The sequence below is a fragment of the Choloepus didactylus genome, chromosome 1 (genome assembly GCF_015220235.1).
Source record: "Choloepus didactylus isolate mChoDid1 chromosome 1, mChoDid1.pri, whole genome shotgun sequence".
Lineage (NCBI taxonomy): Eukaryota > Metazoa > Chordata > Mammalia > Pilosa > Megalonychidae > Choloepus > Choloepus didactylus.
Window position 1 is genome coordinate 86,410,937 of NC_051307.1, and position 144,179 is coordinate 86,555,115.

Below are 144,179 nucleotides of genomic sequence, written 5' to 3' on the forward strand. Positions count from 1 at the left end.
CTCTGCAGAAATTTTCCATCCAACTCTCCATCCAGCCATCCATCTGGTATATATTAAGAACTTTGTAGAATGCTGGCTGACCATGGCAGAAAACCCCATGTGCTCATTCAGCACCTTTTAGTCCAAGGAGTCAGTATCTTTTATACTCACTCAATTGGAGTCTTTTACATTAATGCTGTGAGGTAGTAACAAGACAGGCAATACCCCTCTTTTTATAGATCAAGAAGTGCTCAAGGTAACATGGGCAAGCACTGTGGAAACATGGTGAGGGCTGGTCAAATGGAGGTTCCCCTCAAAGGCCAGAAACCGGCCCTCCTCCCTTATGCCGTGGTATGGCTTGTGTTGGACTGATCTCTACGTCCAGGTTAGCTCTGCTATTTTTCACACCAGTGTGGGTTTCAAGTCATCTTTGAAGTTCACAATAGGCTTTGGGTGGGCCCACAGTTTTTCCCAGGAAGCCAGCCCCGCAGCAGGCTCTGGGTCGGTGTCTGATGTGCCACTGTCACTGGAGTCGGAGGAGCTCTGGAAGCAGATTTCACAGTAGGGCCGGTGGCAGCGGCAGAACAACTCATCAGAGCTGCTGGACTCAGTGTCAAGGTAGCTGCATGGAGAAGACAGGGAGGGAGAGCCTGGGGACCTGGGATGACGTAGCTGCTGCTGCTGCACAGGAAGGTCTGGTGGGGCTCTGGATAGGCATGGGGGAGCAGGACCTTTTGTCTGGTCAGAACCAGAAATCTGATGAGGCAAGGCCGTATCACCCCCTCCAGCTCCCTGGGGTTCTGTCTGACATGGTTTGCTGTCCTTCAGGGTACCTGGTCTACCATGAGGATCTGGGAGAAGTAAAGGCTTCCTGGGAAAGGGCCTTGGTACCCTCGAACCAGCTGTTTGGGGGTCCAGGCTGGGGCTGACCCCATTCTGCACATCCAGCCCACTGTGTGCCCCCAAAACAGTCCTGTTTGCCTGACGCCCAACATAGGAGGGTACAGAGCCCGGAGAGTGTGAGAGAGCCTGGTGAGCTGCTCGTCTTCTCCTCACCATATATGGGCTGAAGCCCAGTCCCTTGGATAACGGCATCTTCCGGGGGCTGCGGGGACCACTGCTCTTCCAGGGCTGCTGGGGACAAGACGGGGAAGAGGGGAGCAGAGCCTCAGGGCTCAGGCTCAGATCTTGTAAGACTTCCTGAAGCTTCTCTCTGATCACTGAACTGACCCTTGGCAGCTGCTCTTTGGGCGTCTCTGAGTCGTCCTGCTGCCTCTGTCTTGGGAGAACAGAGACTCCTCCACTTGGTATGAGACCCTGGCTGGGCGCCACGGGGACCTGGTTTTCTCCTTCAGGACCTCTGCTTTGCCCAGTCTGTGGCTTCTGGCTACAGCCCGAGTTTAAATGATCAGAAAAGTTTTTCAAGTCAGATATCTTCTTCTGTCCTAGTGAGGGGCTGGGGACCTTTCCAGGCCCCTCAAGGCTATGTATACTCGAGGAGGGCACTGAGGTGCTCTGAGAGCCCTGGGCGGCCGGGCTGGCATCATTCGGAGAGTCAGAGAGGCATTCCAAAGGCCCTTGAGCTGCCATGCCGCGGGCAGGGGCTGCAGCCTGCACACCCGGGCTCTGGGAAGGGGCAGGTGGCACAGCCAACTCTGGGGGATCACAGGTGCATTCAGCTGACATCAGCCTCATCAGCTTCTCTTTGGCATTGTTTACCTGTTCCTGCAGGCTTTCAATCACAGCATTTTTCTGTAAAATAAAAGCAAAACCATCAACAAAAGAGCTGCTGAGGGCCTTTGCATTGTCTCCCATGGTGGAGAAAGCATAGCAGCAGAAGACCTTGATTTAAATCCTGGTTCCTACACGTATTAGCTGGGTGGTATTAGCTCTGAGGTAACCCCTCCAAGGGTGAAATGAGCTGATGCATGTCATGCTTAGCACAGTAACTGGCACATGGCACTCAATAAGGTTACCCATGATTTACTGTTATGATTTCTGTTTCCCCCTTATATTCTAGACTGGAGTGTGATAAGGGAGGTGGGAGAGGCACAACTTTGCTGCTTGATGTCTGCTGCAGCACCCTCTTACCTTTCCCCAGAACTGAGAGGGTCAGGTCTATGGGATACTAGTGTGAATAATGTTTGGGATGGTCCAACTCTGGGTTTATCACATTTTGGCAAAATGAAGATGAATTTGAGGCACACCTGAAGGGGATGAACAAGTCAGGATGCAGTGTTCTGCCTCTTGTTAAACAGCTTAGAAAATGAGAGGAATGGGGAGGAGGTGGAGATTCCTAGGCCAAAGAGACAAGATGGGAGCCAGAAGAAGCCAATGAGAATCTCAGGTCGATGTTATCAAGCCCCCTAGGCTGGACCTCTGGGGTTGTGAGGCCAAAGCCACCATATGGCAATACGAGCTGTTGGTGCATCAGAAGTGCATCAGAATCACTGGCGAAGCTTTTTAAAAAATAGGACTTTTGGGTCTCACTTCCCTGACAGCTTGATTTGGCAGATCTAGAACGGAGCCCAGAAGATGAAGGAGGCAGGGGCAGCTCTGCTACTGAACTGCCTGCCTGCTGCATGTTAGTGGATAAACAGGTTGTGCCCGGGAGGGCTGGCAGGCAAGAGCTGCAGGGGCGTGACAGTTCTAATTGCAAGGTCTGGGGGTATCAAGTAGGAGTAGGAGTATCGGTGGTAGGTGTAGGAGGTAAGACTGCACCCTGAACATCTTTTCTATGATATAGCTGCTGATCCTAAAGCTCAGACCTAGCTCTGGCTTCTGAAATTTCTGATGCTCAAAGGAAGCAGAGCAGGGATGAGATCACCACAGGGAACTGATGGATCTGGGGCACATGACATCGGGCCTAGGGTTTTTGGAAGGCAGTAACACAAGCACCGTGTTCCAGGAAGTGCTCATCCAAGTACCAAAATGTTGCCTTTTTTTGCCATCCTCTTTAGTGGCTGAAGGATAAGAGCATTTGGACATCCATTTTTATGCCCAAGAAACAAAAGGATGTTTCTGTTTTTAAGGATACCTGATACAAGTCATCTATGGACTGAAACTTTTTTGTCAAGTTTACATGCCCAGAAATGACCCTTTAGGGAGCTGAAGTTTAAGCCACTCATCTACTGGCAGCAATCCCAAAGCAGACCTACTGCTTCCCTTTGTAAGCAGGAAGGTGATTTTTCCACTTATTGGTATTCCAGTTTCACCTTGGGGTTAGTCTACTTTTTCTATCATCAGGAGAGAGTCTCGGACCAGTGAGTAACTGATGAATAAGCAGAAGGGACTTTCAGCTGAGCACCTGTCTGTCCTCCCTTTTCCCCACCTGTAGAGTGGAAAGGCCTGGGCGTTGCCCGGGACGCACAGATGACTCAACAACTCACCAGGACCAGAGTGGATGAGTAACAGGGAACCATCCTGTTCACGATGTCTGGGCTGGGCCGGGTGTCTCTGAGGCTACCATGGGGGTGACAGTGATAGCCATACACGAGGGACCCTTCCTCCTCCAAGGCCCCTCCTTGCTGACGCCCCCTGTGCATTCTCCTGCTGGCTTCAGAAGGCCTCCACTGCAGCAGAGTCAGCAAGAAGCCACTAGCTGATAACAACCACGCCAGCTGGTAAAATGCGAGTGCCGGCTTTTTTGTTCCATATTCTCAAATTCCTTTGAGTATAGGAAAATAGTATAAATACTGAGTTGAGAAGAATACTCTTCTCCCAGCGAACCAAACATCTGAAGCTGGCTGGTGACAAATTTAGAAATGTCAACCCAAACAGTAAATTTCCCTTCTCTCAGAAAAGGAAGTAGGACCCCGTTTTCACCATGGCTGCATACTAATGAGAGATGCGGTGTCAGGCTCTGCCATCCTGAGACCAACATCTGACCCACGGTGACAGCTGTATTTAAGTAAGCTTATTAATTATTACTCTTGGCACATCTTGGGAAGCAAAGTGTCCACAGGCGTGTCTCATAGGTCCAGACCATAAGGAGAAATGGAATCATCCTCCTGTTTCTGTGTTTCAAGGAAGAAAAGTACTGAGGGAGTTTCCTCTGCTGTAGAGTGTAGAAGGGACTCTCCAGCCTCAGGGAAAGACACACAGCTTTGAAGTCAATCGTGGAGCTGCCTGCACCTCAGCCTCTGGGGACGCCCAGCCACAGGAGCAAGAGAGGCAAGGACAAGAAGACAGACTGCCCAGACATGGGAAAGGAAGAGAAAAATGCCAGGGCAGCACAGGGGGCTGTGGAGGAGGGAAATGCAGAATGAGGAGCTGGAGTCAGGTGTGTGCACAAATTGAGGCAAGAGAGATACCCGTGTTTATTTAACAGGTAGGGGAGAGCTCAGGATGCAGATGCTGGAATCCGTTTCCACCACGAGGCCTGCCACACGGTCCTGGGACTGGCCGCTGGTTCTCAGGACTGTTCTGGGAAAGATATTCCAGGTGTAGAGTGTGGCTGGGGCTCAGCTTTTTGCTGCTGTGCATGTGAACCCTATGGCGGCCCTTCCTCCAAAGACTCGAGGCATTTTTTGGATTGAGCAGATTCAGTCACTGTGTGGGAAACAGGCTAGGATGGCAGATGTACAAAAAGCATGCCACTAATTACCATAAGGCTAAAGAGTCAGTCCACTTGGCTGTTGCAACATTAGCTGATTGTGAATGAAAACCTTCCTGGCTGTTCTAGCCAAGATTCTGGGCTTCTGTTTAGCTGGGGGAAAATGTTCTTTGAAGACTTCACAGAGCATCAAAGGCAATGCTACTGCCTTGCCAGGTGGGAAGAAAAGTGGCTTTGAAATCATGTCGTGAATGCTTCAAAAAGAGTAAAGACATGGAGAGGTATTAATCTGAAGGATAAAAAGGGTCCCAAAGTGAGAGCTGTGGGAGACTAGAGGGGCACGGGCAATGGGTGCCTGGGGAGGTTAGTGTTCATCCAGTTAGATGTTAAGTCCTAGGTCCACTGACAAGGGCTATTAATAATCAGGTGGCAGTCCCATTGCAGAAAAGCACAGCTTTTCAAATAGCACCTGTTTAGGTATGTTCTGTACTGAAAAAAATATTTAGTTAGTGTCAAAATACTGACTAATTCCTCTGGGCCCTGTGCCTTCCTCCTGAAGCACCGCAGTACTCAAGCTTTTCCATGTGCTTTCTTCAAGCCCACACCACACTGTCCAAGTCTGGGAAAGGTACCAACTCTGGCTCCAGCACAGCAAAAACAAGGGCTGGAGGCTGCCTGGTCCCCCCTTGGTGCTATACTGACATTCAGAGGCCCTTATTCAGTCTGCCTCCAATCTGTAGACACTTCTTGACTGTCTCGATTGACGAGATGATTGATCTCTCTAGTTAAGCCTGGAAAAGACAGTAAGGGGCCCCATAAGATCTTGGACACAAGGGCATTACTCTGTAAAGAGAAAGAATGTATTAGACAGAAGAAGCTAGTGTCCACTACTACTCAGGCTCTTACGATGCTGTACCCTCTGCTTGGAATGCTTTTCCCCACACTCTTTGCCTTGCCAATGTGTACTTAACCTTCAGCTCTCAGCTCAGAGAGTCTTTTCCTGACAGCTTTAAGTTAGGTTTCCTTGCCCTCCCCACCCATCAATTGGTCTTACTACCCTAAATTTTTCCTTCGTGACTCTTAGCGCAATTCATTATTATGTTTATTTGGTTAATCTCTTTTCCTTTGCTAGACTGTTAGCTGCATGAGGGTAGGGATGTCTGTTTTGTTCATCAGCACTTGGCACAATGCCTGGCACATAGGAGTGACTCAACATACATTCACACAATGAAGGAATGAAGTGTGTGGGGTCGGCAGCAGGAGGGTCACTGGGGAACTGTTGAGTGTTTGCTTGCTGGGAAGGGATGAGGTAGTGGAGGAACAGGAAAAGAAGAGAGAAAGTGAGCAGTGTGAGCACTGGGAGCCACTGATGGCACAAGCAAGTGCATGCCTGGAGCTCTTCTGCAGAGAATCCACCAGGCAGGAGTGTAGCTTACTTCTGTGAGGAGCCTTTCCATGGAGTTTCTCTCTCCTCTCAGGTGGCAGCTCTGTTCCTCACCAAACTGGGTATGGAAGCTTTTGCTGGGTGTGCTGAAATATTTGGCCATGCATCTGATTGTTTGGTTTTCCTCTTCAAATGTCTTCCATTGCTTCAGCTGTTAGATAAAAGAACACATGTTATTTATTTAATCACACACCCAGAAACACATTCTCTCATTCTTTCTCATAAACAGCAGGGAATGACAGCATTACAGATAAACAAACACACAGTTCTCACCTCAAAACTATACTCTGATTAGCTCACGGATGGTAATGACAGAAGGTATAGTGAATTTTAAGGTTATATAACTTTAAAAAGTGCCAGAGGAAGAATATGACAGATGACATGTAACATCTTAGCTTGACTCATCTACCTACTCATTGCTGAAAAGGTCAAAGAAAACCAGGGTTAAGGTGTATTTCCAGTGTCCACAGTCTAAAGCCAGAGTTTAGAAGCTATCACAGGGTTAAGAAATCTAAACACTATGTTTCAAATGTTTCTAGTTGTACACAGCTGTTCTTAATTATTTCTCATTTTTGGGGTAATGTTATTCTTACTGCCATCAAAAAGCCAGTTCCTGGTGGGTGAATTTCTGACCCAAATCAATAATCAAGGCTCAGACAGACAGAAAACCACAAACGTCAATAAGAATGCTAGAACATTAGATCTGAGATCTGACCATCTTTCTTCTTGAACAGATAGGGAAAGACTCAGAGAAGGGATGTGATAAGTCCAAGATCATACAACCGGTTAGTGTCAGAACCACAGCGGTAACAGGCCATGATGCTAAGTTGGCGTGTCCTCACACAGGTGATGAAGACAATGACTGTTAATTGCAGGGGTCCTAGGGGAAGTTTTTCAGGAGAAACTAGTCTTGAGGAACAATTTGTAGAAGCATGGGTTGGTTTAGTTTAATTGGGATGGAGCTGAACACAGAACTTTCACCAACAGAGGTGCATCTAAGCCTCTGGGACACTGTCTCCACCTGGCGAGGGTCAGTGGGGCTAATGACAGGGGAGGCCACAGCAGCTGAGGCTTCTCCATTTCCCTTACGAAACCTCATAACTGTCTTAGTGATGTCTAAAGCATCTTAGCTTTAGAAATGATGCTGGAGTGTTCACTATGGCTTCACAGGTAACCTGCAATTTATTTGCTAACTCATCAAACATTTACGAAGCTCTGATTGAGTAATAAAATCTAAATTTGATAAATCTCACACAAGTTTCTAAAATCCACATTCCACAAAATTAATTTCAATACCACATTCTTACCCAAGTCTTCTTGGGACTTCTGGTGACCCAGCATAAGTCCTTCATGGTTTCGGGGGTCTGTGTGACCTGTGCTGGGTCAGGCTGGGGACCTTCCCTCTCAGATGCTTTCCTGAAGATCCCCTCCCTACAGAGGGATGCACCTAGAGCTCCCCCCTGCTCAGGAGTTCCTGGAGCCCAATACCCCAAGGCTCACCATAGTCTTGGCTGGGTAGAGCAGATTTCCTGGCTTCTAGCCCTGACCCCAGCAGTGTTGGCCCCATCTCTGCTCCTTCCCTGAGCCCCCTCATTTCCTTAGCACTATAGCTGTCCCTTTCTCTCCCCCAGCACCCTGAGTCTGAACCCTTTCTGCAGATCTATGGAGGAACCTGCTCCAATATGAGGGCACCTCTGGGGCTTTTAGTCTCTCTCCCTAAACTGGCCAGGTGGAACCAAGGTGCCCCTTGGTGACAGCCCTCCTCTTAATTCCCCATGTGGAGATCCTGGTCCTTAAGACTTCACCCTTCAGGGTTCCTGAAATATAGTTATAAATGAGCCACAGGTCACAATTTTAGGACTTCTCCACAGCCCTTCCTCTAGAAGGAGGGCACATTCTTGCTTTCTTAGACACTGTTGAATAATGGCCCCAATGATGTTCATGTCCTAATCCCTAGAACTTGTGAATATGTTACTTTACATAGTAAAAGGGACTCTGCAGATGTGATTGAGTTAAGGGTCTTGAGATGGGAGATTATCCTGGATTACCCAAGAGGGCCCAAAGTAAGATCAGGTCCTTATAAGAGGGAGGCAGCAGGGTCAGGGTCAGAGAGAAGGAGATGTGAAGACAGAAGCAGAGGTTAGAGAGAGAGATTTGAAAATGCCATGCTGCTGGCTCTGAACATGGAGGAAAGGGCCAAAGGAATGCAGGTGGCCTCTAGAAGCTGGATAAGGTAAGGAAATGGATTCTCCCCTAGAGCCTCCAGAAAGGAACATATAACTGCTGACACCTGGATTTTAGCCTAATGAGACCGATTTTGGACTTCTGACCTCCAGAACTGTAAGATAATACATCTGCATTGTTCTAAGGCACTACATTTGTGGTAATTTGTTAGAGCAGCAAAAGGAAGTTAATATTGTGGGATTAAATGTCAAGTCTTTAACAGGGTACACCAGGGTCTTCCAAATCTCACCCATGTGCCTCCCACCTCCTGCCATTCTCCCCTTGTTTCCATTTGTGCTTCAAAAATACTAAAGACTTACTCTGCCCTGATCAAGACGGCAGAGTGAGACGCTTCAGGGCTCTGTCTCCCATAGAAACTTTGGACAACCAGCAAGAACGGGAACAAACATCTTTCTAAAACCTCTAGAAAGCCGTTCCAGGATTGCAAAAACAGGGTGAGGGCTGAATTAAGAAAAAAGGCCACTTAAAAGCAGTAGGATCTCATGGCTTCTGGCTGGCCCCTCCCCTGTCCCCTCACCAGCTTAGCAGGGAGTCAGCTGACATTCCCAGGGCAGGTCCCCAGAGGGAACAGAGTGGCCCTCGTGCACATACCAGGGGTGTGCATATCTGGCCCAATCTGTCTGGTGGTGGCCTGAGGGACTTGCTGTCCCAGAACTTGCTCAACTCACTGAGCTCTCCTACAAAACACTGTGGGAGAGCAGTCAAATCATGGCTGCCCGGGGCAAGGGATTTCTGGCAGTAGGACATACAGTGCAGTGCCCACAACTGTGAGGAAACTGTTTCCTCGGGTAGAGAGGACATTTGTGTCTGTGTAAACAGGGGAATACCTAGGGCCACACACACATGACCAAGACAAGAGGCATGTGCAGAAAGGACCAGGGAAGCCCCTATGCTTTGGCCTGGGGCTATTCTCTAAACTTATTGTGTGGATAAGCGCTGAAGGAGAGCACGTGCACAGATCAGTCTGCAAAGATTGGAAATGTTTTCTATTTTTGCATCTTGTTGATGTTGTTATTAGCACCTGGCATTCAAGGAAAGATCTGTCATAGCCTTGTATACAAGGTTAAAGAATGGATACCTCAGGGTCTAAATTTCAGTGATAACACACTGAAATAGAAAAATGTCCAGGTTTCAGCAAAATATTATAAACATACAAAGAAACAGGAAGCAATGGCCCAGACAAAGGAAATTAAAATATTAGAAACCATCAATGATGAGGATCACACCTAGGACATACCAGACAAAGACTTTTTAAAAATGGTCCTAAATATGCTTAAAGGCTAAAGGAAAACATGGACAAAGTACTAAAGGAAATCAGGAAAACAGCAGATGAACACAAACAGAATACCAACAGAGAGATGGAAATTATGAAAAGGAATCAATCTGAAGAACAGAAAGAGGAAGAGTGACGAAAAATGAACAGAGCCTGAGGAACCTGTGGGACTCCATCAGGCATACCAATACATACACTGTGGGAGTCCCAAAAGGTGAAGAGAAAGAGAAAGAGGCAGAGAGAATATTCAAAGTAATAATGGCTGACAACTTCCCAAATTTAACAGAAGATATGAACATATACACCTAAGATGGTCAACAAACTCCAAACAGGATAAACCCAAATAGACACACACCATGGTGCCATGTTATAATCAAACTGTTGAATGTCAAAGATAAAGAGAGAATTCTGAAAACTGCAAGAGAGAAGCAATGTGTCACATACAAGGGAGCCTCAATACGATTAAATGCTGATTTCTCATTGGAAACCATGGAGGCAAAACAGGCAGTGTAATGAAACATTTAAGTGATGAGAGAAAACTACTGCCCACCAAGAATTCTATATCTGGCAAAACTGTCTTTCAAAACTGAGGGAGGGATTTAGACTTTCCAGATAAACAATATCTGAGGGACTTCATCACCACTTAATCAGCCCTGCAACAAACACTACAGGGAGTTCTGCAAGTTGGAAGGAAAGGACACTAGACAATTGATTGAAGCCACATGAAGAAATAAAGATCTTCAGTAAAAATAATGACATGGATAAACATAAATACCAGTACTATTGTATTTTTGATTTGTAACTCCACTTCTACTTCCTACAGTATCTAAAAGGTAAATGCATAAAATGTAATGATAAATCAATGGTATTGGACTCAATGTATAAATATGTGATTTGTTACAAGAACTACATAAAGGTGGGGGGACAGCGGGGTACAGGAACACAGTTTATATATACTCTTGAAGCTGTTAAGTACTGAAGCTATTTGTATGCTATAAATGTTGTTATAGATTTAGCATGTTAAGTTTAAGTCCCGTGGTGGCCAAAAGGAAAATATCAGAGAATATGTAAACTTACAGAGACAGGAAGTACTCAAACGAGGGGGTGGTGTGGGGGCAGGGCCAATGGGGGAGTTAATGCAAAATGAGTATAGATTTTCCATTTGGGGTAAAGGGAAAGTCATAGTAACAGATGGTGGTGAGCAACATTGTGGTACAGCAACACTGTGAATGTGAATAATCCTACTGAATGGACATACTTGGGAAAGACAGGGATGGGAAGATGCATGTTGTATAGATGTTTCCACAACTGAAAAAAAAAAAGGAAGAGAAACCAAAGAAATAATGACAATTAAATACAATACATGATTCTGGATGGGGTCTAAGAATAGAGGAGACAACGCTTAAAAGGACATTATTGGGACATAAGAAAAATTGGAATACAGAAAGCAAGATTTATATCAATGTTAAATTTCTTGTACTTGATAACTGCACTTAAGGTGATTACATAAGTGAATATCCTTGTTTGTACAAATGTACGTGGAAGTATTATATGTTCAAGGAGTATGATGTGTGCAACCTGCTCTCAGATGTTCAAGACAGACAGGCAGACAGACAGATAGAAAGCGAGAATGATATGGCAAAGGTGGCAAAATATTAAAATCGGTGGATCTGGGTATCTGGTGGTAGATGGGGTATGTTGGAGTTCTCTGTTATGGGTTTTACATTATTTCTGAAATTATCCTGTAAGTTTGAAATAATTTCAAAATAAAAAGTTAAAAAAACAAAACCAAAAAACAAAGACTCATGGTGCTTCAAACATACCTCCTCTCATACCTCTCTCCTTCTGCTCATGGAGATCCCCCATCTGAAATGTAATCCAACCCCTTCCGCCACTTGCTCAATGAACTCTTACTCCTCCATCAAGGCAGAGCCCAAATACCCCATTTTCTCAGATGGTGCCACAGAGTCTCCCCTGCAGGCTGTGGAACCCCTTCCTTGGTACCGTGTAACAAGCCCTCTCGAAGCACTCAACACATGTATACAGAATTCCTTTCATGTCTGTTCCCTGCTAGACCTAGAGGAGGGGGTCATGTGTTTAACTGCATGCTCCCAGCAGTTAATAAATGGATGGGCAGACGCAAACAAAGAAGACCGTCCCTTAAAAATCTCCACTCTCCAGTGAGGCGCTGAGACATATACAGATAACTGCAAGGCAGAGTAAATGGTTCCAAGTACTTTCATGAAGGAGCAGATAAAACACTTTGGAAGTTTAGAGGAGAGAACAATGACCTACTTCAAAGTCTGCCTACCTCTCAGAAGGGATGGAAGAGGGGGGAGGTGAGGGAAGGTGTGAGCAGGGGGACGGGTTGCCTCGGGGAACCTTCAGGGTCACGCAAGCAGAGGCTGGCTCACGGCTGGTGATGACCGCAGTGCTTGGCATAAACACTTAAGCTTTTCCGGAGGGCCTGTGTAGAATGCTCTTTAGTCATGTCACCCATTTCATCTGGCCCTCTAGCGCCGCCTGGCTGCCCTTGGGAATCTGTGCTTTTGCTTTCCCAAACCACTCCCATCAAAACTCAGTCTGAAATCTCAGTGGTTACAGGGAATCCCACCTCACCGCTCTCCCCATGTGGCTCCCCTCGCCCACCTTCCCAAATGTGCTCAGCTGTCCTGCTCTCCTGGCAATGCACATGCAGGCCTCACAGGGAGAATCTTACTTCTATCAAAAGCCACAGAACCAGACTGGAAAATCAATTCAGGGTTACACCAATAAAAAACAACTAAGAAATCTCGGTTAATTTTATATTTTGAAAAGAAGAAATAAAAAGAAGCTAACTCCTAAACCTAAAATACAATGAACTATATATATTTTTTTAGTTTCACTATAACATAGTCAGTTCAAGAGGAGAAAAAGAATGAGAATGAAAACAGAACAAGAAGGGCAGTATACAAGAAAGGATGCTCAAGAGAGCCAGGAGGAAAAGGGGGAGTGCGACAGAGAGAAGGGAAGAGCCAACACTGTAGAGAAAACAGTTTCCGCACCCCATAATAATTCCATTTCCACTTCCACTTTATAAAGCAAGTGCTTATTGCTTAATCCAAACTTGGAAATCAGACTTTAAGCTGTTCTTTTGTCCTGCATTTTTATGCCTATGTGTAGATGGGAGTATACTTCGATCACGGGATTCAAACACCAGTGGGAGCATAAGTCTTGGGACTGAGGACAGTGGTGAGAGGTGAGGCTACACAGGAGAGATACAAACAGTGCCACATTCTGGAAGTTGTTGATTCATTCAGTTTTCAGATGGACATTGTTCTTTAGATTACAAAGCCTTTCCTTTACTATTTCCTTGATGATCAGTTCTGCCCCAAATTATTTTGCTCTCTCTTTCAGAGATTCCTGTGAGCCCTAAATTATATCCCCAGATCTGTCCTCCAAATTTTCTTATCTAGTCTTTTATTTTTTATCTGTCTTGTTTTCTGTTTCCTCAATTAATTCACTAAGTCAATATTCTGCAGTGTCCAATCGCCTCTTCAATGCTTATATTGTATTAAATTTAACATAGTAATTTTCATTCTTATGCACTATTCTATTATCTCAGGCTATGCCTTTCCATGATGGTTTGCTTTAGTTGGAAACAGGCAATCCTTTGAATCTTGTTAACAACCCAAATCAGATGCTGTCTAAAAAAGTCTATTATACCAAGAACTTAGTACCCAATTTTTAAATAGAACTGGTCATAGACACAATACTTAATAAAAAATACAACAGAATAAATACTTCTCATGGAGTATGTAAAGTATAAATAATATACCTTTATATTATACAGCATAAAACTTTCTAATCACATTTCTATAAATGATGAATTATAAATAACACTTTCTAACATTTTTATCAAACAGGGAAGCAGAGGAAGATAGCATCTCCAAATCTTCATAATTGTGGTCCTCTTCTTGTGAACTTCACAGGTCCTTTCCTCCTGAATTTACAGTCTTACATGGGCAGAGGTACAGTACCCTAGTATAGTAAATACATTCTCTTTGGCCTTTCCCTCATGGTCACAAGATGGCTGCCAAGCAGGAGGCACCACATCCTGTCAGGGCAGGAAGAAAGCAGAAGGGGTGATGCCAGCCATGCCTATCCCCTTTTCAGGAAAGCAAAAGCTTTCTCGGAAGCCTTCCAGAAAACTTCCAGTGGTAAAACTGTGTCATATGGGCACCCCTAGCTATAAGCAGGCTGATAAAAGGTTTGGCTCTTTCAGCCTATATAGTGGAAGTGGGCAAGGAGAAAAGAGGTCGGGAATATGTGGGTGGATTACCAACAGTTAGTGTTGTCTTAGTTTGTCAGGGCTGCTATCACAAATTCCACGCAACGGGTTGGCTTAAACAACAGGTACGTATCATCTCATATTTTTGGAGGCCAGAAGTCTAACATCAAGGTATTGGCAGGCTTGCCGTCTCCCAGAGTCTGTAGCATTCCCGCAATCCTCTGTCACATGGTGATCTCTCGCTCCTTGTGTCTGCTCTTCTGGCTTCTGCTTCCGAGTCCAATTTCCTTTGCGTGTGAGGACTTCAGCCATATTGGATTAAGGCCCGCCCTCATTCAGTTTGGCCACACCTTAACTAATCATAACATCTTCAAAGGCCCCATTTACAGGGATGCAGATTAAGACGTGAACATGCTTTTTTGCGGGACGGGCTTCTTAAAGGGCCTTTCCTGCATCTCCCAAACAGGAACAACTCTTGCCTTTCAGAGCCCTTTTCTGCTACAACTCAGACAAAAAAACCTGAGCTCTCAGTGGCTTCTTTCAATCCCAGTTCTGACAACAGTGAAGGCTCTTAAGTAACTAGGAGGAATGACCACATAAAATTATCGCTAGAACATACCTGGGGAATGAAGATGAAGCAGTTGATTGTGGTTGTACAAACAAAGATGCCTCCAGATGTGAGTCCAAAAACCAGGTTGGACCAGGAGTGCAAGTATCTGGTGACCACAAAGAGAAGCCCAGCAGCCAGCAGCACAAGGTTGACCCCAACCACGATGGTTAAGGACTGATTCACAGGAGGAGAGCTGACGTGGTCAGTCAAGCCAGCCAGGTAGGCCCCATACAGCAGGAGCAGGCCCTGGAGGGGATGAGGGGAACGAGAGGCTCAGAGAAGCGGAATAATAGGCTCAGGATCAAAGAGCAGTAGAGATGGGACCAATTTCCTCATCTGTAAAATGGGGAATACCTACCTACCTTAAAGGGTTGCTATGAGGATTTACAGTACACAGGTAAAGCCCTAGGGACGCCCCTTCCATTGAGTCGGTGTGTAATACATGCTATTTTACTCTTTCTCTGAGAATGAGTTTATCTGGGGTCAGCAAGTCAGCCATCAGGCAGGACTGGTTGGACAAGGCACAGCACAGGATTATGCTAGTAGGAAGCAGCCCTACAGAAAGGGCTGTTGGGCAATAGGAGTACAGGGGGCACACTGTCCTGCTAATGGTGAGGGCTAGTACATTTGTTGTGTGATTTTGCACTGCTTACATCTAAGGGGGCATATAGAAGGCAAAAATGACCTGTAGTCTGCTTGTCAAACCCAGTGCTTGACAGTCCCCAGAGGACTGTAATTTGTCCAAAGGTACCATCTGCTTGCCAAGCCCTGTACCTGCAGGATTGCATCTTTCTAGGAAGGATGCTTTTGCTAATTTACACACAAGATATTTGTACAGGCAAGCAGTGGCTCTGTGGCAGAGGGTTTTTATGGGAGATGAAGCATGTTGAGAGGGGAACGAGACAAGCCAGGACCTAAGCAAGGTTATGGGGTAGGGACAGGCAGCACAGGCTCCAACTATACCCTTAACCTTCTTTGTGATATTCTCAGTCTCCACCCCAAGGAACCCAGGACCCCATTCTTTGCTCTTTCCTATGAATATACACCTGCTCTCTGATTTCTCATTCTAACTACAGTGAAAATGACTCACAGAACCTTAAAGTGCTGCCTTTCTTAGAAGGAATTGCATTTAGACAAAAATCAGTGCTTTAAATCAATAATACATAATATATAAATACAACATATGTTCACTGCTCTAAGTGCAAAGTACCATGCTAAGTGTAGGACAGGGAACAGTGCTATAGGGCAGGAGTAAGTCATGGCCCTGGCTTTTGAAGAGCTTGGTCTGGTAGGGAGATTTAAGGCAAGCACAAAAATGTCCATGTCTGTAAGACAGAATGTGAAAATGCCATGGGGAGTGAGGTGGGAAGTGTGTGGATTCAGAGGGAGAACTAATAACAAATGTAAGGCCAGGTGTCAGCAGAGCACCTCCAGTGACCATGATATCACCCAACCTGATCAACTCTACCTGCAGGGAAAGCCCTGAAGATAATTGTTTTGGAGGACTGGCTGTGCCCACGGTGAAGGAGTCAGCAGAGATGACTTCCAGGTACTTCCAATGCCCAGTAACCCAAATGGGACCCAAGGGCCAAATGTTGCAACCCTGAGATTCTCAACAACTAGAAGACACATAAAAAGTGAGGCCAGTAGGGACTCACTTGTGGATAACTGACATCATCAGGTGGATCAATTAGTAATTTAATCAAAGGTGAATGAAATTAACTCTACGATTTCAAACTGTTCAAATCTGATTCTATTAAAATGTTTTAGTTCCCTTAAAATTCTTGGGAAGAGGAAAAAGGTATGAATAAACCTCTATACATCCATGACTCATGTCTGAGTCACATCCGATACTTGTATGACATCTGCCTTCACTGCTGAGAAGTGTGTGTGTGTGTGTGTGTGTGTGTGTGTGTGTGTGTAGGGGTAGCTGACAGGCTCGGGTGGGGGTCCTGGAGGTTAATTTGAGGTCCTCACTGACTGGGGAGCCTAGAGAGTTCTGCTCAGTCCATTTCCTGAGGTCAACATTCTTCCTCCCTTTTCTTTCTCTCTTCCATGGAAAGATATTACTGTGAAGTATGATGGAAATGGGGGGAATATAAAAGGGCAATGGAGGAAATAAATCAAGTTGAGTTGCAAAGTGAATTGCTATGGGGGTGTGCTGGGTTTCCTTGCTGATGGGGAAACATTCTTCTAAAGACATCTCAGGAACTGGGAGAGGCAGTGCATTTTTCAGAACAGTCCAGGGGTCAATGGAAGATGAAAACTAATATTTATTGAGCTCCTGCTCTGTGCAGGAGTGGTTGAAAACTACATTCATGAACTATTCTGATACTCAGAACAGTTATGAGAGAATAAAATCATCATCTCCATTTTACATATGAGGGAACAGAGGCTCAGAGAGGTTAAGTGAGTCAGTAAGTGTCAGAGTCAGAACTCAAAACCCATTCTCAGATTCCGAAGCCTGTTTTCTTAACCTTAGCAAGAAACTGGAGATCATGAGCTATTCACTTCCTAGTGTCTTCTTTCAAAAAATATTTCTATCAAAACAATCCATGCACATACTAAAAAGCAAATTTCCCTATTCCAGTCCTTCCTACCTCCAGTCCAGTTCCTCAGAAGCAACCACTTTTAATTCTTTCCTACTGGTAAAGTGGGTAAAGTTTGCCTTTAAAGGCCACCTATTTCTATAAAACTACTTCTCCTGGGCCAGTTTTCAGCCAACCAGGACTCTTAGTCCTGACAGTCAACGGGCAGCCTCCTGGCGGCTCATTTCCCTGTTCACTGAAACAGACCTGTCCTGTATCCCCTCAGAGATACATTCTCTGTCCCTCCAAACTGAAAATTAACAGGACAGTCAGTTTTGATGGAAGGGCCAGAGCACCTCCCGTAGTGCCCTGCAGAGGTATCCTGTACCCTCTGGAAATAATACCTCTACTTTTGCCATCTAACAAAGACAATGAGTGTAATGATAGGCGATTCGGGGCAGGTAGAAGGGCTAGAAGGCATCTGGAGCCCCTCAGAAGACACCATGGATGCTGCCGTCTCCTCGAGGGTCAGCTCTGCTTCCAAACAGAGGGAGAAAGACTGGTGGTTGAAAACTAGAAGGATACCTTGACCCAAATTTGCAGAAAGAAAACAGGAGGGGCAATATGAGCCCTTAAAAGAACACATCAAGCTGGGTAGAATGTTTCCTCATATATCCCCTTGCAGGGGAGTTGGGGTGAATACCAGTATTGCCAAATCAATTTAAAAACTAGACTAAGAAATGGGGAGAAACAGTGGGTGGAGTCCAGATTATTTGGGGAGGACTAACTGAGGGAGTCCAAAGTGTTGAAGTGACCACCCAAACAAATAAAAAGTAGATAAATAATAAGGGTTATGGCTTTGAGATTCATATACCAAGATTAAATCTCCTCTGAGTTCAAGATTTCTTGAAGAAATCACCTTGTAAATTCCTGCAATTCCCTCCTCATATCCATTTTCCTGGTGCTCAGACAGAATGTGTGCCAAGGAGACACGGTTACCAACCTTGCATCCCAAAACAAGAGTAATCCAGACATCGGCGTACAGGGAAGCACAGAAGTGTGTGCTGGTCAGAGAGCAGGACACGTCTCTCCCAGTCACCTAGGCGGGATACAGAGTCAGGACTGAGATGACCCACAATTACCAGAACACAGAGCAGACCATCCTGGTGTGTGACTTAATATGCAAAAACTGTAAAATTTAGGTGACTCCATCACAATCTGAATGGGAGTGACCATGTATGAGTTGGAGGAAATAACAATAAAGTTGAGTGGACATGTAGATGCAGGGCAACAGCAAGGCTTACCCATTGGCTATGTGCTCTGTTCCTACAATAGTTCAAATTAGTGCCTCAGCAAAATTACAAATTATTTCAATCATGGTCCTGCTATTTACATATGGTTGAAACCTTAAACAGTAAATCTGCAACGTCCAAGATTCCATTTTATTCCTATGTCCCTTATGAGGCTGGAGACATGATATTTCCTATCAATTGAAAACTATGTACCAGGCACAGTTAAGTCCTTTATCTGCAATGTTTCATTTAATCTTCACCACAACACTATGAAATATGTAGTAGTATTATCTTCGTTTAACCTATGAGGAAACAGAAACTTAGGAGGTTAAATAATTTTAGCAGGCACATGGCTGGTAAGTGGTAGAGATGGGATTTGAACCAGGGTTAACTGACTCTAAAGACCACCTCAAAATGCTCTCTCTGAACAGTTAGGGGAAGACAACTTCCCTTAGCTACAAATTCTCATTGTTGATAATGTGGAAGCAGAGATAACTGCCAGGCAGATTCCAGTGTGCTGACATCTCAGTGTTCCTTTCAAAAAGGAACACTGGAAGTGGCAGCACTGTTGGGAGGATGACCACACAATGAATGCCACTGAGAGAATGACCACTGTGTACTTTCAGAGGTCAGTGTCCAGTTGAGGTCGATCCCCCAGGGGTTGGGCCACTCACCGTCATACTGACGCCAAGGATGTGGAGGCACCGGATGGGATCAGTTAGCACCCATGTCACGAGCAGGATCACATCAGCCATCACCAGTGTTGCTACGAACCCCAGAAGCTGCAGGTCTTTAATAATCTGCAAAAGAGTTAAGGTCATAATTCTCCCCTTGCTTGCTGCCTATACAATCAAGGGGGCAGACTGTTGCAGGTACTCGGAGCTGGAGACCACGGGATCAGCCCTCACAGGGAGTTTTAAATCTAGTCAGTGAAGATGAAACAGACACAAAATTTGCATTGACTTCTATGTCAACATCATCAACACCCATTAAACATTTTCATTTATCTTTTTCATATCCCACTTTGTCCTACAAAGGATTCAAGAGGTCTTATAAAATAAACACACCATTATTTTAAGATATACTGATATGAGCACATAGGTAGATGTGAAAGTTTAACATCAACCTATTAATGTTACCTCAGAGAGAGAGGGGGTGGGTAGGTGCAGGAGAGATTATTAGCATTTTTATACATTTATGAATTGACATAACACAAAAACAATGTGTTACTGTTAAGATTATAAAAATAAAATTAATGAGAATATATGTACCACAACAGAATTTTAAAACTTGAAAAAATATTAGGGTAAAGAGAAAATGAGAATTATGATGAAGCCCCAGGTGAGAAGAGTATGAGGTGGGGCAGAAATGTGGATCTGGCCTTTGAAAACCAATGAGAAGAAGGACACACAACCAGTTACATTATTCATGCTGTTCGTGGGATAAAAACAAACCAGCTGCTTAAACAAATTCCTCAAAACCAGTGATAAAGAGAAAATCTTAAAAGCAGCCAGAGAAAAAGACATATTACATACAGAGGAACAAAGACAAGATGGAAGATACCAGATTTCTGATCAGCTATAAGGCCAGGAAGACAGTGGAGGAGCATCTTCAGAACAATGAAAGAAAAAAAAATCAACCTGGAATTCTATACCTGGCAAAGACATCTTTTAAAAATAAAGGCAAAAATTAAGATACTTCAGACACACAAAAGCTGAAAGAATTCATCACTAGAAGATATGCACTATAAGAAATGTTAAAGGAAATCTTGCAATCAGAAGGAAATAATACCAGATGAAAATGTGGATCTATACCAGGAAATTAAGAGCAGAGAAATGGTAGCTACATAGGACCATACACAATTGATTTTTATTAGTTAAACTTCTTTAAGAGATAATTGTTTACATAAAAATAATGACAATGTTGTGTGGGACATATAACATGTAAAAGTGAAATGTATGACAACAATAGCATAAAAATCTGGAGGAGAGAAAATGGAATGTACTTATTTTATACATGAAGTGGTCCGTTATCACTTGAAGGTAGTCTGTGATGAGTTAAGGATTATATGACAAACCCTAAAGCGATCACTAAAATAACAAAACAAAGAGTTATAATTAATAATCTAATAAAGGAGATAAAATAGAATCTGAAATAATATTCAATTAACCTAAAAAAAAGACAGAGAAAGAGGAAAAACAAGGAACAAAGTACAGATGAAACAAATAGAAAAAAATTAACAAGATGACAGATTTAAACCTAAATACATCAGTAATCAAATTAAATATAAATGGACTAAATACCCAACTAAAAGGCAAAGGTTGTCAGACTGAATAAATAAGCCAGACCCTATTATATGCTGCCTGTAAGAAATAGGTTTTGAATACAAAAACACAGAGAAAAGGTAAAGAATAGAAAAAGATATACTACATTAACTAGAATCAAAGGAAGGCTGATATGGCTATATTTATGAGAAGTAAATTTTGGAATAAAAATATTATTAGGGATAAAGAAGGTAATTTTATAATGATAAAGAGGTTGATTCTTCAAGAGGAAAGAACTATCCTAAAAATTTATGCATCTAACACCAGAGCTTTGAGAAGCAAAAACTGTCAGAATTGCAAGAAGAAAAAGTCACATCCTCAATTAGTCAGAAATTTCAATACTTCTGTCCTGGTTTGAAGCAGTTATGTACCCCAGAAAAGGCCATGTTCTTTTAATCCGTCTCTGTGGGTACAGACCTATTGTGGATGGGACCTTTTGGTTCAAATGAGATATGACCCATCCCATTGAAGGTGGGTCTCAATCCTTTCACTGTGGTCCTTTATGAGAGGATAACAGAGAAACACCCAGAGAGCTGAGAGCGAGAAACACACAGAGATCTTGGAGAGAAATGCCCTGGGGGTCTGTACTGGTTTCTATGTATTATGTCCTCCAGAAAAAGCCATGTTCTTTGATGCAATCTTGTGAGGGCAGACATACTGGTGTTGATTAAGTTGGAACATTTGGATTGGGTTGTTTCCACAGAGATGTGCCCCACCCAACTGCAGGTGATGCAGTCTTGTGTGGGCAGGAAAAGTATTGGTGTTGATTGGGTAGGAGACTTTTGATTGGATGTTTCTGTGGAGACATGATCACACAACTGTGGGCGAGATCTTTCATTGGATTATCTCCATGGAGGTGTGGCCCCACCCATTCAGCATGGGCCTTGATTAGTTCACTGGAGCCCTATATAAGCTCAGACAGAAAGAATGAGCTTGCTACAGCCAAGAGGGACACTTTGAAGAATGCACAGGAGCTGAGAGAGGAACCGCAGATAAGAGACAGTTTGAAGATGGCCACTGAAAGTAGACTTTTGCTCTGGAGAAGTTAAGAGAGGAAAAAGGTCTGAAGAGCAACTAAGAGTGACACTTTTGAGGAACTGCAGCCTGGAGAGGAACGTCCTGGGAAAAAGCCATTTTGAAACCAACTCTGGAGCAGATGCCAGCTATGTGCCTTCCCAGCTAACAGAAGTATTCTAGACACCATTGGCCACCCTCCAGTGAAGTACCCAATTGTTGATGACTTACCTTGGACACTTTATGGCCTTAAGACTGTAATGTTATAACCAAATAAACCCCCTTTATAAAAGCCAATCCATTTCTGGTGTTTTGCATTCTGGTAGCATTAGCAAACTAGAACAGGGTTCTACGAGAGGACCCACAGAAGCTCAGAGAGGACGCCACTAGAACCAGAAGCTGAAAGCAGTGAAATCTGAGAATGAAGGACCAGTTGATGCTAGCCATGTGCCTTGCTATCTGACAGAGGAACCCTAGGTGCCAGCAGTCTGTCTTCAAAGTCCAGGTATCATCCTGTTGATGCCTTAATTGGGACATTTTCATGGCCTTTTAACTGTCAATTTGAAAACTAATATATCCCCATTGTAAAAGCCAACCCTTTTCTAGTATACTGCATTCTGGAAGCTTTAGCAAAATGAAACAATCTCTCTTGATAGAATACATAGGTAGGAAATCATTATGGGTAAGGCAGATTTGAACAACACAATCACCCAAATGGACTTCATTGATATTTATAGGCTACCCCCCACAAAAATAGTAGAATACATATTGTTTTTAAGTATTGTACCAAAACAGACCATAGGCTGGAACACAAAACAAATCTCGATAAATTACAAATGAGTGTTTTCTGAGTATACTTGAATTAAATTAGAACTCAAACAGAAAGATCTATGGAAAATCCCCAAATATTTGGATAGTATATAAGGTACTTTTAATAACCAGAATTATTAATGACCTTTTCTTAAAAAATATGGCTCAAAAAAGAAATCAGGCTTCCAGTCTACCAAGATGGCAGTGTAAGATGCTCCAGAGTTCCATTACTCCACTAATTTTTTTTTAATTTTAATTTTTATTGAGACTGTTCACATACCATACAATTATCCAAAGATCCAAAGTGTACAATCAATTGCCCCCAGTACCCTCATACAGCTGTGCATCCATCCCCACAATTAATTTTTGTTCAAATTTTAGAACGTTTTCATTACTTCAGACAAGAAATAAAGGCAAAGAAGTGAAAAAAAACAAAAAGGAAACTCAAATCCTCCCATATCCCTAACCAACCCCCCTCCATTGTTGACTTGTGGTATTGGTATGGTACATTTGTTACTGTTTATGGAAGAACACTTAAACACTACTGACTGTAGTATATAGTTTGCAATAGATATATGTTTTTTCCTTATATGTCCCTCTATTGTTAAATTCTAGTTATATTGTCATATATTTGTTATGGTTCATGGAAGAGATTTCTAATATTTGTACAGTTAATCATGGACACTGCCCACCATAGGATTCAGTTTTATACATTCCCATCTTTTGACCTCCAACTTTCCTTCTGGTGACATATATGACTCTGAGCTTCCCCTTTCCACCTCATTCTTGCACCATTCAGCACTGTCAGTTATTCTCACAATGTGCTACCATCACCTCTGCTCATTTCCAAACGCTTAAGTTCATCTAGTTGAACATTCTGCTCATTCTAAGCAACCGCTCCCCATTCTTTAGCCTCATTCTATATCTTGGTAACTTATATTTCATGTCTATGAATTTACATATTATAATTAGTTCCTATCAGTGAGACCCTGCAATATTTGTCTTCTGTATCTGGCTTATTTCACTCAGTATATCGCCCTCAAGGTTTTGTCATCAACCCATTTTTTTTTTTAAGATGGTTTGGTTCACATGCCATACATTCCATCATAAGTAAACAATTGTTCTCTGTATAGTCACATATTTCTGTGTTCAACACTCTCACCACTATCTATATAAGGGCATCTACATTTCTTCCACAAAGCAGGAGGAAGAGTCAAAGAAGATAGAGAGGCAAAAGAAAAAGAAAAAAGAAAGAGGAAAAAAAAAAACATGACAGCTAGGAAGCAGCAAAAGGAAAGATAACCTTAAATCAAAGGAGAATAAAGAGTGAGACAATACCACCAATGTCAAGTGTCTCACACCCTTTCCCTATCCTTCCCTCTTATCTCCATTTACCTTGGTATATCGCCTTTGTTACATTAAAGGGAGCATAATACAATGATTCTGTTAATTATAATCTCTAGTTTACGTTGACTGCATCCCTCCCCTAATGCCTCCCCATTTTTAACACCTTGCAAGGTTGACATTCGCTTGTTCTTCCTCGTGTAAGAACATATTTGTACACTTTATCAATTGTTGAACAGTCTAGGTTTCACCGAGTTACACGGTCCCAGTCTTTATCCTTCCTCCTTTCTTCTGGTGTCCCACATGCTCCCAATCCTCCTCTCTCAACCATATTCATAGTTATCTTTGTTTAGTGTACTTACATTGCTGTGCTACCATCTCCTAAAATTGTGTTCCAAACCATGCACTCCTGTCTTCTATCACCCTGTAGGGCTCCCTTTAGTATTTCCTGTAGGGTGGGTATCTTGTTCACAAAGTCTCTCATTGTCTGTTTGTCGGAAAATATTTTGAGCTCTCCCTCATATTTGAAGGACAGTTTTGCTGGATTTAGGGTTCTTGGTTGGCAGTTTTTCTCTTTCAGTATCTTAAGTATATCACACTACTTCCTTCTTGCCTCCATGGTTTCTGCTGAGAGATCTGCACATAGTCTTATTAAGCTTCCTTTGTATGTAATGGATCACTTTTCTCTTGCTGCTTTCAGGATTCTTTCTTTGTTTTTGACGTTTGATAATCTGATTATTAAGTGTCTTGGCGTAGGCCTATTTATATCTCTTCTGTTTGGAGTACGCTGTGCTTCTTGGATCTGTAATTTTATGTCTTTCATAAGAGATGGGAAATTTTCATTGATTATTTCCTCTATTATTGCTTCTGCCACTTTTTCCTTCTCTTCTCCTTCTGGGACACCAATGATATGTACATTCTTGTATTTCGTTTCGTCCTTAAGTTCCCAGAGATGTTGCTCATATTTTTCTATTCTTTTCTATATCTGCTCCTTTGCAGGTAGGCTTTCAGGTGTTTTGTTCTCTAGTTCCTGAGTGTTTTCTTCTGCCTCTTGAGATCTGCTGTTGTATGTTTCTGTTGCATCTTTTGTCTCTTGTGTTGTGCCTTTCATTTCCATAAATTCTGCCAGTTGTTTTTTTTGAACTTTCGATTTCTGCCTTATGTATGCCCAGTGTTTTCTTTATAGCCTTTATCTCTTTTGCCATATCTTCTCTAAACTTTTTGAATTGATTTAGTGTTAGCTGTTTAAATTCCTGTATCTCAGGTGAATTGTAAGTTTGTTCCTTTGACTGGGCCATAACTTAGTTTTTCTTAGTTTAGGTTGTAGTTTTCTGTTGTCTAGGCATCTACCTCCTAGGCCACCCCAATCAGGTTTTCCCAGACGAAAACAAGCTCAGGTCACAAAAGGAGGAAACATTCAGTATCTGGTTTCCCTGATGGTGCGTCTTAGAGGATTGACACACCCTGTGCCTTTCTGCCCAGCAGGTGGCACCTGTCAGCCTGTCATGGGCTGGTGTAAGGGGGTGTGGCCTGTGGCTCTCCTCCCCCAGGCTCTGGGGTCTGGTTCTGAATGTAAGGCAGGTAGTAGAGCTGGGCCCCTCCTCTTTCCTCTTGGGAGGCTATGCCCCCTACAGAGAGATCATCTGCATACAAATAGATTCTTTGTTTCTCTGACTCCGCTATCTCCACCCTTGTCTGGGTCAGAGTGCTGTGATTTTAAAATGGCTGAGGCTTTCTTTACTGCAAAGCACTGTGAGCTGAAAATGGCTGAGGCTTTCTCTACTGAGCCATTCAGGTTGACAGAGAGAGAAAGGGACAGAAAGCTCCCAGATTCATCCATTGGAGATTTCTGGGCTCCCCGTCCCAGGATAGATATGTCCCCTGACTCCCCCAAGGTCAGTTGTCACAAAAGCCTCTGTCTGCTTGTCGGGGATTCGCAGTCTCTTTGAGCGGTTAATATTAAAACCCTAGTTGAAGCTGGGCTGAGGTATATTCGCTTGTTCAGAGAGTTCTGCTCTCTAGCACCATGAGCCTTCCGTGAGGGAGGGGCTCTCGGCATGGGTCCGCAGTTTTTACTTACAGATTTTATGCTGCAATCTCGGGCATTCCTCCCAATTCAGGTTGGTGTATGATGAGTAGACAGTCATGTTTGTCTCCCCACAGTTATTTCAGGTTATTTACTAATTTTTCTGTCGTTTATGAATTGTTCCAGGGGGGAGTAACTGGCTTCCACTCCTCTCTATGCTGCCATCTTAGCTCCTCTCTCCACTGAATTTTTGAACAACTATGTGCTAGTTTGTATACATTATGTCCCCGAGAAAAAGCTATATATCTTGATGCAATCTTGTGGGGCCATGCGTATTAGTGTTGATTAGGTTGGAACCTGCTGGTTCAGTGTTTCCATGGGGATGTGACTCAAATCAACTGTGGGGAAGACCCTTCATTGGATTATTTCTATGGATAATTTCTATGGAGGTGTTACCCCACCCATTTTGAAACGCCACTTGGGAGCAAGCGGACGCCAGCCACGTGCCTTCCGAGCTAACAGAAGTTTTCCAGAGGCCAATGGCCATCCTTCAGTGAAGGTACCCTTTGTTGATGCCTTACCTTGGACACCTTATGGCCTTCAGACTAACTTTGTAACCAAATAAACCCCCTTTATAAAAGCCAATCCATTTCTGGTATTTTGCTTAATGGGAGCATTAGCAAACCAGAACAAACCAGCAAAAACTGACAGAGCTGTCTTCCTCAAAATTACAGAAAACATTAAAAGGGTTGCAATAACTAGGCAAGAGTCAAATCAAGAAAATACAACTTTAAAAAATGGTAGGAGAAACCTGTGGCACCTTTAGTGCTCCCTATCCCACCCGTTCTCCAGCATGGTGTGGAGCTACTCTGTGCTCCCATAGTGGGTCCCTGGTCCTGCTCCAGAGGGAGCAGAGTAATCGTTATGCAGATATTGGGGTACCTATACATCTTTGCCAATTTATCAGATGGCAGCCTGAAAATCAACCAGAACACTGGTCTCTGGCTCACCCTCCTAAAACTTGCAGAAGCAGCTTGTGGACAGCTAAGGCAGTGTAAGAAACAAATCAGAACAGCCTAGGGCAAGGATTACTGGCTTTAAGACATACAATAGAGCACCTGGGATTAGACTTTGTTACCATTAGATCTGCCTAATAAGCAATGATGAAGGGAGTTCTTCAGATTAAAAGGAAAGGACTCTAGACACGGATCAAAGCAGCATAAAGAAATAAAGAACTCAAGTAAAGGTAACCATATAGGTAATTATTAATGCCAGTACTATTGTTTTGTATTTTTTTGGTATATAACTCCACTTTTCACTTTTTACAGTTATAAAAGGCAAATGCATAAAAAGTAATAACAAATCTATGATCTGGACATACAACATATAAAGATATAATTTGTAATAAGTACAATAAAAAAGTAGGTAGATGGAGGGGTATAGGAACAGTGTATGTGTATGTTACTGAAGCTAAGTTGGTATCGAGTCAAACGAGACTGTTATAAATTTAGGATGCTAAGTTTAAGCTCAATAATAACCATAATGAAAATATTGGAAAAATACATACAGAAAGAAAAGAGAAGGGACTCAAAATGGTACAACACAAAAAAATCAAATAAATATGAAAGTAAGCATTAAGAGAAGAACTGAGGAACAAAAAGGTATTAAGATTTACAAAGACCAAATAGCCAAATGGCAGAAGAAATTTCTACATTATCTGTGGTTTCTTTAAATGTAAATGGCTTAAACTTTCTAGTCAAAAGTTAGAGAATGGCAGAATGGATAAAAAAGCATGACCTAACTATATGCTGTTTACAAGAGACTTGTCTTAAATTCAAAGACAAAAGTAGGTTGAAAATGAAAGAATGGAAAAAAATATTCAATGCAAATGGAAACTAAAAAAGAACTGGGATAGTTATATTAACATCAGATATAATAGATTTTAAGTAAAAAACTGCAACAAGGGACAAGGAAAGACACTACATACTGATAAAGGGGTCAATTCAACAAGAAGATCCAAGAGTTATAAATTTATATGCACCTAAGGGCAGAGCTAAAAAATATGAAACATATATCGACACGTTTGAAGGGAGAAGTAGACAGTTCTGCACTAATAGTGGGAGAGTTTAATACACTACTTTCAATAGTGGATACAGTCTCTAGACAGAAGATGAACAAGGAAATGATCCTCCTTGATATCATAAACCAACTAGACATAATAGGCATATAAAACACTTCACCCAACAACAGTAGAATATACTTTCTTCTCTAGTGTACATGGGTCCTTCTCCAGGATAGACCATATGTTATGTCACAAAACAAATTTCAATATATTTTAAAATGTTGAAGCATACAACATATCTTCTTTGACCACATGGAATGAAGCTAGAAATCAGTAACAGAGGGAGAACTGGAAAATTCACAAATACACGGAAATTAAACAACACACTCTTAAACAACCAATGGGGCAAGAAGAAATCACAAGGGAAATGAGGAAATATTTTGAGGCGAATGAATATGAAAACAACACACCAAAACTTATGATATGCAGAAAAGGCAGTGCTGAGAGATAAATTTATAGCTCTAAAATTAAATTACTACCAACTCCACAGAAATAAGCAGGATTATAAGAGGATCCTATGAACAACTGTATGCCAACAAATCAGATAACCTAGATGAAATGGACAAATTCCTAGAAAAACACAAACTACCTACATTGATTTAAGACTAAATAGGAGAGGCGGGGCAAGATGGCAGACTGGTGAGCCGTATGTTTTAGTTACTCCTCCAGGAAAGTAGGTAGAAAGCCAGGAACTGTGTGGACTGGACACCACAGAGCAATCTGACTTTGGGCATACTTCATACAACACTCATGAAAACGTGGAACTGCTGAGATCAGCGAAAGCTGCAAGTTTTTGCGGCCAGGGGACCCGCGCCCCTCCCTGCCAGGCTCAGTCCCGGGGGAGGAGGGGCTGTCAGCTCCGGGAAGGAGAAGGGAGAACTGCAGTGGCAGCCCTTATCGGAAACTCATTCTACTGATTCAAACTCCAACCATAGATAGACTGAAACCAGACACCAGAGAATCTGAGAGCAGCCAGCCCAGCAGAGAGGAGACAGGCATAGAAAAAAAACAACACGAAAAACTCCAAAATAAAAGTGGAGGATTTTTGGAGTTCTGGTGAACATAGAAAGCGGAAGGGCCCTGAGGCGCATATGCAAATCCTGAAGAAAAGCTGATCTCTCTGCCCTGTGGACCTTTCCTTAATGGCCCTGGTTGCTTTGTCTCTTAGCATTTCAATAACCCATTAGATCTCTGAGGAGGGCCCGTTTTTTGTTTGTTTGTTTGTTTGTTTGTTTGTTCGTTTTAATCCTTTTTTCTTTTTCTAAAACAATTACTCTAAGAAGCCCAATAAGGAAAGCTTCAAAGACTTGCTATTTGGGCAGGTCAAGTCAAGAGCAGAACTAAGAGAGCTCTGAGACAAAACGCAATAATCCAATGGCTGAGAAAATTCACTAAACACCACAACTTCCCAAGAAAAGGGGGTGTCCGCTCACAGCCATCATCCTGGTGGACAGGAAACACTACGGCCCATCACCAGCCCCATAGCCGAGAACTGCCCTAGACAACCCAGTGTGACGGAAGTGCTTCAAATAACAGGCACACACCACAAAACTGGGCGTGGACATTAGCCTTCCCTGCAACCTCAGCTGATTGTCCCAGAGTTGGGAAGGTAGAGCAGTGTGAATTAACAAAGCCGCATTCAGCCATCATTTCAGCAGACTGGGAGCCTCCCTACACAGCCCAGCAGCCCAGAACTGCCCTGGGGGGACGGCACTCACCTGTGACATAGCACAGTCATCCCTCAACAGAGGACCCAGGGTGCACGGCCTGAAAGAGGGACCCACTTGCAAGTCTCAGGAGCCATACGCCAATACCAAGGACTTGTGGGTCAGTGGCAGAGACAAACTGTGGCAGGACTGAACTGAAGGATTAGACTATTGCAGCAGATTTAAAACTCTAGGATCACCAGGGAGATTTGATTGTTAGAGCCACCCCCCCCTCCCTGACTGCCCAGAAACACGCCCCATATACAGGGCAGGCAACACCAACTACACACGTAAGCTTGGTACACCAATTGGACCCCACAAGACTCACTCCCCCACTCACCAAAAAGGCTAAGCAGGGGAGAACTGGCTTGTGGAGAACAGGTGGCTCGTGGACGCCACCTGCTGGTTAGTTAGAGAAAGTGTACTCCACGAAGCTGTAGATCTGATAAATTACAGATAAGGACTTCAATTGGTCTACAAATCCTAAAAGAACCCTATCAAGTTCAGCAAATGCCACGAAGCCAAAAACAACAGAAAATTATAAAGCATATGAAAAAACCAGACGATATGGATAACCCAAGACCAAGCACCCAAATCAAAAGACCAGAAGAGACACAGCACCTAGAGCAACTACTCAAAGAACTAAAGATGAACAATGAGACCATAGTACGGAGACAAAGGAAATCAAGAAGACCCTAGAAGAGCATAAAGAAGACATTGCAAGACTAAATAAAAAAATGGATGATCTTATGGAAATTAAAGAAACTGTTGACCAAATTAAAAAGATTCTGGACACTCATAGTAAAAGACTAGAGGAAGTTGAACAACGAATCAGTGACCTCGAAGATGACAGAATGGAAAATGAAAGCATAAAAGAAAGAATGGGGAAAAAAATTGAAAAAATTGAAATGGATCTCAGGGATATGATAGATAATATGAAACGTCCAAATATAAGACTCATTGGTGTCCCAGAAGGGGAAGAAAAGGGTAAAGGTCTAGGAAGAGTATTCAAAGAAATTGTTGGGGAAAACTTCCCAAATCTTCTAAACAACATAAATACACAAATCATAAATGCTCAGCGAACCCCAATAGAATAAATCCAAATAAACCCACTCCGAGACATATACTCATCACACTGTCAAACACAGAAGAGAAGGAGCAAGTTCTGAAAGCAGCAAGAGAAAAGCAATTCACCACATACAAAGGAAACAGCATAAGACTAAGTAGTGACTACTCAGCAGCCACCATGGAGGCGAGAAGGCAGTGGCACGATATATTTAAAATTCTGAGTGAGAAAAATTTCCAGCCAAGAATACTTTATCCAGCAAAGCTCTCCTTCAAATTTGAGGGAGAGCTTAAATTTTCACAGACAAACAAATGCTGAGAGAATTTGCTAACAAGAGACCTGCTCTACTGGAGATACTCAAGGGAGCCGTACAGACAGAGAAACAAAGAAAGGACAGATAGACTTGGAGAAAGGTTCAGTACTAAAGAGATTCGGTATGGGTACAATAAAGGATATTAATAGACAGAGGGGAAAAATATGACAAACATAAACCAAAGGATAAGATGGCTGATTCAAGAAATGCCTTCACGGTTATAACGTTGAATGTAAATGGATTAAACTCCCCAATTCAAAGATATAGATTCGCAGAATGGATCAAAAAAAATGAACCATCAATATGTTGCATACAAGAGACTCATCTTAGACACAGGGACACAAAGAAATTGAAAGTGAAAGGATGGAAAAAAATATTTCATGCAAGCTACAGCCAAAAGAAAGCAGGTGTAGCAATATTAATCTCAGATAAAATAGACTTCAAATGCAGGGATGTTTTGAGAGACAAAGAAGGCCACTACGTACTAATAAAAGGGGCAATTCAGCAAGAAGAAATAACAATCGTAAATGTCTATGCACCCAACCAAGGTGCCACAAAATACATGAGAGAAACATTGGCAAAACTAAAGGAAGCAATTGATGTTTCCACAATAATTGTGGGAGACTTCAACACATCACTCTCTCCTATAGATAGATCAACCAGACAGAAGACCAATAAGGAAATTGAAAACCTAAACAATCTGATAAATGAATTAGATTTAACAGACATATACAGGACATTACATACCAAATCACCAGGATACACATACTTTTCTAGTGCTCATGGAACTTTCTCCAGAATAGATCATATGCTGGGACATAAAACAAGCCTCAATAAATTTAAAAAGATTGAAATTATTCAAAGCACATTCTCTGACCACAATGGAATACAATTAGAAGTCAATAACCATCAGAGACTTAGAAAATTCACAAATACCTGGAGGTTAAACAACACACTCCTAAACAATCAGTGGGTTAAAGAAGAAATAGCAAGAGAAATTGCTAAATATATAGAGACGAATGAAAATGAGAACACAACATACCAAAACCTATGGGATGCAGCAAAGGCAGTGCTAAAGGGGAAATTTATAGCACTAAACGCATATATTAAAAAGGAAGAAAGAGCCAAAATCAAAAAACTAATGGATCAACTGAAGAAGCTAGAAAATGAACAGCAAACCAATCCGAAACCAAGTAGAAGAAAAGAAATAACAAGGATTAAAGCAGAAATAAATGACATAGAGAACAAAAAAACAATAGAGAGGATAAATATCACCAAAAGTTGGTTCTTTAAGAAGATCAACAAGATTGACAAGCCCTTAGCTAGACTGACAAAATCAAAAAGAGAGAAGACCCATATAAAGAAAATAATGAATGAAAAAGGTGACATAACTGCAGATCCTGAAGAAATTAAAAAAATTATAAGAGGATATTATGAACAACTGTATGGCAACAAACTGGATAATGTAGAAGAAATGGACAATTTCCTGGAAACACATGAACAACCTAGACTGACCAGAGAAGAAATAGAAAACCTCAACCAACCCATCACAAGCAAAGAGATCCAATCAGTCATCAAAAATCTTCCCACAAATAAATGCCCAGAGCCAGATGGCTTCACAGGGGAATTCTACCAAACTTTCCAGAAAGAACTGACACCAATCTTACTCAAACTCTTTCAAAACATTGAAGAAAATGGAACACTACCTAACTCATCTTATGAAGCTAACATCAATCTAATACCAAAACCAGGCAAAGATGCTACAAAAAAGGAAAACTACCGGCCAATCTCCCTAATGAATATAGATGCAAAAATCCTCAACAAAATACTTGCAAATCGAATCCAAAGACACATTAAAAAAATCATACACCATGACCAAGTGGGGTTCATTCCAGGCATGCAAGGATGGTTCAACATAAGAAAAACAATCAATGTATTAGAACACATTAAAAACTCGAAAGGGAAAAATCAATTGATCATCTCAATAGATGCTGAAAAAGCATTTGACAAAATCCAACATCCCTTTTTGATAAAAACACTTCAAAAGGTAGGAATTGAAGGAAACTTCCTCAACATGATAAAGAGCATATATGAAAAACCCACAGCCAGCATAGTACTCAATGGTGAGAGACTGAAAGCCTTCCCTCTAAGATCAGGAACAAGACAAGGATGCCCGCTGTCACCACTGTTATTCAACATTGTGCTGGAAGTGCTAGCCAGGGCAATCCGGCAAGACAAAGAAATAAAAGGCATCCAAATTGGAAAAGAAGAAGTAAAACTGTCATTGTTTGCAGATGATATGATCTTATATCTAGAAAACCCTGAGAAATCAACGATACACCTACTAGAGCTAATAAACAAATTTAGCAAAGTAGCGGGATACATGATTAATGCACATAAGTCAGTAATGTTTCTATATGCTAGAAATGAACAAACTGAAGAGACACTCAAGAAAAAGATACCATTTTCAATAGCAACTAAAAAAATCAAGTACCTAGGAATAAACTTAACCAAAGATGTAAAAGACCTATACAAAGAAAACTACATAACTCTACTAAAAGAAATAGAAGGGGACCTTAAAAGATGGAAAAATATTCCATGTTCATGGATAGGAAGGCTAAATGTCATTAAGATGTCAATTCTACCCAAACTCATCTACAGATTCAATGCAATCCCAATCAAAATTCCAACAACCTACTTTGCAGACTTGGAAAAGCTAGTTATCAAATTTATTTGGAAAGGGAAGATGCCTTGAATTGCTAAAGACACTCTAAAAAAGAAAAACGAAGTGGGAGGACTTACACTCCCTGACTTTGAAGCTTATTATAAAGCCACAGTTGCCAAAACAGAATGGTACTGGCACAAAGATAGACATATAGATCAATGGAATCGAATTGAGAATTCAGAGATAGACCCTCAGATCTATGGCCGACTGATCTTTGATAAGGCCCCCAAAGTCACTGAACTGAGCCATAATGGTCTTTTCAACAAATGGGGCTGGGAGAGTTGGATATCCATATCCAAAAGAATGAAAGAGGACCCCTACCTTACCCCCTACACAAAAATTAACTCAAAATGGACCAAAGATCTCAATATAAAAGAAAGTACCATAAAACTCCTAGAAGATAATGTAGGAAAACATCTTCAAGACCTTGTATTAGGTGGCCACTTCCTAGACTTTACACCCAAAGCACAAGCAACAAAAGAGAAAATAGATAAATGGGAACTCCTCAAGCTTAGAAGTTTCTGCACCTCAAAGGAATTTCTCAAAAAGGTAAAGAGGCAGCCAACTCAATGGGAAAAAATTTTTGGAAACCATGTATCTGACAAAAGACTGATATCTTGCATATACAAAGAAATCCTACAACTCAATGACAATAGTACAGTTGGCCCAATTATAAAATGGGCAAAAGATATGAAAAGACAGTTCTCTGAAGAGGAAATAGAAATGGCCAAGAAACACATGAAAAAATGTTCAGCTTCACTAGCTATTAGAGAGATGCAAATTAAGACCACAATGAGATACCATCTAACACCGGTTAGAATGGCTGCCATTAAACAAACAGGAAACTACAAATGCTGGAGGGGATGTGGAGAAACTGGAACTGTTATTCATTGTTGGTGGGACTGTATAATGGTTCAGCCACTCTGGAAGTCAGTCTGGCAGTTCCTTAGAAAACTAGATATAGAGTTACCATTCGATGATCGGAAAGCAGTGACACGAACAGATATCTGCACGCCAATGTTCATAGCAGCATTATTCACAATTGCCAAGAGATGGAAACAACCCAAATGTCCTTCAACAGATGAGTGGATAAATAAAATGTGGTATATACACACGATGGAATACTACGCGGCAGTAAGAAGGAACGATCTCGTGAAACATATGACAACATGGATGAACCTTGAAGACATAATGCTGAGTGAAATAAGCCAGGCACAAAAAGAGAAATATTATATGCTACCACTAATGTGAACTTTGAAAAATGTAAAACAAACGGTTTATAATGTAGAATGTAGGGGAACTAGCACTAGAGAGCAATTAAGGAAGGGGGAACAATAATCCAAGAAGAACAGATAAGCTATTTAACGTTCTGGGGATGCCCAGGAATGACTATGGTCTGTTAATTTCTGATGGATATAGTAGGAACAAGTTCACAGAAATGTTGCTATATTAGGTAACTTTCTTGGGGTAAAGTAGGAACATGTTGGAAGTTAAGCAGTTATCTTAGGTTAGTTGTCTTTTTCTTACTCCCTTGTTATGGTCTCTTTGAAATGTTCTTTTATTGTATGTTTGTTTTCTTTTTAACTTTTTTTTTCATACAGTTGATTTAAAAAAGAAGGGAAAGTTAAAAAAAAAAAAAGAAACAAGGAAAAAAAAAGATGTAGTGCCCCCTTGAGGAGCCTGTGGCGAATGCAGGGGTTTTTGCCTACCCCACCTCCATGGTTGCTAACACGACCACAGACATAGGGGACTGGTGGTTTGATGGGTTGAGCCCTCTACCATAAGTTTTACCCTTGGGAAGATGGTTGCTGCAAAGGAGAGGCTAGGTCTCCCTATGGTTGTGCCTAAGAGCCTCCTCCCGAATGCCTCTTTGTTGCTCAGATGTGGCCCTCTCTCTCTGGCTAAGCCAACTTGAAAGGTGAAATCACTGCCCTCCCCCCTACGTGGGATCAGACACCCAGGGGAGTGAATCTCCCTGGCAACATGGAATATGACTCCCGGGGAGGAATGTAGACCCGGCATCGTGGGACGGAGAACGTCTTCTTGACCAAAAGGGGGATGTGAAAGGAAATGAAATAAGCTTCAGTGGCAGAGAGATTCCAAAAGGAGCCGAGAGGTCACTCTGGTGGGCACTCTTACGCACACTTTAGACAACCCTTTTTAGGTTCCAAAGAATTGGGGTAGCTGGTGGTGGATACCTGAAACTATCAAACTACAACCCAGAACCCATGAATCTCAAAGACAGTTGTATAAAAATGTAGCTTATGAGGGGTGACAATGGGATTGGGCAAGCCATAAGGACCACACTCCACTTTGTCTAGATTATGGATGGATGGGTAGAAAAATAGGGGAAGGAAACAAAGAGACAAAGGTACCCAGTGTTCTTTTTTACTTCAATTGCTCTTTTTCACTCTAATTATTATTCTTGTCATTTTTGTGTGTGTGCTAATGAAGGTGTCAGGGATTGATTTAGGTGATGAATGTACAACTATGTAATGGTACTGTAAACAATCGAAAGTACGATTTGTTTTGTATGACTGCGTGGTATGTGAATATATCTCAATAAAATGAAGATTAAAAAAAAAAAAGGCAACTAGATTGGAAAAGAGGAAGTAAAACTTTGTTTGCAAATGTCATGATCATTTACGTACAAAATCCCCCGAAAATATACAGCAAAACTAATAGTGCTCATAATTCAGCAAAGTGGTAGGCTTTGAGATCAACACACAAAAATCTGTAGTGTTTCTCTACACTAGTAAGAAACTATCTGAAGATGAATTTAAGTAGGAAATTCCATTTACAATAACAACTAAAAGACTCAAATATCTAGGAATAAATTTAACCAAGGATATAAGGGACTTGTGCAAATAAAAGTATAAAACATTGCTGAAAGAAATCAAAGACTTGAATAAATGGAAGGACATTTCATGTTCATGGATTGGAAGACTATATATTGTTAAGATGTCAATTCTACCCAAAGTGATTTACAGATTCAATGCAATGCCAATCAAAATTCCAACAGCCTTCATTGCAGAAATGGAAAATCCAATCATCAAATTTATATGGAAGGGTAAGGGGCCCTGAATAGCCAAAACCATCTTGACAAAGAAGAACAAAGTTGGAAGATTCACCCTTCCCAATCTTAAAATTTTTTACAAAGCCACAGTAATCAAAACAGCATAGTACTGACATAAGGACAGACATATAGATCAATGGAATCAAATTAAGAGTTCAGAAGTAGACCCTCACACCTACGGCCAACTGTTTTTTGCCAAGGATGTCAAATCTAGTAATTGGGAAAGAATAGTCTCTTTACCAAATGGTCCTGGGAAAACTGGATGTCCATATGCAAAAGTATGAAGGCGGACTCCTATCTCATATCATAGACAAAAATTAAATCAAAACGGGTCAAACAACTAAATATAAGAAGCAGAACTATAAAACTCCTAGAAGAAAACACAGGGAAGCATCTCAGGACCATGGCAATAGTTTCTCAGAATTTACTTCAAAGGCACAAGTAACAAAAGAAAAAATATGTAAATTGGACCTCATCAAAATTAACAAATTTTGTGTATCAAAGGACTTTATCATGATGCTAAAAAGACAACCTAAACAATGGGAGAAAATACTTGGAAGTAATATTCAGAATAGATACAGAAATCCTACAACTCAACAAAAAGACAAATAACCCAATTTAAAAATGGACAAAAGTCTTGAAAAGACATTTCACCAAAGAAGGTATACAGACGGTCAAAAAGCACATGGACATATGCACAACATCATTAGCCATTAGGGAAATGCAAATCAAAATCACAATGAGATACCACTTCATGCCCATTACAATGTCCATTATTTAAAAAAAGAAAAATAAAAAGTGTTGGAAAGGATGTGGAAAAACAAGAACACCCATTCATTGTTGGTAGGAAATTAAAATGGTGCACTTCTGGAAAACAGTTTGGTGGTTCCTCAGAAAGTTATGTATAGAATTACCATATGACTCAGAAATCCCAATTCCTAGGTATACACTCAAAGAACTGAAAGCAGAGACTCAAACAGATATTTGTACTGCAATGTTCCTAGTGGAATTATTCACAATTTCCAAAAGATGGAAGCAACCCAAGCATCCATCAAAAGGTGAATGGATAAATAAAATGTGGTAAGCACATACAGTAGAATATTATGTAGTTGTAAATAAGAATAAGTTCTGATATATGCAACAACATGGATGAATCTTGAAGACATCAGCTTTAGTGAAATAGGACAGATACAAAAGGACAACAAATATTGTATGATTTCACTGATATGAAATAATTAGAATAAGCAAATTCATAGAGTCAGAAACTACAATGCTAGTTACCAGGGCATGGAGAAGGGGTAGGGAATGGGGAGTTAAAGCTTAATTGGTATAAAATTTCTGTCAAGGGCGATGGAAAAGCTTTAGTAATGGATGATGGTGATGGTGATGGCAGCATAACATTGTGAATGTCATTAACACCATTGAATTATACATTTGAAAGTGGTTAAAGGGGGATATTTTAGGTTGTATAAATGTCACTAAAATTAAAGAAAAGAAAATAAAATAAGACAAAAAAGGACAATATTGAGACAACTGAAAAGTTCTGAATATGGACCGTGTGCTTTATATTAATGTTAAAAAATTAAAATCATGGAAGTGTACAATACAAACAGATTCATGATTTGAAGTGAGGAGCAGAAATTTCAGATGGTCGTAAAGGGGTCAGACCTAGTAATTTGGCACATGCTTCTCTAGCTTTTTATCAGTGGTGGATCTGCCATCTGCAGTGAAGCAGCAGGTACCTGCTGCTTACTCACCACTCTCTTGTCTGGGACCCTCTGCGTAAACACCTTGTAGAGTCGCCAGCTCTTCCCCAGAATAGGGCCAAATACAAGGGAGGTCCCAATACACAGCATGGACAGTCGTATCTGCAGGTGGAAACGGACAGAAGCAAGAGTCAAGAGAGAAACCTTTGTCAGTTTCCCACATGCTCTAATCTGCAAAGTCTCAGTTCCTCAGAAGGCATGGGAAGAAAGTGGATTCCACTGACTAAGCATTCTAAAGCATGCTCTGAATGTGTCCACACCAAGTTGAAAGATTGAAAGTTGAAAGGCCAAGCACTCCCCACAAACTGGGTCACTGCTGCCAGAGCTGTTACCGCACACCCCGAGCGAGCACCCCCACACCCTTCGAGGAAGAAGCCACGCCGGCTCCCATGGAGTCAAGGAACGGGAGCTTCTGAGAAAGCAAGACTCGGAAGTGCGTGCTACCTTTCCAACCTGAGCCCCTCAACCTCATTTGCTAAAATGCAGACAACCCACAGATCCTGGCTCTCTGGCTACAAGGCCATGAATCAATGACAGCTGATTTAAAAAATCACCAAAACTTTAACATTATGGGAGGATTTTTAAAACAAAAGTTCAAAACTTTGCCTACCTGAATAAGAGTTTCCATTGATCTTCCTACTGAAACATCTTGATCTTGAATCCCAAAAAGGTAAGCACTACTGTAAGTCAGACAACTGCCCAGTAAGGTCACAATGTTCAGGTTGGGACTGGACATCTTCACAATCCTAGAGGGAACCAGGAAGAAGGACACTTACAGTCATGCATGACCCTTGGTGCTGGGAGTGGACAGAGCTTCCTCAACCCCAAAATCTCCAATGCAGCTTCAGAGTGAAGGGTCACTGGGAAGAAACCATTTTTTTTCTCTTTTCTTTTTTTTTTTGAAATAAATTCAAACTTACAGGAACAGTTGCAAAAACAATACAAACTCCATACACAGAACTCCAGCATACTCCGACCCCTCTCCCCCGATACCCCGATCCACCAACTTGAACATCCTGTCATGTCACCATTTCTTTCTTTCCCGCCCTGCCTCCCTCCCTATCATCCATCATCTATTGCTCTGTCTTCTGAACATATGAGAGTTAGCTGCACACATCCTTGAACAAACAATATAATTCACATATACATTTCCCATGAACAAGAACATTCTTTTATGCAATCCCATTAAGCGCAGCTAAGAAGTTCAAGAAATTCAACATTGATACAAAGCTTAGATTCTATATTTCTTTTTCTTTTTTCTTATGTCCCAACTGTGTCCCTTTGAGCCTCCTTTCCTCCATCCTCAGATCCCATCCAGGATCATCCTTGGCATTTAATTGTCATTATCTATTTAGACTTTTTTTTTTTTTTCAATTGTGGAAACATATATACAGCCTAAATCTTCCCATTCCAACCCCTCCCTAGCATTCCATTAGTGGGATTAATCACATTTAGAATGTTGCGATGCTATCACCTTCCACCATCCATTACTAGAAATTTCCCTTCATCCCAAACAGAAACCCTACACTCATTTCTTAACTCCCCACTGCCCCTTCCCCCACTTCTCATAACCCATACTCTACTTTTCATCTCTATGGTCATATAATCTGATACTTTCTTTGTGTTTACCATGGGGCTTAAATTTAACCCCTTAAATCTATAACAATCTTGTTTTTCTTTGATACCAACTTGACTTCAATAAGACACGTAAACTATGTTCCTATACTCCTCCATTCCCCCACCTTTATGTAGTTCTTGTCAAAAATTACATATTTTACACTGAGTCCAAAACCACTGATTTATCATTACAGTTTATGTATTTTAGATCCCGTAGGAAGTATAGTGGAGTTACAAATCAAAAATACAGTAGTATTGGTATTTATATTTACTATGTGATCTTTACTGGAAATCTTTATTTCTTCATGTGGTTTAGTGTCCCTTCCTTTCAGCCTGCTCAATTCCCTTTAGCATTTCTTATAGGACTGATCCACTGGTGATGAAATCCCTCAGCTTTTGATTATCCGGGAATGTTTTCATCTCCCCCTCATTTTCACCCTCCAGTTGTTTGTGAATTTTCTAAGACTCTGATGGTTATTGACTTCTATTTGTATTCCATTGTGGTCAGAGAATGTGCTTTGAATAAATTCAATTTTTTTTTTAATTTATTGAGGCTTGTTTTATGTCCCAGCATATGGTCTGTTCTGGAGAAAGATCCATGACCACTAGACAAGAATGTGTATCCTGGTGGTTTGGGATGTAATGTTCTATATATGTCTGTTAAATTTCTCTATCTCTCTCTCTCCTTTCTTTGTTTCTCTGTTGGTAGGGCTCCCTTTAGTATCTGAAGTAGGGCAGGTCTTTTATTAGCAAAATCTCTCAGCTTTTGTTTGTCTGTGAGAAATTTAATATCTCCCTCAAATTTGAAGGAGAGTTGTGCTGGATAAAGTATTCTTGGTTGGAAATTTTTCTCTCTCAGAATTTTAAATATGTCATGCCACTGCCTTCTCACCTCCATGGTGGCCGCTGAGTAGTCACTACTTAGTCTTACATTGTTTCCTTTGTATGTGGTGAATTGCTTTTCTCTTGCTGCTTTCAGAACTTACTCCTTCTCTTCAGTATTTGACAGTCTGATCAGAATATGTCTTGGAGTGGCTTTATTTAGATTTATTCCATTTGGAGTTCATTGGGCATTTATGCTTAGTGTATTTATATTGTGTAGAAGGTCTGGGAAGTTTTCCCCAATAATTTCTTTGAATACTCTTTCTAGACCTTTACCCTTCTCTTCTGCTTCTGGGACACCAATGAGTCTTCAATTTGGATGTTTTATTTTATCTATTGTATCCCTGAGATCCATTTCAATTTTTTCAATTTTTTCCCCATTCTTTCTTTTGTTCTTTCATTTTCCATTCTGTGGTCCTCAAGGACTCTGAGTCGTTGTTCAACTTCCTCTAATCTTGTATTATGAGTATCCAGAGTCTTTTTAATTTGGCCAACAGTTTCTTTTATTTCCATAAGATCTTCTATTTTTTTTATTTACTCTTACAAGTTCTTCTTTATGCTCTTCTAGGGTCTTCTTCATGTCCTTTATATCCTGTGCCATGCTCCCGTTGTTTGACTTTAGTTCTTTGATTAATTGTGGCAAGTACTGTGTCTCTTCTGATCTTTCGATTTGGGTATTTGGGTTTGGGTTCTCCATATTGTCTGGTTTTATTATATGCTTTAAGATTTTCTGTTGTTTTTGGCCTCTTGGCATTTGCTTTACTTGATAGGGTTCTTTCTGGATATAAAAAATACCAATCTCTAATTTGTCAGATCTACAGCTTGGTGGCGTACACTTTCTCTAACTAACCAGCAGATGGCATCCGCGAGTCACCTATTCCCCTCAAGTCAGTTCTCCCCAACTTTGTCTTTGTGGTGTGTGGGGATCTGGTTCTTGTGGGTTTCAACTGGTGCACTAAGTTTGGGTTTGTTGTTGGTGCTGTCTGCCCCAAATGTGGGGCATGTTTCGGGGTGGTTAGGGAGGCAGGGTAGCTTTAATAATCAAACCTCCCAGGTGTTACTGGAGATTTAAGGCTGTTGCAAGAGTCTAAGCCTTCATTTCAGTCTTGCCACAGATTGTCTCTGCCGCTGACCCACAAGTCCTTGGTATTGGCATAGGGTCCCTGGGTTTTCCGAGTGGGTCCCCCGTCTCAGCTGTGCTCTTCCAGGACCTCTGCTGAGGGAAGGGCTGTGCCATGTCACAAGTGCACGCTGGCCCTCCAGGGAAGCCCTGGGCCGCTGGGCCGTGCAGGGGTGTTCCCAGCCTGCTTTAAAGATGGTTGAATGGGGCATGTTAATTTCTCCCTTTTCGCACAGGTCTGCCTTTCCAGCTCCGGGACAATTAGCTGTGGCTACTGTCCATGGCCCATACTGCAGCGTGTGCACGGTGCTGTGGGAGACACTCCCTGTCACACTGGGTTTCTTGGTGCAGCTCTGGGCTGTAGTTCTGGCCCCGGGCAGGAGCGTTCCCAGCTCACCAGGGAGATGGCTGCAAGGGGAGCGGTTTCTTTCTCCTTTTGGCTCCCCTCTGCCCCCCTGGCCCTGAGGCAATCAGCAGCAGGCTATCCTCTATGCCAGACACAGAGGTTGGCAGAGCCCGCTCCTGCCGTGCTTCACTGCACGGTTCTCAACGTCATAACTGCAGCCGCTCCTGGCTTTTGTTTTTTTAATTTTTTTTTTATTTTAAAGAACTAGTCCATCTCCAAACACCAACCCACGGTTTCCCCACACCACAGCGCGACTGCCGGACTTTCAGCCAGCTCACTCACTTGTTTCAGAATGCAGACTCCCGGTTTCACCAAATGCACAGTCCCTGTGGATTTAGCAGACCTTGTCTGGCTGGTGCATCGCTGGAACTGGTGTTCTGAGTCACTTTCTGGTTTTTATCTAGTATTTTTCACGGAGGTGTTTTTTTGCCCTGTCTCACCTAGCCGCCATCTTAGGTTCTCCCCCCCAAAAAACATTTTAAGGTCCAGTGCTAGAAACATAGGATTGATTTAAGTTTATTTTCAAAAATAAGTAAATTCAGGTACTTCTTGCTTGTCTGACTCCAAGTCTTTTAAAGGAAGGTAGACATCCTAAAAACAGGTAGTAACAGAGAAGAGTTAGGATTTCATCCATGAGGTTTATGGTTGCTTAGTGACTACTGTATGCTGCTTTGTGAAAAAATAACCAGCAATAGATAATGAGACAAAGACCAGTTGGAGGTTTTAGAAGTAAGTTGAAACATTAGCTGCTATTTGGAAAAGGCCATCTTCTAGGCTTAAAAACCCAGGAATCATCTTTTCCTTTTTCCCTTTATCGCCTCTCCCCAATTGCAAGCTCTTTCATTTCTTATTTCAAAACCTCTCTCCATGTTTTCCATCACTCTCCATTCCTGTTACCATGTTTATCCAGGATACAGTCATGTTAAGAACAGGGAACTGGAGTTTGGGTGTGACAGGTGTGAATCCTGGCTCTGCCACTCACAGCTGTGTGCCTTTGGGGTGTCATTCACTCTCTCCCTCCTACCTCCCCAACCACTGCTTCCTCATCTGTAAAATGAGGATCTTTCACATCCACCCACAGGTTACTGTAAGGAAAAGATGAGATGTAAGCCAAAACACTTTGCAAACTTTAAGGTGATGTGAAAATATTAATTTTCAGATTTCTGAAGTAACCTTCAGCAATCTGTAGCATCAGTTTTCTCCTGTCCTAATATATCCTGTACCTTACTTTCAGACTTTATCATTTAGCAAAAGAGCACATGTATAAATAACAATGTTCTATTGTTTACCTTAAGTATCCTGTATCCAAATTTAAGACCTAGTCCCATACTACCTACGCCCTATTCATTCAGATTTGCCTGCTCCCTCCATGCTGTCAAATTGTGGATTTATGCAGAGTAATCTTCCTAGGTTACCTTGCCTCTCACCATAAGAAGGGGAATAAGGGGTGAATATTAACTACACAAGGAAGAACAATGTTAACCAGCAGCTTTACAAAGCACTTTTTAAAACTTTTTATTGCAGTAACGTATTTTACAACTCAAAACTTCCTATTTTAATTGTTTCCAAATGTACAATTCAGTGCTATTAATCACATTCACAATATTGTGCTACTGTCACTCACATCCATTATCACTTCAAGCAGAAACTCTGCATCCATTAAGCAGTAACTCCCTTTTCTCTCCTCCATGCAGCCCTGCCCCACCAGCCCCTGGAAACTGTAATCTACTAGCCATCTGTATGAAATTTGCTTATTCTAGGTATTTCATGTAAGCAAGATCACACAATATTTGTCTTTTTTGTGTCTGGCTTATTTCCATGAACATGATACCTTCAAGGTTCATCCACGTTGTAGCATTCCTTTTTATATCTGAGTACTATTTCCTTGTGTGTATATACCACTCACAAAGCATTTTTAAAGCAAAGTAATACATTAGAGAGACCAGTGCTGACACTGATTTAGAAAAGAAGGCACCACTGACCCGGGACTGGCTACTCAGGTGGTCAGAAGCAATGGTATAATCACTGTGATTTTAGAAGGGCTTCCACACGGTCAGTAATGCAGGCCAGTCTATCCCATGGCCACTTACAAACCTTAGCCATGAGTATCTGATGGTGACTTCCTCACTGAGCAATTGCCAGAGTTTCACAGCCACACGACTATGTTGTTTAGATTACTGATGGGTAGGTTTCCTTAATTCTTTTCTAGACACATATTATTTCAACGCTGCTGTACACTCATGTCTCCTAGTAATGCAGTACTGCATGAAGTTCTCATATGGAATTCCTCCCCCTCCTGATTTAGTTAGGAGGACTTGATAACATTATTTTGACAAAATGTGCATCACATCATCACATAATTTCCCATCTCAGACATTGATGCAAGTTATTTTCTTTTTTTAGGTTCAGTTTTGAAATGACATTTTTTATGGACTTATATACGTACACTTTGATATTTTTCCTGAACAATTTACTGGTTATCTCAGGAAAAAAAATGAATGGAAGATGATGTACCTATATTGTTTGCCCAAATCAACACCTGCAAAATCACTGAGGGTTGAATCTTCTCCAATTCAGCAGGCGAATGTCTTTGCCACTTTGGTAGGAATTCAACCACCAATGTCATTTATATTTTTGTAGTGAACTAAAAGATGAAACCTACATTTTCTGAATATTTTAATCAACCACAAACATGCATAAGTTCTGTATTTATATACTTAATTATAAATACCAGTACCACCTAGATTGGTTGTTACATTTATGAAGAGATAAAAACCTGGACTGGGTGACTGGTAGTGAAAAATAAGGTGGGTTTTTATTTTGGTTTGTTTTTAAAAGGATTATATAGCAAATTTTCAATGTGGGACAAGAACTTTCTTCATTTTTCTTTTCTCAGGAAGTGTCTCAATATGTATAGATAATATCTGTCTATATCTGCAGAACCTGTGTAAACCTGAATTATTATCACAATAGTCTTTAATGAATTCAGATGCCTACGTGACATCCACTAACTCACAGGTAAGATGTTTTATGCTGTCTTCTTAATGATTGTTAAGGCTGTCCCTGGAAACATGGCCTGAGAATGGGGCAAGAAGGTACTTTTGACTCACTGTGACTCTTGGAAAAATCTCCTAAGAGTCACAGGGCTGTGCTTTCTAAATGTGACGTGAATTGATATAAATGTCACCATTAAGCTTAAACATACTGAAAACCATAAATCAATGTCTTTTCAAAAAGCATTTTAGTAAAACAGTTAAGATTTAAAATGTGTAAATTTACTGAATTTCTTTTTTAATACACTGCTTTGATCCATGTTATAACTGGATTATAAGTCTATCTCATCTGGATAAGCTCCAAACAACTTTATGGTAATGCTATCTCATGTGTGTTGGCAAATCTTACCTTTTATTGCTGTTTTGCTTATTTCTAATTATTAGATTAAAAATCTGAGCCCAAGTCAGATTCTGCATACATCAAACTAATGTTTGCGTGACCTCTAACCATTATATTCAAATTTGGTATCATAAGGGTTAGAGCAACCTGGCCCTGCTCCTTCCTCTACTGCCTGGACCACTAAAATCCCGCTACTTAGAAGACTTCATTACCCTTTCAACCTCCACTGAGTTCTATAATATTTAATTATAATGACTTCACCTTATTCCACTTGAAATGCCCATCCCCAGAGCCACACCCTGGGTCTTATAATTCAGAATGGTTCTATCTCTGAAATTTCACACACTACTGTCCTACACTCTGACCACAATCTGTCCAAAATTTAACTCATTGTCTTTTTCTGACATGTATGCTTTCCACATTCATCCCCAGTTCAGATAAAGGCAACTCTTATCTTTCCAACTGCTTAGACCAAAAATCTTGGGAGTTGCCCTGGACTCTTGCCCAACACCCATATCCAATTTGTTATGAAATCCTGTTGGCTCTATCTCACAATACAGACAGAATCCAACTACTCACCTCCTCTCCTGGCACCACCCTAATCAAAATCATCAGCATTTCTCACTTGGATTATTGCCACAGTCTCCTAACTGGTCTCCCTGCTTCCACCCTGGACCCTCTCTGAAGTCTATTTTCATCCCAGCAGCTGGAATGATCCAAGAAAGATAAATCAGAAGTTACTTCTTTACTCAAAACCCTACCATGGCTCTCCGTCTCACTCAGGGAAAAACCAAAGTCCTTACCAGGAACTAGAAGGCCTATCCATTTGGTCCCTCCATCTCATTTTCTACTATCCTCCCCTGGGCCTACTCGACTCCAGCCACACGGGCCTCCTTGCTGTTCCTTGGAAACACCAGGCGCTCAGGCACCTCAGGGATTTGAAGCAGCTGCTCTCTCTGCCTGAATATTTAAGCCCACATAGCTACATGCCCATTCCGTCTCTTTCTTCAAGTCTTTGTTCAAATGTGGCCTTCTGGACCAGGGCTACAACAGTCTCATGTAAAATTACACCCTCCCTCGCATTCTGAATCTTCCTTATCCTGCACTGTTCTCCATCCCACCCCAGTACTTATTACCTTCTAATAAATTACATAACAATTATTTATTATCATTATTGCTTACTGTCCTCTCTTCCCAATTAGAATTGTTCACGATGTACTCACAGCACTAAGAAAAGCAGCTGGCACTTTGAAGGCACACAGTAAGTATTTGGTGAATGAATGAATGAGCCTCTATCCTGCCAGCTGTCTGATATGCTTACTCCTAACACACTTGCTCTTTGATTGCATCCAGACCTCCAGTTCCTTGTCCCTTTCAGATCATCACAGTCTTTTAGTTTCCTATTGGTCTCTCTTCCTTTCTCTAACCAGTATGAAATCCTTGGTTGACCATCTGAACTGTTCTCTCAACACTCCCAATTCCCTTCCAAACAAAAACTTTTGAAGCATCTTCCCAACAAAACTTGGATCAACTTGACAATCCATTTTTTGCTTTTATATCTAGGCAGCTGAGCACTGCTAGAGAAAATTATACATCCTTGAAGACTGTTGCTACCAAAAATGATGGTCTCCAATATCAATCAGCCACTCTTATTTTTTGCATCAGAAATTTCTTAGTATTTTCTATGTAAGAGACTCATCTCGTTGGATTCAAAGAAATAAGAACACGTATCTGTCTGGATGATGCTCTTTGTCTAGAATTGGTGCCCTTCTCTACGTTCTGACAACACCACAGGATCTATGTGCATCAATATGCTTGTTACACGTATCACCAGCCTTTATGTTTGTCCCACTGGTCACAGTTTCTACTCCTCAAAAGCCAGGCTGTTTCTTATTCATCTGCATCTCAGCCCCTAGCACAGTCTCTGGAAGATGGTAAGAGCTCCTCAACCATTTGCTGAATGAATGAATGAATGAATTCACCAATGGATATGGAAGGCTCATCTTTTATTCCTTTCCTTGTCCCCTTTCCCAATCTCATATTTTTACTCTGGCAAAGTTCTCCTCTTGTTAGGTGGAAGGATAAGGGCTAGACAAGTGTGCCACCAGGCTCTGAAGTGCCAGAGATCCCTGACAGTCAGAGGGAGAGTCAAGAGATGGTTCAATGCCTGTGTGTTAAGACAAGAGAGGAAATTTTGGATTGTCAGGTTCAACTTTCTGTACTCCCAAGGGGGTAACTCTGGAGGCTTACAAGACCACAACCATTCTGGGTAACTATAGGGGATTCAGGGGAATCCCCTTCGTCCCTCCAGGAGTGGCTAAGAACTCCCTGGCATTCATGAACACAGAAGAGCCAGAGATATTTCAGGGACTGTGAGTGCCAAGTATTTCCACAGACACTGGCTTTGGACCACTTTTCAAATCCCCATATCCCAAACCCTCGCTGAAAATCCTTGTCTGGATGAGCTCCCCCTTTCCTTCCATTTTCAGAGTGGTGCTGAAGGGAGTCTAAAAATAAATGACAGAAAGGATTCTCTCAGGATGCTTGTGAAGCTTTTCGCTCTCCCATTCTCTGTTTCTAGGAAAGTACAGCATCTTGGGGGTGTGTATATTCACATATGCACATGCACATATGTGTTTACTTGTCTCCAATGAAATCAGGCCACTCGAAAGATTCCTTTCCATTGGCTGAACTCTTCCCGGAGAATTCCCCCAGGCAATGCTTCTGTCCAGTATGTCATCATGCGTTGAGGGCCGCGCAGGCCCAGCTATGACAGCCCTTGTCGAACAACTGATGGATGAGACCTCATCTCCACAACCACACAGACTACAGACTCAGCGGATATTTGCATCAGAGGTCAACAGCATGCACCCCACTCCCTGGTTTCAGAAAACCTGCTGATCTCAGACTGATTTGCTGCTTGCAGCTGGGCTAAGAAGCATGCCTTCTTTTTATATCCTTGCAGCCAGTAACTTATGCTTTGTCAGAACACTCAGCACTGCCTTTTGTCCTGGGTGGGCCTGGCCTCTCTAAATTCACCTATTTTCCTCACAGTCACGAGTGCTTGCGTAGCTTTGTTTTACATAGAGTGAGTTCCCTGCTCACCATTTGGTCAGCACATGCCCACAGCTGCTGAAGCTGTAGAGGAAATGGAAGAGAAAAGAGATTCTGCCTGTAGAAAAATTAAATGGTTCATGAGGTCCAACAGTGGTCCAGGAGAATCATGGTCCTTTACAGCTCTTTCCTTCTCAAGTTATTCTAGAGGTGAGTTTCTTTTCCCTATCACTGGCTTATTAATAAGTTAGTCACACTTTGCACTTCTGCCTCTCTACCCTAACCAGGAACAACAGGCTGACCTGATTACCCAAGCTGTAGTAGAATTTACATCCCAATCAATTAAACAAACAATTTTTGGTGAAAATTTGCTGAATATCCTGCCAAAAATGTCCTTTTAGCAGTGTCCTCATGCTTTATTAGTTAATTTTTTTATGATCTCCATGCTTTAAACATTAACTCAACAATTCCTAAATATCAACTTGTCAGGGTATTAAGAACTGGAAATAGGAAGACAAAAGTGATATAATCCCCGCCCTTAGCTCAATAGGATACCATTTTCTTGGTTTCTAACCTTTTCACTATAAAGACAATTTTCTTATTCTTTCTAGAATTCCTCTTTTGAAATAAAATAAAATTTTAATTTTACATTAGCAGTTGTTTTATTAGAATCCACTGAACCATTTAACATAACCTATGTTTATGAATGTATGTATATTATAGACATTACATATGTGAATCTACGTATAATTTTTCACTGTACGAATTTCAGAATGCATAGTTCTGGACTATATACAGACCTAAGGATCAATTTTAAAAATGCCTCCCTGCAAGTATTTTGAAAGGTGAAGTATGGCAATTTAGATGTAAGACCAAATGTCCATTATCTCATTCTAAGGGCTCAATTTGAGGCACAGCAGTGAAAAAGTATAACTGATAGGTTCAAGACAAGCTGGTGATTAATAAAGAAAGAAAAAAAAAAATCCCAAAAGGCACCCTTGCTGGAAAGGAAGATTGTGTGGCTTTAATTAGGTGTATTATGACTACATTCCACATTGATTAAAAAAATTAGTTTCCAAATGTATTTTTGCCATGTCTCATGCAATTACAATATACTTTAAATGTTTTTAAATGCTAGAGAGAAAAACTCTAGAAACACAAAAATTCTCTTCCCTCATAGAACCCCAGGCTCTAGGGAGGTTGTAGGCATGTGTTATAATTTATGAGGCAGTGATTTCAACTTCCTTTCTCTCCTTAGCTGCAGGAGAGGGCCTTGAGAAATTTCTGGCATGAGACTTGTAGCATCTGCGAAAGGGCAGAGCAGATGTCCTGATTTTAAGTAGGGCATAAAGCATAAGCACAGTTGGTCACGTGAAACATCCAGTCACAGGGATTCTGCTGCTAAACCAGAGTACAGTCATCTGCCAGGCGACCTGTAAGTTGATCTCTTTGAGGCACAAAGATTCGCCTGCCATACTGGGGGGCATTTCCTTTCCTTCTTCCACTTCTTTTTCGTCTTCAGGTTTGAGGGCAGGAGAACTTTGGGCTTTGTGTCTTGGGATCAGAGAGGAATCCTAAACAACTCCAGCTGCTGGAATCCTTCCCTCCTAGGCTAGAATCTGGGAATTCCTGATTCTGGGATTGGATTTTACTCAGCTTTGTCCCCATCAGCACCTTCCACAGAGGCCTGAACCTAGTGGAAGCTTAATAAATGTTTGTTAAACTGGATAAATAATTAGCATTAGAAGGGATTTTACAGGTTCTGTATTTACCAAAGAGGGAGACAGCTGTAAAAGCAGGACCTGCTTGCTTCCTTCCACTCTGCCCCCACTAGTTGCCTAGAGCAGGATTTGAGTCCTAGGGTTCTGAGGAATGCAGCATGAAAACCAACGATCTGACTCCCTCATTTTACAGATGGAGGGACATGCATGAGATTGTACAGCCAGATTGGGACACAATGGGAGAGCTGATCCCAATGGCCTCTCCTGGCACCCTCCACTTTTCTTTTACCTCAGCTGCCTGGGATCCTGTGTCCATCCTGCTGATCAACAAACCTCTGCTAAGGTTCTCCCTGACCCTGGATTCTAACCTGCTGCTGTAGTGCTCATAGGCCTAAGGGTTGTCTCCTGCCTCCCCAGCTGTGCCCTCTCAAAGGCCCCATTTATCTGGCAGTGTCATCAAGAGGAGACACAGGCAGTCTTGATTCCTGGGGATAAGAGCAACCTCCGGGCTGTTAGAGTGCCTCCTGCTGGGCTTTGCTTGTCCCTTCATATTCCAACTGCTGGCTCGGAACTTAGAGTGTGGCAGAATTACTGCTGTGATTCCTTGATTTACCCACTGGCTGGAAACCCCGGGCTAAATTCTTGCTACAAGTGGTTTTGGGTTCTTGGTTTCCATCACTGCATAGTGTCTCCGAGTCTTGGCCCCAGCAGTGGCCTGGAAGGGTCTGCCCTAGGATGTGACAGGAGTTGTATATCTATCCTGTAGTCTGATGTAAAAGGAACAACTGATGGATAAACTGTGTATGTATGTTGAAGCAGCTTTCAGGGACTACGACTGAGATAACATGACTTGATTTACTAGCTGTGTATGGCAGGGATTTGCCTAACTAGTCTGATTGCAGTCTCTTCATCTGAAATTGGGGAGAAAATGTGTTTACCTTACTGAGTGCTGTAAAGGTTAAAGATATATCAAAGTGCGAAGCACATAAAAGGCAAGCAATAGAAAGTAACAAACTAATTTTTAAGTCAAATGATCTGTATTTACACATATAGGGATTAAAAGTACTGATACTAGAGTCTGAAGTATCCTGAAGTACCTTGAATCATCAAAATTACATTATATTCAGAATCAGCTGAACATATTTTTTGTAATGAGACAGAATAATTTTTAAAAGAGCAGCCAACATTGATTATATATATAGTTGGTAGGCATTATCTAATTTAATTTTCACAGAAATCTGAGATGAATAGTATCATTACTCCTGTTTTTTAAATAGGGGACACGAGGGGGTTAGAAACCGTAAGTGATCAAGTCCCATGACTTGTAAGCGATGGAGCTAGAAGTTGAACTTAGGTTTGACCCCAGAGCTTGAGTTCTTATGCTATTTAATCTTCTACTGTTAATTAACCTTTTGTGATCATTGTTCAGGAGGAAGCCTTACCCCTTCTCTCTGTTATCCCACTTACTAAGGAAAGGTTTGCCTCCCCTCCTCCCCACGTGGGAAACTGCCGGCGGAGGAAGCTTTCACATGTCTCTCTGTGATCACTCCTCCCTCAGAGTGCAGGAGTGGCTGAATAAACTGCAGAGAGGCTACCAGGCCTGGGCATGTATTGCTAAGTTGTCTCCCAAGGCAGGAATCTCCATTACACCTTTCCTCTTTTACCACCTCTACCATGCACTGCACTCCCCTCCAATTCCTCGTCTCCATTTTAGTGCTATGCCAGGAAGTGCTTTTCTAATTTCGCTTTCACCAGAATTTCACTGTGCTTTCTTTTTTTCCAAAAAATTTTCTTATTTGAAATTAAGATGCAAGAAGTTGCAAAAACAGTATGAAAGTTCCTTTTGCATCTTCACCCAGCTTTTTAACTACAGTTCATTATCAAAATCAGGAAATGATACTGGTAGAATCCCATTAAATAAAACTATAATCCTTATTTGGATTTCATCATTTTTCATGCACTTTTTTTAAACCTTTTATTTTGAAATACTTTCAAACTTACAGAACAGTTACAAAAATAGTACAAATCCCATACAGAGAACTCCAGCATACCTCTATTCCCCAGATATTCAGATCCACCAATTTTAACATTTTTCTACATTTGCCGTGTCATTCTATTTATCCATCAATCTATCAATACATCTATTTCTCCATCTATCTATTTATCAATTAATGAGCACAGGTTGTGTACACCATGTTCCTTGAACATGTAATACTGCCATATACATTTATTAAGAACAAAATTATTCATTTATGTAACCACCTTAAGTGCAGTTATTTTAGTTTCCTTGGCTGCTCAAGCAAATACCATGCAATGGGTCAGCTTAAATAATGGGAATTTATTAGCTCACAGTTTTGAGACTAAAAGAAAGTCCAAATCAAGGCAAGTCATCATCAAGGCAATGCTTTCTTCCCACAGACTGGTGTTTGAAGGCTGGCTGCCAGAGATCCCTGGTCCTTGGCTTCTCTGTCACGTGGCAATGTACATGGCAGCCTCTCCTGGCCTTTCTGTTCTCTTCTGGGTTCCACTGAATTTCAGTGTCTGGCTGAAAATTAAGAATTCAGCTTGTGGATTGTGGCTTTCTCTCCCTCTGTCTGAATTTCATTCCATTAAGACCCATCCTGATTGAGGTGGCCACACTTTCACTGAACTAACCTCATCAAAAGGTCCTACTTACAATGGGTTCACACCCACAGGAGTGGATTAAGTTTAAGAACATGTTTTTCTGGGGCACATATAGCTTCAAACTACGACATTCTACCATCTGGACCCCAAAAAGAGATGCTCTTTCTATATAAAAATACATTCATTCCATTACAACATCCCAAAAGCCTTAAGTCATTTCAAAAACAATGCTAACTAAGTACAGTCTCATCAAAATTGGTTATGGGTGTGGGTTTGTCTGGGGCACAATTCTCCTCTGTCTGTGGACTGTGAAGCATAGGGAACAAGTTATCTGTTTCCAATATTCAATGTTGGAGCAGACATAGGACTGACATTCCCATTCCAGAAGGGAGAGATTGGAAGGAAAACAGGGGTCACAGGTCCTGAACAATTCTGAAACCCAGCAGGGCAAACTCCATTAGATTTCAAGGTCTGAGAGTCATCTCTAGATCGACGTTTTGTTCTCTGGGCCTGATGGAGGGGCAGCCCCACCCCTTCCAAGTGCTGTGCGGTGGCCATGCTCTCCCTGTACAGTGGGGTGAAGGCTCCATCCTCTCTAAGCATTGGGATGGTGACTAGGCCTCTCCTAAACCCAGGGGTATAGGCCCGACACTGTCTGAACGTTGGGATGGTGGCCAGGTCCTACACGAATGCCTGGACATAGGCCCCACCTTTTCCAAGCATGGGGGTGGCAGCCAGGCTCTCTTCAAATGCTGGGGCACAGGCCCCACCATCTCTGAGCACTCTCCCAGAACAACGGGGTAGAAGGCCCGCACCCTCCAAGCACAGGGGCAGACCTACCCTGGGTAGGCCCACTCTCTTGGCTGGAAGAGATCTCTTTGGCCCAGACCTCAGCAACTATGCTTCTGCCTTGAAGTCATTCTTCCTTCAATTTGTCCTTTCTCTGCCCTTTTAGTCCCGGCTGGCAGTGTTTCATTCATACAAATTTCACAAAAAAAACTTGTCAGCTTTGCATGTACTTCACAGGGGTCCAAACAATCAGACCAAAAGACTTTCCACAGATCCTTCAGTTATGGGGATCCATAACTGCATTCCCAATCTTGACTTCCATGGAAATTGCTGACTGCTTCCATGTTCAGTTAAACCCTCACATGAGCCCTATTCTCCAGGGACTTGCTTCTGGAAGTTTCAGGAGTCCGTGGTAAGCCACTTCCTTTTGTCCCTAGTTTCAGAACACACGATCTAGATAGGCTCAGAACTTTTCCAAACTCATCAATTTCTGGTTTCTTCTTTGTGCCCAGGATTTCAGTTCTCAGCTTATTCCTTTCTTCATGATAAGCTGCAAGGAGAAAACCAGACTGTACCTTCCACACTTAGCTCGCAAATCTCTTCATCTACATGTCAAGTTCATCCTTTCAAGTTCATACTACATCGAACTCAATTTTGCCAAGTTCTCTATGCCACTTTAAAACAGGATCGCCTTTCCTCCAGTTTCCAATAACACATTTATCACGTTCATCTATGGCCTCATCAGAAATACTTTCGGCATCCATATTTCTAATCAAGTCTCTTCATCAAGCAATCTAAGGTTTTCTATCAAGCACTTCATAATTCTTCCAGCCTCTACCCATTACCCAATTCCAAGCCATTTCCACATTTTAAAAAAATTTGCACTAGCAGCACCCCACTCTCCTGTATCAAGATCTGAATCAAGTTCAAGAAATTTAACACTAGCTTACAGTCTATATTCCAATTTTTTTCTTATGCCCAAAAATGTGCCTTTGGGGTGTTTTTTCTCCTCCATTATGAGTGTACTATCCAGGATCTAATGTATTGCCTTTTTAGTTGCCTCATCTTTTTTTAAAATTGTAGGTAACATATACACAACATAAACTTTCCCATCTCACCCACCCCAAGCATACCATTCAGTGGGATTAATCACATTCACAGTGTTGTACAAACTTTCCCATCTGCCCAAACAGAAATCTTTATATCCATTATGTATTAGGTCCCCTCTCCTCCTAAATCCCACCCTCCAAACCTGTAAACTGTACTCTGATTTCTGTCTCTCTGAGCTTACATATTCTCTGATTTATTCTTTGTATTACAGTGGGACTTAAATTTAACATCATAAATCTATAACACTCTTGTTTGCTTAGCTACCAACTTAGCTTCAATAGTAGACACAACTCTATTCCTTATCTCCCCATCTTATGTAGTTCTTGTCACAAATTGCATATTTATAAATTATGAGTCTAAAAGCACTGATATGTCATTACATTTTATGCATTTGCCTTTTAGATCCTGTAGGATGTAAAAAGTGGAGACATAAGTCAAAAATACCACACTACTGGCATTTATGTTATCCATGTCATTACCTTTATCAGAGATCCTTATTTGTGCATATGGCTTAGATCTATTGTTCAGTGTCCTTTCTTTTCAACCTGCAGAACTCTCTTTAGCATCTCACGTAGGGCTGGTCTAGTGGTGATGAACTCCCTCAGCTTTTGTTTATCTGGGAATGTCTTAATCTCTCCATTTTTCAAAGACAGTTTTGGCTGGCAATTTTTTGCTTCCAGCACTTTAAATATGTTGTGCTGGTTTGAATCTATTATGCCTCCCACAAAAGCCATGTTCTTTTTTTTTTTTTTTCCCATTTAAAGTGGACAAATCAGTGGTTTCTGGTATATTTTCAGGGTTGTGCAGCCATCGCCACTATCAATTTGAGAACATTTTCATCACCCCCCAAAGAAACCCTGAACCCTTTCACTATCACCCTCCAGTCCTCTCTTCCTCCAAGACCTAGACAACCATTGACCCAGTTTCTGTCTTATACATTTGCCCATTCTGGACACTTCATATAAATGGAATCATACAATATGTGGTCCTTTGTGACTGGCTGCTTTCACTCAACATCATGTTTTCAAGGTCCGTCCATGTTGTAGCATGAATCAGAGCTTCATTTCTTTTAATTGCTGAACAGTCGGGAGAGACACATTTTCTTTATCCATTCATCCACAGATGGACACTTAGTTTATTTCTATTTTTGGTAATGGTGAATAGTGCTGTTACAGAGATCCATGTGCCAGTTTTTGTGTGAACATACGTGTTCAATTCTCTTGATATATATCTAGGAGCAGGAATTCTGCGTCAATATGGTAATTGTATGTTTAACCATCTGAGGAACTGCCAGCTATTGTGTACAGCAGCTGCACTGTTTTACATTCCCACCAGCAGTAAAGGAGGGTCCTTATTTCTCCATATCCTTGCCAATACCTGCAATTATCTGACTTTTTAAAATTACAGCTATCCTAGTGAGTGTCCAGTGGTATCTCACTGTGGTTTTGATTTGCATTTCCCTGATGCCTAATGATGTTGAGCATCTTTTCATGTGCTGATTGGCTAAGCCATGTTCTTTAATGCAATCTTATGGGGGCAGGTTTATTAGTCTTTTGATTAGGGTGGAACCTTTTGATTAGGTTGTTTCCATGGAGATTGACCCACCCAACTGTAGGTGAGAACTTTTGCTTAGATCATTTTCATGGAGGTGTGACCCCCACCCATTCTGGGTCTTAATTAGATCACTAGAGTCCTTTAAGAGAGCTCGCGAAGAGAAGGAGCTCAGAGGAGCTGAAAGAGACATTTTGGAGAGACGCTAAGATATATAATCCAGAGTTTGCCCCTGGGAGAAGCTAAGAGCTGACAGAGACCCAGATGCTTAGAGATGCAAACAGAAAGATGTTTGGAGATACTAAGATAAGAAATGAAGCCGAGAGTTTGCCCTGAAGAAGCTAAGAGAGGACCCTCAGATGCCTAGAGAGAAATGCCCTGGGAGAAAGAAGCAAGGATGCATAGCAGCTGAGAGAGAGAAGCTAAGAGACAGAAGCCAAGAGTAATTTTGGAGAAAGCCATTTTGAAACCAGAACCTGGAAGCAAAGGACCAGCAGATGCCAGCCATGTGCCTTCCCAGCTGACAGAGATGTTCCAGATGCCACTGGCTTTTCTTTGATGAAGGTATCCCCTTGTTGATGCCTTAGTTTGGACACTTCTATAGACTTAGAACTATAAACTTGTAACACAATAAAGCCCCTTTAAAAAACCCAATTCATTTCTGGTATTTTGCATAATGGCAGCTCTAGTAAACCGGAACATATGTCATCCTACTGCTGTTTTGCCTTCCTGATTTCCAATATGAAATTCGTACTTAATCTTATTGAGACTTCCTGGTATGTGACATGTTGTTTTTCTCTTGCAGCTTTTAAAATTGTCTCTTTGTCTTTGGCATTATACAGTTTAATTATAATGCATCACAGTATGGGTTTATCCTATTTGGAATGTGTCGAATATCTTGGATGTGTACGTTCATGTTATTCATTAAATTTGGGAAGTTCTCAGTCATTATTTTTCTCTGCTTCTTTCTCTCATTCTTCTCCTTCTGGGATTCCCACAATGTGTATATTGGAATGCTTCATGGTATCCCATAGGTTCCTCAAACTGTTCACTTTTCTTTATTCATTCTTCCTTCTGCTTCTCAGACAGGAGGATTTCAGTAGCAGTTCCCTCTGTCAGCTGGGAAGGCACATGGCTGGCATCTGCTGGTCCTTTGCTCCCAGGTTCTGGTTTCAAAATGGCTTTCTCCAAAATTACTCTTGGCTTCTGTCTCTTAGCTTCTCTCTCTCAGCTGCTATGCATCCTTGCTTCTTTCTCCCAGGGCATTTCTCTCTAGGCATCTGAGGGTCCTCTCTTAGCTTCTCCAGGACAAACTCTCGGCTTCTAGTCACTATTTCTTTCTTCTGCAAGCTCTCATCTACTGTTGAACCCCTGCAGAGAATTTTTAATTTCAGTTACTGTTGTTTTCAGCTCTGTTTGGTTCCTTTTCATTATCACCATTTCTCTAATGATATTTTCTTTGTATTCATCTATCATTTTCATGATTTCCTTTAGTTCACTGTCCATGTTATCTTGTAGCTCTTTGAGCATATTTAGGGACTTTTTAAAAAAGCATTTGCTTGGCATGTCCCAGGTCCTCCTCACTGTTGGTTTCTAATGCTTTAATCTTCTCCTTTGTCTGGGTCATCACTTCCTTTTTCTTTGTATATTTGGTAATCTGTTGTTGAAACCTGGACATTTGAAATTTTAATGTGTAAGTGTTGGAATTTAGACTCTGAGGGATCTTTTCCTTAAGTTTGTGTCCAGCTATTGTAATGATACACCTTTTCTTAAATGCCAGGAGCTAACAAAAAAAAAAAAAAAAGAAAGAAAGAAAACACCTTTCCCAGTCTTTGCAGATTGACCTGTGCAAGTGCTCTTTATAGAATTTTCAACTCCAGGCTAGAGCATAGGGGCCTCCCTGATACTTTCTGAACATGCCTCTTTTCTTGGGCTTGGACACATAGCCCTATGAATTCCCCCATTACATTGATACAAATGTCCCCTCTTCTCTAGGAAACAATTTCCTCATGGTCCTGAGCACTGCACCATATGTCCTACAGTCAGCAATCCCTTTCCCCAGGCAGCCACTTGACTGCTCTCCCACAGTGTTGTGAAGGAGAGCTCTGTGAGCTACCATTTACCTGCAGGACAAGTTTTGGGATGGAGAGTCCTCAGGCCTATACCAGACAGACCGAGCCAGACATACAAGCTCCCACTATGTACACAAGTGTTATTCAGCTCCCTCCAGAACTGGGACCAGGGATCTGCACTGGGAGTGCAGGCCAGCCCCATGCCTAGCCAGTTAGGGTTGGGGAGGGGCCAGCCAGGGTGCAAGAAATCCTACTGCTTTCAAGTAGCCCTTTTCTTGATTTGGCACATGCCCTGTTACTGCAGTCCTTTATTTTCTGGAGCTTTGAGAATGATGTTTCTGCCAGTTCTTGCTGACTGTTGAAAGCTTCTGTGGGGGGATGGAGCCCTGAAGCATCTCACTCTGCCATCTTGATTGTACACAGAATGTGTGTGTGTATGTGTGTGTGTACAGTTCGATGAAATTTATCACATGTATAGACTCATGTAACCATCACTACAATCAGGATATGGAAATGCTCCATCACTGCAAAGACACTCCCTTGATCTACCCCTTTGCAGTCACACCATTCCTCCAGCCCTAATCCACGGCAATCACTTATCTGTTTTCCCTCAATATAAATTTGAGAATGTATATTATGTTACCTTTCAGGATTGCTTTTTTTCATTCAGCATAATGCCCTTGAGTTACATCAAAGCTGTTGCATGTATCAACAGCTTGTTCCTTTTTTATTGCTGGGTAGTATTCCCTGTGTGGATGTATCACACTTTGTCTATCCATTTACCTGTTGAATGATGTTGGATTGTTTCCAGTCTTTGACTATTACAAAGCTGCTATAAACATTTCTGTACAGCTTTTTCTGTGAACATGTCTTTTCATTTTTCTAGGGTAAACATCCAGGAGTATGACTGCCGAAAAACGTGGTATGTTTGTTTAATTTTATAAGAAACTGCCAAACTGTTTTTCAGAGTGGCTGTACCATTTTATATTCCCACAGCAATGTACGAAAGATCCAAATTTTCTGCATCCTTGTCAACACTTGGAATTGTCAGTGTGTGTGCTTTTTTGGTTTTGTGAAGTCAATCTGTAGGAGTAGAAACCTTGGACACCATTTACTTATCAGCCCTGTGTGTTTGCATGTAGTTGAACTGGAGAGAATCTTAGAGAGGAGAGGGACTATGCTTTAGTCCCTGAATTCTTATCAAGCACCTGTTATGTACTAGACACTGTTGGAAGGTGCTAGAACACAAAAATTTTATATTTGACTTTGAGGATTCACAATTTAGCAGAAGAGATGGATTAGTGAAAAGGTAAATACTATCAAATAATGTGGCAAGTACTATAATATAAGTATGTGAATTGTGCTATGGCATTGATAAAGGAACTGTGCCTTTGAACAGTGGTTCTCAAATTTTAGCATGTATCAGAATCACCTGGAGAACTTGAAAAACTACAGATTCCTCATTCCCCCAAAGTTTCTGATTCAGTAGAGTTTAGGGCGGGGACCCAAGAATTTGCATTTCTAACAAATTTCCAGATGCTGCTGATGCCGCTGGTCAGGGCCCGCAATTTGATAGAACAAGTTTGTCTTAAAGGATGGTGTTCCAGTTTGCTAATGCTGCAATTATGCAAATACCTGAAATGGATTGGCTTTATAAAATGGGTTTATATGGTTACAAATTACAGTCTGAAGCCATGAAAATGTCCAAATTAAGGTATCAACATGAGTATACATTCACTGAAGGAAGGCCAAAGGCGCCCAGAAAATCTCTGGTAGCTGGGAAGGCACGTGGCTGGCATCTGCTAATGCCACATTGTGTTTCAGCTCCTTTTTCAGCTCCTGTGCATTCTTCAAAATGTTGCTCTTGGGGCATTTGTCCTCTCTTAGCATCTCCGGAGCAAATACTGAGCTAGCATCACCAAAGTGTCCGCAAAAGTCTGCTTCCAGTGGCCATCTCCAAAATGTCTCTTTGAACTGCTCTGAGGTCCTTCTGTTTGTGAGCTGTTTTATAGGACTCCAGTGATTAAATCAACACACACCCTGAATGGGCAGGGTCTGTATCTCCATGGAAATAATCCAATTAAATGTTCCCATCACAGTTGATTGAGTCACATCTCCATGGAAACACTCAAAGGATTCCAACCTAATCAACGCTAATATGTCTGCCCCCACAAGACTGCATCAAAGAACATGGCGTTTTGGGGGACATAATACATCCAAACCAGCACAGATGGATAGGAGTTTGCCAGGTGAAAAATTAGAAAAGTCATAATACAAAGGAAAGTATAAGCAAAGGTATGGTGATATCAGTCCATTACGCTGTATAAACAGAGCACAGCTTATTTTAAGGGGAATAAGCTGAAATGGTAGGTTAGGGTCATCTTACAAAAGACTTTAAATGCTTACCTAAGGAGCTGTGTAGGCAGCAGAGATGAGTATAAATTTGTTTGATTTCATATGTTTGAAAACCAGTCCTCTGGGGAAAAAAATGCTGACAAAAAAAATGCAGGAGTTGAATTGGAAGTGGACAAGACTAGTCAGGGGCTCCTAAAAATAGTCAAGATGATATGCAATTTAGGGCAACACCTGGGCAATGGAAATGGATAATAGGAGACAATTTGAGAGATAGTTCAGAGGCTAAGTACCTAAGACTTGGTGACTAACTGGAAGTACAGGGGGATGAAGGAAGCTAGAATGAGGAACGGATGAAGGGTAGTGATACTAACCAAGATAGGAAATACACAGAGGGAGAGCAAGATTGGTGGTAAGATATGAGCCTGGTTTTGGCCAATGAATGTGAATTGACTAAGAAAATCCATGTGGCAAAATCAACTATGAAGTTGAAAGGGGTTACAGAGAGGAAGGGCTAGGGATATGCCTAAGGAGAGGTTAAAATCACAGGAGCGGTGTAGTGTAAGAAGTAAATTAAGACTGATACCACCATTAAATGATTCCATGAGTGCCAGAGGCATGAAGCAGCGGTAAGAAGCAGAGATAAAACCAGGATTTCACTATATGGTAGAAGTTAAAAGTTTCAGAAAGGAGGAACAGAGGAGATGGTTAACAGTGTTATATGTGTTACCAGCTAAACAGGATAGAGTCTAAAAAGAGATCAATGGATTTAATGACCTTGGTAAGGGTAGTTTCAGTAGAGGCAGGGCATGGGTTAAAGAGTAAATTGGAGATGAGGAAGGGAAGTGGCTAGTAAAGACTGTTCTTGTAAGAGGAATGGTGATAATAGGAGAGAGGGAGCTGAGACAAAAGCTTCAGCGACAGGCATGACCAAGAGAAGGATTTCTTCTTGAGGTCTTCACAAGTCTCAAGAAGACAAAACCAGTTTCCAGTGATTAATCAGTATTTAGTCTGTCCACCGGACTTGAAATATGTGAAACACAGAACACTAGTTGATCAACTATTACTAATCTATTCATGAGAGGCAATTTGAGCATGATTGCCACTTTTTTATCTTTCTCAATAAATTCAGGCACATAATTATTTTAGTAAGGACTGTCTTTTGGTTCCTGAACACTTGCTATGCCCAATGATTAGCAACAAAGGATCCCACTGTTATTTTAGTTTCTTCTTTTTAATAGATTTAAACAATCCCTTTACGTATTTTAGACTCTTTCAAAAGTGCTTCTCAAAACCTTTTTTTTTTTTTCTGTTTTGTACCTAATTTGCCATACTCTGTGGGCTCCCTGCTTTGCTCTGTTGAGCTTGTTATACTATTTGAGAGATGCCCTTTTCCCTCCACAACAATCACTGTCTCATTTTTAAGTGCTTGGGTTTTTTTAAATTCTCAGTTACTCTTTCCCTAAACTTCCAATAAAGTCACTTAAAATAGTCTCCAATCTTCTCATGACTCTCAAAAGCCTACCTTTCAACTTTCTCCAAGCTAATACTTACATTTTGCCATAGATTCCTTTTTGAACATTGAATAATTGAGATAAATTTTCTGGGCTTCTCCTAACCCTTCTGGTGTTTGGATTTAATTGTGTCACAAATACCTACAATCACCTCCTAAGACCAACTCCTATTCACCAGGCAAGAATCACAGCCAGGACATTTTCTCTAGCCTGTAGGTGGACTGAATTTTCTTGTACAGAAAAAGGACCTCATCTTATCAAAAATCCTTATTAAAAAGCTCATCTCTACCTCTCTACTTGATTAGGCTTTTTTACAACTACAACTGGGTCAAACCCCCATATTTTACCTGGAATAATTTCTATGTTTCCAAACTCATCTAACATTTCTATATTGTTATCATCATCTAGAGTATAGAACTGGTTCTCAAACAGTGGAATCACTTGGATAGTTAAAAAAAGTGCAGCCTGACTCTCAGCCATAGATATTCTGATTTAACTGGTGTAGGGTACATTATGGGCATCACAGTTTTCTTAAAGCTCCCCAGGAGATTCTAATGTGCAATCCAGATTGAAAACCACTAGTCTACGAATACTACTAAGACAAATAGCCCAAATGAAAAATGGTCAAAGGATCTGAATATTTATTTCTCCAAAGAAGATACACAAATGGGCCATGAGCAAGTAGAAAGATGCTCAACATCATTAGCCACAATGAGATAGCACTATATACAATGAGTATACAATAGCACTATATATACAATGAGTATACCTGTTATAGTCAGAAAAAAAAACAGACAGTAACAAGTGTTAGCAAGGATGTGGGGAAACTGGAACCCTTATACACTGCTGGTGGGAATGGAAAATGGTACAGATACTTTGGAAAACAATCTGGCAGTTCAAATAGTTAAACAAAGACTTGCTGTATGACCCATTATTTAGATTCCTAGGTACATACCCAAAAGAAATGAAAACAGATGCCCATATAAAAACATGTGCAAATTATTCATAATAGCCCCCAAATGAAAACCCAAATGCCCAATCAACCTATTAGTGGGTAAACAAAATGTGGTATATATATCCAGATAAGGGAGTCCCTGTCATAATTACTATTCTTTTCCTCCTCCCTAAAGGTAGACCACTATCTTGACTTTTTTTAAATGCAATTTTATTGAGATATATTCACATACCATACAATCATCCAAAGTGTACGATCAGTTATTCACAGTGTCATCACATAGTTGTGCATATTCATCTCCACAATCAATTTTTTTTTACATTTTCATAACTCCAAAAAATAAGATTAAAAATAAAAATAAAAGTAAAAAAAGAACACCCAAAACATCTCATACTCCTGTTCCCCTCAATTATTCATTTACTTTTTGTCCCCCTTTTTTCTAATCATCTGTCCATACACTGGATAAAGGGAGTGTGAGCTACAAGGTTTTCACAATCATGCAGTCACACTGAATAAGCTACACAGTTACATGATTGTCTTCAAGTATCAAGGATACTGGATTGCAGTTCAACAGTTTCAGATATTTCCTTCTAGCTATTCTAGTACACTAAAAACTAAAAAGAGTTATCTATATAATACATAAGAATAACCTCCAGAATGACCTCTTGACTCTGAGATCTCTCAGCCACTGAAACTTTATTTTGTTTCACTTCTTTCCCCCTTTTTGGTCAGGAAGGTTTTCTCAACCCTGCGATGCTGGGTCCACGTGCATCCCCAGGAGTTATGTCCCACACTGCCAGGGAGATTTACACCCCTGGGAGATCAGGTCCCACGTAGTGGAAAGGGCAGTGAGTTTACCAGCCAAGTGGGCTTAGAGAGAAACAGGCCACATCTAAGAACAAAAGAGGTTTTCTGGGGGTGACTCTTAGGCACAATTATAAGTAGGCTTAGCCTCTCCTTTGCAGTAACAAGCTTCATAAGGGCAAGTCTCAAGATCAAGAGCTTAGCTATTAAATTGGTAGTCCCCAGTGCTTGTGAGAGTATTGGGAATTCCCCAGGTGGGGAAGTTCAATGTTTCCACATTTTTCCCCAGGCCCTCAAGGGGGCTTTGCAAATACTTTTTTATTCTCTGCCCAAATTACTCTGGAATGTATTGGGGTTTCACACTAACCTGTACAAACCTATCAGATCTCCTCCCCTACTCAAGGTTCCATGTAATTATGGTGTTTGAATAAACTGACCATACAAGTTAAATTATATAGTGAGCTACAGAAACTATAGATTTTGCACCAAATAAATATCTCTTCCTTTGGTCTCACACAGAAGTTGAGGTTTCAAAACACCATTAATACTGGAGATGAGCCTGGACCCAGCACTGTGGGATTGAGAGGATCTTCTTGACCAAAAGGGGGAAGAGAGATGAAGCAAAATAGGGTTCCACTGGCTGAGAAATTACAAATGGAGTCGAGAGGTCACTCTGGAGGGTATTCTTACGTGCTATATAGATATCAACTTTTAGTCTTTAGTGTGTTGGAATGGCTAGAGGGAAATAGCTGAAGCTGTCAAACTGCAACCCAGTGACCCTGATTCTTGAAGACGATTGTATAACTATGTAGATTGCATAGTGTGGCTGTGTGACTGTGAAAACCTTGTGGCTCACACTCCCTTTATGGACAGATGAGTAGAAAAATGGGGACAAAAATTAGATGAAGAATAGGGTGGGATGGAGGGGATGGAGAGATTTAGGTGTTCTTTTTTGTTTTTATTTTTATTTTGGAGTAAGGAAAGGGTTTAGGAATTGATTCTGGTGACGAACGCACAACTGTATGAATAATTGATTGTACCCTGTGAAAGACTAAGGTGTGTGAATATATCTCAATTAAACTGTATTAAAAAAGGTAAATGAACAATGGGGGGAGAAGGGGAATGGGATGTTTTGGATATTCTTTTTTATTTTGGTTTTCATTTTGTTTTTTTTTGAGTAATGAAGGTGTTTGAGGTTTGATTGTGGTGATGAAGGCACAACTAAGTGACGAGGCTGTGAACAACTGTACACTTCGAATGATTGTATGTTATGTGATTATATCTCTGTAAAATTGCATTAAAAACAAACAAACAAAAAACACAGCCAATATCATCCTTTTCCCTTTAGTCTCGTTTACACCTTAGTTCTAATCAAGTCCATTTTGTTCATATCTCTAACTGAAGTCTGATCTCTTTTTCAGCTTCTTTAACAGTTGCTGTATGGGGTAATGCTGACATTCACAGTTGCTTAACTCTGGCTCCAAGTCTCAGGTGTCACACAGATACCCAAAGTTACAGGGACCAACCAGGTTATACACAAACAGCTCAGCATCTCAGAATTTAGAGATAACCATTGCAATTCATGAATAGATGTGACGGCTATAAGATCCTACAGTCTAGGGACCTTTACCATAAGCCTTCCCCTGATACCCTATGCTCTTGGATTCAACTCTCAGTTTGCACATTATAGTTAGTTCACATTAGTGGGGTGTTATAATGTCTATCTTTCCATTTCTGGTTTATTTCACTTGACATACTGTCCGCAAGGTCCATTCAGCTAGGTGCATACCTTACAACTTCATTTCCTCTAGCCAACACTCGGTATTCCATTGTACGTATACACCACAGTTCACCATTACGTTCATTAGTCCATGTACCCTTAGGCCACCTCCATCCATGCGAATTATGAATATGGCTGCCATAAACACCATTGTGCAATGTCCATTCACGTCCCTGCTCCCAGTTCTTCCAAGTATACACCCAATAATGGGATTGCAGGACCATATGGCAACCCCATAGTTAGCCTCCTATGGAACAACACTGTCCTCCAGCGGGCCCGCACCACCCTACCTCCCCACCAACAGGTAATAGGTACATCCCTCTCTTCACATCCTCTCAAACACCCACATCCCTCTGCTTATCTTTCAACAGTTCCATTCACACACTATACAATCCACACCAAGTAAACAATCAATGATTTCCAGCACAGTCACACAATTACACATTTGCTGCCACAATATACATGCAGACATCTCCATCTCTTCCTCAAAGAAAGAGGAAAAGGAGAAAAAAAAATGAAGAACGAAAATACAAAAGATAGAAGAAAAACAAAAACAAAATACAATGAAAAGGCCAGATAACACCGCCAACACCAAGATTCCAGCACCACTTCCCCACATCCTCCCTACTACAGACATCCAGACCCGGTACACTGCTCCCACTACAATCAATGGAAGCATCCTACAATGCCACCATTAACTACAGACTAGTTTGCATTCATTGTATTTTTCCCCCATACCAACCAATTTCCAACACCTTGCAATGTTGACATTCATTTGTTCTCCCTCATTTAAAAACATCATTATATTTGTACATTTAATCATCATCATTGACTAGTCTAGGTTTCACTAAGTTATACAATCCCAGTCTTTATCTTCTATCTTTCCATCTGGCGTCAAACCTGCCCTTTGCCTTCCTCTTTCAACCATACTCACACTCATCTTTGTTCAGAGTATTTAACAATATTGTGTTACCATCACACACTATTATGCTATCCATTCCATTTCTGGATCTATATAATCAATCCTGTTGAATCTTCTGTACTCCTTCAGCATCAAATGCCCAATCTCCAACCTCTTTCTATCTCCTAATTGTCAGATCCCAGAAAAAGAGTCTAACATATAGAAGGAATTTCTGACCCAGGGGCCCCACAGCTTATCTCATAAAAACCAGATGTGCCATAAAGTACAGGTTGAAGGCTGTTTAGAAACTCCAGTCATGGTGGCGCCTCAACCCCCAAAAGGTGGATAAAGCAAGATCAGATATGTCTATAAGATGAAGACCATAAGCATGCAGAAAAGGCCTGCTCCCTCCAAATAGATAATGCAGTTGCACTTCAAGGAAGAGTAGTGCGTCAGAACCCTAGCAACCAATCAGCTCAGAAGTTGATAAGCCCTCACCCAATCAAGGCACAGGACACCACTCAGCGGACACCCTTCCCTCCCAACGTGGTTTTTTTCTTTAAAAATGCAGCTCTCAGGAAGAGAGCCAGAGCTATTCTCTTTCTTTTCGCTGGCTCCCACCTGCTTTCTTCCTCTACAAAATCTTAAACTCTCTACTTAAAACTTTGACTTGCTGCGTTGTGTGGATTCTTGAATGACTCTGACCTGACACTAATAGCCTATGTTCTCAACTCTCAAATTTCACTCATCAATGTTAGTCCATATTAGTGAGACCATATAGTATCTGTCTTTTTGTTTCTGGCTAATTTCACTCAATGTAATGTCTACTGTCCACCATTTTGTCTTTTGGATTTTATATGTCATATCTTACTGTATTTTTATTTTTTCCTCTCTCTCTTTTTATCCTTACTGATAGTCTTCATTTCTACATTCTTCTCCAAATCTCTCTCTCCTGTCTTTTCCTATATGCCTGTAGTGCTCCCTTTAGTATTTCTTATAGAGCAGTTATCTTATTCACAAACTACGTGTATCAGATATTTTAAACTCTCCCTCATTTTTGAAGGACAGTTGTTCCAGATATAGAATTCTTGGTTGGCAGTTTTTCTCATTCAGTATCTTACATATATCACACCATTGCCTTCTTGCCTCCATGGTTTCTACTGAGAAATCCACGCATAGTCTTACTGAGCTTCCTTTGTATATGATGGATCACTCTTCTCTCACTGCTTTCAGGATTCTTTCCTATTTAAATTCCACACCTCCCTATGCCACCATCTTGCCCTACCCTCCCATATCTTGACTTTTTAACATTATAGTTTGGTTATAGTTTAGTTGGTTTTAAACTTTATATAAGGGAGTTATATCTTACATATTCTTTCGTGCCTGGCTTCTTATATTCAACAAGATGATTGTAAGTTTAATAAATGTTGCTGGATCTAACTGTAGGCTATTAGTTTTCACTGCAGTATAGTATTCCATTGTGTGTCTATACTACAATTTATTTTTTCTACTACTGATGGGTATTTGGGGTGATAATGAATATTGTTACTATGAATATTCTTTATACATTCTTGGTATAAATATGCCTGTATTTCTATTGGGTATAATTTAGAAGTGGACTTGCTAGCTCACAAGGAACATGCATCTTTAATTTTGGAAGATATGCTGAATTTTTTTCCAAAGTGGTTATACCAATTTACATTCTCATAATCAGTAGATTAGAATTTTCATAGCTTCACATCTTTGTTAACATTACGTATTGTCAGTCTTTAAAACTTTAAGCCATTTGGTGTATATACGCTGGTATCTCATTATGCACTCATCAGTAATGGGCATTTGGGTTCTTTCCACTTTTGGCTATTATGTCATGAACATTCATGTACAAATTTTTGTGTGAACAGATGTTGTCAGTTCTCTTGGGTAAATAACTAGGAATGAAATTACTGGGTAATATAGTAACTCTATGTTTAACCCTTTTTTTTCTTTTTTTTCTGTTTAAAAAGCAGTTTTGTTGAGATATATTCACATTCCACACAATCCATCCAAAATGTACAACCAGTGGGTTTTGATATATTCACAGAGCTGTACATTCATCACCACAATCAATTTTAGAACATTTTTATTACTCCAAAAACAAAATCCTATACCCCTTAGCAGTCACCTCTCAATCCTCTATCCTTCCCCAGCCCCACATAAACATTAATCTACTTATGTAGCTATAAATTTATTTATATTTACATTTTACATAATGGAATCATAAAAGACTTAGTACTTTGTGTCTGGTTTATTTGATTTAGCACAATGTTTTTTGGTTTTTAAAGAATTGCTATTATTTTTTTAATTAGAAAAGTTGTAGTTTTACAGAAAAGTCATGTAAAAAAATACAGCATTCCCATATACAGGCTCCCTCCCCCCCATTTTTGGCACTTTCCATTAATGTGGTACTTTGTTACAACTGATGAAAGAATATTAAAATAGGACTATTCACTATGGTCCATAGTTTACATTAGATATATTTTTTCCCATATACCACTCTATTATTAACACCTTGCATCAGTGTCATACATTTGTTATAATTCATGAAAGAACATTCTTATACTTGGACTACTGACACTAGTCCATCATCCACAACAGAGTTCACTGTGTTATACAGTTTCATGTTTTATCTTCTAACTTTCATTCTAATAACATACATGACCCAAACTTCCCCTTTCAACTACACTCACATATATAATTTGGTGCTGTTAATTACATTCATAATAATGTGTTACCATTATCACCATCCATTTCCAAACCTTTACAATCAACGCCAACAGAAATTCTGTATAAATTAAGCATCAGCTCCCCATTCTCTACTCCCAATCTATCCCCTATATTCTAGATTCTGACTCTACAAGTTTGCTTATTATAATTAGTACCTATCAGTGAGATCATACAACATTTGTCCTTTTGTGTCTGGCTTATTTCACTCAAATTAATGTCCTCAGTTCATACATGTTGTCACATGCATCAAGTCTTCATTCCCTTTTACAGCTGAATAATACTCCATTGTATGTATATACCACATTTTGTTTATCCATTCATCAGTTTACGGACACGAGCTGCTTCCACCTTTGGTAACTGTGAACAATGCCACTATGAACATAATGTGCAAATATTTGTTCGAGTCCTTGCTTTCAGTTCTTTTGGGTATATGCCTAGTAGGATTGCTGGGTCATGTGTTATTTCTATACTTAGCTTTCTAAGGAAGTGCCAGACTCTCTTCCACAGTGACTGCACCCTTTTACATTCCCACCAGCAATGAATTGGGTGTTGCTATTTTTCCACATCTTCTCCGAAACATGTTAATTTCCACTGCATCAACATCATCCATTACTAAGGCTTTTCCATCACTCCCAACAGAAATTTTTTACCAGTTAAACTTTAGCTCTCCACTCCCTATCCCTTCCCCACTCCCTGGTAACTAGTATTCTATTTTCTGACTATGAGTTTGCTTATTCTAATTATTTCATACCAGTGAGATCATATGATATTTGTCCTTTTGTGTCTGGCCTATTTATTTCAACATGATGACTTCAAGAATCATCCATGTTGTCACATGTATCAGAATTTGTTCCTATTTATGACTGCATAATATTCAACTGTACGTATCTACCACATTTTATTTATCCATTCATTGGTTTCTTAGACTTCACTCTCAAAGTATAAGCAACAAAAGAAAAGAGACAAATGGGACTTCATGGAAATTAAAAACTTTTGTATATCAAAGGACTTTATTAAGAAATTTAAAGACAACCTACTTAATGGGAGAAAATATTTGGAAACCACATATATATAAGGGCTTAATATCAAGAATATATAAAGAAATCCTACAACACAACAATAAAAAGACAAATAACCCAATTTAAAAATGGGCAAAAGACTTAAACAGACATTTCTCTAAAGGGGATATACAAATGACTAAAAAGCACATGAAAAGATGCTCAGAAAGAACCCCCCAAAATTAGAAGTGTTGGAGAGGATGTGGAGAAATAGAAATACTCTTTCATTGCTAATAGGAATATAAAATGGTATAGCCACTATGGAAAAATTTGGAAGTTCCTCAGAAAGCTAAGAATAGAATTACCATATTGATGGCAATCCCTTTACTAGGCATATAGCTAAAAGAATTAAAGGCAGGGACTCAAACAGATATTTACACACCAATGTTCATAGCAGCATTATTCACAATTGCCAAAAGACGGAAGCAACCCAACTGCCCATCAACCAATGAAGGGATAAATAAAATGTGGTATATACAAACAACAGATAAACCTTGAAGACATCATGTTGTATGAAATAAGCCAGACTCAAAAGTACAAATATTGTATGATCTCACTGATATGAAAGAGTTATTAATTATTAACCAATAGAGTGACAATCTAGAATATAGATAACCAGGGCCTGGAATGGGGATAAGGAATGGGAAGAGTTAATGCTTAAATTGTACAGAATTTCTATTGGGATTGATTGCAAAGTTTTGGTAGTGGATGATGGTAATGGTAGCATAACACTGAGAATGTAATTAATAGCACTGAATGGTATACGTAAATGTGGTTAAAAGGGGGAAATTTTAGATCATATACATTTTACTAAAATAAAAATTAAAAGAAAAAACAGGACTGTACAACACAACAAGCACTGCTGTAAACTATAGACTATCGTTGATAGTACAATTATAAAAATGTTCTTTCATGAGAAAAAAAAATTGTGCCTTGCTTTCTGAGATTTACTGGCTCTGATATGCTCCCTCAGTTTTATCTGCATCTTGTCCTTCATCTGTACTGTCTCTGTCTGCTCCATTTTAATTCTACTCTGAGCAGTTTCTCCTCTGAATAGGATCCTATCCTGGAAAGGAGACTTGAAAGGTCAGTTTAGAAAGTTCATAGCATCTTGTGCTGGTTTGAATCTGTTATACCCCAGAAAAGCCTATGTTCTTTTAATCCAATCTTGTGAAGGTAGATCTATTATGGGTGGGATCTTTTGCTTAGGTTGTTTCCATGGATATGTGACCACATACATTCAAAATGGGCCTTGGTTCCCTTGCTGGAGCCCTCTATGAGAAGGTAAAAGGTAGAGATATTTTGAAGAGAGCTCAGAGACACTTAGAAAGAAAACACCCTGGGAGAAGCAAGAAGGATGCACAACAGAAGTGGAGACATTTTGGAGAAAGCCACTGAAACATTTTGGAGAAAGCCACTGAAACCAGAAGCTAAACCTGGTAGAGAAGATTCAGTAGAGCCAGCCATGGGCCTTCCCATGTGACAGAGGAACCCTGGATGCCACTGGCCTCTCCTCAGAGAAGGTATCTACCTTGTGAAGCCTTAATGTGGACATTTTCATGGCCTTAGAACTGTAAATTTGCAGCTAATAAATCCCTATTGAAAAAGCCAACCCAATTCTGGTATATTGCAGTCCAGAAGCTTTAGCCAACTGGAACACAGCTATATTACTCCAGCCCTTTTTGATCTTTCAAATGTGGATCCCCTTCACTCACCTCTAATTGGATTTCAGCTGCGGATCTCAAATTGCCCCACCTACGTTTTCTGGGGAATACTTTGTAGGCTATTTTGGGTTCCCTGTTCTCAGGTTTGTCAGACACCAATACTTATCTCATATTTCTCCTAAACAGACAGTGGTAACACTTACCTCTCATGGCTATTAGTGGCCTATCTCTAAATGGTTATATTTTGAAATTCATGGGATTAACTTGCCATCTAACTTTGTTGTAAATGTTGTCTAGGGTTTTTTTTATTTTATTTTATTTTATTTTATTTTATTTTCAATCTAATTACATTGTCTGTTTTTGTGTGGAGATTAAAGAAGATCTAAAACCTATGTTGCCATTATCAGTGTTACTTCCCAGAATTCCCCCTCACTTAATTCTAATAAATTATATCAACATTATTTAGAATTCTCTTTACATATACAATCCCATTATCTGAAAATAGTAAGTTTTATTTCTTCCTTTCCAATCTTTATTCAGCAATACCTAACAGACTGCAATTTGTCTTTTTTAGCTCCAGTCTTTATTCTGTGGTCCATGCCCTTTCACGTGTGTAAAGGGAATGCCCTTGGACGTAATTACTTATTACTTCCAGAACCAAATTTTTCTCCTGGATCCAGACAGAAAGGCACTCCCCCCGAAGCAGCCTCTTCTGTGCACTGACAACTATAGGGTGTACCTGTGACTGAGAACACAGAGCATCGGAAGGGCCCACGTGCACACCGCTCCACTCGCCAACACTGGCCCAGGAAGCGATGGAGCTAGTGCTCGCCCACCAGGCGTGAGCAGAGGGGAGCCAAACGTGACTCCCTCCAACTACTCCAGAATTTCTTAAATTCTACTTTTAGCCATATATATTCTTGAATTAAAACACCCAAGGAGCACAATTCTATTTAAGGAGGTGTTATAGGTACTCCTTCTCAAGGACTATTTTCAACACAGCAGCCAGTTTTCCTGTTAAATGTAAGTCAAGTCATGTCATTCCTCAGCTCCAAATCCTACAATGGCTCCCCATGTCACTCAGAGTAAAAGCCAAAGTCATTACCTCGACCTACATGACCCTACATTATCTGGCCCAATACCTCTCTGACCACATCTCCTAAGCTCAAGTCAACGGCTTCCTTGCTTTTCTTTGAATGCTAGGTATGTTCTTATGTCGGGGCCTCTGCACTCTCTGTTCACTTTGCCTAGAAGGGTCTTCTCCTTGTGCCTAGTTACTTAAATCTTTCAAGTCTGTACTCAAATGTTACCCTCTCAGTAACATTTCCTGGCCAAACGATCTAGAATTGCAGCTACCATCCTGACATTCTCCAATCACTATCCTTACTTTATTTTTCTTTCTAACATTCTACATATTTTACAATTCATATTATTTATTGCCTGCCCACCCCTCCAAGAAAACAAGGTGCATGAGGGTAGCGATTTTTGCCTGCTTTATTCTGCGATATAACCTAAACACCTAGAACAGTATCTGATACATAACTCATCAATTCAATAAATATTTGTTGAAATAATGAAAGAACTTCAACAACAGGCACATTTGTAAGAACCTAATCATTAGAAGTCCTTCTAAAAGTACAGAGCTCTGTGGCGAACAGGGCAACAAGAACAGACAGGTTTAATGGTGGGACAAGACTGAAAGGATAGCTCTCGAGTGAAGGGCAACAACGAGGGCTGGAAATCTGGGGCTCTGGATGTCATGCCTTGGGCTCCTAAAGGGAGAAACCACCAAGATGGAGAGGGGAGAACAATGGAAATCAAATATTTACCTATGTCAAATTTTATGTAGAAATGATCATGTATAAATTAAGTTAAAGAATGAGAGTGTCTGTCTGCTAAGAATTTACCATCATCACCATAGTCCATTATATTCTAGGCCATTTAATTTGTTCATTCAGGAAACACAGAAGGCTGTCCAGGCATAATGAAGATACAAAGATGAATAACATATGTTGGTAGCCTCAAGGTGCTCATTATCTGGTAAGGGAAATAGAACTCCCCACCCTTATTCCAATAAGTGCCATCAAGGTTAATGCGGCAAAGACAAACATTGTGTGTCTATAACGGTGAGTGCAAAAAGGAGTGCGCACAGAGGAGGGTGCACAGAGGAGGATGTCTTTATTCACCTGAGCTGCTATCACAAATACCGCACCATGGGTTGGCTTAAACAACAGGGATTTATTGGCTAACAGGTTCAAAAGCTACAAGTCTAAAATCAAGGCATCAGTGCACCTATGCTTTCTCCCTGAAGACTGTGGCCTTCTGGTACTGACTGGAAATCCTTGGATTCCTTGGTTTTCCCATCAAATGGTGATGTCTTTTTTTTCTCTTCTAGATTCCCACTGACTTCCTGCTTCTGGTGCCCCACTGTGACTTTCTCGTATAAAGCCTCTAGTAGTCCAGATTAGGCCCACCCTTACTCAGTTGGGTCACAACTTAAGTAAAAAACAAAACAAAACATTTTTAAGAGGTCCTGTTTCCTGAAGTCATACCCACAGAAATGTGAATTAAGATTAAGAACATGTCTAAATTGGGTACAAAACTCAATCTATCACAGACCACTTCATCTAGGGATACTGGTTTAGGCCTGACTTCAAGATGGATAAACAGAATCAGGGGGCTGTGTAGAAACTACTCCTATGCATTAATGCTTATCCTGTCTCATCACTTACATTCCAATCCACAGCCAGGATCCAAGGAGGCCCTCACCCCTGTTCACAGTCCTAGATCTTTTCATCTCATTCCTGCTTTGTGCCTCTTTTCCTGTACTGTTTCCACATGCCAACAGCTTCCAACCTCATGAAACACCACCCATTTCTGACTCTATGCTCAATCCTCTGGACCTGAGGACTGGTACAATTTTTCTAGCTACGAACATTAGTTTTCTCTTTGGACGAGGCCTTGCAGGATCTGTTCCTGGTCACCCTGCATGACTACTCTGCCTCATTCAGTCCTTTGGCCCTGCTGCACAGTCTCCAAATTGAGCTATATTGCTGGTATTTTATTCCACGCCCAACTGGCTCCCCTTCTTCCTTCTTGGTAACCATCAAACCTGGATGAGAGAGAAAATCCCAGAAATCCTTGTATGGCACAATACTGAGCAGACTTTCTCTTGACCAGCAAGATCAAAGTACTGCTTTCCTCTCTTCCCAGTCACCTTCCCTTCAGCTCCAATTACTCTCACCACAAAAAGGACAGATCCGAAACAATCAATATGAAAGGAGCACAGCTCCCATCCCTGTGGCAAGGCATTATTTTTGAAAAGCTATTTTTAAAAAACAGAATGTACTTTTCCAGCTTGCTCATCTTTTTCCACCTATGTGATACAGTACCCTGAGCACAGCAGGCGTTCAGCTCAGCAAATATTTACTGTCGTTATTGATAGCTAAACCTCACTCAAGTGATAACAGAAGGTTTTCAGCAAAGGAAAGAATAAAGAAAAGATGTGTCTAACCTTTTCTGAAAGTATGGAGATCCTGAGGCCTTTTATAATAATGGAAAATACTGTGAAACCTAGGAAGTCAGAGGGATTCTCAGAAGGGAACAATAATAGCATGCTTGAGAACCATGACTCATGCAGTATGTGTGTTTTCTGAAGGCAGAGAGAACAGATAGAGCAAGGTACATGAGAGTATGTAACTCAACTCTGCTAGATGCTGCCAGAGGATCTGCATGAGGACCCTACCTGGGAAGGAAGTAGTGGTAAAGAGCCCACAGGCAAGGACTGAGCCCAGCACAATTTCAGCCATTTACCAGAATCTGGGTCTCTGGCTGCCACTAAAGATCAGAATGCATGCAGATGTTGGCAGCTGCCTCCATGCACACTTCCCAGGGTTGGGAGAGGCAATCTGCCATGGGCTCCGAGTGACCCTGCATTTTCTTGCTGGTTACTTCAAGGAGGCAAATTTAATTTTCTAGGGTTTTATATAATTGGAATTATACAGTATATAGTCTTTTTTTTGCCTGGCTTCTTTCACTCAGCATAATTATTTTGAGATTCATCCATGACGTACTGTATATTAGTAGTTCATTCCTTTTTATTGCTGAGTAGTATTCTATTGTATGGATTTCCCACAATTTTGTTTATTCATTCACCTGTTGATTGATGTTAAGCTACTTCCAGTTTTTGGCTATCACAAATGAAGCTACTATGTACATTTGTGTACAAGTCTTTGTATAGACATATGCTTTCATTCCTCTTGGATAAAAACCTAAGAGTGGAATGGCTGGATCAGATGGTAGTATATGTTTAACTTTTTAAGAAACTGACAGGCTGTTTGCACAAGTGACTGTGCCATTTTACATCCCCACCAACAGTGTAGACAAACACTTGGTTTGGTAAGTCTTTTTAATTTTAGCCATTGTAACAGGACTGCTATGGTATCTCACTGTGGTTTTAATTTGTATTTTCCTCATAACTAATACTGTTGAACATTTTCAAGTGCTTATTCAGCATCTGCGTATCTTCTCTGGCGAGGTTGCTTTCAAACCTGCTGGGGAAGCATCCCTCTTGTGACCTGCCACCCCTCTCTGGGCTTCCCTAATCAAAGTCCTGGCCCAGGAACATTCCCTTATTTGGAGGCTGGGCAGTGAGCTCATGCTGGGCCCAGGTCCTTCTTCCTTATGGGGTGATCCTCCCCTGTTCCTGTGCACAGTGAATTTCTTTATACTGCTTAAGCATGTGCATCGTGTGACACCTGGCAACCCTGCCAGTGGAGAGGGAATAGGGTCTCGACATTGTGGCACCAGAAGAGTATGTGCAGATCACTGCACTATTTGTCTGTTGGGAGGGACCCACTGGCCATGGGGTACTGATGCCCATGACCAAAGGTGACCTTGCTCTGTCTCATGTGAATAAAGCACTGTTTCAACCAGTGCTTCTGTGTGTTATGTCTTCCTTTGTGACTGGGATACCCCAGTATCATGAAATGGGCAGAAGTGTCTGGACTCCTACTCTTGGTGACTAGTTTATCTTTGTAATTTTCCAAGCGGTGGATCGTCTTCCCTGGTGGTAGCCTGGAGCCTTGGCTCAACAAAATGTTACGCTCATTTTTAAAACTGATTGTGTTTTCTTTTTATTGAGTTTAGAGTTTTTTTAAAAAATATATATTCTGGATATAAGTTCTTTATCAGATACATGATTTTCAAGTATTTTCTTCCAGTCTGTGATTTTCTTTCCATTCTCTTAAGAGTGTCCTTTGAAGAGAAGATATTTTAAATTTGATGAAGTCCACTTTATCAACTTTTTCTTTTATGAATCATGTTTTTGGTATTGTATCTAAGAAATCTTTGCTGATTTCAAGGTCACAAAAACGTTCTCTTATGTTTCCTTAGAGAAGTTTTACAGTTTTAGGTTTTACAGTTAGGTCTATGATACACTTTGAGTTAATTTCTGAATGGTGCAAGGTATGGATCAAAGTGCATATTTTGCACATGAATATCCAATGGTTAGAGCACCATTTGTTGAAAAGACTGTCCCTTCTCCACTGAATTGCCTTTGCGCCTTTGTTGAAAATCGGTTGCCCATATTGTTGTAGATTTATTTCTGGACCATATTCTGCTCCATTAATGTATTTGTCTACATTTGCTCAAAACCAAACTGTCTTCATTACTGTAACTTTATAGTAAGTCATGAAATCAGGTGGTGCTAGTCCTCTAACATTTATATTTGGTTGTATTCATTTCTTAAAATTTTGTTTATAATTTTTGTATCTATGTTCATGAGGAATATTGACCTGTAGGTTTTTTTTTTCTTCCAATGTCTTTGTTAGGTTTGATATCACAATAATGTTGTCCTCATGGAATGAGTTAGGAAAAGCTCCCTTATTTTCTATTCTTTTTTTTTTTTTTCTGGAAGAGTTTGTGTAGAACTGGTAATATTTCTACAGCAATACAAACACAGCCTTGCTTTCTCACAATGATGCAATAGAGGTGTCGGCCATGGCTGCAGTCCTCTCAAGGCCGGTAGCAGGACTGCTTCCAAGCTCATTCACATGGCTTTTGGTAGGCCCCAGGTCCTATAGACTGTAAACATCATTTCTTTGCCATGTGGGTTTCTCCATAGGGCACCTCACAATGTGGCAGCTAGCTTTCCTCAGAGCAAGTGAGAAAGTAAGAGAAACTCAAGATGGAGTCACAGTCTTTTTGTAACCCAATCTCAAAAATGACATCCCATCAATAAACAAATCAATAGGTCCAGCCCACACTCAAGGAAAAGGGATTTCACAAGGTGTTTGCAGTAAAGGGTTAAGCTTACCCAAAGAGGGTACTGGTCTTTGCCGTCAGCTCTTTACTCTAAGCCCTTGGAATGTTCTTCAGCCAACCATCTCTAAGTAAACTAGCCCTAATAAAAAATCAGGACACAAGGCTCATGTGAGCTTCCCTGGTTGGCAATCTTCTGCGTGTACTATTACATATAGTTAATGGGAGAAATCAGACTGTCCTTGACTCTACTAGGAGAGGACAACTGAAAGCTGACACTAGAATGCTCCTGGACCCTGCCCCAAGCACTTCTTTCCTTGGCTGGTTTCAATCTGTATCCTTTCACTGTAATAAACCATAATCATAAGCATAACAACTTTCAGTGAGTTCTGTGAGTCCTTCTAGTGAATTATTAAACCTGAGGGTGGTCTTGGGAATCTCAGAGTTTGGAGTTTATGTCAGAAGTGAGGGTGGTATTGGTGATACTTAAACTCTACAGTTATGAATACCAGAAAGAAGGAATCATTGGAGACCATCTTAAAGGCTGCTTACCATATTTGTTCATAATATTCCCTTATTATCCTTTTAATATCTACAAAATCTTTACTGACCCAATTTCTCATTTGCACATTGTATTTTCACTCTTTTTTCCTCATCAGTTCTTCTAGAGATTGGTCAATTTTATTGGTCTTCACAAAGAGCCAGTTTTGGTTTCACAAATTTTCTCTGTTGTTTTTCTGTTTCCTATTTTATTGACTTATATACTGATCCTTATTATTTCCTTTCTTCTATGTACTTTGGGACTCATTTGCTCTCCTTTTTCTAGTTTTGTAAGGTGGACACTGTGGTCCTTGATTTGAGACCTTTCTTCTTTTCTAATACAGAATTTGGTGCTAAAAACTCCCCCTCCCAAGTTCTGTTTTAATGGCATACAGAAAATGTTGAAGTGGTGTGCTTTCATTTTCATTCAGTTTAAAATACTTTCTAATTCTCTTTTGAGTACTTCTTTGACCCATGGGTTATTTATAAATGCTTTTTTTTTAATTCCAAATATTTTCCAGAGATCTTTCTGTTATTGATTTCTAATCTAATGCCATTGTGATAAGAGAACATACTTTGTATGGCACAAATCTTTTTAATTTTATTGAGACTTGTTCTATGGCCCCTGGTAAATGTTCTGCGTGCAATTGAAAAGAATGGACATTGTGCTGTTATTGGAAGGAAGGTTCTATCAATGTCAATTAAGTCAATTTGGTTGATAGTGTTGTTCAAGTTTTCTGTATCTTTATTGATTTTCTGTTGTAGATTACATTTTTTAATGTTTTATAATTTTTAATGACAATTAAAACACAGACTTTAAGTGGAAAAGTCAGATTACAAAACAATATTCACAGCAGGGTTTCTATAATATATATTATTTAAAAGGCTGGCAGGATATACTATAAAATGATAGCAGTAATTATCTCTGTAGGGTAAATTATGGATAATTTAAATTTTCTTCTTTTACTTTTCTGAATTTTCCAAGTTTCAACCATGAACTTGTAGAACACTTTATTTTTAAAAATTTTCAAACATATTCAAAAGTTGAGAGAATAGGAAAATGAAATTGCATTTTAAAGGAAATATATCTATGCCAAAAAAGCAATATTTGCAATTTAACTTCAGTTATTACTTTTATTTTAATAAAAGATTTTCCTTCCTCTGATGGAAAGTCTAGAAATATACCAACACACTCAGAGTCACAAATTAAAAAAACAACAGAACTGAATTGAACTGAAAGACTTGATTGTGATGCTGCGCTTTGAACAAATTTTGTTGTTAGATAAAGCACTTTTGAAATTGGGTTATTTTATCTCTCCTTGTCTGACAATGAGGAGGTGAAGGAAAGTAGAAAGAAAAACTACAGGATATCAGAAAAACAATGAATGAACAATATTGTGAATGTAACTAAAAAGAAAGAAATTTTAAAAAGAAACCAAACAGAACTACTGGTGTTGAAGACCATAATAACATAAATGAAAAATGACAAGGAGGTTTTCAAGAGCAGATTGGAGCTGGCAGAAGAAAGAAACAGTGAACTTGAACACAAGACACTTGAAATGAGGTTGAGGAGCAGAAAGAAAAAAGAAATATTAAAAGCAAAAATAGTCTAAGAGACCTCTGGGACACCATCAAGCGCACCAATATACTCAGTATGTGACCCTCAGAAGAAAGAAAGACAGAAAGGGGCAGAAGGAATAGTCAAAGAGATAATGACAGAGAACTTTCTAAGCTTAGCAAAAGAAGTGAATATGCACATCCAAGAAGCTCAGAGAACACCAAACAGGATAAACATGAAGAAAAATACACCCCGTTGTATACTTATTACACTATTGAAAGCAAAGGACAAGGAGAGAGTTCTGAAACTGCAAGAGAAAAGCAACATGTAACATACAAGAGAGTCCCAATAAGACAAAGTGGTAATTTCTCATTAGAAACCATTGAGGCAAGAAACAGATTGAAATACTTAGAGGAAACATGTGAAGGGAAACAACTGCCAGCCAAGAATTTTATATCTAGCAAGACCATCTTCCAAAAATGAGGGAGAGATAAAGACATTTTCAGGTAAACAAAAGCTATCCTACAAGCAATGCTAAAGGGAGTACTTCAGATGGAAATGAAAGGACTCTACATAGTGGTTCAAACAGCATAAAGGAATAAAGACCTGTGGAAAAGGTAACCATGTGGGTAATTATAGATGTCAATATTATTTGGTATGTAACTCTACTTCTTACTTCCCACAGGTGCTAAAATGCAAATGCATAAAAGTGATGATAAATCAATGATTTTGGACATACAATGTACAAAGATGTAAGTGGTAACAAGTACAAAAAATGGTGGAGGGACAGAGAGGTCTAGGAAAAGTATGCATATGATAAGGAAGTTAAGCTGGTTATATATTCAGGATGTTAAATTTTAACCTTATGGTAACCACAAAGAAAACAGATGAAAAATGTATCCAGATAGAAATGAGAAGGCCCTCAATTTGGTACAACACAAGAAAGCAAATAAATATAAAACTAGGCTTTACTGGAAGTGAGGGACAAAAAAAGGAGGAAGACTTACAAAGGATAAATAGCAAAGTGGTAGAAGAAAGACCTATATTATAAGTAGTGACTTTAAATGTAAATGGATTCAACTATCCAGTCAAATGGATATAAAACATGACCAAATTATATATTGTCTGCAAAAGACTCACCTTAAATTCAAAGATACAGGTACAGTAACAGGAAAAGGATGGAAAAAAATATACCATGCAAGTAGTAACCAAAAGAGAGCTGGAGTGTCTATACTAAAATCAGAAAAAGATAGACTTTAAGTCAAAAATAGTTATAAGGGATAAAGTTTGTAACTTTAACTGATAAGAGGACAATTAAACAGGAGAATGTAACAATTATAAATGTATATGCACCTAACAGCAGAGCTCCAAAATATATGAAGCAAATACTGACAGATTTGAAGGGAGAAAATGACGGTTCTACAATAGGAGACTTTAATACACCACTACCAGAAATAGAACATTTAGTGAGAAGATAAATAAAATATAGGACTTTAATGATACTCTAAACCAACTGGACCTAACAGACATATATAGAACATTGCACCAAACAAAAAGAGAATACACATTCTTCTCAAGTGCACATGGATCATTCTCCAGGACGGACCACAGGTTGGGTCAAAGAAGAAGTCTCAACAAATTCAAAAATATTGACTATTTTTGCTTATGCTGCCATTATGCAAAATACCAGAAATGGATTGGCTTTTATAAAGGGGGTTTATTTGGTTACAAATTTAGAATTCTAAGGCCATAAAAGTTTCCAAACTAAGGCATCAACAAGAGGATGTTTTACTGAAGAACGGCTGATGGCATCTGGAACACCTCTGTCAGCTGGGAAGGCACACGGCTAGCATCTGCTGTTCCTTTGCTTCCGGGTTGCATTTCTTTTTTTTTTTTTTTTTTTTTATCTTCATTTTATTGAGATATATTCACATACCACGCAGTCATACAAAACAAATCGTACTTTCGATTGTTTACAGTACCATTACATAGTGGTACATTCATCACCCAAATCAATCCCTGACACCTTCATTAGCACACACACAAAAATAACAAGAATAATCATTAGAGTGAAAAAGAGCAATTGAAGTAAAAAAGAACACTGGGTACCTTTGTCTGTTTGTTTCCTTCTCCTATTTTTCTACTCATCCATCCATAAACTAGACAAAGTGGAGTGTGGTCCTTATGGCTTTCCCAATCCCATTGTCACCCCTCATAAGCTACATTTTTATACAACTGTCTTTGAGATTCATGGGTTCTGGGTTGTAGTTTGATAGTTTCAGGTATCCACCACCAGCTACCCCAATTCTTTAGAACCTAAAAAGGGTTGTCTAAAGTGTGCATAAGACTGCCCACCAGAGTGACCTCTCGGCTCCTTTTGGAATCTCTCTGCCACTGAAGCTTATTTCATTTCCTTTCACATCCCCCTTTTGGTCAAGAAGATGTTCTCCGTCCCACGATGCCAGGTCTACATTCCTCCCCGGGAGTCGTATTCCACGTTGCCAGGGAGATTCACTCCCCTGGGTGTCTGATCCCACGTAGGGGGGAGGGCAGTGATTTCACCTTTCAAGTTGGCTTAGCTAGAGAGACAGGGCCACATCTGAGCAACAAAGAGGCATTCGGGAGGAGGCTCTTAGGCACAACCATAGGGAGGCCTAGCCTCTCCTTTGCAGCAACCGTCTTCTGGGTTGCATTTCAAAACGGCTTCTACAAAATGTCTCTGGGTCTCCCTTAGATCCTCTGGGACAAACTCTGGGCTTCATCTCTTAGTTTAGCATCTCCAAATGTCCTTCTGTTCACATCTCCAACCATCTCTAAGTGTCAGCAAGCACCTGGATCTGTGTCAGCTCTTAGCTTCTCTCTTAAATACTCCAGTGACTAATCAAGACCAACTCTGAATGGGCGGGGTCCACACTTCCATGGAAATAATCTAATCAAAAGTATCACCCACAGTTGCATGAGTCACATCTTCATGGAAACACTCAATCAAAAGCTTCTATCCTAATCAAAAGACTAATAAATCTGCCCCCATAAGAATACATTAAAGAACACGGCTTTTTGGGGGATATAATATATCCAAGCCAGCACAGAGTGGACACTGTGAACAACTGTATGCCAAAAAACTTAGATAACCTAGATGAAATGGGCAAATTCTTAGAAACACACAAACTACTGGCATTGAAAAAGAACTAGAATATCTCAACAAACCAATTACTGGTAAAGAGATTGAATTAGTAATCAAAAACCTCCAAAGAAAGAAAAGCCCAGGATGAGATAGCTTCACAGGAGAATTCTACCAAACATTGCAAGAAGAATTAACCCCAATTCTGCACAAACTCTTCCAAATAATTGAAGAGGAGGAACACTTTCTAACTCATTCTACAAGGCCAACATCACTCTCATACCAATGCTGGATAAAGATACCACAAGAAAGGAAAACTACAGACCAATACCTCTTATGAATATAGATGAAAAATACTCAACAAAATACTATCAAACTGAATTCAACAGCATACTAAAAGAATTATACACCATGATCAAGTGGTATTTATCCCTGGTATGCAAGGTTGGTTCAACATAAGAAAATCAATTAATATGATACACCACATTAACAGAATGAAGGGGAAAAAACCACATGATCATCTCAATGCAGAAAAGGAATTTGACAAAATTCAGCACTTTCTTGATAAAAACTTAATTCTTTTACTGGAGTTCTTGAAGAGAGAGCTTAGAGAGAAAAGCCCCAGAGGAGCTAACAGGGAACCCACAGAGGGAGTCACTGGAACCAGAAGCCGACAGCAATGAAACCCGGGAGAGAAGGACTAGCAGATGCCAGCCATGTGCCTTCCCATGTGACAGACGTGTCCCAGATGCCAGCAGGCTTTCTTTGGGGAGAAGGGTCGTCCTGTTGATGCCTTAATTTGGACATTTTTGTGGGCTTAGAACTGTAAATGTGTAAGCTAATAAATCCCCATTGTAAAAGCCAACCCATTTCTGGTATATTGCCTTCCAGCAGCTTTAGCAAAACGAAACACCCACTATTACCACTGTCATTAAACCGTGTACTGGAAGTTCTTGCCAGAGCAATTAGGCAGGAGAAAGAAATAAAAGGCATCCAAATTAGAAAGGCAGAAGTAAAACTTTCCCTACTTATAGTTGATATTAGCCTATATGCAGAAAATTCTGAAAAATCCATCACAAAGCTACTAGAGCTGATAAATGAATTCAGCAAAGTGGTGGGGTACCAGATCAACACCTCAAAATCAGTAGTGTTTCTATACACAAGCAATGAACAACCGGAAGAAGAAATCAACAACAACAAAAAATTTGTTCACTATAGCAACTAACAGAATCAAATATCTAGGAATAAATCTGACCAAGGATATAAAGGACTTATACACAGAAAACTAGAAAATATTTCTAAAAGAAATCAAAGAAGATCTGGATAAATGGAAGGATATTGTGTGTTCATGGATTGGAAGACTAAATATCGTTAAGATGTCAATACTACCCAAAGCAATTTATAGAGTCAACACAATCCCAACTAAAATCCAACAATCTTCTTTTCAGAAATGGAAAAGCAATTCATGAAATTCATTTGGAAGGATAAAGGGTCCCAAATAGCTAAAGTCATCTTGAAAAAGCAGAAGGAAGTTGTAAGACTCATACTTCCTGGCCTTACAACTTATTCAAAAGCCACAGTAATCAAAACAGCATGGTACTGGCACAACCAAGCACAGACATAGACCAATGGAACAGAAACAAGAGCTCTGAAATCAACCCTCACATTTATGGACAACTGATTTTTAGCAAGGGGACAAAGACTACTCAATTGAGAAATAATAATCTCTTCAACAACAACAAAAGGACCCCTACCTGACACTATATACAAAAAGTAACTCAAATCAAAGAACTAAATACAAGAGCTAGTACTATAAAACTCCAAGAAGAAAACATAGGGAGGCATCTTCAGGACCTGTGTTAGGCAATGGTTTCTTAGAGTTTACACCCAAAGCACAAGCAACAAAAGAAAAAAGAGATAAATGAGACCTCATAAAAATAAAAAACTTTTATTCCTCATAGGTCTTTTCATGAAAGTAAAAAGAAAACCTACAAAATGGGAGAAAATATTTGGGAACCACATATCCGATACAGGATTAATATCCAGTATATATAAAGAAATCTTTCAACCTAACAAAAAAAGATAAACAGCTCCATTTAAAAATAGGCAAAACACTTGAACAGACATCTCTCCAAGGAAGATATCCAAATGGCCTGAAAGCACATGAAAAGATGCTCAACATTATTAGCCATCAGCAAAATGCAGATCCAACCACAATGAGATACCATGTCATACCCATTAGAATGGCTGCTTTTTAAAAAATGGAAAATAAGTGCTGGGGAGGATGTGGATAAACAGGAACAGTCATTCATTGTTGGTGGCAAATACAAAATGGTGCAGCCACTGTGGAAGACAGTTTGGCAGTTCCTAAAAAAGTTAAGTATGAAATTACTACATCATCCAGCAATCCCACTACTAGGTATATACCCCAAAGAATTGAAAATAGGGACTCAAACAGATATTTGTGCACCAATGTTCATAGCAGCATTATTCACAACTGCCAAAAGATGGAAACAATCCAAGTGTCCATCAACAGATGAATGGATAAACAAAATGTGGTATATACATACAGTGGAATATTATTCACTTGTAAAAAATGAAGTTCTGATTCATGCGACAACATGGTTGAACCTTGAAGACATCATGTTGCACAAAATAAGCCAGACACAAAAGGATAAATATTGTATGATCCCACTGATAAGAAATAATTAGTATAAGCAAACTGATAGATTCAGAACCTAGGATATAGGTTACCAAGGGCTGGGTTGGGGGTAAAGAATGGGAAGTTAATGCTTAAGTCATACAGGGTTCCTATTTGGAATGATGGAAATGTTTTGGTAATGGATGGTGAGGAAGATAGCACAACATCGTGGATGCAATTAACAGCACTGAAATATATATATATCTGAATAACAGAAATGTTAGCTTGTATATATGGTAACGGAATAAAAATTTTTTAAAAAATCCATGGAACTACACTAAGCAAACAGTGACCCCCAACCTAAACCATGGACTCTAGTTAATAGTGCAATTATAAAAATATGCTGTCCTCAATTGTAACAAATGTTACACACCAATGCAAGGTGTTGGTGGTGGAGGGGCATATGGAAATCCTGCATTTTATGCATGATTGTTCTGTAAAGTCACAACTTCTCTAACAAAGAAAAAAAAAGAAAAGGAAAAAAAAGGTAAGGTGCTCCAAGTAGCCAAAACCCTCTTGAAAACGAAGAATGAAGTTTGAAGACACACACTTTCTGACTTTAAAATTTATTACAAAACCACAGTGGTCAAAACAGCATGGTACTGGCACAAGGACAGCCATATAAACCAATGGAATCAAACTGAGAGTTCAGAATCAGACTCTCACATCTATGGCCAATTGATTTTTTTTTAAATTGTGATTGTTCACATATCATACAATTATTGAAGATCCAAAGTGTACAATCAATTGCCCCCAGTACCATCATGCAGCTGTGCATCCATCACCACAATTAATTTTGGTTCAATTTTTAGAAATTTTCATTACTCCAGAAAAGAAATAAACACAAAGAAGAAAAAAAAAAAAAAGAAAAAAAAAAAGGAAACTCACATCCTCCCGTAACTCTAACCAACCCCCCTCCATTGTTGACTTGTAGTATTGGTGTAGAACATTTGTAACTGTTTATGAAAGAACGGTGAAATACTACTAACAGTAGTATATAGTTTGCAATAGGTATACATTTTTTTCCTGTATACTCCTCTATTAATAACTTCTAGTTGTAGTGTCATACATTTGTTCTGGTTCATGAAAGACATTTCTAATATTTGTACAGTTAATCTCGGACATTGCCCACCACCACAAGGTTTACTGTTTTATCTTTCAACCTCCAACTTTCTTTCTGGTGACAAAAATGATTCTGAGCTTCCCCTTTCTACCACATTCACGCACCATTCAGCACTATTAGTTATTCTCACAATGAGCTACCATCGCCTCTGTTCATTTCCAAATACTTACGTTTATCCTAGTTGAACATTCTGCTCATACTAAGCAACCGCTCCCCAGTCTTTAGTCTCGTTGTATATCTTGGTAACTTATATTTCATGTCTATGACTTTACATATTATAATTAATTCCTAAGTGAGACCCTGCACTATTTGTCCTAATGCGTCTGGATTATTTCACTCAGTATATTGCCCTCAAGGTTTTGTCATCAACCCATTTTTTTAAAGATGGTTTTGTTTACACGCCATGCATTCCATCCTAAGTAAACAATCGATGGTTCCTTGCATAGTCACATATTTATGTGTTTACCACCCTCACCACTCTCTATATAAGGACATCTATATTTCTTCCACAAAGCAGGAGGAAGAGTCAAAGAAGGTAGAGGCAAAAGAAAAAGAAAAAAGAAAGAAAAAAACGAACAAAAAACTATGACAGCTAGGAAGCAGCAAAAGGAAAGATAACCTCAGATCAAAGTAGAATAAAGAGTCAGACAACACCACCAATGCAAAGAGTCTCACACCCCTCCACTATGCCCCTTCTTATCTGCAGTTACCTTGGTATACTGTTTTTGTTACATTAAAGGAAGCATAATACAATGATTCTGTTAATTACACTCTCTAGTTTACATTGACTGTATTTTTCCCCCAATACCTCCTCATTTTTAACACCTTGCAAGGTTGACATTTGTTTGTTCTCCCTTGTGAAAAACATATTTGTACATTTTATCACAATTATTGAACACCCTAGGTTTCACTGAGTATACAGTCCCAGTTTTTATCTTTCTTCTTTTCTTCTGGTGTCCTACATACTCTTCACCTTCCTCTTTCAATCATATTCATAATTATCTTTGTTTAGTGTACTTACATTGCTGTGCTACCATCACCCAAAATTGTGTTCCAAACTTCTCACTCCGGTCTTTTCTTATCAGTCTGTAGTGTTCCCTTTAGTATTTCCTGTAGAGCAGGTATCTTGTTCACAAAGTCTCTCATTGTCTGTCAGAGAATATTTTGAACTCCCCCTCATATTTGAAAGATAGTTTTGCCGGATATAGGATTCTTGGTTGGTGGTTTTTCTCTTTCAGTATCTTAAATATATCACACCACTTCCTTCTTGCCTCCATGGTTTCTGCTGAGAAATCTGCACATGGTCTTTTGAGCTTCCTTTGTATATAATGGATCGCTTTTCTCTTGCTGCTTTCAGGATTCTCTCTTTGTCTTTGACATTTGATAATCTGATTATAAGTGTCTTGGAGGAGGCCTATTCAGATCTATTCTGTTTGGAGGATGCTGCACTTCTTGGATCTGTAATTTTATGTCTTTCATAAGAGATGGGAAATTTTCGTTGATTATTTCCTTTATTATTGCTTCTGTCCCCTTGCCCTTCTCTTCTCCTTCTGGGACACCAATGATACATACATTCTTATATTTCGTTTTGTCCTTAAGTTCCCGGAGATGTTGCTTGTATTTTTCCATTCTTTTCTCTATCTGTTCTTTTGTGTGTAGGCTTTCAGGTGCCTTGTTCTCCAGATCCTGAGTGTTTTCTTCTGCCTCTTGAGATCTGCTGTTGTATCCTTCCATTGTGTCTTTCATCTCTTGTGTTCTGCCTTTCATTTCCATAGGCTCTGCCAGTTGTTTTTTTGGACCTTTCCATTTCTGCCTTACATGCACCCAGTGTTTTCTTTATAGCCTTTATTTCTTTTGCCATATCTTCTATAAGCTTTTTGAATTGATTTGGCATTACTTGTTTAAATCCTGTATCTCAGTTGAAGTGTCAAGTCTGTTCCTTTGACTGGGCCATAACTTCATTTTTTTAGTGTAGGTTGTAGTTTTCTATTGCCTAGCCATCTGACCTCCTTGGCCACCCCAATCAGGTTTTCCCAGACAAGAGCAGGCTCAGGTCCCAGAAGGAGGAAATATTTACTGTCTGGTTTCCCTGATGGTGTGTCTTAGAGGATTGACACACCCTGTGCTTTTCTGCCCAGCAGGTGGTGCCTGTCAGTCTGTCATAGGCTGGTGTAAGGGGGTGTGGCCTGCGGCTCTCCTCCCCCAGGCTCTGGGGTCTGGCCCTGAACGGAAGGCAGGTAGCAGAGCTGGGCCTCTCCTCTTTCCTCTTGGGAGGCTATGCCCCCTAGAGAGAGGTCATTTGCATATAAATAGATTCTTTGTCTCTCTGACTCATGCTATCTCCACCCTTGTCTGGGTCAGAGTGCTGCAAGTTTAAAATGGCTGAGGCTTTCTCTACTGCAGAGCACTGCGAGCTGAAAATGGTTGAGGCTTTCTCCTCTGAGCCACCCAGATTGACAGAGAGAGAAAGAGACAGAAAGCCCCTTTTCAGGGTCAATCTTCAGTGCCCAGATTCACCCGTCAGCCAGAGATAGCACCCAATCCTTTGGGCTCTCCGTCCCAAGACAGATACGTCCCCTGACTCTCCAAGGTCAGTCGTCTCCAAAAGCGTCTGCCTGCTTGTTGAGGATTCGCAGTCTGTATTGAGCAGTTAACATTAAAACCCCAGTTGGAGCTGGGCTGAGGTATATTTGCTTGTTCAGAGAGTGCTGCTCTCTAGCACCATGAGGCTTCCATGAGGGAGCTGCTCTCGGCTCTCAGTGTGGATCTGCAGTTTTTACTTACAGATTTTATGCTGCGATCTTGGGCATTCCTCCCAATTCAGGTTGGTGTATGATGAGCGGACAGTCATGTTTGTCTCCCCATAGTTATTCCAGATTATTTACTTGTTGTTCCTGTTGTTTAATTGTTCCAGGGGGACTAACTAGCTTCCACTCCTCTCTGTGCCACCATCTTAGCCTCTCCCATGGCCAATTGATTTTTGACAAGGCTGCCAAGGCTACTCAACTGGGAAAGAACAGTCTCTTTAACAAATGGTTCTCTGAGAATTGGACATCCATATGCAAAAGAATGAAGGGGACCACTATCTCATACCATATAAAAAATGTATCAAAGACTGAAATATAAGAAATAGGACTATAAAATTCCTAGGAAAAAACATAGGGAAGCATCTTCAGGATCTTGTGTTAACCCATGGTTTCGTAGACTTACACCCAAAGCACAAGCAACAAATGAAAAAATTGGTAAACAGGACCTCATCAAAATTAAAACATTTTGCACATCAAATGACTTTATCATGAAAGTGAAAAGACAACCTACTCAATGGGAAAAAATATTTGGAAACCACATATCCAGAAAACATAAAGAAATCCTGCAACTCACCAACAAAGAAACAAAAAAAACAATTAAGACTTGAATAGACATTTCTCCGAAGAGGATATAGTAATAGACAAAAAGTACATGGAAAGATGCTTAATATCATTAGCTATTAGGGAAACGCAAATTAACATCACAATGACATACCACTCCACACACATCAGAACGGCCACTATTAATTAAAAAAAAAACAAACAGAAAATTACAAGTGTTCGAGAGGATATCGAGAAACAGGAACCCCCGTTCATTGTTGGTGGGGATGTAAAATGGTACAGTCATTGCGGAAGACAGTTTGGTCTTTAAAAATTAAAAATTGGTGTTTAAAAATTATCATATGACCTAGCAATCCTCCTTGTAGGTATATAAGCAAAAGATTTAAAAGCAGGGACTTGAATAGATATTTGCATACCAATGTTCATTGTGGCATTATTCACAATTGCCAAAAAGTGGAAGCAACCAAGTGTCTATTAACTGATAAATGGATAAATGAAATGCAGTATATACATGCAATGGAATATTATTCAGTTGTAAAAAGGAATAAAGTTCTGATACCTGTGGCAGCATGTATGAACCTTGAAGACATCACATTGAGTGAAATAACTCAGATAAAAAAGGGCAAATATTATATGATCTCACTGATAGGAAATACTTAGAATAAGCAAACTCACAGAACCGAAATCTAGAATATCAATCATCAGGGGCTGGGGTGGGGAAAGGAAATGGGGAGTTAATCCTTAAATTGTACAGTGTTTCCATTTGGGTTGATTATAAAGTATTGGTAATTGATGGTGGTGATGCTAGCACAACACTGTGAATGTAATTAGCAGCAATGAATTACATATGTGAATGTGGTTAAAAGGAGAAATTTTAGACTATATATAAGTGACTAAGATAAAAAAAAAAGACTGTGCAACAGTGAAATCTATTGTAAACAATCAACTATACTTAGTAGTACGATTACACAATGTCCTTTCATGAATTGTAACAAATGTATCACACTAACAGAACGTGTTAGTAATAGGGTGGTATATGGGAACTCTGTACTTCGTGCATGACTTTTTGCAAACCCACAACTTCTCTAATAATAAAAAATAAAAAAATTTTTAAACATCGAATTGTACTGCAGGGCCAGAAGTAATTCAATGGGAAGTTCCCATGTGGCTTAATGCCACAATAAGAGACAAGCTCTGTGGATACCTGCTAGCAGCTTTTGGTGCCAAAATGGTTTCAGCACTCAGGGTTTCACAATTCAGACCACGGGAGATGAGAAATGGCATGGGGCTGCTTACCTGTTCTTCCTGCAGCGAATTGTGAAGGCAAGAAAGAAGAGCACTAGAAGAAGTCCACAGCTGAGAAAAGTCCAAACAACACCCACGAGGACAGGAGACAATGAAGAGATGGTCTGACTACCGTGGGAAGAGGTCTGAGAAGAGAATAAGATGAAGGTGTCAGGAATAAAGGATCCCCTACAGATCAAACATGGACTGCCCATCACTGCCAAAGCTGTGAAATACATGTCCTAGATGAGCAGCACCCCCTTGTTGTCCCCCTCTTCCTCCCCACCACCACCACCACCACCAAACATTTCTAGCAGCCCTGGTACACCTGCTCACTTACAACTGTCGTCCTGCAAAGATCCGGGAGAGGTCTCCGATCCAATTCCTGGCCAGGAAAACCATCACAAAATTCAGAGCAGTTTATTTCAGGCTCCATGTCACCACATGCCCCTCTTGATGAGCAACTATTCAGTCTTGGTTACCCGTCGGCAGGCATGCAGAAATTTGATGAAAACACAAGAGCAACTCAAACTTTTTCTTCAGAAGCCCCATGTTGGAGTTGACTCCCAGCTCAGAATCAAGGATGAACAGCCCATTCACGTGGAAGCGAAGATTTGATTCACTAGGAGCCTTCCTCTGATACTCTCCAGGGTCCTGGTCCTCTGCTGCCAGTGTGCACCACATGAGTCAAGAGTGAGCATCCTAGTAACCATTAGGTCACACAAAGTGATGATTCTGGCTTGCCACCAGGGGACAGTCACGGCTCCAAGCACTCTCACGCTGGTTCCGGAAAGCAAAGAAAGCAATTAAAACTGTTAACAAACAAATATATACCTATATGTATGTATGCATGTATATGTATGTGCATATATGTATACTGGTTTATTACAGAGGTTTAAAAATATTTTCTATATTTTAATTATACAGTTATATTTTTATTATATATAGTTTTATTTTATATATTACAGAGGTTTAAAATTTATATAATCTATATTTAAATACATAGACATTTAAACCTCTATTATAAGCAATATGTAAAAAACAAAGACAAAGGACCTCTAACAATTTACAGGTATAAAGCTCCACAGTCTCTCTTCAGATCCTTTTTAATGGCCTAACACTGTAAAAACTTTAGTTTAGACTTGGGAAGCACAGCTTCCTGTTTTCCCTACTGGGAAACTTCCTGCCCTTCCAAGATCTATTCCATGCAACTCATGGCTTAAGCTCTGATCCTGGGTGAGGCTGGCTCAGGTGGCCAATGCCATCTGCATCTCTGGCCTGTCAGCTCTTCTAGCTGTTTTTTGCTTTCAAAGAGTGGAGGAACATTCTATGTCCAGTCAGCTGGGGTCACCGAAGCATACCCAAGCTCTTTGTCAAGGATTTTTTTGTTTGTTTTTAAGTTTTTAGACTAATGCAGGGGATAGGAGAGAAACTGAGGGACTCTAGGAAACCTTACAGAGTGAGCATGTGGCCCAAGGCTCGCGCTATTTCTCCTAGAAGATGCTTGCGATATAAATACAGTGATTTAAAAAGAAGCTCAACTTTGCAGAACAAGTGTAGAAAGGCTCAAATAGTAACAGTAGGAAAGGTAGAAATGACCCTAATTCCTTAAAACAATCTGTCCATTAATAGAGAAAATAGATTTCAAATTTTACCAAAGGGAATTTAAAAGAGGATGCCACTACTTTGAGTTTTTGAAACAGCTTAGCACAGTTTTCTCTGTGGAGAAAAATCGGAAGAGGACAAAAATATCAATGACGATTATTTCAATAGCCACTGAACACAGAACCCATGTTTAAACCAGAATAGTGACAGGTGTAGATGCCGTCTTTGCATTCTGTGTGCTTAGGCATGAACAATATAGCACCAGGTGCGGCCCACTCACTGGCCTCTTGTGTGGTCCTGAATTATTTACCATGTTTATTACAATGAAGTCCCATGGAAACTAAAAGCCAGTACTCCCTGTCAAGACATTTAAATTAGTGTGCTGTCTTGTCAGATTACTAAGTGCAAACTTAAGAAGTAAATATAAAAACCTGACTATTTGCATCCTAATTTAGTTGAAATTTTACTTTCATGAAAGGCAGCTTTATTTTTATTTAGGCATCCTCTATTGTGCCTTCTAGGATAAAGGCAATATCACAAACTGCAGGGAAGACTTTATTACATGATAGACTGAAAGATGATATTTGCCTATATTGCCCTTTTAATCATACTGGTACATAAGAACACTTACATTTGAACCATTGTCATGTTTATGTGTCTTTACACTATATGGAAGTACACATGAGTGGGTGTGTTTGTGTGTATATGTGTACATATATACATGCAAATATTTGTATACATGTAAATATATACAACACACATACATATATATAAAACCTCATTTAGTTCTCACTACAACTGCCATGTGACATAAACATCACCATTACTTATTTTCAAATAAGGGCACTGAGAGGAAGAGAAGTGAAAAATATTGCCCCAAATCTGCAAAGGCAGAACAAGAATCCAGAACTTTACATTCCTAAGTCAATGTCCTCCCACTACCCACCCTACATGGGACAGACATGCTGGACTGACCCTTCCCAGAAAGACAATGCATGTCTTGTTGGGTTTCTCCAGATCAGTTCCCAGAGCTGCAATACTGGGGGTTCTCTAAAATACTCTCAACCTGGAGCAATTTTGTACCCCAGGGGACATTTAGCACTGTATATAGACATTTGTGGTTGTCTCAACTAGGAGGAGGGTGCTAGTGACAGCTCTTAGACAGAGCTGCTAAACATCCTACAATGCACAGGACAGCACAAACAACAAAGAATTATCCAGCCCCAAACATCAATAGTGCCAAGGTTAGGGAACCTTAATCTACACTGTGGATCCCAGAAGTGCCAACAATTTTAAGCCCAAATCAGTTATGGCAGACTTATGATCGGGTCACCCAGTTGAAGCATCAAGTCCTGGGGGGAGCAACTCTGATTTGGGATGAATTCCTGAGACTGAACTCAATGGCATGGAACTTTTAGTGCTGGGTCCCCATTCAGTCCATGGATATCAAGTGTCGGAACTTTATATACTAGGATACTGAGCTCCCCCAGGGGGCAGACATTCAACTCCAAAGTTGGCACACATTTACAGAGATTTACACATGAGGAGCTGGTGAGATGGTAAATGCTCAGTCATTGAGAGGAAAGAGTTGAATGGTTATAAAGTGTTGGGTCATTGGGAAAGTGAGTGGGGAGTATAATGTCAGAGAGGTTAATGGTAAGGCATCTGACAACAAACCAGATACAGAATCCAAGGCACAAAGAGATAGGTCTGCCAGGCTTCTCTTAGAGCAAACAAATACCTACCACACCACTGCCCACAAAGTTTCTAGGGGTTAAACGTCCAGGCAACAGAGAGTAGCACAGTCAAGGCCATTCATAGTAGGACTTGCAATTTATTTGACATCAATCACATAATTCTGCCCAGTTATTAAAATAAGGAAAACAGGCTTGTATCAGCGACACTGATACCAAGTGCAAGATGGCTTCTATAGGCTCTTGACGCTTAACAGCCCCACATATTTCCACACAACCTCTCTTATTCTTCTTTATGTTTCTACCTGGCCATTGAAAAACTAGTCATACAACTACTATTTTTTAAAAAGTTGTTTTGCAGTTGGTAGAACTTCTGCTTCTGTCCATGAACAATTAACTTCCTACCATATCAAACAACTAAAAACCAGAAAAAATTATATGAAACAACTGTTTTCATATATCAGACAACAGCTATCATAAGACTGTGTGTGATTCCCGAGAAATGGAAAACCAATGAGGTGAACTCTATAATTGACCCTAGCTTATTGCCTGGAGGCAGATTCCAGGCCACAGCAGAGGGAGGGAAATCACAAATGGATCCTAGCAGCCTTGTTGAGGTGAAGATAACAGTCTGGAGTTTGGCGATGCTGAGGCAGCTAGAATTTGTGTGACAGAGTAATCAAAGAGGGAGTGTCGTAGACTGAATTATGCACCCCAGAAAAAAAAACATATGCTCAATCTTAATCCATTCCTGTGGGTCTGAACCCATTGCAAATATGAACTTCTGAAGATGTTATTTTTAGTTAAGGTGTGGCCCAACTAAATAAGGTTAAGCCGTAATCCTACTACTGGAGGCTTTATGAAGATAAAGCAAAGTGGAGGAGATGAAGCTGGAAGTCTATAGAACCTGCAGAAGAAAGAGAGGAGACCACTTTGTGCTCTACCATGTGACAAAAAAGCCATGGACCCAAGCATCACAGGCAGCCAGCCCCAGAACACCACAGTCTTCAGGGAGAAAGCATTTCCTTACTGATGCCTCAATTTTGATCTTCTCCTGGCCCTAAAACCATGAGTCAATAAATTCTCATTGTTTAGGTCCGTTTCATGGTATTTGGGATCATAGCTGGGAACCTAAAGCCAGGAGATACATACATATACAGAAGAGAGTGACAGCTAGAACAAGAGTGAGAACGTGCGCATAAGAGAGAGAGAGAGCGCACGCTTTGGAACTCTTCAGGGGGTCCCTCAGTCTTTTGCTGAGTTCTAACCTGGGCATGCATGAAAGGAAACTACTTGAGGTGAAATAAAGAACCAGTGGAAGGCAGTGCTGAACAATTACTGCAGCTCACACAGAGCTGTAAATACTTTCTATTCCCACCAGCCAGAGTAGAGAGACCTCATAATACACAGGACACTGAGTAGAGTCCTCAGCAAAGCCATGTCTTAGTAGTGGAACTAAATTAACCCTAGACTAGAGGCTACCCTCATACAGCTTAAAAGCAAGCCTCAAAAGGGTAAAACGGATACACAAATAACTGTATGTCAAACACAATCCAATGCTCTTTAAAAGGAATACAACAAAATCCAGCACTCAACAACATAAAATTTTAAATGTTCAACATCCAATCAAATATTACCAGTCCTGCAAAGAAGCAGAAAAATATACCCATAACTGTAAATTAAAAAAAAAAAAAGCAAAAACAAATACAGAAATAACAGAAATGATACAACTAGCAGGGAAGGACTTAAAACAACTATTACATATATGCTCAAGAGTGTTAAGAAAAACATCAACAAAATGAGAAAAGAAAGATATAAAAAATACAAATGGAATTTCTAGAGATAATGCAATATTAGACTGCAAAAAGAAAACATTGGTGATATTAAAGAAACAGCAATGGGATTATCCAAATTGAAGCACAAGGAGAAAAATGACTGATAAAAATGAACATAGCCTCAGTGACCTATAGAACAATAAGAAGTGGTGAAACAAACATGATTGGAGTCCAGTAAAAGGGTGGAGGAAAGAAAAATATTTGAAGAAATAATGACAAAAAACTTCACATTTGTTTAAAAGTATAAATCTACAGCCCAAGAAGCTCAAACAACCCCAAGCAGAATAAACAAAGAAACAAACAAAACCACAATACCAAGATATAACATAATGAAATTGCTGAAAACCAGTGTTGAAAACAAAATCTTGAGAGCAGCAGGATAAAATCTTAAGATAAAAACAGAGGAACAAAAGTAAGATAATCAGATTTCTCATAAAAAATTATGCATGTCAGCAGACAATCTGAAAATCTTGAAAATGCTGAAAGAAAAAAAAAAAGGCCAACCCAGAATACGATACCCAGTGAAAATGTCTTTCAAAAATGAAGGTAGGGAGAGGCGGGGCAAGACAGCGGAGTGGTGAAGTGTAGGTTTTAGTTACTCCTCCAGGGCAGTAGGTAGAAAGCCAGGAACTGCGTGGACTGGACACCGGAGAGCAATCTGACTTTGGGCATACTTCATACAACACTCACGAATGCGTGGAACAGCTGAGATCGGCAAAATCTGTAAGTTCTCACGGCCAGGGGACCCATGCCCCAACCTGCCACGTTCAGTCCTGTGAGAGGAGGGACCGTCGGTGCTGGGAACAAGGAGGGGGAACTACAGTTGCGGCTCTAACTGAAACTCAGGCTGCTGATCCAAACTCCAAACATAGATAGACTGAGACCAGACACCAGAGAATATGGGAGCAGTCAGCGTGGCGGAGAGGAGATAGGGCTAGCAAAAACAGCAAAAAAAAAAATAACCCAAAAATAAAAACAGAGACTTTTTGGAGTTCTGGTGAACACAGAATGGAAAAGGGCAGGGCTCAAATAGAGTCAGGCTCACATGCAAATCCAGAGGGCAAGTTTCCTTGTCTGAAGAGCCAGTTTTTCTGCTTTCTTGATTCTTCCTTACTGGCCCTAATCTCCTTGTCTCTTAAGATTTCAATAGCCCATTAGATCTGCAAGGAGGGCCCTTCTTTTTTTTTTTTTTTTTTTTATCTTTTCCTCTTTTTCTAAAACAATTACTCTAAGAAGCCCATTATGAAAGCCTCAAAGACTTACAATTTGGGACCAGACAAGAGCAGAGATAAGAGAGCTCTGAGACACAAAGCAATAAGTCCAGTGGCTTAGAAAATTCGCTAAACACCTCAACTTCTCAAGAAAAGGGGGGCATCCCCTTCCAGCCATCTTCCAGGTGGGATGGGAATGCTCCTGCCCAGCACCAGTGCCACAGCCCAGAGCTGCCCCAAACAACCCAGTGTGATGGGAGGTGTTTGAAACAACACACCACAATATCGGGCATGGACAATAGCCTTTCCCCCACCCTCACCTAACTGTCCTGGAGCGGGGAAGGCGGAGCTGTGTGAAAAGGGGGAAATTAACGCACCCCATTCAGCCATCCTTTCAGTAGACTGGGAATGCCCCTACACAGCCCTGCAGCCCAGAACCTCCCTGGGGGGTCTGTGCTCACCTGTGATGTAGCACAGTGGTCCCTCAGCAGAGGACCTAGGAGTGCACAGCTTGGAAGAGGGACCCACTCACAAGCCCCAGGGACCATACACAAATACCAAGGACTTGTGGGTCAGCAGCAGAGACAAAATGTGGTGATACCGAACTGAAGGATTAGACTATTGCAACAACTTTAAATCTCCAGGAACACCTGAGAGATTTGATTATTAAAGCCGCCAACCCTCCCTAACTGCCCAAACACATGCCCCATATGCAGGGCGAGCAACAACAACTACACATGCAAGCTTGGTGCACCAATTGGTCCCCACAAGACTCACACCCCCACTCCCCACAGAGACAAAGTGGGGGAGAACTGGCTTGAGGGGACTAGGTGGCTCGCAGATGCCACCTGCTGGTTAGTTAGAGAAAGTGTACTCCACAAAGCTGTAGACAAATTAGGGATAAGGGGTTGAGTCATTCTACATATCCCAAAAGAACCGTATCAAGTTAAGCAAATGCCAAGAGACCAAAAACAACAGAAAATTTTAAAGCATATGAAAAAACCAGATGATATGGATAACCCAAGCCCAAACACCCAAATCAGAAAATCAGAGGAGACACAGAACTGGGAGCAATTAATCAAAGCACTAAAGATGAACAACAAGAGTATGGCACAGTATATAAAGGACATGAAGAAGAGCATGACACAGGATATAAAGAACATAAAGAAGACCTCAGAAGAGCATAAAGAAGAAATTACAGGAGTAAATAAAAAAACAGACGATCTTATGGATATAAAAGAAATTGCTGACCAAATTAAAAAGATTCTGGATACTCATAGTACAAGACTAGAGGAAGCTGAACAGTGACTCAGTGACCTAGAGGATGAGAGAATGGAAAAATGAAAGAACAAAAGAAAGAATGGGGAAAAAAATCGAAAAAATCAAAATGGACCTCAGGGATATGATAAATAATATGAAACGTCCAAATATAAGTCATTGGTGTTGCAGAAGGGGAGGAGAAGGGTAAAGGTGTAGGAAGAGTATTCAAAAAAAATTGTTGATGAAAACTACCCAAATCTTCTAAACACCATAAATACGCAAATCATAAATGCCCAGAGAACTCCAAATAGAATAAATCCAAATAAGCTCACTCTGAGATATATTCTGATCAGACTGTCAAATACTGAAGAGAAAGAGCAAGTTCTGAAAGCAGTAAGAGAAAAGCAATTCACCACATACAAAGGAAACAGCATAAACTAAGTAGTGACTCAGCAGCCACCATGGAGGTGAGAAGGCAGTGTCATGACATATTTAAAATTCTGAAAGAGAAAAATTGCCAACCAAGAATTTTTTATCCAGCAGAACTCTCCTTCAAATTTGATGGAGAGCTTAAATTTTTCACAGACAGACAAATGCTGAGAGAATTTGCTAACAAGAGACCTGCCCTACTTGAGATACTAAAGGGAGCCCTACCAACAGAGAAACAAACAAAGGAGAGAGAGAGATGGAGAAAGGTTCAGTACTAAAGAGATTCCGTATGGGTACATTAAAGAACATTAAGAGAGTGGGGGGAAAATATATCTGACAAACATAAACCAAAGGATAATATGGCGGATTCAAGAAATGCCTTCACAGTAATAACACTGGATGTAAACAGACTAAACTCCCCAATTAAAAGATCTAGATTGGCAGAATGGATCAAAAAAGTGAACCATTAACATGTTGCATACAAGAGACTCATCTTAGACATAGGGACACAAAGAAACTGAAAGTGAAAGGATGGAAAAAAATATTTCATGCAAGCTATAGCCAAAAGAAACTAGGAGTAGCAATATTAATCTCAGATAAAACTGACTTTAAATGCAAGGATGTTATGAGAGACAAAGAAGGCCACCACATATTAACAAAAGGGGCAATTCAATAAGAAGAAATAACAATCATAAATGTTTATGTACCCAATCAAGGTGCCACAAAATACATGACACAACCATGGGCAAAACTAAAGGAAGTAATTGATGTTTCCACAATAATTGTGAGAGATTTCAACCCATCACTCTCTCCTATAGATAGATCAACCAGATAGAAGACCAATAATGAAACTGAAAACCTAAACAATCTACTAAATGAACTGGATTTAACAGACATATATAGAACATTACATCCCAAATCACCAGGATACACATTCTTCTCTAGTGCTCACAGAACTTTCTCCAGAATAGATCATATGCTGGGACATAAAACAAGCCTCAATAAATTTAAAAAAATTGAAATTATTCAAAGCACATTCTCTGACCACAATGGAATACAATTAGAAGTCAATAACCATCAGAGACTTAGAAAATTCACAAATACCTGGAGGTTAAACAACACACTCCTAAACAATCAGTGGGTTAAAGAAGAAATAGCAAGAGAAATTGCTAAATACATAGAGATAAATGAAAATGAGAACGCAACTTACCAAAACCTATGGGATGCAGCAAAAGTGGTACTGAGGGGGAAATTTATAGCACTAAAGGCATACATTAAAAAGGAAGAAAGAGCTAAAATCAAAGAACAAATGGATCAACTGAAGAAGCTAGAAAATGAACAGAAAACCAATCCTAAACCAAGTAGAAACAAAGAAATTACAAGGATTAAAGCAGAAATAAATGACATAGAGAACAAAAAAAAAAAAACAGAGTGAATAAATAACACCAAAAGTTGGTTCTTTGAGAAGATCAACAAGATTGACAAGCCCCTAGCTAGACTGACAAAATCGAAAGGAGAGAAGACCCATATAAACAAAATAATAAATGAGAAAGGTGACATTACTGCAGAAGCCAAAGAAATAAAAAAAAATTGTAAGAAGATACTATGAACAACTGTATGCCAACAAACTGGATAATGCAGAGGAAATGGACAATTTCCTGGAAACATGTGAACAACCTAGACTGACCAGAGAAGAAACAGAAGACCTCAACCAACCAATCACAAGCAAAGAGATCCAATCAGTCATCAAAAATCTTCCCACAAATAAATGCCCAGGGCCAGATGGCTTCATAGGAGAATTCTACCAAACTTTCCAAAAAGAACTGACACCAATCTTACTTAAATTATTTCAAAACATCAAAGAAAATGGAACACTACCTAACTCATTTTATGAAGCTAACATCAATCTAACACCAAAACCAGGCAAAGATGCTACAAAAAAGGAAAAGTACAGGCCTATATCCCTAATGAATATAGATGCAAAAATTTTCAACAAAGTACTTGCAAATCGAGTTCAAAGACACATTAAAAAAATCATACACCATGACCAAGTGGGGTTCATTCCAGGCATGCAAGGATGGTTCAACATAAGAAAATCAATCAATGTATTACAACAAATAAAAAGAGAAAATAAAAAGAGAAAAATCAAATGATCATCTCAATAGATGCTGAAAAAGCGTTCGACAAAATCCAACATCCCTTTTGAATAAAAACACTTCAAAAGGTAGGAACTGAAGGAAACTTCCTCAATATGATAAAGAGCATATATGAAAAACCCACAGCCAGCATAGTACTCAATGGTGAGAGACTGAAAGCCTTCCCTCTAAGATCAGGAACAAGACAAGGATACCTGCTGTCACCACTGTTATTCAACATTGTGCTGGAAGTGCTAGCCAGGGCAATCTGGCAAGACAAAGAAATAAAAGGCATCCAAATTGGAAAGGAAGAAGTAAAACTGTCATTGCTTGCAGATGATATGATCTTATATCTAGAAAACCCTGAGAAATCAACGATACACCTACTAGAGCTAATAAACAAATTTAGCAAAGTAGCAGGATAGAAGATTAATACACATAAGTCAGTAATGTTTCTATATGCTAGAAATGAACAAATTGAAGAGACACTCAAGAAAAAGATACCCTTTTCAATAGCAACTAAAAAAATCAAGTACCTAGGAATAAACTTAACCAAAGATGTAAAAGACCTATACAAAGAAAACTACATAACTCTACTAAAAGAAATAGAAGGGGACCGTAAAAGATGGAAAAATATTCCATGTTCATGGATAGGAAGGCTAAATGTCATTAAGATATCAATTCTACCCAAACTCATCTACAGATTCAATGCAATCCCAATCAAAATTCCAACAACCTACTTTGCAGACTTGGAAAAGCTAGTTATCAAATTTATTTGGAAAGGGCAGATGCCTCAAATTGCTAAAGACACTCTAAAAAAGAAAACTGAAGTGGGAGGACTTACACTCCCTGACTCTGAAGCTTATTATGAAGCCACAGTTGTCAAAACAGCATGGTACTGGCACATAGACAGACATATTGATCAATGGAATCGAACTGAGAATTCAGAGATAGACCCCCAGATCTACAGCTGGCTGATCTTTGATAAGGCCCCCAAAGTCACTGAACTGGGACTGTCATGACAGTCTTTTCAACAAATGGATCTGGGAGAGTTGGATATCCATATCCAAAAGAATGAAAGAGGACCCCTACCTCACACCCTACACAAAAATTAACTCAAAGTGGATCAAAGACCTCCATATAAAAGACAGTACCATAAAACTCCTAGAAGATAATGTAGGGAAACTTCTTCAAGACCTTGTATTAGGTGGCCACTTCCTAGACTACACCCAAAGCACAAGCAACAAAAGAAAAAATAGATTAATGGGAACTCCTCAAGCTTAGAAGTTTCTGTACCTCAAAGGAATTTGTCAAAAAGGTGAAGAAGCAGCCAATTCAATGGGAAAAAATTTTTGGAAACCATGTATCTGACAAAAGACTGATATCTTGCATATATAAAGAAATCCTACAACTCAATGACAAGAGTAGACAGCCCAATTATAAAATGGGTAAAAGATATGAAAAGACAGTACTCTGAAGAGGAAATACAAATGGCCAAGAAACACATAAAAAAATGTTCAGCTTCACTAGCTATTAGAGAGCTGCAAATTAAGACCACAATGAGATACCATCTCATACCAATTAAAATGGCTGCCATTAAACAAACAGGAAACTACAAATGCTGGAGAGGATGTGGAGAAATTGGAACTCTTATTCATTGTTGGTTGGACTATATAATGGTTCAGCCACTCTGGAAGACAGTCTGGCAGTCCCTTAGAAAACTAGATATAGAGTTACCCTTTGATCCAGCGATTGCGCTTCTCGGTATATACCCGGAAGATCGGAAAGCAGTGACACGAACAGATATCTGCACGCCAATGTTCACAGCAGCATTATTCACAATTGCCAAGAGATGGAAACAACCCAAATGTCCTTCAACAGATGTGTGGATAAATAAAATGTGGTATATACACATGATGGAATACTATGCGGCTGTAGAAAGGAATGATGTTGTGAAACATATGACAACACGGATGAACCTTGAAGACATAATGCTGAGAGAAATAACCCAGGCATAAAAACTGAAATATTATCTGCTACCACTAATGTGAACATTGAAAAATGTAAAACAAATGGTTCATAATGTAGCATATAGGGGAACTAGTGATAGAAAACAATTAAGGAAGGGGGAATGATAACCCAATAAGAACAGATAAGCTATCATGGGTAAGTTCAAAGTTCTGGGAATGCCCAGGAATGACTATGGTTTGTTAATTTCTGATGGATATGGTAGGTACAAGTTCACAGAAATGTTGCTATATTAGGTTATTTTCTTGGGGTAGAGGAGGAACATGTTGGAAGTAAAATAGTTATCTTAGGTTAGTTGTCTTTTTCTTACTCTCTTGTTATGGTTTGTTTGAAATGTTTTTTTTATTGTATTTAAAAAAAAAAATTTATATATGGTCGATTTAAAAAAAGAAGAGTTAATAAAAAAAAAAGAAAAAAATGCATAGCCCCCATTAATTGCTGGTGGAGAATGCAGGGGTGCTGTGCTTCCCACATCAATGGTAGCTGATGTGCTCACAGACATAGGGGACTGGTGGTTTGATGGGCTGAGCCCTCTACCAAAGGACTTGCCCTTGGGAAGACTGTTGCTGCAGAAGAGGGGCTAGGCCTCCCTATAATTGTGCCTAAGAGCCTCTTCCCGAATGCCTCTTTGTTGCTCAGATGTGGTCCTCTCTCTCTAGCTAAGCCAACTTGGCAGGTGAAATCACTGCCCTCCCCTCTACATGGGATCTGACACCCAGGAGAGTGAATCTCCCTGGCAACGTGGACTATGACTCCTGGGGAGGAATCTAGACCCAGCATTGTGGGATGGAGAGCATCTTTTTGATGAAAAGGGGGATGTGAAAGGAAATTAAATAAGCTTCAGTAGCAGAGAGATTCCAAAAGGAGATGAGAAGTCATTCTGGTGGGCACTCTTATGCACAATATAGACAACCCTTTTTAGGTTCCAATGAATTGGAACAGCTAGCAGTAAATACCTGAAACTATCAAACTACAACCCAGAACCCATGAATCTTGAAGACAATTGTATAAAAATGTAGCTTATGAGGGGGTGAGACTGTGATTGGGAAAGTCATATGGACCACATTCCCCTTTGTCTAGTTTATGGATGGATGAGTAGAAAAATGGGGGAAGAAAAAAAGAAAAAAAGGCACCCAGTTTTCTTTTTTACTTAATTGTTCTTTTTCACTTTAATTTTTATTCTTATTATTTTGTGTGTGTGGTAATGAAAATGTCATAAATTAAGTTTGGTAGTGAATGCACAACTATATAATGGTACTGTAAACAACTGAATGTATGCTTTGTTTCATATGACTGCATGGTATGTGAATATGTATCAATAAAAATGAATTTTAAAAAACGAAGGTAGAGGAGGTGGGGCAAGTTGGTAGCATAGGGAGGTGTGGAATTTAGTTAGTCCCCTACAGCAATTAGTTAATACTCAGGAATAACTAGAAAATAGTCTGGAACAATTGGTGGGGGCACATCCATGACCGAACACATATTGTACACCAATCCGGAATGGGTGGAATGGCTGAGATCACAGCATAAGAACCATAAGTAAAGCTCCCAAAACTGCAGAGCTGGTGCCCCTCTCCCACGGACATGACAGGCTGAGTTGGAAAACATGATTGTGGGAAAAATAAGCAGTCCCTGCAAGAAGCAAGGGAATGTAGTGCAACCAAGCTCCAATATCAGTTTTAATTAACAAATTTGGACTACTGAATACATGCTATGAACACAGATAAACCCAGATCAAGCAGGAAAAGAACCCAGAGCTTTCTCCTGGCAGAGAGGAGGCAGGGCTGATAGAAAAGAAATACATAAGTAAATAAAAACAGAGGTTTTTGGAGTTCACTGAGCTCAGAATACTGGAAAAGGGCTGTGTCCCAAGAAAAGGGGCACACAGAATTGGGTACCAACCCCGGTTCTTGCCTGGTGAACTGGACGGCTGAGGACTGGCTCTGAAAAGGGGACTTTTTTTTTTTCCTTTTCTTTTCTCTCATTCTCAGTAGCTCAATAGAGAAAACCTCAGGCAGTTTCAGTTGTCAGCACTGACCCAGGCAAGGGTGGAATTAAGATAGACAGTCAAAGGAAAAACTCAAGTGTAAGAGACAATTCCCTAAAGGGCGTATCTTCCTTAACAAAAGGGGGAGGGTGGGGTCCAGTTTAAGTGGCAGCCCTCCCACACAGAACTCAGACCCCAGGGCCTGGGGGAAAACAAAAACAGAAACAGCCTAAGCTAGGCTTCTGACACCCTGTGTCCCTGGCCAGGAGAGGATCCACTGAGAATTAAATGCCCTGCACCTCTTTATGCCAGTGGGTAACTGAGGACTGACAATCACCACCTGCTAGGCAAGATAGGAAAAGCACAGAGTCTAGAGGCCTCACAGGAAAGTCTGATAATCTTCTGGGTCTCACCCTCAGGAAAACCTGATACTAAATACAACCTTCTCCTGAGACCTAGGCCCATCTGGTCTGGGAAAATCTGATTTGGGTAATCAAGGCAACCAGATGCCTAGACAACAAAAAATTATGAATCACACCAGGAAAAACAAAGATATGGCCAATCAAAGAAACAAACTTGTACTTCAAATGAGATACAGGAATTGAAACAATGAATTAAAGATCTTCAAACAAATCTCCTAAATCAATTCAAAAATCAAACCAGCAAGTTGAAGGAAAATATGGCAAAAGAGATGATGGATAGAAAGAAGACATTGGGCAAACATAAGGAAGAATTCGAAAGTTTGAAAAAACAATCAGCAGAACTTATGGCAATGAAAGGCACAATAAAAGAGATGAAAAACACAATGGAGGCATACAACAGATTTGAAGAGGCAGAAGAAAGGATTCAGGAACTAGAGGACAGGACATTTGAAATCCTACACACAAAAGAACAGATAGGGAACTGAATGACAACATGAAGCACATGAATATATGTGTCATGGATGTCCCAGAAGAAAAAAATGGAAAGGGGGCAGAAAGAATAATGGAGGAAATAATCAATGAAAGTTTCCCATCTTTCATGAAAGACATAAAATTACAGATCCAAGAAGTGCAATGTACCCCAAACAGAATAGATACGAGTAGACCAACTCCAAGAAACTTAACAATCAGATTATCAAATGTCAAAGACAAACAAAGTATTCTGAAAGCAGTAAGAGAAAAGCAGTGACATACAAAGGAAGCTCAATAAGTCTATGTGGGGATTTCTCGGTAGAAACCATGGAGGCAAGAAGGTAGTGATAAATATATCATTAAGATACTGAAAGAGAAAAACTGCCATCCAAGAATTCTGTGTCTGGCAAAACTGTCCTTCAAAAATGAGGGAGGGTACACTCCACTTTGTCTAGTTTATGGATGGATGAGTAGAAAAATAGGGGAAGGAAACAAACAGACAAAGGTACCCAGTGTTCTTTTTTACTTCAATTGCTCTTTTTCACTCTAATTATTATTCTTGTTATTTTTGCGTGTGTGCTAATGAAGGTGTCAGGGATTGATTTGGGTGATGAATGTACCACTATGTAATGGTACTGTAAACAATCGAAAGTACGATTTGTTTTGTATGACTGCGTGGTATGTGAATATATCTCAATAAAATGAAGATTAAAAAAAAATGAGGGAGGGTTTAAAATATTTTCAGACAGACACTGAGAGAGTTTGTGAACAAGAAATACTAAAGGGAGCACTACAGGATAGGAAAAGACAGGAGAGAGAGGTTTGGAGAAGAGTGTAGAAAGGAAAACTATCAGTATGGGTACTGCATGGTCTCACTAATATGGACTAACAGTGATGAGTGAAATTTGAGAGCTGAGAACACAGATTATCAGAAGATAGAAAGAGTTTAGAGATTGGGCATTTGATGCTGAAGGAGTGCAGAAAGTCAACAGGATTGATAGTATAGCTCCAGAAATGGAATGGATAGCATAATAGTGAGTGATAGTAACAGAATATTGGAAGTACTCTGAACAAAGAAGAGTGTGAGTATGGTTGAAAGAGGAAGGCTAAGGGCATATACAACACCAGAAGGAAAGACAGAAGATAAAGACTGGGATTGCATACCTCAGCAAAAACTAGAGTGGTCAATGATGGTGATTAAATGTACAAATATATCTATATGAAAAAAAGAAGGTAAAATAAAATTTTTTTTTCAGAAAAAAAATTTCGGTGACTTCCACTACAACAAATGTTAAAGGAAGTTCTATGGATAGAAGTAAGATGATATCAGATGAAAATGTGATCTCTACAAAGGAATGAAGGGTGCTAGAATGGTAGATGTGTGGGTAAATATAAAAATATCATTTTTATTATTTTTAAGGTTATGCTCATTAGCATTTACCTGCTGGAAAATACATATATACTGAATTCTCCTTTACACCCATATCACTTATATCCTTTCATTTTTCAAACACAACTGCCTTGGTTCATATTTTCATTGCCAGTTACATTGGTGCCTGCATTACCAAAATAAAGCTGAATCGTGAAGGGGTTCCAGGGCCAGGGACTTAAGGAATGAATGTATTAGATAATCATGTATCTATATTTATGCAGAATTCCATGGTTACACATTCCCTTTTCCTCCCAACCCTGTGCTGCTGATGTTCAACTTCAATATTTTTTGAGCACCAAGAATGTGAAAGGCACTGTTCTAGGCACCTAGTATAAAGATCCCTACCTTTACAGAATTTGCATTTCATAGTGAGTTGGTGATGGTGGTATGTCAAACAATAATCAGTGGACAAAACACATGAATAAATTAAACAGTATGTTAGAAGTGATAAAGATAATGGGGCAAAGTAGATCAGGGAAACTGCATTTGGGAATGCTAGAAGGAGTGTGAAGCAATTTTAAATGAGCTTGTCAGGTTTAGTCTCATAAACCCAACAAACTAAAGGCTGATTCTATAATGAGAATTATTACAGTTTTCCACATTAATCTCTCTCCTGTTATTGCAGGAAACAAGAGTGGCACTGATGATAAAAGAGTGACTCTATCCAGAGTCAACTGATGATTATCAACTAAGCAAACTAAAATTTAGGCAGATTTGCTTTTACTCATTTCTTCAACTATTTCTCATATTTCTGGTAACCTTCATAGAGTATTTAGAGCTGTTTAGGCCTGGGTCCACCTTCTACACAAACTTCACATTTACATTGTCTCCTGAAGTTTCCTTCTTTGATCTTATCCCATCTGATTTTCATATTTCAGTAATTCCTGAGTTTTCCTTTCTGTCTTGGTGTGAGTTGAATTTTGTATATGATGTGAAGTAGGGGTCCAACTTCACTCTTTTACCTGTGGATATCCAGTTTTCCCAGCACCATTTGTTGAAGAGACCATTCTTCCCTCATTTAATGTACTTGACACCCTTGTGGAAAATCTGTTGGCCATGATTCATTCTTGATTCAGTAAAGGTTCATTTCTGGACTTTCCATTCTATTCCATTAGTCTAACTGTCTATCTTATGCCACTGCCACACTGTTTTGATTACTGTGGCTTTGAAACTGGGATGTATGAGACCTGAAACTGTTTCTTTTTTTTTTCAAGATTGTTTTGGCTGTTGGGGATCCCTTGCAATTCCACATGAATTCGAGGATCAGCTTTTCCATTTCTGCCAAAAAGGTTGTTGAATTTCTTATAGGAATTGCATTGAATCTGTAGGTCATTTTGGGTAGTAATGACATCTTAAAATATTAAGTGCTCCAATCTGTGGACATGGGATGTCTTTCCATTTATTTAGATCTCCTTTAATTTCTTTCAGCAATGTTTTGTAGTTTTTAGCATGCAAGTCCTTTGTATCCTCAGCCAAATTTTATATGCTCTTGTAAATGAAATTGTTTTAATTTCCATCTTGAATTTTTCATTGTGTATAGAAACACAAATGATTTTTGTGTGTTAATCTTGTACCCTGTGACAAACTGCTGAATTCATTTATTAGCTCTAATAGATTTTTTTTTTCACTCACCATTATTAGTGAGTAAAAGAGAAGCAAGGTTTTGGCATCTGGAATCCTGATACACAGTATGGACTAATGAATGCATTGCCTTTTTTAGTGCTAATAGATTTCTTATAGATACTTTGGAATTTCCTATATAAAGGATTCTGTCATCTGAGAACAGAGATTGTTTACTTCTTTCCTTCCAATTCAGATGCCTTTTGTTTCTTTTTCTTGCTTAACTGCTCTGGCCAGAACTTCCAGTAAAAAATTGAAAAGCAGTGGTGAAATTCAGCATTGTCTTATCCCTGATCTTAGGGGAAAGCTTTCAGTTTTTCACCACTGAGTACAATGTTAGCTGTGTGTTTCTCATAAATTCCCTTCATGTTGAGGAAATTCCCTTCTATTCCTATTTTTCTGAGTGTTTTAATCATGAAAGGGTGTTGAATTTTGTCAAATGCCTTTTCTGCATCAATTGAGATGCTCATGTGGGTTTTTCCCCTTGATTCTATTAATGGGATGTAGTACATGGATTGATTTACTTATGTTCAACCATACTTTCATTCCTGGGATAAATCCCACTTGGTCATGGTGTATAATCCTTTTAATATGCTGTTGGATTTACTGGCTAGTATTTCTGTTGAGGATTTTTGCACCTAGCCTCATAAAGGATACAGCTCTATAATTTTCTTTTCTTGTTGTTTCTTTATCTGGCTTTGGTACTACAGTAATGCTGGCCTCACAGAATGAGCTAAGGAGTGTTCCAACCTCTTCAATTTTTTGGAAAAGTTTGACAAGGATTGGTGTTAATTCTTCTTGGAACGGTTGGTAGAATTCACCAGAGAAGCCATCTGGTCCTGGACTTTTCTTTGTTAGGAGGTTTTTGATTACTCAATGTCATTACTTGATATAGATCTGTTGAGATTTTCTATTTCTTTTTGAGTGGGTTTAGGTAATTTATATGCTTCCAGGAATTTGTGCATTTCATCTAGATTATCTAATGTGTCGACATATAATTGTTCATAGTATTCTCTTAAAATCATTTTTTATTTCTGTAATATTAGTGTTAATGTCTTTACTTTCACTTTTGGTTTTGGTCATTTGTATTTCTCTTTTTTATTTTCAGTCTAATTAAAGGTTTGCCAATTTTATTGCTGTTTTCAAATAAGCCACTTTTGGTTTCGTTGATTTTCTTAACTTTTTTTCCTATTCTCTATTTCATTTCTCTCCACTCTAATCTTTGTTATTTCCTTCCTTCTGCTAACTTTAGGTTTAATTTGCTCTTCTTTTTCTAGTTCCTCAAGATATAAAGTTAGGTTATTCATTTGAGATCTTTCTTCTTTTTTAATGCAAGCATTCGGACCTATAAATTTCCTCTGAGAACTGCCTTTCTTGCCTCTCATAAGTTTGGATATATTGTGTTTTCGTTTGCATTTGTCTCTAAGAATTTCCTAATTTCCCTTGTGATTTCTTCTTTGACCCACTGGTTGTTCAAGAACAAATTCTTTAATTTCCACATACACTTGAATTTCCCAGTTTTCCCTCTGTTGTTGATGTCTAGCTCTATTCCATTGTGATCAGAAAAGATTCTTTGTATGATTACAATCATTTTAAATTTATTGAGATTTGTTTTGTGACCTAACATGGCCTATCCTGGAGAATGATTCACATGTACTTGAGAAGAATGTGTAGTCTGCTCTTGCTGGTCCTGGTACATTTTTATGTCATGAATTTTATCATTTTTATGCCTTTTTTGGCCAATGGCAAGATCAGAATCAAATATAAGGTTCACTTCTTGCAACTGGGCATTTGTAGGTATTTCTGGCTCATATTATTATTCTATGATTTTTTTCCTTTTGTCCTGATTTCCTTACATATTTACCTCTCATCCCACCACGTTTTGTATAATAGGCAGGGGGGTGTGATAGTGAAAAACTTGTGGATCACACTTGGATGAGTAGAAAAATGGGCACAAAAAACTAAAAGAAAAATAGGGTGGGAGGAAGGGGGATGATCTGGGTGTTTTTTTTTTTTACTTTTGTTTTCTATTCTTATTTTTATTCTTTCTCATGTAAAGAAAATGTTCAAAAATAGATTGGGGTAATGAATGCACAACTATATGATGGTACTGTGAACAGGTGATTTTATACCATGGATGACTGTATGGTACGTAAATATATCTTAATAAAACTGAATTTTAAAAAAGGTATAAACAAATAAATAAAAATAAAATCACACTTTAAAAAAAGGCAAGGGGAGGGACAATTGGAGTAATAAGGATGTTTTTACTCAATGTGAGTGAGTAGATAAATTATTTGAAGTACTTCAACCTCAGGTTACCCACTAAGGGAGATAAGATAGACTTATAAGCAAATTCATGAAAAAATGTATATATACAAACCAACAATGATAGTATGGGACTAGATGTTCCCTAAGTTTCTTTCTGGCATCAATATTGTCTGAATTATTACCTCTCCATTAACTATGTTAATGTAGGCAGCAGAAACATGGATAATCATAAACACCAGGGAACGTAAAAATGCATTTTTAATTGCCTTTGAATGCACTGTGTTATGTTCTGGTAGCAAATTTACAAACATCCTGAATATGGGCCACTTATGCTAACAGTAAAATTCACTTCTATTTCCTGAGCACATGCTGCTCCTCATGGGGGCAGCTGCCAGGTGCAAGTAGGGCAGAGAGGATTAAACCTCCCTCCCAAAAAATACTTGAAACACAGCTCCTTAACACCAAAGATGGCTCACAGTAGTAAATACGTTCTAAGAGGGCATGAGCAGGAGATTAGGGTGGGAGAGTATTGCAAATATTGGAACAGATAGTCCAGTCACAGAAAGTTGATGAAGAGTCTCAGAATGTTGGAGATGGAAGGGACCTCAGATATAATAAAGTCTTATCTCTCTATTTTTATAAGCATAGAAACTGAGCCCCACAGAGACTGAGAGGCTCAAAACCACATAGGATCAGAATCTAGGTCTCCCAAGTTCAAGGATCTTTCTATACTATTTTAAAAGGACTTTTAAAAGTAGAGCTGTGGTTTGCCTTTCACATATTTGGGGAAGGGAAGATGGAGACTGTGTACGTGTGTGTGTTGAGGTAGGGGTGGGGCTGGGGATTGGGGAAATGGAGGTTAGTGTTAACCAAGGGGAAGACAAGTTTGATTTGAATACATAGAATGGGTCTGGGCCCAGTGAAGGCAATCAGAGCAGACAGGGTCGTAGAGGTCAACAGGTTAGTCTAGGGTTTTGGTGAGAAGTTTGTGGATGAGCTCCAAGGGAGAAAAGGTACACTGTGGAAAAGGAAAGAATATTCACTTGGGAGAATATAAGTGTTGGAACTTGTACAATTTCTCCCCAACAATATAAAGCAGACTGAATTAATCTGCTTTTCAGAAACTCATATTTGCCTTAAAAAAAGAGAGAGAGATGATAAAAGTTCCCTTTTAGAGAGCCTCTTTTTAGATTTTCTACATACTTTCATGGTTTCTTAATAATCATCCCCAAGACCCTGGAGTGGGGCTCATGCAAAGAATACTGATTCACCAGAGGAAATGGCAGGGGGAAGAGAGATGGCTGCTCCAAGTGCATCTCTCTTAGGGAATTTTACAAACAGAATGGAATCACTCTAGTCCCTTGGCAGGGGATGAGACATAAGATTGGGGTAGGAGGAAGGGTAGTGGACAAGATTCACTCTCTTTACTTAGGGAGTATAGCTCTCAGAGAAAATAAAGCTTTGGAATCCCTGGGCTTTGTAAGAATGCTTGGATATTAACACCACCACTCTTTCCTAATCCCAATATTTCAAAGCCTCTCCCCAACTACCCTTTCCAGTCCACAGTTAGTGTTCTTTCCCCAGTCAGGAGGACATTTATGCTCAACACTATCAACCAAAATACCCAACCTTGCAGTTTCATATTACTTATAACTTCTCTTCTACTAAACTTGGACTTCTCTCTTTGCTATACAGTACTTAAACTTTTCTGGCTGCTTGCTAGAATTATTGTGAACCAAACTGGCTATTGCATTGGGTTCCCCACAGGATCCAGGACATGGTGTTATAAACAGTAGGTTTACTATAAACAGTAGGTTAACTGAATGCAGGGTGCATCTCAGGGCTCCTTTTGGGCAAATACACCCCTCCATCTCAGTACATGGAGTTTGGCTTAACTTGATATATCCTAAGACCATTCTGGTATAATAATGGCACTGCAACAGACAAAGCCTAAACTAAGTCTTGACTCTCTCATTTCCTATCTGTGGTATCTTAGTCACTTAACTTTTCTAATTCTCAGCTGCCCTTTCAATGAAATGGGGATAACACTATCTATATTTCCTAGGTTTGGGTGATGATTAAATCATTTGATGTTTAGGATACTTTCAAAAGTAACCAAGACATACTAGGTCTTCAATAATATTGGCTTCTTTCTTTTCCACAATATATAGAAGACTTGGGGCACATAACTGAGGTTATCCATCTTGTTTCCCTCCATTTCCTAACAGAACCCCAAGTTCTGAATCATTAATGTGTTCTTCTAGCTTGAAGAGCAATGATATTTATAATGTGTTTAGAATCAGATTTTGTAAGAAAAATGAATTATAGATCCCCAAGAGCAGAGACCATGTTCATTAATTCAATAAACTTTGATTGATCAACTTTTATGTTCTAGTCACTGTGCTACGGGGTAGGGATGCAGGAAGAAACAAACCAATATGGTCTTGTTCTAGCACCTAGCACAGCATCTGGCACATAGTAGGTGGTCAATACATGTTTGTTGAATTGAACACAGAGATGTTTAGAAACAATAAGCAATAAAGTTCTGGACTTCTAGGAACACTCCTCAGATCTGTTTTAGGAGAGTGGATTTACGAAGGTAGAGGGATGGCTGGAGCATCCCCTCTGACTACTACGGGACCATCTCCTGCTGCCAAAGGCCTGCCCTGATGTGGTAACTCTCTCTACTCTCAGGCACAAGCTGGCACAACCATACAAACTAGGCTGTGAGTCACGACTGTCTGATAGATCCTAGAGATCTGTTAATATTCCACACTATTTCCAGGGGCCAGGGTTTGGGAACTCAGTAAAAACAAAAGCAACACACAAAAACCCTCACCAACTTTCCAGAGTTGCACGGTTTACCTAAAAGCACTTAGGTACCATTATGCAAATGATACGAGCATGATTTTCATAAAAACCAGTCACAAGCATCAATTAGTGCTCATTAATATGCAATAAATTTTTCATTTGAAAACTATTAGGTGCCAAGAATGAATTCCACTTGGCTGCCCACATTTAATGAGAGCCGCTGTGAAGTCCTCTGTGCTATTTCTCATCAGTGAAACACTAAGGTGTCACGACAAATCAAGCTTCAGGCAACAGTAGGCCCAGAAAAAGAGAAAGATCACTTGCAGGTTTCAGAGGCTGGTTTTGAACAGTCCAAGTTTTAGACTGCTGCAGCTGAGACCCCTGGCCTGTTGGGGAACAGGCTGGGTAAATTCATTAATATACTCTGCAAGTGGAACCATGGTGGGACTGAGCACTCTCTTAAAGGGTATTTGTGAGGGTCCCACACAATAGGAGGAGGGTAAATAAGACCTCATTCCTGATGTTCAGTGTGTTCAGGAGACTGAGTGGTCTGCCACTCAGAGGCAGAGAGCCAAGGCCCTTGGAATTACTGGAGCTCATCCCCCAAAACCCTCCTGCTCAGTATTTTTATGTATGAACATACCTGCTGTGTCTGTAAATTCCAGTGTTTGCTAGACGCTGGATTTCTCTAAATCGTTATTAAGCTTTTCTGTGCAACCCAAAATATTTATCTGGGCGCTATTTGAGTCTTTTGAGGATCAAGAGATGGAAAACATAAGCTTCCAACATTAGACTGTTCATTCTGCAGCCACTTCCTTAATGAACTGTCCTAAACTTGACCTAGAAGCAGGGAGTGGAGAATAGGCTTTTCTAAGAATAGTCTAATCCAGTGGTTATCAAACTTTAGCACACATCAGAATCAACTGGAAAGTTTATAAAAAGACACTGATTGCTGGTCCCACCTATGGAGTTTCTGATTCAGTAGATTTGGAGTGAGGCCTGAGAATTTGCATTTCTAAGAAATTCCCAGGTGGTGCTGTGCTACATATCTGGGAGTCACAGTATGAGAACCCCAATCTAACCTAAGGAAATACAGGGCTTTTAGGAAAGTCTAAACCACACACACTTATTACCCAAGGCTACTACGATAAGGCTCACAATCATATATTTAGATCATGTCATTTGAACTTAATTTAAAAATTAAGAAATGAGAAATTAATTTCAGAGAAGTACCACTGAGAAATTAGATAATTGAAACAACACTGAATCCTTTCAATCATCAAGCCATGATTCTTAAACATGTTTTGGGTCATGAGATCCTGATGAAAGTTAAGAACTGTCTTCTGAAAAATGCATATGATATGTGCAATATTTGACATATAATTCCAGGGGATCACAGACCACCAACCAAACTCCCTCCAAACTCCACTCACCCTAAGTGAAGAGCCTGATTTCAAGCCACAACTCAGCTGAAGCCAGGGATAAAATAATTAAATTATTCTTTATATTGTTCACATAAATGCAAATATTGTGACAACCCACAACAAAGCATGTATACTAGGATGAAGAAGGTTACGACAAACTCTGTAAGCAACTAAACCATTTTAATAAAAAGTTTTACTTCTTCCTTCCCAAACTGATTTTATTTCTTTTTCTTAACTTATTTCAGTGGCTGGGAACTCCAGGACAATGTTGAATAGTATGTTGGTGAAAGTGGCATTTTTGTCTTGTTCTTGATCTTTGGGGGAAACTATTTGGTCTTTTAGTATTAAATATGATGCTAGGTGCAGGTTTTTTGTGTGGATATCCTTTATCAGGCTAAGGAAGTTTCCTTCTACACTTAAGTTTGTTGAGATATTTTTGTCAGGAATGAATACAGCCCTTTGTTAAATGCTTTTTTTATGCTTCTATTGGGATACTCACATGGTTTTTCTTTTTTAGTTTGTTAATTTGGTGATTACATTTTTTTGAATGTTAAATCAACCTTGCATACTTAGAATAATCCCCACTTGATCATGGAGTATGCCTTTTAATATATTTTTTGATTTGATAAAATTTGTTTATACTGAATCTTTATATAATTTGCTTTTTCTTGGTTGCTAAGGTATTAAAATAGATAGAAGGAAATAACTGAAATGGTGGAACTATAACCCATAATATCCTTTGAAATTTGTTCTATAGCTACTTGTTAGACTGTAATTTGAAAGCTATACCTTTTTGTATATATGTTATATTTCATAATAAGGAAATAACTGAAGCTATGGTACTATAACTCATAATTACTTTGGAAATTTCCTATATATCTACTTGTTAAATCATACTTTGAAAGATATTACCTTTTTGTATATATATTTCATAAAAAGGAAATAACTGAAACTGCAGAATTGTAACCTATACTATTCTTTGAAATTTGCTCTCTAATTACTTGTTAAATTGCACTTGGAAAGTTATCACTTTTATGTATATATGTTATATTCTACAATTTTAAAAATATGAGAAAAAATTGTTTATAAATTTTGCATCTATGTTCATCAGGGATAATGCTCCATAGTTTTCTTGAAATGTATTTGTCTGGTTTGGGTAGAAGTGTATATACTAGCTTCATAGAATGATTAGGAAGTATTCCCTTCTCTTTAATTTTCTGGGACATTTTGTGTATAAACAACACTATTTCTTCCATCTGGAGTTTTCCTTGTGGGAAGATTTTTATCTACAACTCAATTTCTTTAGTACATCTGGAATTTCAAGTTCCCTAATACTTCTGAAATATGCTTTGGCAGCGTGTCTTCAAGGAATTTATTCATTTCATCTAAGTTGATGAAATTATTGGGATAAAGTTGTGCATAATGTTGTTATCCTTCAATATCTTCAGAATTTATACTGATGTCACCTCTTTCTAGTCTCAGTATTGGCAAATTGTGTCTGCTCTCTTTTTTTCCTGATCGACAGTCTTGCTGATCTGGCTGAAGGCTTTATTATTGTTTTATATAGCCAACAGTGATTTATATTTCTCCACATATTTATATTTTTCAGTGTTCTTTACTGTCTTTTGCATTGCCATGATTCTTCTTGGGATCATTTTTCTTCAACTTGAAGAATTCCTTTTAGTTTTTCTTTTAGTATGGATCTGCTAGTGATGATTTAGCTTAGGTTTTGTTTGTTGGCAAAATGTCTTAATTTTGTCACTCTTTTTCCAGAATATTTCACCCTTCTCCTAGAATATTTATAGAATTCTATGCATTCTATCTATAGGAAAGACACAAGGTGTTTTTCCTCCCAGTACTTTAGAAATGGCATTTAGTTTTCTTCTAGCTTCCCTCATCTCTCTTATTGCTGTTCTCTGAAGAAAATGTGTCTTTTTTCCTCTGGCTTTTTAAAAGGTCTTTTCTTTTGTTTTCAACAAACTTACTACGACATGCCTAGGCATTGTTTTGTTTGTATTTGTCCTGTTTAGGGTTTGCAGTCTTCTTGAATCTGTAGTTTGACATTTTTTCTAGTTTTGAAAAATTCCTGGCTATTATCTTTGATTCTATGCCATTTTCTAACTTCTCTACCCAACTTAGGGACTTCAATTACATGTGTTGGACCTTGTCACTGTGTCCCTTACATCTCTTTATTTTTCATCATTTCTTCTCTCCATGCTTCAGTGTGCTATTTTCTATTAAACTATCTTCCAATTCACTAACCTTCTCTTCAGCTATGTTTAATCTGCCATTAGTCTCAACTATTAGTTTCAACTCTCAACTCAATAATCTCAGTTATTACAGTCTACAATAGATTCATTTTTAAAAATAATCCAGTTATCTGGTGATACTGTTTATTTTGACATGTTTTTATTAAACATATTTATAACAGTTCCTTTAAAGTCCGTATCAGTGGTTCAGTTTCTATTGTCTTCTTTCTCTTGGTCCTGCATTTTCATATGCCTATTGTTGTGTTGTTTCGTTTAACCGAATATCAAAAACGGTGTATTAAAAATAAAGAGACACTGCATCATCTGGATATTTCTATATATATTTTAAACTCCACAAGACATTTTCCTCTTCTCTAAAAATGTTCTTCAGCTTCTTTTAGGGTGTTAGAATGGAATCAGTGACTGAGGGGATTGGGGGCTGGGTTTCAATTTTTTATAAGACCACGTCTATTTCTTGTTTCCCCAAACTCCTCATGCATAGTCCTTCAGGGGTCCCAACTGAAAGGATGGGGTATTTTCAGGCCCTTCCATCTTGGTGAGCCCCTAACTCCAATGTTTATCTTCCCAGCACAGTAAGACTGCAAGTAGATTTGCACAGCTTCCAAGCTTTTTAGCACCTGCTTTCTGTTTGGATTTTTTCCTTTTTGTTTTGTGCTACTAATAATTCAACAAATGACTTGGAAGGAAAATTGGCACAGACTATTGGTTTTTTTCTTTCCATGATCATGACCTCTCAGTCCTGGCTCCTTTTGTATTCTTGATTTCTGTTGTTTGTTTGTTTTTCTTCCCAGCCTTGCCAAACTTCAGAATCCTCTACTCAGCTTCTCTGATTCTTAGCAGCTGCTTTTGCTTTGGTGATTTGCCTCTCAGCTCATACTACTTAATATATGGAAAATGTCTCAGGGGATAGAGCAACCTAGAATGTGGGGCACTCAAGGTGTTTCTCTTCTTTCTGAGGTCTTAGCGCCTCAAGCCTTGGCTGCTTTGGTAACTCTTTTTATATTTTACATCTTTAGAATTTTTATATAAATTTCCCCTAGTTGTCCTCTATGGGAACAACTGTCTACTACCAGATTGTCCATTACAGCTAATAGCAGATGCTTAAACTCTTGTAACATGTTTAACTTCAAAATTTTTACTGAGAAGACCAAACATTTTAAAGATAATCTTCATTCTACAGAAACAAATGACAGTGTAAACAGGGTAATATAAAATAAAATAAGATATACCTATCCTTACTATTACTTATGAGACTAATTAGGGTACAATATAGAGTCCCTAAATTATAAATGACCTATTATAGGGACTGGTTTTACTATCATTATTAATGGTCAATGCATATCTGAAAATTAAAAGTTATGTAAAGTATGTTCTAACCCAAAAGGTAATGCTTATTCTGCAGGTATATACATGTACAAACTAAAGTTAAAATTTCTCCTTAGAAATTAATTGCAATAACATACTTTTCTTTTTTTCTTCAATTTTCAAGATACAACATAAAAACCACTTTCAAAGCTAATGAGTGAAAACTGCATTATGAGTTATAGAAGTCAGTAGCAAAATGTCTGCCAACAGAACTTCATAATTTCTTTCCCTTTCCTTAGCTAATATTTGCATTCTGAACACAGATACACAATCGGGCTTTCTAATATGGATTAGGGATCACACAGACCCACCAGTCATATCACAGTCTTGAGATGAGGACTTTAAAATCTCATTTACTTCTTGCTTATTTATACTTACCAGCTTTCCTTCATGCCATGGTGTCGTAGATCCCACTCCTCTCTAGTCAGGCAGACTAGTCTGCAGTTTCACAGCCCAACAAGGGCAAAACTAAAAACAAAAGCCAAATAGTCCTGGCTTTCACTCGTAATACCAGATTTGTTTAACAATTATTTGTTTAAAAATGTTCGCATCTGTTGCTTGGCACTGATCCTTAAGCTCCAAGACCCCTACCTTCCTTAACTAATTATCTTCATGTCAAATAATCAGTTACAGTTGGTTGACTATAAACATAAAACTCCCCAAATCCAAGTCCCTCAAAATGGCAGGAGAAGATTGCGATGACAATCAAATAACCTTTCTCAATCCAACTATTAGCGAAAGAGCTAACAAAAAACATACCAGTTGTGAGAAAGCATTCTGAGTCTATTCTCTATGAAATTCCCCTCCCCTCTGCAAGTGCCGCTCCTCAGATGCTCCTGCCACTGATGATGACCATGTATAATTCCATAGCGTGGAATAAATGAGCACAGGAATTGTAAATGGTCCAGCCGGACACAAGCAACACAGACACAACGCCACCAAGATACAGCAGACCCCCTCTCCCCACTGAGCTGATATAATCCATACTTGGCACAGACGAGTTCTTACTCCAGGGCTCTGCTTCCTAACTCCGCAGGCCCTCCTGGAGAAAGGTGGCAAGGGAGAGGGGAGAAAAAGACAGAAGGAGGGAAACAACTGCTGTGGAGGAGACCCACAGTAAGAATTAAAATTATTTGTATTCTCTTTGACCCAGAATGCCAATTTTCAAGATCTCTCCTACAGAAATAAAAACCAAAATGTAAGGATACATGTCGAATGTGTATTGTAGTATAATTTGTTATGGGACCAAGATGGAGCCGGGAGGAAAAACATGCATATCTATTCAACAGAGAAAAAAAAATAGGGAAAATAATGGAACTTCCTACAATGGAATATTAGGTAGCTATTAAAAGTAATAAATTGGACCAACATATATTAAACTAGAATAATGTACATAATATATTAAATAAAAAGAAACAAGTAGCAGTAAGTGGTATTATATGATCCTATTTATATATGAAATAGAAAATAACCCTACATATGTTTGTTTGAACATACATAGAAAAATAGTGAAGGAATTCACACTGAATATCTTAACACTGGTTACCTCAGGAAAATGAAAGGGAGAGAAAGTGGAGCGTAGTAACACTGCTGTCTTACTAGACATGTTACAATGAGTGTGCATTACTTTAAAATTGAAAATGGCAATAAAATTAAACTATAAAAAGGATTTACTGAGGCTTTATAATTACAAGTAATGCCAGACCCCAAAGTCAGTGGGATATTGATTTTCTGGCATTCACTTTAAGATAATCCTGGTGGGTAGAGGCAGACAGCTACTTCTGCTCCTGGAGAGAGAGCTCACCTTGTGTCACTCAACAGAAGCCAATTAAAGCACAGAACCAGCAGTGCTCTGGAAAAATGCTGGTAGTTATGAAATGAAAACTGAATCTACCTCTCCAAAGCCTCCGCCTCACAGCTATGAAAGGGGCCTCCTGGGCCACTCAACAGCCAGAAGAGCCTGGATGAAAAGAGCACAGGACTTTGTCTGAGAAAATCCCACTTCTGCAACTATTGACAACCTTTGTTGGCTCCTGTGCCATACTTCAGAGATGAGATGCACAAGGCTGGCCCAGCCTCTGTAGGAACACATATTAAACTCAATAGGAAAAATGCTTCTGCCTGGTTTGAAGTGTTCTGTGTTAGCACTTTGGTGGAAGATTCTTTGCACACCTTTGGAAGTCACCTGTGGCTCTTCCAACTGTCACCTACAGGACAGCATAAAGGCCTTGGAAATGCGATACTTGGCTCAGTATTTGCTATTTGGTTTCATGCTAATATAAGTTTCCAGATCTTCTGGAGGCAATAAACATGTGATATTCAATAATAAAGAAAAAATATGCCGAATCTAGCAGTCTAGCTTCTAGAAGTTAACTTTTTTGATGATTCATCCCCATCTTCCAATATTTTTTTTCTCTTCTTTTATATTCCTTCTCTCCTCCACACCAATGCTTCTACCCTGACTGGAATATCTGCTCAAGTTATTCTGTCTCTCTGCAAATGGCCTTCCACAGCTACCAGTTAAAGAGGCATACTTCCTTCAGAAGCCACCTTGAAAGGCACTTCTTCTTTGAAGGAAAGTAACTATTCTCCCTGGCTTATTCCTTTACCCTGGTGAGCCTCCACTCCTCCTCATTCTCTCATAGTAGGCTGTGATAACTGAATATGGAACCCAAGATAGTGTGCCTTGTATAGCCCTTGTCCACAGCAGGTCAAAGGAACTATGTCTGTTACAACACTGATGCCTGCATTATTTCATTTGGAACAAATGCATCCAACTTTAATCAATCCCTCCTCATTCTAACAAGTTCTTTGCACTTTCTTCTCTGGATTCACACCTTCATGAGTACTATATCAACAGGCTCATCTTTTCTCAAGCCATTTTCATCAGCATATATGATCCTTCTCCAGATCCAGACACTAGCAATGCCTAGTGCTCTCTGTGTCTCTTTCTCCCACATGCCTAGAAAGCAGAGTGCTGTGCAACGTGGGATTCAATAACACCGGGTGTTCTCCGGCTGCATCATCTATCTCTGTCTGAGTATCTCACAATTATGACAACTGTCTCAAAAAAACGCCTGGAGAAGTCTAGATGGAAACCAACGCCCCATGGAAACACATAAATATTTCATCAGGTTCTGAACCAGCCTCTTGCTCATAAATACTTAAAGTCCTCAGTAGCGTAATGCTCAGTGGCTGATTAGAGTCAACTTGTACTGGATGGGAACTGGTGAAGAGGAAGGCAATACAGCAGCAAAGGCAGCAGGGATTCGACAGCGTCTCTTTTACGGATCTAATAAACTTCAAGTACACTGTTTGCATAGGCACTCAATTTTCCAAGCCCTCTCCCTTTAGAATGGGAGGTAGGTCTGCTCCCAGTAGGAGCGTTACATCCTCCTGGTGTCTAGGCAGGGCGCGGGCAGGGCTACAGGCCGGCTGCACATCAGTCCCAACCCTGGAACCTGCCACACTTCCCTCAGCACTGGTGACACAGGATGCTTTTCAAATAAAGTATAGGATCAAAATGAGGCAGGCAGGCCCTATAAGAACGTCTGTGGCTGCTTTATTCAAAATAGTCAAAAACCAGAATCAACCCAAATGACCATCAATAAGAGAAAGGATAAATACAGAGTGGATATTCAAACAATGGAATATTGCTTTGGAAAAAAAAGAAATGAACTATTGAAATCCTCAAAAACATGGATGAATCTCACAGACATTATGTTGAGGAAAAAAGAGGCCAGACACAAAAGAGTTCATACTGTGCAATTCCATTTATATGAAGTTTTAGGAACCAGCAAGACTAACCTAACATTAAAGGAATCATAACAAAGGTTACTTCTGGGTGGTGAGAGTGACTAGAAAGGGGCATGGGAGAAATTTCTGAGATTGAAATTTTCTATATCTTGTTTAGGATGTGGGTTTGTCAAAACTGGCCCAGGTTTTAGCACAGGATTCAGCTTAGAATGGCTGTGAGGATAAAAGAGGTCACTGGTTTCTGGGATCATCGTTTACCTATAAAATTTTGATTAATCTCAATTACCTAAAAGGACTTCTGATACTTTGCCAATGGTTTCACAACCCTTACGAGTCGATGCCTTGTTTGTGTCATTTAGTTATCTAATTAACTCAACAATTATTAATTATTAATTGCTTATAATATGCCAAGCAGGGAACATAGCCATGAATAAAACAAAAAAGATTCCTTGTTCTTATGGAGTTTACATTCAAATGGGGAACATGGATAATTAACAAATAAACAGATGTACTTACTAAGTCAGGTGGTGATAAATGCCATGAAGATAAAACTGGGTCTGAGGACAGGGAGTAACAAAGGGCTGTTGTAGATTACGTGGTCAGGCACAGCCTCACTGAGGAGGTCACATTTGAACAGAGACCTGAATGAACTGAGGAAGGGATCTAGGAAAGAATTTTGCAGGAAAAGTGAGGGGAGAGTGATAGAATATGAGGTCATCCAGGCCACATCATATAGGGCTTTCATAAATCTGGTTGAGAGTTGGATTTTATTTGAAATGTGAGTGGAAGCCATTGGCGGGTTTTATAAGCAGACGTCTTAAGGATGGAAGAATGAAGGCAATTAAGAGTCTTGCCTAAGATTCTCACCGAAGAGTCAGAAGCATAAGATTCATATTTTCATCTCAAAATTTTAACATCCACACATATATCTTTTAACCACTTGCAAATTCATGTTCTGTCCAGGGCCAGCTCACATACCTGGACTCCAACCTCTGATTTTTTTATCAACAAGTTTATGTTTCTAAATATTTATAAGTTTATAAAGAGGTGGCAACTTTTGTGTGATTTTGCAATTTTCCATAATAAAATGGAGAAAATAGAGAGGTATGGATTGTATTCTTTATCAGCAAAATTCTTCAACAACTAAATGCTGAATGTTGTGGTTTTCAACACCTTTCTGCAAAATAAAGGCTTCATTTCTAACTGAATGTAGAACATTCCTTTCAACTCTCAAATCTAACTTCTCCCAGTCAGTCCATGTTCCATTGTCTCTGCATGTCAGAGCCCCCACAATTCTTTCCTTTCTCCTGCTTCCTCAATTACAACTTTTAAGGTAGTGGTATGAAGTGCAAGTTTGGGGCATACTTCGCAGAGAGGTCCTTTCCACCTCATTATCCTCCAACCTATCTGCAAATGCCCTTATGGTCAAACAACAAAAAAGGAAATATTAAAACCCTCAATAAGAAACTGAAAATGCAAAGTCCCTGTTTTTTCTGGAGAATCCTTTTCCTTCTATTTCCATTCTTCCAGTCTTTTGAGAGCCTTCTTGGTTGGAAGTCATCCCACCCTCCTGGGAATCCCCTGAGCCACATTTGTGCCTTCACTAGACTTGAGGATACTATAACTCTGTCTTGGAGCAGGACTCAGTCGAGGATTTATTGGGGAACAGGGAGAAGCTAAAAGCTGAGGTGGAAGAGAAGGGGAAATAGAAGGAGCACTCCAGAGACAGCGGTAGCCCTTAAGTAGAACTAGGCTGGCAAAATGGGATCAGAGATCCACTCCTCCCAGGAGACTTGTAACTCAAGCAAAGGCCGCCTAGGCATTTTATTCTCCAGGCTCAAATTGCCTTACACTTCATGCAAGCGCTTCCTCAGTCAAGTATCTCCACACCCATTCGCTATACCTGCAAGCAATCAAAGAGCTACTGTTTTGCAAGCCTTTCTGTTATACCAACCTGGCTGGATGACAACCTGGCCTTCTCTGCTGAATCCAGCCATTGGTGGAGAAAAATCAGCTTTTTCTTCATAGGCCTTGCTGCCTAATACAACTACATCAAACAATTTTTCCAGCTTTTAACCCCCACCTTATGTAAAGCTTTCCCTTTAATCCAGGGACTACACAAAGAGATATTTCATTATAAGCTAGGGCATAATTTGCCTATTATTCATGCATGCATGTACCTAGGAAAACAACAGAGGGAAGTGTAAGAGCATGCCATGACTTCTCTCCCCAAGGATTTCTATTCTGAAATGTTAACAAGGAAACTTAATTTTAAAGAGCTCAGGATTCATATTCTGCAGTAGCACATATATACCTAAATAATCACCATTCGAAAAGAATTCTAACAAATGGCCTCTAGTTTCTGGTAGAGCTAAGTTGGAAACGGTTCTTTACAAGGGTACTGGGATGCTGCAGCTCCCACGTAACTCTCGCTTTGCCAAGAAGCAAATGAAACGGGCAGCGTGGCTGGTTTTTTTCTTTTCAGAAGCTGAAAATCCCCATAGGGGAGCCCACCTCGCCTGCCAACCTGCACCCTAGGGAGTAAACGTGCCCCTGCAAGAGAGATTTGGGGACAAGCTCGGTGAGGAAGCTATGGGAAACTACCTGCTGTGGAAAACTGTTCCAGGATCCTTCAATTTCAACACTAACGATTCTGTAGCTTATTCAACAAACACAACAACCATCTTCACACCAAATTCCAGTACTCTTCCCTCTCTTCTCATGAAATCGCCACTCGCGTCCTTGATGACTGACCTCGTGCTCTCTTCAAGCTTCTAAGATAGCTTCTTTACTGTTTCCCAAGAAACTGCCCAGATTCTGTCGAGGATAGAAAGTCCCTCCCCCTTTTCCCACTTTTAACCTTATAATTAAGCGTTTGATGTTCTGTGGATATAATAGCGTCCACAGAGAGGTCCTACAAAATCCCGAATTGGCGATCCTCAAAGGCGCTCTGCTCACCTCACCGGGTCCCCGACCGCCAAGAAGCGCCAAGCCCGCAGCTGTGCGGGGGACGCCCACGGTCCCGCGGTCTCTTGTGTGTTGGTGGGACGCGAAAGGACGGGGAGCGGCGGGGGCAGGGCAGGGGCAGGGATCCACACCCATCGCCCAGCCGGGAGCCGGGCGTGCAGGCGGCTGGACGACGGGGCCGGTGTGCGCCCAGCGTTGTGCGCGCGGTGCCCTGCGGGGTCGAAGCGGCGCCGGGCCCAGATCCGGCGCCTCTGGCCGCCGGGCACTGGCGGAGCCCCGCCTACCCGCCCCGCCCCTGGCGCCGCCCCGCCTGGCGCGCCCGGATCCCGCGCTGGCCCCGGGCAGGCCCAGGAAGTTTCCGGAACCCGCGGATGTGCGGACCCGCAGACTCCACGCGCCGCCCACCTCTGTCATCTCCTCTCCTCCCTCCACTTCTCTGGCTGCAGAGACCCTGTGGCAGCCCCTCCTCGGGCCGTCTTCCTAAAAGACCCTCTCTCAGTGGGCGTCTTCTCTTCGTCGCTTCTGTGCAAGCTTGGGGCCAGCGGCTGTCCGTGGAGACTATGAGGAATCCACGCAAATGTTAATTTTTATTTCTGGAATAGAGTTATAAATTATGCTTCTTATTTTTTCTTGAGTTTTCCAAATTCTCTATGTCGTTTGCATTTATTTTATAGTCAGAAAAAGGCAAAAACGTTACTTTTCCCAAGACTGCTAAGAGGAGGCCACAAACAAGTTGTTCACCCACAGTCCCTGTCTAACAATGACTATTTTTTTTCCTTTTTAATTTTTATTGGGATTGTTCAGATACCATACAATTATCCAAAGATCCAAAGTGTATAATCAGTTGCCCCTGGTACCCTCATACAGCTGTGCATGGATCAACACACTTAATTTTGTTGAATTTTTAGAACCTTTTCATTACTCCAGACAAGAAATAAAGTGAAAGATGAAAAAAGAGAAGAAAAAAAAAAAAGAAAGAAAAGGGAACTGGAATCCTCCCCTATCCCTAATCAACCCCCCTCAGTTGTTGCCTTGCAGTGTTCGTATAGTACATTTGTTACTGTTTATGAAAGAATGTTGAAATACTAACTATAGTATATAGTTTGCAATAGTTATATATTTCTTCCCTATATGCCCCTCTATTATTAACTTCCAGTTGTATTCTCATACATTTGTTCTGGTTCATGGAAGAGATTTCTAATATTTGTACAGGTAATCACGGACATTGCCCACCACAGGATTCAGTTTTATACATTCCATCTTTTGACCTCCAATTTTTCTTCTGTTGACATATATGACTCTAAGCTTCCCCTTTACACCCCATTTACTCACCATTCGGCACTGTTAGTTATTCTCACATCTTGCTACCAACACCTCTGTTCATTTCCAAACATTTAAGTTCATCCTAGTTGAACATTCTGTGCATAGGAAGCAACCACTCCCCATTCTTAAGCCTCATCCTGTATCTTGGTACCTTATATTTCATGTCTATGAGTTTACATATTACAATTAGTTCCTATCAGTGAGACCCTGCAATATTTGTCCTTGTGTGTCTGGCTCATTTCACTCAGTATATTGCCCTCGAGGTTCTGTCATCAACCCATTATTTTTTTTTTAAGATAGTTTTGTTCACACACCATACATTGTATCCTAAGTAAACAATCAATGGTTCTCTGTATGCTCACATGTTTATGTGTTTACCACCTTCACCGCTATCTGTATAAGGGCATCTACGTTTCTTCCACAAGGCAGGAGGGAGAGTCAAAGAAGGTAGAGAAGCAAAAGAAAGAGGGAAAAAAATGACAGCTAGGAAGCAGCAAAAGGAAAAATAACCTCAAATCAAAGTAGAGTAAAGAGTCAGACAGCACCACCAATTCAAGTGTCTCACATGCCTCCCCTATCCCCGCCTCTTATCTGCATTTACCTTGGTATATCATCTTTGTTACATTAAAGGAAGCATAATACAATGATTCTGTTAGTTAGTCTCTAGTTTACATTGATTGCGGCCCTCCCCCAATGCCTCCCCATTTTTAACACCTTGCAAGGTAGACATTTGCTTGTTCTCCCTTGTAAAAGAACATATTTGTACATTTTATCACAATTGTTGAACACTCTAGATTTCACCAGGTTACACAGTCCCAGTCTTTTATCTTTCCTCCTTTCTTCTGGTGTCTCACATACTCCCAACCTTCCTCTCTCAACTGTATTTATAGTTATCTTTGTTCAGTGTACTTACATTGCTGTGCTACCATCTCCCAAAATTGTGTTCCAAACCACGCACTCCTGTCTTCTCCTATCGTGCTGTAGTGCTCCCTTTAGTATTTCCTGTAGGGCGGGTGTCTTGTTCACAAAGTCTCTCATTGTCTGTTTGTCGGAAAATATTTTGAGCTCTCCCTCATATTTGAAGGACAGCTTTGCTGGATATAGGATTCTTGGTTGGCAGTTTTTCTCTTTCAGTATCTTAAATGTATCACACCACTTCCTTCTTGCCTCCATGGTTTCTGCTGAGAGATCTGCACGTAGTCTTATTAAGCTTCCTTTGTATGTGATGGATTGCTTTTCTCTTGCTGCTTTCAGGATTCTCTCTTTGTCTTTGACATTTGATAATCTGATTATTAATTGTCTTGGCTTTGGCCTATTCAGATCTATTCTGTTTGGAGTATGCTGTGCTTCTTGGTTCTGTAATTTTATGTCTTTCATAAGAGATGGGAAATTTTCATTGATTATTTCCTCTATTATTGCTTCTGCCCCTTTTCCCTTCTCTTCTCCTTCTGGGACACCAATGATACGTACATTCTTGTATTTAGTTTCATCCTTAAGTTCCCAGAGATGTTGCTCATATTTTTCTATTCTTTTCTCCATCTGCTCCTTTGCATGTAGGCTTTCAGGTGTTTTGTTCTCCAGTTCCTGAGTGTTTTCTTCTGCCTCTTGAGATATGCTGTTGTATGTTTCTATTGCATCTTTCGTCTCTTGTGTTGTGCCTTTCATTTCCATAGATTCTACTAGTTGTTTTTTTGAACTTTCGATTTCTGCCTTACGTACGCCCAGTATTTTCTTTACAGCCTCTCTTTTGCAAAATCTTCTCTAAACTTTTTGAATTGATTTAGCATTAGTTGTTTAAATTCCTGTATCTCAGTTGAAGTGTACATTTGTCCCTTTGACTGGGCCATAACTTTGTTTTTCTTAGTGTAGGTTGTAGTTTTCTGTTGTCTAGGCATCTCACCTCCCAGGCCACCCCAATCGGGTTTTCCCAGACGAGAACAGGCTCAGGTCACAGAAGGAGGAAATATTCAGTATATGGTTTCCCTGATGGTTTTTCTTAGAGGGCTGACACATCTGTGCTTTTCTGCCTGGCAGATGAACCTGTCAGCCTGTCACCAGCTGGTGTAAGAGGGTGTGGCCCGTGGCTCTCGTCCCCCAGGCTTTGGGGTCTGGTTCCAGTAAGGCAGGCAGTAGAGCTGGGCCCCTCCCTTTCCTCTTGGGGAGCTATGCCCCCTCCAGAGAGGTCAGCTGCATGTCAATAAGTTCTTTGTTTCTCTGACTCTGCTGATCAAAGTGTTTTGATTTTAAAATGGCTGAGGCTTTCTTTACTGCAAAGCGCTTCAGGCTGAAAATGGCTGAGGTTTTTCTCCACACAGAGAGAAAGGGACAGAAAGCTCCCAGATTCATCCATCAGCCAGAGATAGCACCCGATCCTCTGGGCTCCCCATCCTGAGACAGATATGTTCCCCTACTCTCCTAAGGTCAGTTGTCACCAAAAGCATCTGTCTGCTTGATGGGGATTCACTGTTTGTATTGAGCAGTTAATATTAAAACCCCAGTTGGGGCTGGGCTGAGGCCCACTCACTTGTTTGGAGAGTGCTGTTCTCTAGCACCACGCAGCTTCTGTGAGGGAGGGGCTCTTGGCTCTTGGCTCTCAGCGCGGGTCCGCAGTTTTTACTTACAGATTTTATGCTGCAATCTCTTGGTTCCTCTCAATTCAGGTTGGTGGATGATGAGTGGTCAGTCACGTTTGTCTCCCTGCAGTTATTCCAGGTTCTTTACTAGTTTTTTGGTCATTTATGAATTGTTCTGGGGGGGGACTAACAGTCTTCCACTCCTCTCTATGCCACCATCTTAGCTCCTAACACCCTGGAACTGGTCACATCCTGCATTCACCAGTTCCTGAAGCATCTGTCGGTTTACTTCTGCAGCTGCGGAAGTGTCCGACTCATTAGCAAAAGGCAAAAGAGAATATCTGATTTCCAGCAAAGCTTTCTGATAAGGTCTGAACTTTGGGTAGCTCTCAGCTGCTGCTGCCTGGTGGCATCCTTGCCCCCCCAAGACTTTGGTGTTCAGGGAAGCATCACTGTTTGGTCCCACCAGTAACCCCTGCTCTGAAGACTTGGACGGCTGCTTTAACCCTTCACGAATCTCCTGCAATCGCTACCTGCTATTTCGAGAACATGTCCTGGCAGGAAAAGTCTTTGGCCTCATTGTTAGTCCCACTTCTTTTTACCACAAATATAATCTTCTTTAACTATTATATTAATATTTAAAAAAAAAACTGTCAAGAGTATCAGTTAGTTGTAAACATACTTTCAAAACAATTTCCTTTTGAAAATCTTCTTTCCTTCAATTTTCATAGTTCCTAAGGAGAACCTGAAATTTTCCAGAGTCTTCATTTTGAAGATCATTGCACTATCTCGGGGGCGTCTACAAGCTCAGGGGGGTCCTCGCGTGCAAACCCGTGGCCTCTCACGCCGGGAAAGCCCGCACCGGGAACAGGAGCTGCTGCTGGCCCCACGAGGAAGGGGGAGCCCCGGGCAACAGCGGCGGTGCAGGCAGCAGCTGCTCCATCTTCCCGGGGCACTCACACCATGGTTCCAACCTGTAACAATGACTTTTTAAATATAGTCCAAAAATTGTAAGCAAACAGGAAATTGTAAATTAACCTTAAATTGTAACCTAAAGCAGCTTTTAAACGTAATCTTAAAATGGGAAGTAGGCAGGGGTGAGGACCTTTGGTCTCAAAGAAGAGCAAGATGTTAAGTCTGCAACAATATATAAATGTAAATAAAGTTTGCACCTTTCACAGGTGTCACCTAGCGCCTGAAGAAAACAGGAAATAACTAAGTTACTGAAATTCTCCAAACCTGTTACATGCTAACTAAAATGATTAACTCCCTTTGTCTCTAATGGGTTTGGGGGAGATTGCTCCAAACCTCCCAGATATAGATAAGCCTTTCCTCTTTCACTCTTGTTGCATGTTAATTAAATGATTAACTCTCTTTGTCTCTGGGTTTAAAAACCTATTGAAGAAACACTTCGGGGAGGCAGATTCAGGAAAGATTCCCCTGACTCCAGCCTTGTAAATAAGCCATCATTTCTTCCTCGGCCTTTTTCAGTGTGACTTCTATTGGCCGCTCTGAGCAATAAACCCAGATTTGGGAAGTGCCCCTTCTACACCCTCACTAAAAATAGGTTTAACTTTGTGTTTAAGGTGCCCTTAGGGAGAAGTCTTAGAATGAGAACTTCTGAAAAGATCCTGGAAAATCTGTCTAAACTTTTCATATTTTCATTTATTTTATTTTAAAATCACAGATGTATTTTTGCTTTTGGCTGAAGAGAGGAGGGGTAAACCAGGTGTCCCCGCTCCCTCGCCAACAGGACAGTAGCGACATTCTTACATCTTTGCTGAAACTAATGGATTTGATCCTCCTCCATGGGGGCTACTCTGGTTAAGAAGGCAAATGTGTTCATTCCTCTCTTTCTTCCCCACCCCCACCCCGTACCTAACTGCAGAATCCAGAACTAGAACTTGAGTTCTGTGGTTCTAGATTGAGGAGTTGCATTTCTGATCTCTGCAGGCTTATATTTTACCTCAGAATTCCTCCAAAACTTGGCCCATTGTCTCCTCACCACCACTTTAATATTCTGTGGCATACTGTTTTAAGAAAGGGTTAAGTTTAGCTTTCACATAAAGGCCATGTGGAGCATGGAAAATGGAAATGAGACAAGACTGGCTCAAATGGGCTCTGTGGTTAAAGGGAAGGAAAGGGCCCCTGACATAAGTCTAGAGTTGGCACCAGCCCCTTATATGGGTAAAAACAAGCAATAACGAGAGTCACTGGAATGTAAAGGAATGTACGGTAGCATCAATTTCCTCTCGGCGGGTAATTTAGCCATTTGTATTTCCTCTTCAGAGAACTGTCTTTTCATATCTTTTGCCCATTTTATAATTGGGCTGTCTGTACTATTGTCATTGAGTTGTAGGATTTCTTTGTATATGCAAGATATCAGTCTTTTGTCAGATACATGGTTTCCAAAAATTTTTTCCCATTGAGTTGGCTGCCTCTTTACCTTTTTGAGAAATTCCTTTGAGGTGCAGAAACTTCTAAGCTTGAGGAGTTCCCATTTATCTATTTTCTCTTTTGTTGCTTGTGCTTTGGGTGTAAAGTCTAGGAAGTGGCCTCCTAATACAAGGTCTTGAAGATGTTTTCCTACATTATCTTCTAGGAGTTTAATGGTACTTTCTTTTATATTGAGATCTTTGGTCCATTTTGAGTTAATTTTTGTGTAGGGGGTGAGGTAGGGGTTCTCTTTCATTCTTTTGGATATGGATATCCAACTCTCCCAGCCCCATTTGTTGAAAAGACCATTATGGCTCAGTTCGGTGACTTTGGGGGCCTTATCAAAGATCAGTCGGCCATAGATCTGAGGGTCTATCTCTGAATTCTCAATTCGATTCCATTGATCTATATGTCTATCTTTGTGCCAGTACCATGCTGTTTTGGCAACTGTGGCTTTATAATAAGCTTCAAAGTCAGGGAGTGTAAGTCCTCCCACTTCGTTTTTCTTTTTTAAAGTGTCTTTAGCAATTCGAGGCATCTTCCCTTTCCAAATAAATTTGATAACTAGCTTTTCCAAGTCTGCAAAGTAGGTTGTTGGAATTTTGATTGGGATTGCATTGAATCTGTAGATGAGTTTGGGTAGAATTGACATCTTAATGACATTTAGCCTTCCTATCCATGAACATGGAATATTTTTCCATCTTTTAAGGTCCCCTTCTATTTCTTTTAGTAGAGTTATGTAGTTTTCTTTGTATAGGTCTTTTACATCTTTGGTTAAGTTTATTCCTAGGTACTTGATTTTTTTAGTTGCTATTGAAAATGGTATCTTTTTCTTGAGTGTCTCTTCAGTTTGTTCATTTCTAGCATATAGAAACATTACTGACTTATGTGCATTAATCTTGTATCCCGCTACTTTGCTAAATTTGTTTATTAGCTCTAGTAGGTGTATCGTCGATTTCTCAGGGTTTTCTAGATATAAGATCATATCATCTGCAAACAATGACAGTTTTACTTCTTCTTTTCCAATTTGGATGCCTTTTATTTCTTTGTCTTGCCGGATTGCCCTGGCTAGCACTTCCAGCACAATGTTGAATAACAGTGGTGACAGCGGGCATCCTTGTCTTGTTCCTGATCTTAGAGGGAAGGCTTTCAGTCTCTCACCATTGAGTACTATGCTGGCTGTGGGTTTTTCATATATGCTCTTTATCATGTTGAGGAAGTTTCCTTCAATTCCTACCTTTTGAAGTGTTTTTATCAAAAACGGATGTTGGATTTTGTCAAATGCTTTTTCAGCATCTATTGAGATGATCAATTGATTTTTCCCTTTCGAGTTTTTAATGTGTTGTAATACATTGATTGTTTTTCTTATGTTGAACCATCCTTGCATGCCTGGAATGAACCCCACTTGGTCATGGTGTATGATTTTTTTAATGTGTCTTTGGATTCGATTTGCAAGTATTTTGTTGAGGATTTTTGCATCTATATTCATTAGGGAGATTGGCCGGTAGTTTTCCTTTTTTGTAGCATCTTTGCCTGGTTTTGGTATTAGATTGATGTTAGCTTCATAAAATGAATTAGGTAGTGTTCCATTTTTTTCAATGTTTTGAAAGAGTTTGAGTAAGATTGGTGTCAGTTCTTTCTGGAAAGTTTGGTAGAATTCCCCTATGAAGCCATCTGGCCCTGGGCATTTATTTGTGGGAAGATTTTTGATGACTGATTGGATCTCTTTGCTTGTGATGGGTTGGTTGAGGTCTTCTATTTCTTCTCTGGTCAGTCTAGGTTGTTCATATGTTTCCAGGAAATTGTCCATTTCTTCTACATTATCCAGTTTGTTGCCATACAGTTGTTCATAATATCCTCTTATAATTTTTTTAATTTCTTCAGGATCTGCAGTTATGTCACCTTTTTCATTCATTATTTTGTTTATATGGGTCTTCTCTCTTTTTGATTTTGTCAGTCTAGCTAGGGGCTTGTCAATCTTGTTGATCTTCTCAAAGAACCAACTTTTGGTGATATTTATCCTTTCTATTGTTTTTTTGTTCTCTATGTCATTTATTTCTGCTTTAATCCTTGTTATTTCTTTTCGTCTACTTGGTTTAGGATTGGTTTGCTGTTCATTTTCTAGCTTCTTCAGTTGATCCATTAGTTCTTTGATTTTGGCTCTTTCTTCCTTTTTAATATATGCGTTTAGTGCTATAAATTTCCCCCTTAGCACTGCTTTTGCTGCATCCCATAGGTTTTGGTATGTTGTGTTCTCATTTTCATTCGTCTCTATATATTTAGCAATTTCTCTTGCTATTTCTTCTTTAACCCACTGATTGTTTAGGAGTGTGTTGTTTAACCTCCAGGTATTTGTGAATTTTCTAAGTCTCTGATGGTTATTGACTTCTAATTGTATTCCATTGTGGTCAGAGAATGTGCTTTGAATAATTTCAATCTTTTTAAATTTATTGAGGCTTGTTTTATGTCCCAGCATATGATCTATTCTGGAGAAAGTTCCGTGAGCACTAGAAAAGTATGTGTATCCTGTTGATTTGGGATGTAATGTCCTGTAGATGTCTGTTAAATCTAATTCATTTATCAGATTGTTTAGGTTTTCAATTTCCTTATTGGTCTTCTGTCTGGTTGATCTATCTATAGGAGAGAGTGATGTGTTGAAGTCTCCCACAATTATTGTGGAAACATCAATTGCTTCCTTTAGTTTTGCCAATGTTTCTCTCATGTATTTTGTGGCACCTTGATTGGGTGCATAGACATTTACGATTGTTATTTCTTCTTGCTGAATTGCCCCTTTTATTAGTATGTAGTGGCCTTCTTTGTCTCTCAAAACATCCCTGCATTTGAAGTCTATTTTATCTGAGATTAATATTGCTACACCTGCTTTCTTTTGGCTGGAGCTTGCATGAAATATTTTTTTCCATCCTTTCACTTTCAGTTTCTTTGTGTCCCTGTGTCTAAGATGAGTCTCTTGTATGCAACATATTGATGGTTCATTTTTTTTGATCCATTCTGCGAATCTATATCTTTTAATTGGGGAGTTTAATCCATTTACATTCAACGTTAAAACCGTGAAGGCATTTCTTGAATCGGCCATCTTATCCTTTGGATTATGTTTGCCATATTTTTCCCTCTCTCTATTAATATCCTTTATTGTACCCATACCGAATCTCTTTAGTACTGAACCTTTCTCCAAGTCTCTCTGTCCTGTCTTTGTTTCTCTGTCTGTAGGGCTCCCTTTAGTATCTCCAGTAGGGCAGGTCTCTTGTTAGCAAATTCTCTCAGCATTTCTTTGTCTGTGAAAAATTTAAGCTCTCCCTCAAATTTGAAGGAGAGCTTTGCTGGATAAAGTATTCTTGGCTGGAAATTCCTCTCACTCAGAATTTTAAATATATCGTGCCACTGCCTTCTCGCCTCCATGGTGGCTGCTGAGTAGTCACTACTTAGTCTTATGCTGTTTCCTTTGTATGTGGTGAATTGCTTTTCTCTTGCTGCTTTCAGAACTTGCTCCTTCTCTTCTATGTTTGACAGTGTGATCAGTATATGTCTCGGAGTGGGTTTTTTTGGATTTATTCTATTTGGAGTTCGCTGAGCATTTATGATTTGTGTATTTATGTTGTTTAGAAGATTTGGGAAGTTTTCCCCAACAATTTCTTTGAATACTCTTCCTAGACCTTTACCCTTTTCTTCCCCTTCTGGGACACCAATGAGTCTTATATTCGGACGTTTCATATTATCTATCATATCCCTGAGGTCCATTTCGAGTTTTTCAATTTTTTTCCCCATTCTTTCTTTTATGTTTTCATTTTCCATTCTGTCATCTTCCAGGTCACTGATTCGTTGTTCAACTTCCTCTAGTCTTGTACTATGAGTGTCCAGAATCTTTTTAATTTGGTCAACAGTTTCTTTAATTTCCATAAGATCATCCATTTTTTTATTTAGTCTTGCAATGTCTTCTTTATGCTCTTCTAGGGTCTTCTTGATTTCCTTCATATCCCGTACTAGGGTCTCATTGTTCATCTTTAGTTCTTTGAGTAGCTGCTCTAGGTGTGTCTCTTCTGGTCTTTTGATTTGGGTGCTTGGGCTTGGGTTATCCATATCGTCTGGTTTTTTCATATGCTTTATAATTTTCTGTTGTTTTTGGCCTCGTGGCATTTGCTGACCTTGATAGGGTTCTTTTAGGGTTTGTAGACCAGTTGAAGTCCTTATCTCTAATTTATCAGATCTACAGCTTCGTGGAGTACACTTTCTCTAACTAACCAGCAGGTGGTGTCCACGAGCCACCTGTTCTCCACAAGCCAGATCTCCCCTGCTTAGCCTTTTTGGTGAGTGGGGGAGTGAGTCTTGTGGGGCCCAATTGGTGTCCCAAGCTTGCGTGTGTAGTTGGTGTTGCCTGCCCTGTATGTGGGGCGTGTTTCTGGGCAGTCGGGGAGGGGGGGTGGCCCTAACAATCAAATCTCCCTGATGATCCTAGAGTTTTAAAGCTACTGCAATAGTCTAATCCTTCAGTTCAGTCCTGCCACAGTTTGTCTCTGCCACTGACCCACAAGTCTTTGGTATTGGCGTATGGCTCCTGAGACTTGCAAGTGGGCCCCTCTTCCAGGCTGTGCACCCCGGGTCCTCTGTTGAGGGATGACTGTGCTATGTCGCAGGTGAGTGCCGTCCCCCCAGGGCAGTTCTGGGCTGCTGGGCTGTGTTGGGAGGCTCCCAGTCTGCTCAAATGATGGCTGAATGGGGCTCTGTTAATTCACACTGCTCCCCCTTCCCAGCTCTGGGACATTCAGCTGAGGTTGCAGGGAAGGCTAATGTCCACGCCCAGTTTTGTGGTGTGTGCCTGTTATTTGAAGCACTTCCGTCACACTGGGTTGTCTGGGGCAGCTCTGGGCTATGGGGCTGGCGATGGGCAGGAGTGTTTCCTGTCCACCAGGATGGTGGCTGTGAGCGGACACCCCCCTTTTCTTGGGAAGTTGTGTTGTTTAGTGAATTTTCTCAGCCACTGGATTATTGCCTTTTGTCTCAGAGCTCTCTTAGTTCTGCTCTTGACTTGACGTGCCCAAATTTCAGTTCTTTGAAGCTTTCTGTATTGAGCTTCTTAGAGTAATTGTTTTAGAAAAAGCAAAAAGGATTTAAAAAAAAAAAAACGGCCCTCCTCAGAGATCTAATGGGTTATTGAAATGCTAATAGACAAAGCAACCAGGGCCATTAAGGAAAAGTGCCCAGGGCAGAGAGATCAGCCTTGCTTCGGGATTTGCATATGCGCCTCAAGGCCTGATCTCCGCCCTTCCCCTTTCTGTGTTCACCAGAACTCCAAAAATCCTCTGCTTTTATTTTGGAGTTTTTCGTGTTGTTTTTTTTCTATGCCTGTCTCCTCTCTGCTGGGCTGGCTGCTCTCAGAGTCTCTGGTGTCTGGCCTCAGTCTATCTATGGTTGGAGTTTGAATCAGTAGAATGAGTTTCCGGTAAGAGCAGCCACTGCAATTCTCCCTTCTCCTTCCTGGAGCTGACAGCCCCTCCTCCCCCGGGACTGAGCCTGGCAGGGAGGGGCGCGGGTCCCCTGGCCGCAAAAACTTACAGATTTCGCTGATCTCAGCAGTTCCACGTTTTCATGAGTGTTGTATGAAGTATGCCCAAAGACAGATTGCTCTGTGGTGTCCAGTCCACGCAGTTCCTGGCTTTTTACCTACTTTCCTGGAGGAGTAACTAAAACATACAGCTCACCAGTCTGCCATCTTGCCCCGCCTCCTCGGCGGGTAATTTAAACTGGATGAGCTCTCTCGGATAGGCTGTGCAATTTAAAATCCCAAAGGCAGGCTAGTTAGCTTTCTCTGATAGGCTGTACCCTCTGGAGTATCCAGTTCTTGGAGAAAAAGGGGAGGGACTTGTGTGTTAGGCTTAGGGTATAAAATATTGCTGTGTTCGGCGCACCTGCCGCATTTTTGGTTGTGTGCCCATTCTTGCAAGATTGTGTATAAGTTATTTTCTCCTCCACAGCCATGAGCATTTATTGTCTTGTAGATACAGCTTTCTTTCCAACACTGGCATCTTTCACTGAAGTTGGTTTCCCCTCCCCGCCTAGAGTTCTCTTTCCCCTGTGGTGGTAACCCCAAACCCTCAGTTGCCAGGGCATAAAAGATTTTCATTTTCACCCGGGCCTGCCATATTTACCTCAGAAATGTTTCTGGAATCTATTCCCTCCTATGCATTCTCACTTGCTTCTCTTGTTTCTTTAGACTTTGATTACCTCAGGGTAAATTGTTTTCTTGCCTCCTGTCTCTCCCCACCCCCAATACAGACCTGAGAATGTCACTCTCTGACAAAACAAGCAAACAACCTCTCTGCCACTCACACAGAACTCTGCAATTGGAATGCAATCTAAACTCCTTAGCAAGGCACTTTCACTTTTAGGAATTGGCTTACCTTTCCATCCTTCTGCCTCTTCAACACTTCTTGTGGTAGATTGAATTATGTACCTACAAAAAACATGTCCTTAATCCGAGTCTCTGTGAATGTGAACACGTGTAATTAGGACCTCTTGAAGACATTATTTTTAGTTAAGAGATGGCCAAACTGAATCATGATGGGTTGTAATCCAGATTACTGGAGGCCTTATAAAGAAGACCTAGAAATAACAAAAATGAGAAAGGAAAGGGCATTGCCATGTGATGGGAAAGTCAAGGAGCCCCAAGGATTGCCAGCAGCCAGTGCCAGAACACCACAAGTCTTCAGGGTGGAAGCAAACTTTGCTGATATCTTGATATTGGACTTCTTCTAGCCTCAAAACCACGAGCCAATACCAATCATTGTGTGGTATTGTACTGACCCAAGGAGGTGCATGTCATTATGTCATGCTCTGGTCTACTGTTCAGTGTCATTCACACCAATAGAACAAAACCAGTTTCAGTGAAGCGAAGCAGAACTTTATTCTTTGGCCAAAGAATGGTGAAAGGTGTACCCCTGCACAATTGCATCTTCTCCCCAAAGGGAGGTAAGTGAGATTCTCTTATAGGGAATAAGGGGGCATGGCCTGGGCATGTGCAAATGGTCCCTCTCTGTACTCAGCACCATCTGCACTCTGCAGTCAGTGCTTTCCATCTGCACTCAGCACCTCGATGCCGTGGTTGTTTGGGCTGCTCTTGTGGTTCCTGGCTTCCTGCTCTTGATTTCTAAAAGCAAGCATAGCTCAGCTAAAGGTTGTGTGTAAATTCTTATAAGTGCTAATCCAAGGGTGATGCTTCATCCTGGTAACAGTATTTGTCGTAGTATCCTGAAAAACTAAGACACCAGTGTTCCAGTTATACCAGGCTAGGCCAATTGCCATATTTTGAATACACCCTGGATTCTTATTGTCTCATTTATTTTGCAATCTGTCCTCTTATCCTGGAGTCCTTTTTGTCCCCATCTTTACCTGTTGAATTGCTCCCCAGCCATTAAGACCCAACTCAAATGCCTTCTTGAGGAAAATCTTCCACATCTTCCTAGTCAGAATTAATGTCTCTTTCCAAGCACTCTTTGCCTCTGTTATGGCACTTGCTAAGGTCTGCTGTATGTTGCAGCAAGCTATATCATCCTATCTCTCCACTAACTGTCAGGGACTGCAAGGCAGGGTATGTTTCTGATTTATCTTCACCGCCCATGGCAATTGGCCAAACATACACATTTTACAATAAACAACAGTGCTTTATATGATTGCATATAAAATTTGTGCATGTTGTAAAATTTAAAATACATTAAATTATAAGGGAGGAACTAAATCCCCCCACTCTGAAATAACCACTGTTAACATTTTGGTGATCCTATTTTGATGTATCTCCTCACACACATGTCCATGCATATATGCACACATGCAATCATTTCATGCATGCTGTATTTTCTTTTGGACATCCTCTTTTTAGATCTTTTATTTTCTTACCTGACTCTTCCCCTTGACATGCTCCTCCACTCTCCTGTATAGTCTTCCTTAATTTTTCTATGCAAAGATCATTTTTAAATGCAATTTTATTGATATATACACACACCATAGAATCCATCCAAAGTATACAATCAGTGGCTCCCAGTACCATCATATAGTTGTGCATTCATCACCATGATCAATTTTAGAACATTTTCACTACTCCAGAAAAAGAAATAAAAAGAAAAAAGAAAACCCAAACCATCCCATTCCCCATATCCCCTTGTATTAGTTAGGGTTCTCTAGGGAAACAGAATCAACAAGAGATATTTATAAATATAAGATTTTATAAAAGTGTCTGATATAACTGTGGGGATGTATGAGTTGAAATTCTGTAGGACAGGCAGTGAACTGACAACTCTGATGAAGGTATTCAATGAACTTCTCAGGAAACACTTTGCTGGCTAGCCGAAGAAGAATAAGGTCCTCTCTCCCTCTTCCTTAAAAGTCTTCAACTGATTGGATTAAATCCAGCTGATCGAATTCTCTCATTGCAGAAGACATGCCCTTTGTTTATGTTATCAGTCACAGGTGCAGTTAGTTGATGATTTAATAAACCAGACTTCTGGTTTATAAACCAGCCACAAGTGTCCTTGCAGTATTGGTTAGGACAGTGCTTGCTTGACCAGACAGCTGGACACCATCACTTGGCCAAGTTGACACATGAACCTAACCATCATACCCTCCTATTATTTATACATATTTTTGTCTTTATTTTACTACTTATGTGCCCATACATGGGATAAAGGGAGTGTCAGTTACAAAGTTTTCACAATCACATGGTCACACAGTAAAAGCTATATAGTTATACAATCATCATCAAGAATCAAGTCTACTGGATTACAGAGCAACAGAACATCATTTTATATATGAGGTTTTTTTGGTTCTTGTTTGTTTTTCAAAATGGGGGATCACAGTATTTACATTTCTCTGCTTCTTATTTTTCTCACGAGATAATATCATAAAAATACTTCCAATTCAACTGGTATAGCCCAAATTCATTCTTTTATTTTAGAAGCTGTATAATGTTTATATGGCTGTATAACATTAGATGTACCAACATTTATTCAAGAATTCCCCTATTCATGACATTCAACTTTCTCATTAAAAAAGTTTGCCATTGCTACCAATGTTACGATAAACATCCTTATATGCTCTGATGCTTTAACATCTGAGGGCTTGATTCCCAGATGTAACACTGGTCTATTTAAAATGTTAATAGACACCAAGTTGCCTTCCAAAAGGCTGTAACAATTTACTCTTCATAATTTTAACCATTCTGATAAGTGAATAGTGATAGTTCATTTTTCCTTTAACTTATATTTCACTGACTACTAGTGAAGTTACACATATTTTTCCTTTGGATTTTCTATTTTTTTAATAATTTATTCATTTATTTAGCCCATTTTTCTTTTGAGTTACTGGTATTTTTCTTTTGAAAGTAAGAATTTATATATATTATAGATACTAAATTTATTATGTTGTATGTGTTGCAAGTACTTTTCTCCAATCTATCATTTATCTTTTAACTTTGGTGTTTTTTAACCAATTAAAACTTATTTAGGTAAATATCAAGTTAATTTCCCATCTGTCATAACTAGAGTCAATACTGCTTTTAACACACTAAAATAGACTTTGCACTTCCAAACTTCCTTGTGGAAATCAATTTTCTCAGTGTTTCACAACTTATTCCAGCATATGATGCACCATCCTACTTCTTAATCTCATACTTAGTCACTGTTAATCCACATTACCCCATTCACAACCTTAGTTAGTATCTAGTACAAACTTTCTATTGATGTCTGGCATGTTCACATTAAACAGGCCATTTAAAAAAAAAATCAAAATTCTGGTTAACAAAGCATTATGACACTTAGTGGTGATTATTTATGGTTTTCTACCCTAATTCACTGATTTGGGAAACATGCATCCCTCAGTCCCTCCCATGCAAATCTAGTGGACTGCTGTATTAGATTCCTAGACTGCCACTGCAAATTATCACCAACTGGGTGGTTTAAAAAACAGAACTCTGTTCTCTCACAGTTCCTTTGTCTAGAAGTCTGAAATCACGGTGTGGGCAGGGCCATACTCCCCCTGAAGGCTCTAGGGAAGAATTCTTCCTGGTCTCTTCCCAATGTCTGGAAGAGGTTGCTGACAGTCCTTGGTGTTCCTTAGCTTGTAGCTGCTTCACTCCAATTTCTGCCTCTCTCTTCACTTGGCCTTCTTCTGTCTGTGCCTGTGTGTCATCTCCTTTTCTTATAAGGACATGGGTCATTGGATTTAGGGCCCACCCTAATCCAGAATGACTGCTTCAATTTAACTAATTACATCTGCAA

General features: G+C 40.0%; 1 protein-coding gene across 2 annotated transcripts; it reads right to left on the reverse strand.

Moving 5' to 3' along the window:
• Window positions 1–248: 248 nt before the first annotated feature.
• GPR156 (G protein-coupled receptor 156) lies at window positions 249–93,297 on the reverse strand. 2 transcript variants are annotated; one of them, XM_037839731.1, is made up of 9 exons: window positions 92,915–93,297; window positions 92,587–92,720; window positions 39,098–39,233; window positions 38,479–38,589; window positions 18,882–18,995; window positions 17,907–18,002; window positions 14,385–14,621; window positions 5,971–6,129; window positions 249–1,731 (listed from the first exon to the last, which is right to left on the reverse strand). In XM_037839731.1, the coding sequence occupies exons 1-9, from the start codon at window positions 93,008–93,010 to the stop codon at window positions 382–384; spliced, it is 2,433 nt and encodes an 810-aa protein (XP_037695659.1). In that variant the 5' UTR covers window positions 93,011–93,297; the 3' UTR covers window positions 249–381. The 2 variants fall into 2 exon arrangements, with proteins under 2 accessions (XP_037695659.1, XP_037695624.1); XM_037839696.1 differs by having other exon boundaries at window positions 18,870–18,995.
• Between the last annotated feature and the right edge of the window lie 50,882 nt (window positions 93,298–144,179).

Coding starts and splice junctions, on each gene's coding strand:
- GPR156 (XM_037839696.1), bottom strand. CDS start 93,010: ATGGAGCCTGAAATAAACTGCTCTGAATTTTGTGATGGTTTTCCTGGC. Junction 6,130..14,384: donor GCTTCATCTTCATTCCCCAG/GTATGTTCTAGC, acceptor TTTATCTAACAG/CTGAAGCAATGGAAGACATT. Junction 1,732..5,970: donor TGGAAAGGCTCCTCACAGAA/GTAAGCTACACT, acceptor TTTATTTTACAG/AAAAATGCTGTGATTGAAAG.